General features: G+C 44.2%; 1 protein-coding gene across 1 annotated transcript; it reads right to left on the bottom strand.

Moving 5' to 3' along the window:
- Window positions 1-55,754: 55,754 nt before the first annotated feature.
- Window positions 55,755-125,249, bottom strand: LOC138638501 (anthrax toxin receptor 1-like). The gene is made up of 17 exons (XM_069727852.1): window positions 125,172-125,249; window positions 121,632-121,703; window positions 121,126-121,207; window positions 116,355-116,388; window positions 113,697-113,776; window positions 110,572-110,640; window positions 106,769-106,849; window positions 101,956-102,016; window positions 84,823-84,921; window positions 82,577-82,646; window positions 82,021-82,099; window positions 73,126-73,221; window positions 72,755-72,793; window positions 63,506-63,604; window positions 61,643-61,810; window positions 61,476-61,556; window positions 55,755-60,485 (listed from the first exon to the last, which is right to left on the bottom strand). The coding sequence occupies exons 2-17, from the start codon at window positions 121,697-121,699 to the stop codon at window positions 60,267-60,269; spliced, it is 1,425 nt and encodes a 474-aa protein (XP_069583953.1). The 5' UTR covers window positions 121,700-121,703; window positions 125,172-125,249; the 3' UTR covers window positions 55,755-60,266.
- Between the last annotated feature and the right edge of the window lie 18,930 nt (window positions 125,250-144,179).

The raw sequence follows: 144,179 nt of genomic DNA, 5'->3' as shown, positions 1-144,179 counted from the left end.
CCACATAGTATATTACCCAGGCACGTAGTATATTACCTAGTCACGTAGTATATTGCACAGCCACATAGTATATTGCCCAGCCATGTAGTATATTGCCCAGTCACGTAGTATATTGCCCAGTCACGTAGTATATTGATCAATCACGTAGTATATTGCCCAGTCACATACTATATTGCCCAGTCACGTACTATATTGCCCAGCCATGCAGTATATTGCCCAGCCACGTAGTATATTGCCCAGCCACATAGTATATTGCCCAGCCACGTAGTATATTGCCCAGCCACGTAGTATATTGCCCAGTCACGTAGTATATTGCACAGCCCGCGTAGTATATTGCACAGCCCGCGTAGTATATTGCCCAGCGCGCGTAGTATATTGCACAGCCCACATAGCATATTACGCAGCCCGCGTAGTATATTGCCCAACCTGCGTAGTATATTGCCCAACCCGCGTAGTATATTGCCCAGCGCGTGTAGTACATTGCCCTGCCCGTGTAGTATATTGCCCAGCCCGCGTAGTATATTGCACAGCCCACATAGTATATAGCAATGTGGGCATCATATCCATGTTAAAAAAAAGAATTAAAATAAAAAAATAGTTATATACTCACCTTCCATTGGCCCTTGGATCCAGGAAGCATTTACCGACACTCCTCGCGCGCTCCGGTCTCAAGAGTGCATTGCGGTCTCGCGAGGTGATGACGTAGCGGTCTCGCGAGACCGCAGGTCATCATCTTGCGAGATCGCAATGCATGGACCGGTCACCAGAGCGTCGCGAGGAGCAGGAAAGGCGTCGGAAGGTGAGTATATGATGATTATTTTAAATTATTATTTTTAACATTAGATCTTTTTACTATTGATGCTGCATAGGCAGCATCAATAGTAAAAAAACTTGGTCACACAGGGTTAATAGCAGCGTTAATGGAGTGCGCTACACCACGGCATAACGCGGTCCATTAGCGCTGCCATTAACCCTGTGTGAGCAGTGATTGCGGGGAGGAAGGAGCGGCCATGTTGCCGCTGGACTCTGCCCGTCGCTGATTGGTCGTGGGCGTTTTGCCACGACCAATCAGCGACTTGGATTTCCATGACAGACAGAGGCCGCGACCAATGAATATCCGTGACAGACAGACAGAAAGACAGACAGAAAGACAGACAGGCAGACGGAAGTGACCCTTAGACAATTATATAGTAGATGATAGTGAAGAAACTAGGGAGCAATAGGGTGATACCCGTGATATAAAGGGTGAATAAACAGGGGGTGTAAGGTCACCTTGTTTTGCTGTAATGCAACAATGAATATGCTTATACAGCTGCTGCAGACATGATAGACCATGGGGACAGCAGACCCATTCATTCATTTAAATAAATAGACCAGACAAAGTTTGGAAGAAATGGCCGTGATATTTATTTTGGGTTACTTTGCCACTAGGCACTTGAGGGCATGTGCCTAGGGTGGGGCGATGTATGGGGGCGGCACCTGAGCAAGTTTAAAAAATATATATATATTTTTTTAAGTCCGGGTCACAACGCCCACCCACCCACCTCAGCCCCGGCTGCTGCGGGGGGAGGGGGTGTCGGGCTCAGGGCCGCCCGCTATCAGGGCATTACTTGTTAGTGCATCTGGCATCCAGAAATGGGTGCTGTACCTTTAAGCAGCAGCAGGCAGGCCCAAGTGCATCATGGTCCTGACGCCGGTCATGTGACACGCTGCGCGCTCTTCTTAATGTAGGAGCAGACTGCAGAGCTGAGCAGCATGTCATGTTTGTGGGAGAAGATACTGAAGTCGGCGGTGAGCAGGGAGAGGAGGCGGGCAGTGTGTGAGGACTCATAGGAAGCTGCAGAGAGGAGTGAGGTGAGAGAGGAGATGGGAGTCTGCTGATGTGAGTGAGGAGAGGGGAGGTTGCTAAGGGGAGGATATGAGAGGCTGCTGAGGAGAGGAGATGAGAGGCTGGTGAGGAGAGGCACCTGGTGAGGAGAGGCTGGTGAGGAGAGGAAAGGCTGGTGAGGAGAAGGGAGGCTGGTGAGGAGAGGGGAGGCTGGTGAGGAGATGAGAGGCTGGAGAAGCTGCTGAGGACAGGGAAGGCTGCTGAGGAGAGGGGAGGCTGCTGAGGAGAGGAGATGAGAGGCTGCTGAGGAGAGGGGAGGCTGCTGAGGGGAGGCTGCTGAGGAGAGGGGAGGCTGGTGAGGAGATGGGAGGCTAGTGAGGAGAGGAGAGGCTGGTGAGGAGAGGAGAGGCTGGTGAGGAGAGGAGAGGGGAGGCTGCTGAGGAGAGGGGAGGCTGCTGAGGAGAGGAGATGAGAGGCTGCTGATGAGAGGCTGGTGAGGAGATGGGAGGCTGTTGAGGAGATGGGAGGCTGGTGAGGAGAGGGGAGGCTGGTGAGGAGAGGGGAGGCTGGTGAGGAGAGGGGAGGCTGTTGAGGAGATGGGAGGCTGGTGAGGAGATGGGAGGCTTGTGAGGAGATGGGAGGCTGCTGAGGAGATGGGAGGCTGCTGAGGAGAGGAGATGAGAGGCTGGTGAGGAGAGGGGAGGCTGCTGAGGAGAGGAGATGAGAGGCTGCTGAGGAGAGGGGAGGCTGCTGAGGAGAGGGGAGGCTGCTGAGGAGAGGGGAGGCTGCTGAGGAGAGGGGAGGCTAGTGAGGAGATGGGAGGCTGGTGAGGAGAGGAGAGGCTGGTGAGGAGATGGGAGGCTGCTGAGGAGATGGGAGGCTGCTGAGGAGATGGGAGGCTGATGAGGAGATGGGAGGCTGCTGAGGAGAGGAGATGAGAGGCTGCTGAGGAGAGGGGAGGCTGCTGAGGAGAGGAGATGAGAGGCTGGTGAGGAGAGGGGAGGCTGCTGAGGAGAGGAAATGACAGGCTGGTGAGGAGAGGAGAGGCTGGTGAGGAGAGGAGAGGCTGGAGAGGAGAGGGGAGGCTGCTGAGGAGAGGGGAGGCTGCTGAGGAGAGGAGATGAGAGGCTGCTGATGTGAGGCTGGTGAGGAGAGGGGAGGCTGGTGAGGAGAGGGGAGGCTGCTGAGGAGAGGGGAGGCTGCTGAGGAGAGGAGATGAGAGGCTGGTGAGGAGAGGGGAGGCTGCTGAGGAGAGGAAATGAGAGGCTGGTGAGGAGAGGGGAGGCTGCTGAGGAGAGGCGATGAGAGGCTGGTGTGTAGAGGAGAGGGGAGGCTGCTGAGGAGAGGAGATGAGAGGCTGGTGGGGAGAGGAGATGAGAGGCTGGTGAGGAGAGGGGAGGCTGCTGAGGAGAGGAGATGGGAGGCTGGTGAGGAGATGGGAGGCTGGAGAGGAGAGGCTGGTGAGGAGAGGGGAGGCTGGAGAGGAGAGGCTGGTGAGGAGAGGGGAGGCTGCCAAGGAGAGGAGATGAGAGGCTGGTGAGGGGAGGCTGTTGAGGAGAGGAGATGAGAGGCTGGTGACGAGAGGGGAGGCTGCTGAGGAGAGGAGATGGGAGGCTGGTGAGGAGAGATGAGAGGCTGGTGAGGAGAGGGGAGGCTGGTGAGGAGAGGAGATGAGAGGCTGGTGAGGAGAGGAGAGGGGAGGCTGGTGAGGAGAGGAGATGAGAGGCTGGTGAGGAGATGAGAGGCTGGAGAGGAGAGGCTGCTGAGGAGAGGGAAGGCTGCTGAGATGAGAGGCTGGTGAGGAGAGGAGATGAGAGGCTGGTGAGGAGAGGAGATGAGAGGCTGGTGAGGAGAGGGGAGGCTGGAGAGGAGATGAGAAGCTGGTGAGGGGAGGCTGCTGAGGAGAGGGGAGGCTGGTGAGGAGAGGAGAGTCTGGTGAGGAGGAGAGGAGATGAGAGGCTGCTGATGAGATCGGAGGTGAGGAGATTGCTGAGGTGGCTGCATCTGGCAGGGGGAGGCTAGGGGAGGCTGCATTCGCCAGGTGGAGGCTGCATCTGGCAGGTGGAGGCTGTTTACGGGAGTGAGGAGAGGCTGCTGAGGGAAGTCTACGTCCTGCATCCAACAGGGTGAGGCTGAAGAGTGGGTTCCCTTTCGAAATCTGTCAGCCAAACCTTGCAACCATGGCAGAATCAACTGACCATGTAATGTATATGAGATTCACCAGATTCTCACATGACAACTGGAAAAGTTTGCTAAGGCTACTTTCAAATCAGCGATTTTCTCCGTTCGCGGCAGATACTGCAGTTTTTCCGCATCTGCCGCGTAACGTATCAGTTACGGGCCGGCAACTCTGCGTTCGGCCTCATTCATTCCCTATGGGACTTGCGGACATGTGCGGCACTTGAGGTTTTGCACTTGAGGCGAGACAAAAAAAACACTGCTAGCAGCATTTTTTTTCCTGTTGCTGCAAGTACCGCATTTGCCGGATTGCGGCAAAACCGCAAGTGCCGCACATGTCCGCAAGTCCCATAGGGAATGAATGAGGCCGAACGCACTGTTGCCGTAAGTGATCCTTTACGGATGCGGAAAAACTGCCGCAAATGTAAAAAATCGCTGATGTTAAAGTAGCCTACGTCACTGCCGATAGTGTCATACTCACCAATGGGGGAGGCAGCACGAAAGGTGCCTAGGGCAGCAGAAACTCTAAATACGGCCCTGATAACACACCACTTTAATAAATTAACTCATAAAATGTCCAAAGATTAACCACAAATAAACCAATCCACCCAAATAATGGTCAATTTTCCCACAAATAAATGAATCACAACAAAGTAAAATACATAACATAAGGGAGGGATCTTCGGTTTCTTCTCAAAACCACTGTATGAAGAGAAACCGCTAAAACAAGGCTATTTATATTTTTAAAAAGCCGCCCATTGCAAAATAAACCAATGAAAAAACATTAAAATAGGTGCCAAAAAACTAGATATAACCGGTTCTAACTGCTAATGGTACAAAAACCACAGCTAACTTGACCTCAACTTGACCCTGCAAATTACAGCTATTTTAATCCATATAACTAAATCCTGCCTTCAGGGCCCCTGTTACCATGAGACCCCCCCTTTATTGCTTTGTTAAGTATGGGGGAGGGCTGTCATTATTAGAGTTGAGCGACCTTGACCTTTTTAGAGTCGAGCCGGGTTTTGCGAAACCCGACTATGTCCAAAGTCGGGTCGAGTGAAATCGGCCGATTATGACGTAAAGTCGGGATCGACCGAAACACGAAACCCAATGCAAGTCAATGGGGCAGCATAGTCGGCAGTGAGTGGGGGCCAGGAAAACACCTAGAGTACCAATTTTAATGTCAAAACCATCCATTCTTCTTAATGAAGCTTGTCAAGCGTAATTTACCTTATAATAATTGGAAGGCATTTGAAATTGGGGGTCATTTGGCTAAAGTTGTGGGGGGTAGGGCTGGTTCAAGTAATTAGTGGGCCCAGGAAATCTGGACCACGTCACGGCAGTGGAGCAGGGAGAGGTAAGTATTTCAACTTTGCAAGTGCTGTGAACCTGAGCAAGCAGGGGGGGCCCACTCGTTGGCATTGGCACTGGCACAGGGCCCCTCAAAGTACAGCGGTGTGTTTGCACGGCGGGGGCGCCTCCCACCGGCAGCAACACTTTTGCGTACTATGAGAGGCCCTGTGCCAGTGACGTCGCCAACTAGTATTCCTCCCCCCACCTGATGAAGGAACCTGCACTTTCATCTGCACCTTCCTCTTTGTCCCCGTGTAAGGTGGTATGGTATGCGGGAAGAGCAACCTGACTTTCAGCAGGGTCACAATGTTGTTGTGTAGCGTGCACGGGGAATGTTGCGTTATGGGTCAATGTACCAGCAGACTCATCTATCACTGGCTGGGCAATGGGCACGATGAAGTGGAAACACAGATATAGGCCCAAAGAAGAAAGTGGGCTAAATGCAGTTCAAAATTGGTAACACAGGAATAACCAGGGGGCATTGCAGTGGAGGACAACTGGAATGAGAGGCTGACACAGAGAGTAGGGCCAAATCAGTAAGTAGTCGAAATGCAGTTCAAAATTGGCAACCGTAGTAAACAGGCGGCACAGCTTTGTTCAGTGGAGGAGAACAGCAAGGAGTGGCAGACACCGATAGTAGGCCCCAACCCAACTAGTAGGCCAAATGCAGTCTAACATTAACAACTACTTAACGAGAGGCTGAAAATGGAATTTCAGGACAGGAAACCAGGAGAACAGCAAGGAGTGGCAGACACCGATAGTAGGCCCCAAACCAACTAGTACGCCAAATGCAGTTGTTCCATTTAACCACAATTTAATGAGAGCCTGAAGATAGAAGCTCAGGAAAGGCAACCTGGGGAACACCTTGGAGTGTAACACACCATCTCTCTCCACCCCATACCCATTTTGTAGGCCTAATGCTGTGTACTTTTCTACAACTACTAAACGAGAGTCGGAAGACCGAAGCAATGGCAAGGAAACCTGGGGAACACCTTGGAGTGTAACACACCATCTCTCTCCACCCCATACCCAATTTGTAGGCCTAATGCAGCCTACTGTCCGACACCTACTAAACGAGAGCATGAAGATCGAAGTTCAGGAAAGGCAACCTGGGGAACACCTTGGAGTGTAACACACCATCTCTCTCCACCCCATACCCATTTTTTAGGCCTAATGCAGTGTACTTTTCTACAACTACTAAACGAGAGTCGGAAGACCGAAGCAATGGCAAGGAAACCTGGGGAACACCTTGGAGTGTAACACACCATCTCTCTCCACCCCATTCCCCATTTTTTAGGCCTAATGCAGCCTACTTTCCGACACCTACTAGACGAGAGCATGAAGATCGAAGCTCAGGAAAGGCAACCTGGGGAACACCTTGGAGTGTAACACACCATCTCTCTCCACCCCATACCCATTTTGTAGGCCTAATGCTGTGTACTTTTCTACAACTACTAAACGAGAGTCGGAAGACCGAAGCAATGGCAAGGAAACCTGGGGAACACCTTGGAGTGTAACACACCATCTCTCTCCACCCCATACCCAATTTGTAGGCCTAATGCAGCCTACTTTCCGACACCTACTACACGAGAGCATGAAGATCGAAGCTCAGGAAAGGCAACCTGGGGAACACCTTGGAGTGTAACACACCATCTCTCTCCACCCCATACCCAATTTGTAGGCCTAATGCAGCCTACTTTCCGACACCTACTAAACGAGAGCATGAAGATCGAAGCTCAGGAAAGGCAACCTGGGGAACACCTTGGAGTGTAACACACCATCTCTCTCCACCCCATACCCATTTTTTAGGCCTAATGCAGTGTACTTTTCTACAACTACTAAACGAGAGTCGGAAGACCGAAGCAATGGCAAGGAAACCTGGGGAACACCTTGGAGTGTAACACACCATCTCTCTCCACCCCATTCCCCATTTTTTAGGCCTAATGCAGCCTACTTTCCGACACCTACTAAACGAGAGCATGAAGATCGAAGCTCAGGAAAGGCAACCTGGGGAACACCTTGGAGTGTAACACACCATCTCTCTCCACCCCATACCCATTTTGTAGGCCTAATGCAGCGTACTTTTCTACAACTACTAAACGAGAGCATGAAGATCGAAGCTCAGGAAAGGCAACCTGATGAAAACCTTGGAGTGTAACACAACCTGTCTCTACACCCCATACCAAATTTGTAGGCCTAATGCAGCGTAGTTTCCACCAACTACTAAACGAGAGCCGGAAGATCGAAGCTCATGAAAGGCAACCCGGGGAACACCTTGGAGTGTAACACAACCTCTCTCTACACCACGAAAGGGCTGATTCTTAGGAAGGAAGGCTGTTGTAAATAAGCATTGCGCGTCCGAGGGTGATTATATTCTTATTCGGTATCTACTCACCCTCGGACGCGCCATGCTTCTTGATTTGTAATTAATGTTTATTTGCAATGTGCTTTTGACTTACTCAATTATTTTTTTAATTATTGATTTTATTAAATTAATAGTTTAACATCTTATTGGAAATAATTTAAAGGAGACGCGACAGGACAACACTCGGTGGATGCCATATCTGTGTTAACAACTCCAAAAAACTTTCAGTTAACTTCTTGCAGGAGAAAGAAATTGTAGCTGTTGGACCTTTGTAGTACAGTTCCAGATATTTGTTGTGTGTTTGTTTTGATTGTTAAAATGTCTGCATTTGAGATCTCAACACGATCTTATTTTTTATAATCAAATTAATTTTTTTTATATTTAATGATGTTGGTTCAAGGGGTACACGGGCAGCAATAGACAGGTCAGTGGAGGCCTAGTGGAAGGAGTGACGGCAGACAGGCATCAAAGGCCTAACATTGGGCTGGCTGTAGGCAAGTTAAAATTGGTTCCAGGGGAACACGGCCATCAGTGGCCTGGTCAGTGTAGTTGTAGTTGAAAGAACGGGACGCAGACAGGCTTCGAAGGCCTAACATAATAACATAGGGCTGGCTGTAGGCAAGTTAAAATTGGTTCCAGGGGAACACGGCCATCAGTGGCCTGGTCAGTGTAGTTGTAGTTGAAAGAACGGGACGCAGACAGGCTTCGAAGGCCTAACATAACAAACTTGGGCTGGCTGTAGGCACTTTTAAATTTGTTCCAGGGGTACACGGGCAGCAGTGGTCTGGTCAGTGGAAGTCTAGTGGAAGGAGTGACTGCAGACAGGCTTCCAAGGCCTAACATAACAAACTTGGGCTGGCTGTAGGCACTTTTAAATTGGTTCCAGGGGTACACGGGCAGCAGTGGTCTGGTCAGTGGAAGTCTAGTGGAAGGAGTGACCGCAGACAGGCTTCCAAGGCCTAACATAACAAACTTGGGCTGGCTGTAGGCACTTTTAAATTGGTTCCAGGGGTACACGGGCAGCAGTGGTCTGGTCTCTGGAAGTCTAGTGGAAGGAGTGACCGCAGACAGGCTTCGAAGGCCTAACATAACAAACTTGGGCTGGCTGTAGGCACTTTTAAATTGGTTCCAGGGGTACACGGGCAGCAGTGGTCTGGTCAGTGGAAGTCTAGTGGAAGGAGTGACCGCAGACAGGCTTCCAAGGCCTAACATTACAAACTTGGGCTGGCTGTAGGCACTTTTAAATTGGTTCCAGGGGTACACGGGCAGCAGTGGTCTGGTCTGTGGAAGTCTAGTGGAAGGAGTGACCGCAGACAGGCTTCGAAGGCCTAACATAACAAACTTGGGCTGGCTGTAGGCACTTTTAAATTGGTTCCAGGGGTACACGGGCAGCAGTGGTCTGGTCAGTGGAAGTCTAGTGGAAGGAGTGACCGCAGACAGGCTTCCAAGGCCTAACATTACAAACTTGGGCTGGCTGTAGGCACTTTTAAATTGGTTCCAGGGGTACACGGGCAGCAGTGGTCTGGTCTGTGGAAGTCTAGTGGAAGGAGTGACCGCAGACAGGCTTCGAAGGCCTAACATAACAAACTTGGGCTGGCTGTAGGCACTTTTAAATTGGTTCCAGGGGTACACGGGCAGCAGTGGTCTGGTCAGTGGAAGTCTAGTGGAAGGAGTGACCGCAGACAGGCTTCCAAGGCCTAACATAACAAACTTGGGCTGGCTGTAGGCACTTTTAAATTGGTTCCAGGGGTACACGGGCAGCAGTGGTCTGGTCTGTGGAAGTCTAGTGGAAGGAGTGACCGCAGACAGGCTTCGAAGGCCTAACATAATAAACTTGGGCTGGCTGTAGGCACTTTTAAATTGGTTCCAGGGGTACACGGGCAGCAGTGGTCTGGTCTGTGGAAGTCTAGTGGAAGGAGTGACCGCAGACAGGCTTCGAAGGCCTAACATAACAAACTTGGGCTGGCTGTAGGCACTTTTAAATTGGTTCCAGGGGTACACGGGCAGCAGTGGTCTGGTCAGTGGAAGTCTAGTGGAAGGAGTGACCGCAGACAGGCTTCCAAGGCCTAACATAACAAACTTGGGCTGGCTGTAGGCACTTTTAAATTGGTTCCAGGGGTACACGGGCAGCAGTGGTCTGGTCTGTGGAAGTCTAGTGGAAGGAGTGACCGCAGACAGGCTTCGAAGGCCTAACATAATAAACTTGGGCTGGCTGTAGGCACTTTTAAATTGGTTGCAGGGGTACACGGGCAGCAGTGTATGGTCAATGGAAGTCTAGTGGAAGGAGTGACGGCAGACAGTCTTCGAAGGCCTAACATAACAAAATTGGGCTGACTGTAGGCACTTTTAAATTGGTTCCAGGGTAACACGGCCAGCAGTGGCCTGGTCAGTGTAGTAGTTGTAGAAAGAAGGGACCGCAGACAGGCTTCGAAGGCCTAACATAACAAAAATGTCAAAACAATGGTATTGTCAGTGCCAGGCATTGAAGGATGTCAGCGCCTAGACTACACATTGGTGAAGCTGTGAGAGATAATTTTGCTAGTGGTAGAGCACTGTTTGAGCTGGGGGGGGGAACTGTCTTGTGGCCGGCGGTACAGGCACAGGGCCCCTCATATTACAACGGTGTGTCTGACGTTGGGTGCGCACCACCACCGCCAGAGACACTTTATTGTACTATGAGGGACCCAGTGGCAGTGCCGTCGACCAAAAGCGGCCACACCCACCTCTTCAGACAAACAGCACTCTCAAGGGTCCAAGCGCAAAGTGGCGATAGCACGGCCCCGTGTGGGGAGTTTGGCCATTTCGTGAGGTGGAAACATGTCGTATGCTGGACAATCAGGTGAAGAAAATTACGAGATTGGAAAAGTCATTCAGAATAGTCCACAGGCAAGACCTTTTCATAGGAAAGCTAGGTGTCAGCCGGGCAGGGTGGGGCAAAAGATTTTGAAATCCAGTTGTGGTTCATTTTAATGAAGGTTAGATCATCTACATTTTGGGTAGCCAGACGAGTCCTTTTTTCTGTTAGTATTGAACCTGCAGCACTGAATACTCTTTCTGATAGGACACTAGCTGCCGGGCAAGCAAGCTCCTGCAATGCATATTCTGCCAATTCTGGCCAGGTGTCTAATTTGGATGCCCAGTAATCAAATGGGAATGACGGTTGAGGGAGAACGTCGATAAGGGATGAAAAATAGTTTGTAACCATACTGGACAAATGTTGTCTCCTGTCACTTTGAATTGATGCTGCAGTACCTGTCCTGTCTGCGGTCATAGAAAAATCACTCCACAACCTGGTCAGAAAACCCCTCTGGCCAACGCCACTTCTGATTTCTGCCCCTCTAACACCTCTGGTCTGCTGGCCCCTGGAGCTCGTGTGAGAACGATCACGGGCGCTGTGTGCAGGGAATGCCAGAAGCAAACGGTCAACAAGAGTTGATTGTTTTGTTGCTAATATTAGTTCCAAGTTCTCATGTGGCATAATATTTTGCAATTTGCCTTTATAGCGAGGATCAAGGAGGCAGGCCAACCAGTAATCGTCATCGTTCATCATTTTTGTAATGCGTGTGTCCCTTTTGAGGATACGCAAGGCATAATCCGCCATGTGGGCCAAAGTTCCCGTTGTCAAATCTGCGGTTGTGCTTGGTTGAGGGGCAGTTGCAGGCAAATCTACGTCACTTGTGTCCCTCAAAAAACCAGAACCCGGCCTTGCCACGCCACCAATTTCCCGTGCCCCCGGGAAAGCTTCCTCATTAAAAATATACTCATCCCCATCATCCTCCTCATCCTCCACCTCCTCTTCGCCCGGTACCTCGTCATGTACACTGCCCTGACCAGACAATCGCTGACTGTCATCAAGGCTTTCCTCTTCCTCTGGTGCAGACGCCTGATCCTTTATGTGCGTCAAACTTTGCATCAGCAGACGCATTAGGGGGATGCTCATGCTTATTATGGCGTTGTCTGCACTAACCAGCCGTGTGCATTCCTCAAAACACTGAAGGACTTGACACATGTCTTGAATCTTCGACCACTGCACACCTGACAACTCCATGTCTGCCATCCTACTGCCTGCCCGTGTATGTGTATCCTCCCACAAAAACATAACAGCCCGCCTCTGTTCGCACAGTCTCTGAAGCATGTGCAGTGTTGAGTTCCACCTTGTTGCAACGTCTATGATTAGGCGATGCTGGGGAAGGTTCAAAGAACGCTGATAGGTCTGCATACGGCTGGAGTGTACAGGCGAACGGCGGATATGTGCGCAAAGTCCACGCACTTTGAGGAGCAGGTCGGATAACCCCGGATAACTTTTCAGGAAGCACTGCACCACCAGGTTTAAGGTGTGAGCCAGGCAAGGAATGTGTTTCAGTTGGGAAAGGGAGATGGCAGCCATGAAATTCCTTCCGTTATCACTCACTACCTTGCCTGCCTCAAGATCTACAGTGCCCAGCCACGACTGCGTTTCTTGCTGCAAGAACTCGGACAGAACTTCCGCGGTGTGTCTATTGTCGCCCAAACACTTCATAGCCAATACAGCCTGCTGACGTTTGCCAGTAGCTGCCCCATAATGGGAGACCTGGTGTGCAACAGTGGCAGGTGCGGATGGAGTGTTTGTGCGACTGCGGTCTGTGGACGAGCTCTTGCTTCTGCAGGAGGACGAGGAGGAGGGGGTGCGAACGGCTACAGACAACTGTTTACTAGACCGTGGGCTAGGCAGAACTGTCCCAAACTTGCTGTCCCCTGTGGACCCTGAATCCACCACATTTACCCAGTGTGCCGTGATGGACACGTAACGTCCCTGGCCATGCCTACTGGTCCATGCATCTGTTGTCAGGTGCACCTTTGTGCTCACAGATTGCCTGAGTGCATGGACGATGCGCTCTTTAACATGCTGGTGGAGGGCTGGGATGGCTTTTCTGGAAAAAAAGTGTCGACTGGGTAGCTCGTAGCGTGGTACAGCGTAGTCCATCAGGTCTTTGAAAGCTTCGCTTTCAACTAACCGGTAGGGCATCATCTCTAACGAGATTAGTCTAGCTATGTGGGCGTTCAAACCCTGTGTACGCGGATGCGAGGCTAAGTATTTCCTTTTTCTAACCATAGTCTCATGTAGGGTGAGCTGGACTGGAGAGCTGGAGATCGTGGAACTAGCGGGGGTGCCGGTGGACATGGCAGACTGAGAGACGGTGGGAGATGGTATTGTTGCCGCCGGTGCCCTAGATGCAGTGTTTCCTACTACGAAACTGGTGATTCCCTGACCCTGACTGCTTTGGCCTGGCAAAGATACCTGCACAGATACAGCAGGTGGTGCGCTAAATGGTGGTCCTACACTGCCGGAAGGGATGTTGCGTTGATGACTAGCTTCATTGGCCGAGGGTGCAACAACCTTAAGGGACGTTTGGTAGTTAGTCCAAGCTTTCAAATGCATGGTGGTTAAATGTCTATGCATGCAACTAGTATTGAGACTTTTCAGATTCTGACCTCTGCTTAAGGAAGTAGAACATTTTTGACAGATGACTTTGCGCTGATCAATTGGATGTTGTTTAAAAAAATGCCAGACTGCACTCTTTCTAGCATCGGATACCTTTTCAGGCATTGCAGACTGAGCTTTAACCGGATGGCCACGCTGTCCTCCACCAGGTTTTGGCTTTGCCACGCGTTTTGGGCAAGATACGGGCCCGGCAGATGGAACCTGTGGCGATGTTGATGCCTGCTGCGGCCCCTCCTCCTCCTCTGCTTCAGAACTGCTGCCGCCTGCACCCTGTTCCCCCAATGGCTGCCAATCGGGGTCAAGAACTGGGTCATCTAATAACTCTTCTTGTACCTCCTGCGCAACTTCGTCTGTGTCACCGTGTCGTTCGGTGGTATAGCGTTCGTGATGGGGCAACATAGTCTCATCAGGGTCTGATTCTTGATCAGCACCCTGCGAGGGCAATGTTGTGGTCTGAGTCAAAGGACCAGCATAGTAGTCTGGCTGTGGCTGTGCGTCAGTGCACTCCATGTCAGATTCAACTTGTAATGGGCATGGACTGTTAACTGCTTCACTTTCTAAGCCAGGGACGGTATGTGTAAAGAGCTCCATGGAGTAACCCGTTGTGTCGCCTGCTGCATTCTTCTCTGTTGTTGTTTTTGCTGAAGAGGACAAGGAAGTGACTTGTCCCTGACCGTGAACATCCACTAACGACGCGCTGCTTTTACTTTTACCAGTTTCACGAGAGGAGGCAAAAGAGCTAGAGGCTGAGTCAGCAAGATAAGCCAAAACTTGCTCTTGCTGCTCCGGCTTTAAAAGCGGTTTTCCTAATCCCAGAAAAGGGAGCGTTCGAGGCCTTGTGTAGCCGGACGACGAACCTGGCTCCACAGCTCCAGACTTAGGTGCAATATTTTTTTCCCCACGACCACCTGATGCTCCACCACTACCACTACCCTCATTACCAGCTGACAATGAACGCCCCCGGCCACGACCTCTTCCACTAGACTTCCTCATTGTTTTAAAAACGTAACCAAACTAACGTTATTTGTTGCAGTCACACAACTTACACGGTGAGCTATAACTTCAGTATGATTTAGCTACCCCTTTACAGGTTGGTGAGACCACAGCGAAAATCAGGCCCAATGTTACACACTCTTTTTTTGGTGGCTGCAAATTAGAGAGATGCCCCACACGCAGGACTGTCACTGAAGCACAAATGTTAATATTAATGTCACACTATTATTTTTTTTTTATTTTTATTTTTTTCAGGAACACTTTAGAAACCCCAAAAAAAAAAAAAATAGATTTTTGCAGGGAGAATTTAGAAAACAAATGTAACAAACTATATGCTTTCTATGGGCCACTGAGTGAGAGATGACGCACACAGGAATCAGGAGTGGCACACAAGCCCAGAGGCCAATATTTTTCTACCAATGATTGATGGAGTTATTTTCTCTGGTAGATTTTGGAACCCAAATCAAGGAAAAAAAATATAGGCTTTCTATGGACCACAATTGGAGAGAGAGAGAGAGAGAGAGAGAGAGAGAGATGGCACACCCAGGAGTCAAGACTGGCACACAAGCAGAAGGGCCAATATTAATCTCCCATTTTTTTTTTGGGTTTTTTTTTTTTTTTTTTTTTTTTTTTTTTTTCAGGGAGACTTTAGAAAAAAAAATAATAAAAAAAATATGATTTTATCAGGAAGAATTTAGAAACCAAATAAAATAAAATGATTTTTTCAGGGAGAATTTATAAAACAAATAAAAACAAAAATAGGCGTTCTATGGCCCACTGACTGAGAGATGACGCACACAGGAGTCAGGAGTGGCACACAAGCCCAGAGGCCAATATTTTTCTACCAATGATTGATGTAGTTATTTTCTCTGGTAGATTTTGGAACCCAAATCAAGGAAAAAAAATATAGGCTTTCTATGGACCACAATTGGAGAGAGAGAGAGAGAATGAGAGAGAGATGGCACACCCAGGAGTCAAGACTGGCACACAAGCAGAAAGGCCAATATTAATCTCCCACTGTTTTTTTTGGTTGTTTTTTTTTTTTTTTTTTTCAGGGAGACTTTAGAAAAAAAAATAATAAAAAAAATATGATTTTATCAGGAAGAATTTAGAAACCAAATAAAATAAAATGATTTTTTCAGGGAGAATTTATAAAACAAATAAAAACAAAAATAGGCGTTCTATGGCCCACTGACTGAGAGATGACGCACACAGGAGTCAGGAGTGGCACACAAGCCCAGAGGCCAATATTTTTCTACCAATGATTGATGTAGTTATTTTCTCTGGTAGATTTTAGAACCCAAATCAAGGAAAAAAAATATAGGCTTTCTATGGACCACAATTGGAGAGAGAGAGAGAGAGAGAGAGAGAGAGATGGCACACCCAGGAGTCAAGACTGGCACACAAGCAGAAAAGCCAATATTAATCTCCCACTGTTTTTTTTGGTTGTTTTTTTTTTTTTTTTTTCAGGGAGACTTTAGAAAAAAAAATAATAAAAAAAATATGATTTTATCAGGAAGAATTTAGAAACCAAATAAAATAAAATGATTTTTTCAGGGAGAATTTATAAAACAAATAAAAACAAAAATAGGCGTTCTATGGCCCACTGACTGAGAGATGACGCACACAGGAGTCAGGAGTGGCACACAAGCCCAGAGGCCAATATTTTTCTACCAATGATTGATGTAGTTATTTTCTCTGGTAGATTTTGGAACCCAAATCAAGGAAAAAAAATATAGGCTTTCTATGGACCACAATTGGAGAGAGAGAGAGAGAGAGAGAGAGAGATGGCACACCCAGGAGTCAAGACTGGCACACAAGCAGAAAGGCCAATATTAATCTCCCACTGTTTTTTTTGGTTGTTTTTTTTTTTTTTTTTCAGGGAGACTTTAGAAAAAAAAATAATAAAAAAAATATGATTTTATCAGGAAGAATTTAGAAACCAAATAAAATAAAATGATTTTTTCAGGGAGAATTTATAAAACAAATAAAACCAAAAATAGGCGTTCTATGGCCCACTGACTGAGAGATGACGCACCCAGGAGTCAAGACTGGCACACAAGCAGAAAGGCCAATATTAATCTCCCACTGTTTTTTTTTTTTTTTTTTTTTTTTTCAGGGAGACTTTAGAAAAAAAAATAATAAAAAAAATATGATTTTATCAGGAAGAATTTAGAAACCAAATAAAATAAAATGATTTTTTCAGGGAGAATTTAGAAAACAAATAAAACCAAAAATAGGCGTTCTATGGCCCACTGACTGAGAGAGAGAGAGAGATGGCACGCTTAGTACTGGCACACAAGCCCAAAGGGCAATATTAATCTCCCTTTTTTTTCAGGGAGAATTTCTAAAACCCCAAAAAAAAAAAAAATAGGCTTTCTATGGCCCACTATTTGTGAGAGAGATGGGACGCTCAGGACTGGCACAGATGGCACGCTCAGGACTGGCACAGAAGCCCAGAGGCCAATATTAATCTCCCTTTTTTTCTGGGAGAATTTATAAAACCAAAAAAATATTTAAATAGGCTTTCTATGGCCCACTATTTGTGAGAGAGATGGCACGCTCAGGACTGGCACAGATGGCACGCTCACAACTGGCACACAAGCCCAGAGGCCAATATTAATCTCCCTTTTTTCAGGGAAAATTTATAAAACCAAAAAAAAAATTAAATAGGCTTTCTATGGCCCACTATTTGTGAGAGAGATGGCACGCTCAGGACTGGCACAGATGGCACGCTCACAACTGGCACACAAGCCCAGAGGCCAATATTAATCTCCCTTTTTTCAGGGAAAATTTATAAAACCAAAAAAAAAATTAAATAGGCTTTCTATGGCCCACTATTTGTGAGAGAGATGGCACGCTCAGGACTGGCACAGATGGCACGCTCACAACTGGCACACAACCCCAGAGGCCAATATTAATCTCCCTTTTTTTCAGGGAGAATTTATAAAACCAAAAAAAAAAATTAAATAGGCTTTCTATGGCCCACTATTTGTGAGAGAGATGGCACGCTCAGGGCTGGCACAGATGGCACGCTCACAACTGGCACACAAGCCCAGAGGCCAATATTAATCTCCCTTTTTTCAGGGAAAATTTATAAAACCAAAAAAAAAATTAAATAGGCTTTCTATGGCCCACTATTTGTGAGAGAGATGGCACGCTCAGGACTGGCACAGATGGCACGCTCACAACTGGCACACAAGCCCAGAGGCCAATATTAATCTCCCTTTTTTTCAGGGAGAATTTATAAAACCAAAAAAAAAATTAAATAGGCTTTCTATGGCCCACTATTTGTGAAAGAGATGGCACGCTCAGGGCTGGCACAGATGGCACGCTCAGGACTGGCACACAAGCCCAGAGGCCAATATTAATCTCCCTTTTTTTCAGGGAGAATTTATAAAACCCAAAAAAAAATAAAATAGGCTTTCTATGGCCCACTATTTGTGAGAGAGATGGCACACTCAGGACTGGCACACAAGCCCAAAGGCCAATATTAATCTCCCACTGTATTTTTATCAGGGAGAATTTATACACCCCACAAAAAAAAATACAGAAAAATGAAAAGGCTTTCTATGGCCCACTATGTGAGAGAGATGGCACACACAGGGATGGCACTCTAGCAGAAATGCCAAATTGCCAATCTTAATCTCCCACCAAAAAAAAACAAAAAAAAAAAACAGGGAATGTCCTACAATTACTATCTCCCTGCCTGCAGTAATCTCAGCCAGGTATGGCAGGCAGCTACTATCTCCCTGCCTGCAGTAATCTCAGCCAGGTATGGCAGGCAGCAATAAGGAGTGGACTGATGCACAAATGAAATAAAAAGTGTGGACAAACAAAAAAGATAGCTGTGCAGAAAGGAAGGAACAAGAGGATTTGTGCTTTGAAAAAAGCAGTTGGTTTGCACAGCGGCGTACACACAGCAATGCAGCTATCAGGGAGCCTTCTAGGGCAGCCCAATGAGCTACAGCGCTGAGGGGAAAAAAAAAAACTTCCACTGTCCCTGCACACCGAGGGTGGTGTTGGACAGTGCAAATCGCTGCAGCACAAGCGGTTTTGTGGTTAATGGACCCTGCCTAACGCTATCCCTGCTTCTGACAAAGCGGCAGCAACCTCTCCCTAAGCTCAGATCAGCAGCAGTAAGATGGCGGTCGGCGGGAACGCCTCTTTATAGCCCCTGTGACGTCGCAGACAGCAAGCCAATCACTGCAATGCCCTTCTCTAAGATGGTGGGGACCAGGACCTATGTCATCACGCTGCCCACACTCTGCGTTTACCTTCATTGGCTGAGAAATGGCGCTTTTCGCGTCATTGAAACGCGACTTTGGCGCGAAAGTCGCGTACCGCATGGCCGACCCCGCACAGGGGTCGGATCGGGTTTCATGAAACCCCGACTTAGCCAAAAGTCGGCGACTTTTGAAAATGTTCGACCCGTTTCGCTCAACCCTAGTCATTATCCCACAAAGGATAAAGAAGAATCAATGAGATAAAAAAAATTTGTGTAGTCTGTGGTGTGCACCAAAGCGAGCATGTGATCTCAAGGGCCAAAATTTTTCACCAGCTGTGGCAGAAAAACCTAACCCCCCAAAAAGAGAAGAAAATTGATTTTCCTGATGACACAGGTAGGAAAGAGGGGGTCCCTTCCTGTTCTTATCCTATACCCTTTCATGACCCTCCCTCTTTCCCCATAACAATTACCCTCCTCCATTACCCAATTCAAAACATATCATCCCCTAACAAATTATTATTAACCCTTCCAGGCTCTGGCACTTTCATTAATTATTATGGTCCCTTCAAGTACAGAAAGAGACTGTGTACACCGCAGAAGGAATCCAGCATCAGGGCCTGCCCCATAAAGGGGACATGTGCAAGCTGCAGAGCAGGACAAGTGGCCAGCATCCCTACCCGATGCACCCAGGCAAGGGCCAGGGCCCTGAGCAAGGCAGTGAGGCAAACTCGCTGTCGGGGACACCAGCAAGCTATGGGGCCCGTGCGTCAGGGGAGCCAGGTGCCAATGTAAGGGGTTGCAAAGACTGTAAAGATCCCCCACCCTCCTCTCAGTCCAACGTTGATAATAGTTAATGTAGGAGGGGCCTGCTGTGGGTAAGAAAGGGAATTTCCTGTTTTCTAGTCAGTGTAGCCTGGGAGCTGAGACAGACCAGGAGGTTCAGATAGCCCAGGCAGTCCATTAGATCCTTAGAGCCCGGGGCGACATAGTGGGCCCCGCAATGTTCCAAGAGAGATGCCCAGCCATCCAGGGTGAGTGGGCTAGAAGTACAGCAGTGACAGCAACAGTGCAAGAAGCAGTGACAGCAGCAGTGCAAGAAGCAGTGACAGCAGCAGTGCAAGAAGTAGTGACAGCAGTAGTGAGAACAGGAGTTACTGCAAGAGTCACAGCAGGACAATACCGCAGGTTGCTCCAAAAATGTGTCAGCTTGCTACTTGGGCTGATGCCCTTATGTCTGGTGCAAAATGGACAGGGGAACTCCTAAAAGTAGTCAGGTCGGACAGGGAGGACGCTGCGATACTGTGTGGGATGGGACATCCTGGGAACACACTGAAAAGCACAGGGAAAACAAAGTAAATATGCTGTATAGAACCTAATGTTGATGCTGCAAAAGACAGGGATGTGCTGAGAGAAGAAACCAGTTATCTGTTTTAAGTTGAACGTGAACTCTGTCTCTATTTGTGCAACAGCACTAGCAGCAGAACTTCAGCCACTCAGATGGGACCCAGACAATGCAGATAATGTAGCTGAAGGTGAGCCAAAAAGGGGACATTGTTTTCATGTGGCGGGAGGCCAGGGCGTGGATAAGCAAATACTCTCAGCCATGAATATGGCCCTGCCCCTCCATCACACTTGGCGTAGTCGGCAGGATCCCACAGCCTTGCAAAGTGGGAATGCCGTGAAGAAGGAAGAGGCTAATATTCCAAAAGTGACTAATGTATTGGACGTGACTGAAACCTTGGAAGTGAATGACGCTATATTTGCAACTAAGATGGCGGCCTTAAAGATGGAGGATAATGGCACCAAAAATGGAGAACAACAACTTTGGTCCCACCCCTCATGGACGTTCTGGCTTAAAAATGGCGCAAAAGACTGCCTGGCAGAGTCGACGGCCTAAGCATGGTGTCCACCCCTGGTGGGTTTGTCTGAAAAAGAGAAGACCTGGTCCCTTACTACAGATTGCAAAGAAATTGGTGGAGTGGCCGAAAGTGACCCCACCTTGGTACGGGTGTGGCCCAGAAGAAAACCTCATGTGCAGCTGCACACGTCATCACGTACCAGAGGAGGTCGCCTATCCAGAAGAATGTGAGCCAGAAGAAGTTGCCCCGGAAGAGCTTGTTATGGAAAAGACCCAACCTGGAAGGCTGAGGGGAGTCGCCAACGAATTTTGGACCAACCGATTCACTTTACATATGGAAGAGTGTTGCGGAGGAGCGTTGACAGCGTCTGCCGGGGCAGGAACATCATCGTCGGGAGCTGGAGACCGATGAACCAGAAGGAGAGTTTGCACTGGAGGAACCCGTGCCGAAAATGGAGAAGCCTGTTCTGGAGTGCACAGCTGTCGTGGCAGAGGGATCTGTCAGTTGCAGAGCAATCGCGGCCGGGATGCTGGAGTGGCAGGAGTAGGACGACGGGCAGATGATGGTGAGTGAACCTTGGTCTCAAGTCCCAGAATGCCAGTCAGTGTTCAGCAATGCCCCCCCTCGTCCCATCATGTTATCACCTGGAGGTATATGCGGGCCAGGAACAGGCGCAATCGGCCCCCTATTCTCCGGTCAATGAGCGACCAAGTCCTGCCCCTCTCCTGTCATTGCGGCGGCAGAAGGACATGACACCTGCGGCTGCAGGGTCATCTACTAGAGTACGGCCACAGAGCCCGATGTGGAGTGAAGCAGCATTGGATACGTGCCGCTGACAAGTGGATGCCGTTAAAAAGATATTACTCCCTTACCAAAAGTTGTGCCCGTTGCATTGGATCACTGAAAAAAATGGGACTGTTCCACGTCCCTGCAGGCAAAGGAACCCTGGAGCACCAGAACGTTGGATGCAGTGTGGCCATTATGGGCCACAGTTGAGCGTTATTTTTTCCCCCATTGTACTGTTTATTTCCCTTCTGCTGGATGGCAGGACTTTGCCTTTGCAGAGTAACGGGCCCTTGAACTGAGGGACAGACAATGTGCAGCTACAGCACCAGACTGTGCTGCAGGAACAGGTAGCGCACACATGATAGAAGGGTAGTGCTATGCTCAAAGGAGAGGGGGAGCCCCTTGGACTGGGGACCTGATGGACAGGTCGTGTTAATAACGGACTGTGTGAAAAGTTAATAATGGACACCTTATGTGCTCGGGTCCCGTGGACGGACGAGACCAGAGCCTGTTGGACTGCAGGTGTTACCTGGGGGACTGTGAACCAGGCACTTAGTACTAGAGAAAGAACTTTTATGCTGCGGTAAAGGTACTATAGGTAAACAGATTCTTGCTTGGTTATACTGGATAGCTGTGCTTTTTATGGACTACTTCATTTTACCAGTTACCCCCAATGCAGGGTATTTCTTTGTAAATAATAAAGTTTTGGGGTGTTATATGGTCGGGGATGACCATTCTTAAAGGAAGAGGGAATCTAAGGGGATGCAAAGACTGTAAAGATCCCCCACCCTCCTCTCGGTCCAATGTTGATAATTGTGTATGTTTAATATCTAATACTATGTACATTATGTTATTTACCTATTGTTGCTGTGTTATTATGAATAAGGCAAAGTGTAGTAAACTGTTGGGGCCGCTAGAGGGGGCGCATTAGCAGCACATAGTATAGGCCTAGTAAATAGTAATGTAGGAGGGGCCTGCTGTGGATAAGAAAGGGAATTTCCTGTTTTCTAATCAGTGTAGCCTGGGAGCTGCGACAGGCTAGGAGGCCAGAGAGCCCAGGCAGTCCCGTAGGGCCTTACCGCAACATTCCAAGAGGGAAACCCAGCCGTCTAGGGTCAGTGGGCCAGAGGTACAGCAGTGACAGCAGCAGTGCAAGTAGCAGTGACAGCAGCAGTGCAAGAAGTAGTGACAGCGGTAGTGAGAGCAGGAGCTACCGCAAGTGTCACAGCAGGACAGTAGCGCAGGTCGCTCTGAAAATGTGGCAGCTTGCTACTTGGGCTGATGCCCTTATGTCTGTTGTGAAACGGACAGGGGAACTCCTAAATTTAGTGAGGCCAGACAGAGAGGACGCTGCGATGCTGTGCGGAACGGGACATCCTGGGAACACACTGAAAAGCACAGGGAAAACAAAGGAAATATGCTGTGTGGAACCTAATGTTGATGCTGCAAAAGACATGGATGTGCTGTGAGAAGAAACAAGTAAAGTTATCTGTTTTAAGTTGAATGTGAACTCTATTTGTGCAACAGCACTAGCAGCAGAACTTCAGCTGCTCAGACGGGACTCTGACGGTGCAGATGATGTAGCTGAAGGTACGCTAAAAAGGGAACATTGTTTTCAAAGGAAAAGGAAAACCACCTATGCATGTAAAGTAAGCTGCGGAGACACCATCACGTGTTTCTCGATGCAAGCAATGAATAGCCAGGCCTTTCCCGGGAAGGAACAACCACGGGAAGGGCAGCATCCAATAAAGGTGGTTTTCCTTTATTGGATGCTGCCCTTCCCGTGGTTGTTCCTTCCCGGGGAAAGGCCTGGCTATTCATTGCTTGCGTCGAGAAACACGTGATGGTGTCTCCGCAGCTTACTTTACATGCATTTGCATATTTCCCATAAGGGATGGGGGCAGTGTTCTGGAATCACTGCGTTGAGAAACACGTGATGGTGTCTCCGCGGTGTTGGATGTTTTGGTCTCCCCAAGGTCATTCATCTGTACCTTCATGGCCAAAAGTATTGACACCCCTGCAATTCTGTCAGATAATACTCATTTTCTTCCTGAAAATGATTGCAAACACAAATTATTTGGTATTATCATCTTCATTTAATTTGTCTTAAATGAAAAAACACAAAAGAGAATGAAGCAAAAAGTAAAACATTGATCATTTCACACAAAACTTCAAAAATGGGCCAGACAAAAGTATTGACACCCTTAGCCTAATACTTGGTTGCACAACCTTTAGCCAAAATAACTGCGACCAACCGCTTCCGATAACTATCAATGAGTTTCTTACAATGCTCTGCTGGGATTTTAGACCATTCTTCTTTGGCAAACTGCTCCAGGTCCCTGATATTTGAAGGGTGCCTTCTCCAAACTGCCATTTTTAGATCTCTCCACAGGTGTTCTATGGGATTCAGGTCTGGACTCATTGCTGGCCACTTTAGAAGTCTCCAGTGCTTTCTCTCAAACCATTTTCTAGTGCTTTTTGAAGTGTGTTTTGGGTCATTGTCCTGCTGGAAGACCCATGACCTCTGAGGGAGATCCAGCTTTCTCACCCTACATTATGCTGCAAAATTTGTTGGTAGTCTTCAGACTTCATAATGCCATGCACACAAGCAGTCCAGTGCCAGAGGCAGCAAAGCAACCCCAAAACATCAGGGTACCTCCGCCATGTTTGACTGTAGGGACCGTGTTCTTTTCTTTGAATGCCTCTTTTTTTTCTCCTGTAAACTCTATGTTGATGCCTTTGCCCAAAAAGTGCTACTTTTGTCTCATCTGACCAGAGAACATTCTTCCAAAACGTTTCAGGCTTTTTCAGGTAAGTTTTGGCAAACTCCAGCCTGGCTTTTTTATGTCTCGGGGTAAGAAGTGGGGTCTTCCTGGGTCTCCTAACATACAGTCCCTTTTCATTCAGATGCCGACGGATAGTACGGGTTGACACTGTTGTACACTCGGACTGCAGGGCAGCTTGAACTTGTTTGGATGTTAGTTGAGGTTCTTTATCCAACATCCGCACAATCTTGCGTTGAAATCTCTTGTCAATTTTTCTTTTCCGTCCACATCTAGGGAGGTTAGCCACAGTGCCATGAGCTTTAAACTTCTGAATGACACTGCGCACAGTAGACAAAGGAACATTCAGGTCTTTGGAGATGGACTTGTAGCCTTGAGATTACTCATGCTTCCTCACAATTTGGTTTCTCAAGTCCTCAGACAGTTCTTTGGTCTTCTTTCTTTTCTCCATGCTCAATATGGTACACACAAGGACATAGGACAGAGGTTGAGTCAACTTTAATCCATGTCAACTGGCTGCAAGTGTGATTTAGTTATTGCCAACACCTGTTAGGTGCCACAGGTAAGTTACAGGTGCTGTTAATTACACAAATTAGAGAAGCATCACATGATTTTTTGAACAGTGCCAATACTTTTGTCCACCCCCTTTTTTATGTTTGGTGTGGAACTATATCCAATTTGGCTTCAGGACAATTCTTTTTGTGTTTTTTTCATTTAAGACAAATTAAATGAAGAAAATAATACCAAATAATTTGTTTTTGCAATCATTTTCAGGAAGAAAATGAGTATTATCTGACAGAATTGCAGGGGTGTCAATACTTTTGGCCATGACTGTACGCAGGCCGCATGCGGGCCGCATGCAGAAGTAGGCGGAGCTAGTGGCAGAGGGCAGGGCTTCACGGAGGAAGTCCGCAGCCCGCCGCAGATCAGGTAAACGCTAGTGTGAAACTAGCCTTAGATCTTCTAGGAAAGAGGCACGTCACCAATTTGTGCATGCCACAGACAACTTTAGTAGAGACATTTCATCAGAGAAGTGCAACATATGTATCGGTTCACATGTTCTCAGAATATTTTAAGGTCAGTAACAAATTGAGCTTTAGAAAGTTCTATGTGATCTGTATTATGACTTTCACAAATCATAGGGCCATTTTAAAGGGGTTGACCACTGCTAGGACAACCCCTTCTTAACTGACATGTTCGACCCCAATAAAGTAATAAAGCCTATACTGACCTCCCGGGTCGGCACCGTTCCAGCGGTGCCGGCACTTGCTCTTTCCATTGCCGTGATGCGGTGTTGTGACATGTGACTCTGGCGCCCAATCAGCGCTGGTGTCACTGTCTCCGCCTTCGGACAAAACGAACATGAAGAGGAAGCCGGGGCTGCAGCTGATCCCTAACTTCCTCTTCATGTTCAGTTTGTCTGAAGGTGGAGACAGTGACGCCAGCGCTGTTTGGGCGCTGGGCATCACGTGTCGTTCCGCCGCATCATAGCCACGGGGCCGCGAGTGCCAACACTGCTGGTACGGCAGCGGCACGAGAGGGGAGTATAGGTTTTATTATTTTATTGGGGCCGAACATTTAGTTTAAGAAGGAGTTGTCCTAGCAGTAGACATCCCCTTTAAGGATAAACAATACATCATTCACCTCTTTATTGCATGATAAGAAATGGCAAGTTGGATAGGCAGTATTTATAGTAATGTATGTAGCTGAGCCAAGACTTTTATGCATAGATATGTGAAGGTATGTTGGTCCTATCAGTATAGGCAGATGTACGGCTGGACATTTTCTTTATAAATAAAGTGTACTTTATTAAGAAAATTGGAAAGATCGGCTGCAGACTCAGGCAGTACAAATGGAGCTGTCTTACCAATGTAATTAGCAGTCTGCTAACAAGGCTGTAATGATGGTTCATACCATTCCAGAAGTACACCACACTCTCCCATTCCTTCTATTAATGGACTTAAATCACAATTATGGAAACTATTTGCAACAAATTAAGAGACATTCAGTGGGAGGCAGTGTGCACTATTAACTCTTATGTAGTCACTGTGATTTACAGGCATGGCAGCCTTCAGCAGTGGCCTAAACCAGCAAGAGACCCCACTCCCACCAAATGGACCATGTATCACCTGTACCCCAGTGGCATCGTAGCTATAGACCTAAATTGGTCACAATGACCAGGTTATATCTCAACATAACAACTGACATGAAGTGTAATGGAGGAAGCAGGCGCTGAGGATATTCAGGATTACTAATACTAGTACTATGGGCCCCAGAGTTTCAGTGGTAATTTTGAGTACAATCCAGTATACTACAATTTATTTTATTTTGTGTTATTGGGTGTTATATAAAATTTACCTTGTAATATTTAGACAAAATATAATATCCATCTATCTATGTATTGTATGTAACCCCTTCTCATGTACAGCACCATGGAATCAATGGCGCTATATAAATAATAATAATAATTAAAAAAAAAAAAATAATCTATCTATCTATCTATCTATCTATCTATCTATCTATCTATCTATCTATCTATCTATCTATCTATCTATCATAACCAAGTCAGCTGCATATCAAATGCTAGGAAATAGGGCACCTGTGGTAGCCCACCCTAAAAACAGCTACACCAACTCCAAGAGACATAGCAAAATAGGCGAAAAAGGAGTACTAGACGATAATTATGCTAAAAAAACAGCATAAATCTTTATTAGGTAGTAAAAGATCAAGTAAATCCCAATAAATAAAGTAACACCTACTCCAAGAAACTTGCGTTTGTGCCAGCGAAACACGCTTTGGGGCTGACATCAGTCGTTGGGGTCACCACCTCTTTAACTCACAGGCCTTGGTAATTTTGTCCCCTTGCATTTTCATGTCTTACTTGTGTGATCTGCGTCCACTTTACTTGGTAGGGGCACTCTCTTCCATAGTCTTATATGCATCATGGCTATGTACTAATGACAGATTTTTTTCATTATTGAGGTGGTGACCTATTTCCCTGTTTGTACTTTCTTGGAGTATGTGTTACTTTATTTATTGTGATTTACCTGATCTTTTGATACCTAATAAAGATTTATGCTGTTTTTTAGTATAATTATCGCCTAGTATTCCTTTTTCTCCTATTTTGGTATATATATATATATATATATATATATATATATATATATATATATATATACACACACAGTATATACTGTATATATAGGAATCCAAAAAATGGAGGCAGCACACCATTCTTAGTGAGCAAGCAGGAGCTACTTTTATTAGCCCATCTCAGCAACATTTCGGTTCCAAAAGATGTGAATCTTTTTCAAGCAGTGGGTGGATACATGTGACAAGTATATAAAAGGTGTACATAATATTTAACAATAATTACATTAAAAAGAGCATGTCTAATCATACAAAATGACATGCAAAATGTGGTACATACCAATTGATACATCATAAAGTGCAGTGCTACAAAGTACATGTGTCAGACATCACACAGTAACATTTTCTTGTCAATTGGCAATTAAAGGGAACCTGTCACCCCGTTTTTTGAGATTGAGCTATAAATACTGTTAAATAGGGCCTGCGCTGTGTGTTCCTATAGTGTATGTAGTGTACCCCGATTCCCTATGTATGCTGAGAAATAACTTACCAAAGTCGCCGTTTTCGCCTGTCAATCAGGCTGGTCAGGTCGGGAGGGCGTGGTGACATCGCTGGGTCTTCCTCAGCTTTACGTTGGTGGCGTAGTGGCGTAGTGGTGAACAAGCAGCGCGCGATCTGCGCTGTCATCCCTTTCGTCGGTGGGGGCGGCCATCTTCCTGGGGCCGCGCGTGCGCAGATCGAGTGCTCTGCTGCACGGGGCTTCAGGAAAATGGCCGCGGGATGCCGCGCGTGCGCATTAGAGATCGCGGCGGCCATTTTCCCAAAGCCGAGATGCAAACTCGGCTTTGGGAAAATGGCCGCCGCGATCTCTAATGCGCACGCGCGGCATCCCGCGGCCATTTTCCTGAAGCCCCGTGCAGCAGAGCACTCGATCTGCGCACGCGCGGCCCCAGGAAGATGGCCGCCCCCACCGACGAAAGGGATGACAGCGCAGATCGCGCGCTGCTTGTTCACCACTACGCCACTACGCCACCAACGTAAAGCTGAGGAAGACCCAGCGATGTCACCACGCCCTCCCGACCTGACCAGCCTGATTGACAGGCGAAAACGGCGACTTTGGTAAGTTATTTCTCAGCATACATGGGGAATCGGGGTACACTACATACACTATAGGAACACACAGCGCAGGCCCTATTTAACAGTATTTATAGCTCAATCTCAAAAAACGGGGTGACAGGTTCCCTTTAAATTGCAGCTGTATTCCATTAAAAATCATCTCCATCATTATGTGTAAATACACGCGCCACTCGGCGTCCTGTAATGTTCAATGCGCATGCCAGGAAGCAGGATCTCAGCGCTAGGCAGGCACGTCATTCGGCGCCTGTGCAGAAAAAATCTCTGCAAATACTTTGCCATCTTGATTATGGGCACAGCATTAAGGTGTACTGTGCAGGTTCCAAGGGCAGAAGCATCCCCAGATCAACACCTGGTCGTCTAATAGTTAGATGGAGACCTGGAGAGGCGTACAAGCCACAGTGTTTTGCACCCACCGGCAAGCCTCCTTCACTGCCTGTCACATCGCTGATCTGACACAGTGCTGTGCAAAGTGTCAGATCAGCGATCTGACTTTATACAGTGATGTCCCATTATGGGACAATGTAAAAAAAAAATTATATTGTGTAAAAATATATTTTTAAAAATTCCTAAGGAAAGAAAAAAAAATATGGCTCCAATAAATACATTTCTTTATGTAAATAAAAAAACAACAATAAAAGTACACATATTTGGTATCCCCGCATCCGTAACAACCCGGTCTATAAAACTAGTCCCCCGGGTTAACCCCTTCAGTGAACACCGTAAAAAAAAAAGGTGCAAAAAACAATGCTTTATCATCATACCGCCGAACAAAAAGTGGAATAACATGAGATCAAAAAGACAGATATAAATAAGCATAGTACCGCTGAAAACCATCTTGTCCCACAAAAAACGAGCCGCCATACAGCGCCATCGTCGAAAAAATTATAGCTCTCAGAATAAAGCGATGCAAAAACAATTATTTTTTATATAAAATAGTTTTTATTGTATAAAAGCGCCAAAACATAAAAAAATATAAATGAGGTATCGCTGTAATCGTACTGACCCGAAGACTAAAACTGTCTTATTAATTTTACCACACGCGGAACGATATAAACGCCCCACCCAAAAGATATTAATGAATAGCTGGTTTTTGTTCATTCTGCCTCCCAAAAATCGTAATAAAAAGAGATCAAAAAATGTCACGTGCCCTAAAATGTTAGCAAGTAAAACGTCAACTTGTCCTGCAAAAAACAAGACCTCACATGACTCTGTGGGCCAAAATTTGGAAAAATTATAGCTCTCAAAATAGGGTGAAGCAAAAACTATTTTTTGCAATAAAAAGCGTCTTTTAGCGTGTGACAGCTGCCAGATATAAATAGTCAAATCAAACCCCCTTTATCACCCCCTTAGGGAAAATAATAAAATAAAAAAATGTATTTATTTCCATTTTCCCATTAGGGTTAGGGATGAGGATAAAGTTAGGGTTAGGGATGGGGCTAATGTTAGGGTTAGGGGGTTAGGGCTGGGGCTAAAGTTAAGGGTGGGGCTAAAGTTGGAGTTAGGGTTTGGATTACTTTTACGGCTGGGATTAGGGTTAGGGATGGAATTAGGGTTAGGGGTGTGTCAGTATTATGGGTTTGGTTAGGGTTATGGTTAGGGCTGGGATTAGGGTTAGGGGTGTGTTGGGGTTAGGGTTGTGGTTAGGGTTGGGATTAGGGTTAGGGATGTGTTGGTGTTAGGGGTGTTGGGGTTAGGGTTGTGGTTATGGTTGGGATTAGGCTTAGGGGTCTGTTCGGGTTAGGGGTGTGGTTATGGCTAGGGTTGGGATTAGGGGAGTGCTGGGGTTAGGGTTGGAGTTAGAATTGGGGAATTTCCACTGTTTAGGCACATCAGTGGCTCTCCAAATGCGACATGGTGTCCGATCTCAATTCCAGCCAATTCTGAGTTGAAAAAGTCAAGCGGCGCTCCTTCCCTTTCGAGCTCTCCCGTGCACCCAAACAGTGGATCCCCCAGCATATGGGGTATCAGCATACTCAGGACAAATTGCACAATAACTTTTGGGGTCCAATTTCTCCTGTTACCCTTGGTAAAATAAAACAAATTGGCTCTAAAGTAAATTTTTTGTGAAAAAAAAAGTGAAATGTTCTTTTTTTTTTAAACATTCCAAAAATTCCTGTGAAGTACCTGAATAGTTAACAAACTTCTTGAATGTGGTTTTGAGCACCTTGAGGGGTGCAGTTTTTAGAATGGTGTCACACTTGGGTATTTTCTATCATATAGACCCCTCAAAGTGACTTCAAATGTAATATGGTCCCTAAAAAAATGGTGTTGTAAAAATGAGAAATTGCTGGTCAACTTTCAACCCTTATAACTTCCTAACAAAAAAATTGTTTCCAAAATTGTTCTGATGTAAAGTAGACATGTGGGAAATGTTACTTATTAAGTATTTTGTGTGACATATCTCTGTGATTTAAGGGCATGAAAATTCAAAGTTGGAAAATTGCTAAATTTTCAACATTTTTGCCAAATTTCTGTTTTTTTCACCATCGCAAGGCATATGACATTTTTTTTACCACTATCATGATGTACAACATGTCACGAGAAAACAATGATCACCAGGATCCATTGAAGCGTTCCAGAGTTATAACCTCATAAAAGGGCAGTGGTCAGAATTGTTAACATTGGCCTTGTCATTAACTTGCAAACCACCCTCGGGGGTAAAGGGGTTAATATTTTTGCCATGGTTCCTTCTATTCTGTTCTTTATTTGTGTAATATCAGTTTCTCAGACTGCTGCACGCACACTTCGTTATGGTAGTCTGAAACACTCCCCCTTGTTCTGGACTGTTCCATTCAGGAGTAAAGGGGAGTGTCTCTGCCTGTCAGTAGCACAGTGTGCATAGAGTAGTCTGAGACACTCCCTCTTGTTCTGGACTATTCCATTAAAGAGTTAAGGGGAGTGTCTCTGCCTGTCAGTAGCACAGTGTGCATAGAGTAGTCTGAGACACTCCCTCTTGTTCTGGACTGTTCCATTCAGGAGTAAAGGGGAGTGTCTCTGCCTGTCAGTAGCACAGTGTGCATAGAGTAGTCTGAGACACTCCCCCTTGATCTGGACTATTCCATTAAAGAGTTAAGGGGAGTGTCTCTGCCTGTCAGTAGCACAGTGTGCATAGAGTAGTCTGAGACACTCCCTCTTGTTCTGGACTGTTCCATTCAGGAGTAAAGGGGAGTGTCTCTGCCTGTCAGTAGCACAGTGTGCATAGAGTAGTCTGAGACACTCCCTCTTGTTCTGGACTGTTCCATTCAGGAGTAAAGGGGAGTGTCTCTGCCTGTCAGTAGCACAGTGTGCATAGAGTAGTCTGAGACACTCCCCCTTGATCTGGACTATTCCATTAAAGAGTTAAGGGGAGTGTCTCTGCCTGTCAGTAGCACAGTGTGCATAGAGTAGTCTGAGACACTCCCTCTTGTTCTGGACTGTTCCATTCAGGAGTAAAGGGGAGTGTCTCTGCCTGTCAGTAGCACAGTGTGCATAGAGTAGTCTGAGACACTCCCTCTTGTTCTGGACTGTTCCATTCAGGAGTAAAGGGGAGTGTCTCTGCCTGTCAGTAGCACAGTGTGCATAGAGTAGTCTGAGACACTCCCCCTTGATCTGGACTATTCCATTAAAGAGTTAAGGGGAGTGTCTCTGCCTGTCAGTAGCACAGTGTGCATAGAGTAGTCTGAGACACTCCCTCTTGTTCTGGACTGTTCCATTCAGGAGTAAAGGGGAGTGTCTCTGCCTGTCAGTAGCACAGTGTGCATAGAGTAGTCTGAGACACTCCCTCTTGTTCTGGACTGTTCCATTCAGGAGTAAAGGGGAGTGTCTCTGCCTGTCAGTAGCACAGTGTGCATAGAGTAGTCTGAGACACTCCCCCTTGATCTGGACTATTCCATTAAAGAGTTAAGGGGAGTGTCTCTGCCTGTCAGTAGCACAGTGTGCATAGAGTAGTCTGAGACACTCCCTCTTGTTCTGGACTGTTCCATTCAGGAGTAAAGGGGAGTGTCTCTGCCTGTCAGTAGCACAGTGTGCATAGAGTAGTCTGAGACACTCCCTCTTGTTCTGGACTGTTCCATTCAGGAGTAAAGGGGAGTGTCTCTGCCTGTCAGTAGCACAGTGTGCATAGAGTAGTCTGAGACACTCCCCCTTGATCTGGACTATTCCATTAAAGAGTTAAGGGGAGTGTCTCTGCCTGTCAGTAGCACAGTGTGCATAGAGTAGTCTGAGACACTCCCTCTTGTTCTGGACTGTTCCATTCAGGAGTAAAGGGGAGTGTCTCTGCCTGTCAGTAGCACAGTGTGCATAGAGTAGTCTGAGACACTCCCCCTTGATCTGGACTATTCCATTAAAGAGTTAAGGGGAGTGTCTCTGCCTGTCAGTAGCACAGTGTGCATAGAGTAGTCTGAGACACTCCCCCTTGATCTGGACTATTCCATTAAAGAGTTAAGGGGAGTGTCGCTGCATGTCAGTAGCGCACTCCCCCCTACTTTTATATAGACCTGGTAAGAGCTATATATGAGTCTTAAAGGAGTTGTCCGAAGGCAAAGTCATTTTCATTCCAAATCCCTATCTCTTTAATGCCATAATCTGAACTGATTTCTAATATACTTGCATTAAACATTCCCTACCATTCCCTAACTGCACTAACTACTATTATAGCGTTTTCCACTACTTCCTTTTTGATGACACTTCATTTGAGAAACCCAGTGCATGCTGGGATACTCAAAGCATTATGAAAGAGGCAGAGGCTGCGATCACTGCCGCAGTCCCTGTCTCCTCACGGAAACAAAGAGTCTGAAGTACCCAATGTTATTTCTATGCACTATTGCTTTTACTCACTTACAGTAGAGTATATGTTCATTTTGTTTCTATCTTAGGTTTTGCCAAAGAGTTATTTAGATTTTTTTTCTCCAAGTTGCATTTTCCTAAAATTTGGGGATCAGAAATTGATGCTGAAACTAGTTGTTATCTGCTATGAACAGCAGATGGCAGTGTCATACAGCTTATACAGCACTCCTGCTGGAAAGTGCATTAGAAAGCTATGTATTATTAATAGGAAAGGATGCCTGATGATGAATAAAGCCTCAGTTTAGAATTTGCTCCACGTTTCTACATTACCCATTAGTTATAGCATACCCTGTCTCAGAAACACCTTTTCTTTTTTTAGTTTTTGTGCATATCTAGTAGAGGACCAAATCACGTCAAACCGGGAGTAAATGAGAAGTCTTTTGTGTTCCAAAATAGTTATTGTTCCAACACATTTTTGTGCCAGATCGCTGCCTTTCCCAAGGTAAAGAAACAGATATTTGTGCATATATTGTATGTCTACATGCATAGTATCAGATTCATGTCAAATATCTGCATAGGCTATATATGTGTGTGTATATATAGTAGAAAAATGGAGACAGCACACTAGAGAGTGTAGAGAGTGAAAACAAGTGCTACCAAAAAGTGCAAAGGGAGAAAGGTTTTCAGTCAGAACCAAAACATCGCCATTATGGGCTATTAACCCCTTAGTGACAGAGCCAATTTGGTACTTAATGACCGAGCCAATTTTTGCAATTCTGACCACTGTCACTTTATGAGGTTATAACTCTGGAACGCTTCAGCGGATCCCGCTGATTCTGAGATTGTTTTTTCGTGACATATTATACTTCATGTTAGTGGTAACATTTCTTCGATATTACTTGCGATTATTTATGAAAAAAACGGAAGTATGTCGAAAATTTTTAAAATTTTGCAATTTTCAAACTTTGTATTTTTATGCCCTTAAATCAGAGAGATATGTCACGAAAAATAGTTGATAAATAACATTTCCCACATGTCTACTTTACATCAGCACAATTTTGGAAACAAAATTTTTTTTTGTTAGGGAGTTATAAGGGTTAAAAGTTGACCAGCAATTTCTCATTTTTACAACACCATTTTTTTTAGGGACCACATCACATTTGAAGTCATTTTGAGGGGTCTATATGATAGAAAATACCCAAGTGTGACACCATTCTAAAAACTGCACCCCTCAAGGTTCTCAAAACCACATTCAAGAAGTTTATTAACCCTTTACGTGCTTCACAGGAACTGAAACAATGTGGAAGGAAAAAATGAACATTTCACTTTTTTTTGCAAACATCTTAATTCAGAACCTTTTTTTTTATTTTCACAAGTGTAATAACAGAAATGTAACCATAAATTTTGTTATGCAATTTCTCCTGAATACGCCAATACCCCATATGTGGGGGTAAACCACTGTTTGGGCGCACCGCAGAGCTTGGAAGTGAAGGAGCGCCGTTTGACTTTTTCAATGCAGAATTGGCTGGAATTGAGATCGGACGCCATGTCACGTTTAGAGAGCCCCTGATGTGCCTAAACAGTGGAAACTCCCCACAAGTGACACCATTTTGGAAACTAGACCCCTTAAAAAACTTATCTAGATGTGTGGTGAGCACTTTGAACCCCCAAGTGCTTCACAGAAGTTTATAACGTAGAGCCGTGAAAATAAAAAATCGCTTTTGTTTACACAAAAATGATCTTTTTGCCCACAAATTCTTATTTTCACAAGGGTAACAGGAGAAATTAGACCACAAAAGTTGTTGTGCAATTTCTCCTGAGTACGCTGACACCCAATATGTGGGGGTAAACCACTGTTTGGGCGCACCGCAGAGCTTGGAAGAGAAGGAGTGCCGTTTTGGAATGCAGACTTAGATAGAATGGTCTGTGGGCGTTATGTTGCGTTTGCAGAGCCCCTGATGTACCTAAACAGTAGTAACCCCCCACAAGTGACCCCGTTTTGGAAACTAGACTAGCTTGGAAGAGAAAGAGTGCCGTTTTACTTTTTCAATGTAGAATTGGCTGGAATTGAGATCGGACGCCATGTCGCGTTTGGAGAGCTCCTGATGTGCCTAAACAGTAGAAATCCCCCACAAGTGACCCCATTTTGGAAACTAGACCCCCCATGGAACTTATCTAGATGTGTGGTGAGAACTTTGAATGCCCAAGTGCTTCACAGAAGTTTATAATGCAGAGTCGTGAAAATAAAAAATATTTTTTTTCCACAAAAAAGATTTTTTAGCCCCCAAGTTTTTATTTTCACAAGGGTAACAAGAGAAATTGGACCCCACAAGTTGTTGTCCAATTTGTCCTGAATGCTGGTACCCCATATGTGGGGGTAAACCACTGTTTGGGCGCACGGCAGAGCTCGGAAGGAAGGAGCGCCGTTTTGGAATTCAGACTTTGATAGAATGGTCTGCGGGCATTATGTTTGTGTTTGCAGAGCCCCTGATGTACCTAACCAGTAGAAACCCTCCACAAGTGACCCCATTTTGGAAACTAGACACCCCAAGGAACTTATCTAGATGTGTGGTGAGAACTTTGAATGCCCAAGTGCTTCACAGAAGTTTAGAATGCAGAGTCGTGAAAATAAAAAATATTTTTTTTTCCACAAAAAAGATATTGTAGCCCCCAAGTTTTTATTTTCACAAGGGTAACAGGAGAAATTGGACTGCAATAGTTGTTGTCCAATTTATCCCGAGTACGCTGATGCGCCATATGTGGGGGTAAACCACTGTTTGGGTGCACGGCAGAGCTCGGAAGGGAAGGAGCGCCTTTTTGGAATGCAGACTTTGATAGAATGGTCTGTGGGCATTATGTTGAGATTGCAGAGCCCCTGATGTACCTAAACTGTAGTAACCCCCCACAAGTGACCCCATTTTGGAAACTAGACCCCCGAAGGCACTTATCTAGATGTGTGGTGAGAACTTTGAATTCCCAAGTGCTTCACAGAAGTTTAGAATGCAGAGTCGTGAAAATAAAAAATATTTTTTTTTTCACAAAAAAGATATTGTAGCCCCCAAGTTTTTATTTTCACAAGGGTAACAGGAGAAATTGGACCACTAAAGTTGTTGTCCAATTTATCCCGAGTACGCTGATGCGCCATATGTGGGGGTAAACCACTGTTTGGGCGCACGGCAGAGCTCGGAAGGGAAGGAGCGCCGTTTTGGAATGCAGACTTAGATAGAATGGTCTGTGGGCGTTATGTTGCGTTTGCAGAGCCCCTGATGTACCTAAACAGTAGTAACCCCCCACAAGTGACCCCGTTTTGAAAACTAGACCCCCAAAGGAACTTATATAGATGTGTGGTGAGAACTTTGAATGCCCAAGTGCTTCACAGAAGTTTATAATGCAGAGTCATAAAAAAATATATATATATATTTTTTCCACAAAAAAGATTTTGTAGCCCCCAAGTTTTTATTTTCACAAGGGTAACAAGAGAAATTGGACCCCAGAAGTTGTCCAATTTATCCCGAGTACGCTGATGCCCCATATGTGGGGGTAACCCACTGTTTGGGCGCACGGCAGAGCTCAGAAGGGAGGGAGCACCATTTGACTTTTTGAGCGCAAAATTGGCTGTCGTGTTTGGAGACCCCCTGATGTACCTAAACAGTGGAAACCCCCCAATTCTAGCTCCAACCCTAACCCCAACACACCCCTAACCCTAATCCCAACCTGATCCATAATCCTAATCACTAACCCTAACCATAATCACAACCCTTACCCCAAAACAAACCTAATGTCAACCCTAACTATAACCCTAATCAAAACCCTAAATCCAACACACCCCTAATCCTAATCTCAACCCTAACCTCAAACCTAACCCTTATCCCAATACACCCCTAATCACAACACTAACCTTAACCCTAATCCCAAACCTAACCCTAATCCCAAGCGTAACCCTAATGCCAACCCTAACCCTAATACCAACCCTAATCCAAACCCTAACCCTAATCCCAACTCTAACCCTAACTTTAGCCCCAACCCTAGCCCTAACTTTAGCCCCAACCCTAACCCTAACCCTAAGGCTACTTTCACACTTGCGTTGTTTGGCATCCGTCGCAATCCGTCGTTTTGGACAAGAAACGGATCCTGCAAATGTGCCCGCAGGATGCGTTTTTTGCCCATAGACTTGTATTGCCGACGGATCGTGACGGATGGCCACACATCGTGTCCGTCGTGCACTGGATCAGTTGTGTTTTGGCGGACCGTCGGCACAAAAAAACGTTCAATGAAACTTTTTTTGTACGTCGCATCCGCCATTTATGACCGCACATGCGTGGCCATAACTCCGCCCCCTCCTCCCCAGGACATAGATTGGACAGCGGATGCGTTGAAAAACTACAGCCGCTGCCCACGTTGTGCACAATTTTCACAACGTGCGTCGGTATGTCGGGCCGACGCATTGCGACGGCCCCGTACCGACGTAAGTGTGAAAGAAGCCTAACCCTAAATTTAGCCCCAACCCTAACCCTAAATTTAGCCCCAACCCTAGCCCTAACCCTAACCCTAGCCCTAACCCTAGCCCTAACCCTAGCCCTAACCCTAGCCCTAACCCTAGCCCTAACCCTAACCCTAACCCTAGCCCTAACCCTAGCCCTAACCCTAACCCTAGCCCTAACCCTAGCCCTAGCCCTAACCCTAGCCCTAACCCTAACCCTAATTTTAGCCCCAACTGCTGTTCTCCTGCCGGCCAGCAGATGGAGACAGATGGCGGGCGCACTGCACATGCACCCGCCATTTTCTTTTGCCGGCGGCCAGGAGGAGCAGCAGGAGGATCCAGGGACACAGGTGAGTATGATAGGGTCCCCGAATCCCCCTATTTCTCTGTCCTCTGATGTGCGATCACATCAGAGGACAGAGAATTACACTTTACTTTTTTTTTTTTTTTTGCGGTCGCCGGTAAACAGTTAATTACCGGCGATCGCAAAACAGGGGTCGGTAAAACCGACCCCGATCATGCTCTTTGGGGTCTCGGCTACCCCCGGCAGCCGAGACCCCAGAGATTCTCGCGGGGCCGGCCGGCGGGCGCACTGCGCATGCGCCCGCCATTTTGAAGATGGCGGCGCCCACCGGGAGCCACGAGGAGCACCGGGGGAGATAGGTGAGTATTGGGGGGCTACCTGGGACCCCTTTTCTCTGTCCTCCGATGTGCGATCACATCGGAGGACAGAGAAATTAAAAAGAGATCGCGTTTTGGTTTTTTTTGCGATCGCCGGTAAACGGTTAATTACCGGCGATCGCAAATGCGGGGTGGGTAAAAAAACCCCCGAATCATGTTCTCTGGGGTCTCGGCTACCCCTGGCAGCTGAGACCCTGGAGAAAATCCAACTCTGGGGGGCGCTATTTACTTTTTCTACATCGCCGTTAATTAACGGCGCTGTGGTTTAAGTACCCTTAGCGGCCGCCGTTAAAAGGCTTATCGGCGGTCGCTAAGGGGTTAAATAGCACCTATTTGTCTACAAACTGGTGTGCTGCCTCCATTTTTCTTACTATATTGAAGGTTTGGTATTTGTGTGGTAGGCACGGCACACGGATCAATTGCTGATGCTGCTCCTATTTTTCTTACATGTATGTTTGTATATAATATCTAATATATAATTGCCTAGAATACTACTTCCTGCAATTTGTGCCAACTTCCGTGGCTTTGTCCGGAGCTAATGTCCGGAGCTAATGTCCGGAGCTAATGTCCGGAGATAAGTGACGTCAACAGTGTCCAGTGTCTGATTGGTTGCCGCCTGCTGCGAGCGACCAATCAGAAACGTGCCGTACTGTGACACACTCCGCCCGCCATTTTGGTGTGATTTTTGAATTTTTACCTCACAGCAAGTTTCTACTGCGTGGAGGCGGGCACAGTGACGTTGCTCTTCAAGCTCCTGCCGAATTTCGTCAAAAAAATGATAATACCATTTACCAAAACTATATATATTTAGTTGTGAAGTGGTTCAGTGACATTTTCACACCAATTTTGAACTTTTGTTTGGTGTTTTCTCCATATACTGCCTATTATTTTTGTTCTTTCTTACTATTATTTATTAATTGTATTATTCTTACATTTGAATAAATAAAGTATATATGGATTCTAGACTCCCGATTCTTTAGAATCGGGCTGCCATCTAGTATATATATATTATATATATATATATATATATATATATATATATATATATATATATATATATATATATATATATATATATATATATATATATATATATATAATTGTCTAAGGTCCACTTCTGTCTGTTTGTCTGTAACTTCCATCTGTCTGTAACGGAAATCCCGCATAGCTGATTGGTCTCTCTCGGCCGGCCGCGTCCAATCAGCGATATTGGGGCAGGATTTAAACACCGCTTCACTTTTTACTATTTATGCTGCCTATGCAGCATCAATAGTAAAAAGATATAATGTTAAAATGCTCCGGTCCCAAGAATCCATTGCGGCAATGACCCCAGATCACGTAGCGATCTCGCGAGACCGCTACATCATCACAGGTTATTGCCGCAAGGCATTACTGGGACCGGAGCGTCTCCCGCGTCACTGATTGGTCACGGTCGGCGGGGCGCGACCAATCAGCGATTTGAACCACGCTTCGCTAGTTGGTCGCGCCCGGCCAGCCGCGACCAATCAGAGACATTGGTGCGGGATTTAAAGACAGTGTGCGACCAGTGAAGCGTGGTTCAAATCCCGTGCCAATTCGTGGCCGGACTGCGCCTGTCGCTGATTGGTCGCGGCCGGCCACGACCAATCAGCGATATTGGGGCGGGATTTAAACACTGCTTCACTTTTTACTATTGATGCTGGCTATGCAGCATCAATAGTAAAAACATATAATGTTAAAGATAATAATAGAAAAAAAACTTATATTCTCACCATCCGGCGTCCGCGCCAGCCTTTCATGCTCCTTGCGATGCTCCGATCCCAAGAATGCATTGCGGCAATTACCCCAGATGACGTAGCGGTCTCGCGAGACTGCTACATCATCACGGGTTATTGCCGCAAGGCATTACTGGGAACGGAGCATCACGAGGAGCATCGATAAATGTCTGGGCTGGATCCGGGGGCCTCCGTAAGGTGAGTATATAACGAATTTTTATTTTAATTCTTTTTTTCACAGGGATATGGTGCCCACATTGCTATATACTACGTGGGCTGTGTTCTATACTACGTGGGCTGTGTTCTATACTACGTGGGCTGTGTTCTATACTACGTGGGCTGTGTTATATACTGCCTGGGCTGTTATTTAATACCTCGCTGCGCTATATACTACGTGGGCTGCGCTATATACTACGTGGGCTGTGCTATATACTACGTGGGCTGTGCTATTTACTACGTGGGCTGTGCAATATACTACGTGGCTGTGCTACATACTACATGACTGTTATATACTACATGGCCTGTGCTATATACTGCATGGGCTGTGCTATATACTGCGTGGGCTGTGCTATATACTGCGTGGGCTGTGCTCTCTACTACGTGGGCTGTGTTATATACTGCATGGGTTGTGTTATATACTACGTGGGCTGTGCTATATACTACGTGGCTATGCAATATACTACGTGGCTATGCTATATACTACGTGGCTCTGTTATATACTATGTGGCCTGTGTTATATACTTCGTGGGCTGTGATATATACTACGTGGGCTGTGCTCTATACTACGTGGGCTGTGCTCTATACTACGTGGGCTGTTTTATATACTGCGTGGTCTGTGTTTTATACTGCATGGGCTGTGATATATACTACGTGGGCTGTGCTATATATTACGTGGGCTGTGCTATATGCTACGTGGCTGTGCTATATACTATGTGGCTGTGCTATATACTACATGTGCTGTGTTATATGCTACGTGGGCTGTCAGACTCTTTCGCCCGGGGCCCTCAAAAACCTGGAGCTGGCCCTGGCTTCACTAATTGGTCGCGCCCGGCCAGGCGCGAACAATCAGCGACAGACGCAGTTCGGGGGCGTAAATTCGCGCGGGATTTGAACCACTCTTCGCTAATAGGTCACGCCCGGCCTACTGAATCCTGTGTATTGCATTATTCTGAAATCTTCATAAATAAACTACATACATATTCTAGAATACCAGATGCATTAGAATCGGGCCACCATCTAGTATATATATATATATATATATCAATAATATAACGCTTGGAGCGGCACTCTGTCCGAAGCCTTTATAGACTGCGCAAGCGCAGGCGCCGGCGCAGTCTGGGCCTCACAGAGTGACGCTCCCAGGAGATCGCGGTATGCGTTCACACTGAACGCACACCGCGATCTCCAACAGAGAAGCAGGGACCGCCAGGAGGGTGAGTATCGACCATATTCACCTGTCCCCGTTCCACCGCTGAGCGCCGCCATCTTCCTGGTCTTCGGCCTGTGACCTTCAGTTCAGAGGGCGCCGGCGCCGCCCTCTGACTGAACAGTCACAGCCAGAGGAGCCGGGAAGATGGCGGCGCTCAGCGGTGGAACGGGGCCAGGTGAATATAGTAAGTGCTGGGGGGGCCTGAGCTGGCGGCGATACCGGCACCTGACCCCCACAGCGCGCCGGTGTCCCCGCCTGCTCAGGCCCCCCAGCACTCGGCGCCCAGCGACCATAGGTGAGTATGTGTTTTTTGTTTTTTTTTTATATTGCAGCAGCAGCATACGGGACATATAGAATGGAGCATGTTAAGGGGGCCATCAACCATAATGGAGCAGTGTACGGGGGCATATAGAATGGAGCATGTTAAGGGGGCCATCAACCATAATGGAGCAGTGTACGGGGGCATAGAGTATGGACCATCTTATGAGGCCATAAACCATAATGGAGCAGTGTGGGAGCAGCACATGACAGAACGGGGGCGCAGGATGGGAGCAGCACATGACAGAACGGTGGCGCAGGATGGGAGCAGCACATGACAGAATGGGGGCGCAGGATGGGAGCAGCACATGACAGAATAGGGGTGCAGGATGGGAGCAACACATGACAGGATGGGGGCGCAGGATGGGGACGCAGGATGGGTGCAGCACATGACAGGATGGGGGCGCAGGATGGGAGCAACACATGACAGGATGGGGGCGCAGGATGGGGACGCAGGATGGGTGCAGCACATGACAGGATGGGGACGCAGGATGGGAGCAACACATGACAGGATGGGGGCGCAGGATGGGGACGCAGGATGGGTGCAGCACATGACAGGATGGGGACGCAGGATGGGTGCAGCACATGACAGGATGGGGACGCAGGATGGAGCAACACATGACAGGATGGGGGCGCAGGATGGGTGCAGCACATGACAGGATGGGGACGCAGGATGGGAGCAACACATGACAGGATGGGGGTGCAGGATGGGGACGCAGGATGGGTGCAGCACATGACAGGATGGGGACGCAGGATGGAGCAGCACATGACAGGATGGGGACGCAGGATGGGTGCAGCACATGACAGGATGGGGACGCAGGTTGGAGCAGCACATACCAGGATGGAGACCATATACCAATATAAATGCTCGCCACCCGGGCGTAGAACGGGTTCAATAGCTAGTATATATATATATATATATATATATATATATATGCACACAGTATACAGTAATGTGAAGAAGTATTTGTCCCCTTCCCAATTTCCTATTCTTTTGCCAGTTTGTCACACTTAAATGCTTCAGATCTCCAAACAAATGTAAATACTAGACAAAGATAACACAAGTAAACACAAAATGAAGTTTTTACTTGAAGGTCTTTATTATTATTAAGGGAAAAAAGACATCCAAACCTAGAGGGCCGTGTGTGAAAAAGTGATTGCCCCTAAACCTAGTAACTGGTTGGGCCACTCTTAGCAGCAGCAAATGCAATAAAACGCTTGTGATAACTGGCAATTAGTCTTTTATAACACTCTAGAGAAATTTTGGCTCACTCATCTTTGCAGATTTGTTGTAATTCAGCCACATTGGAGGGTTTCCGAGCATGAACTGTCTTTTAAGGTCATGCCACAGCATCTCAATCAGATTAAGGTCAGGACTTTGATTAGGCCACTCCAAAGTCTTACCTTTGTTTGTCTTAAACCAATCAGAGGTGCACTTGCTGGTGTGTTTTGGATCATTGTCTTGCTGATTAACCTACATGCGCTACAGCTTGTGGTCACAAACAGATGGGCAGACTTCAGGATTTTTTGCCACACATTAGAATTCATGGTACCATGTACTACAGCAAGTCTTCCAGGTCCTGAAGCAGCAAAACAGCCCTAGACCATCACACTACCACCACCATATTTTACTGTTGGTATGGTGTTCCATTTCTGAAATGCTGTGTTGCTTCTTCATCAGATATAATGGGACATACACCTTCAAAAAAGTTCAACTTTTGTCTTGTCAATTCAGAGTATTCTCCTAAAAGTCTTGGCGATCATCAAGATGTTTTCTGTCAAAACTGAGATGATCCTTTATGTTCTTTTTGATCAGTAGTGGTTTTCATCTTGGTACTCTGCCATTCAGGTCATTTTTGTCAGTTTGCTCTTTCTTATGGTGGAGTCATGATATCATGGGTGTGTCAGAGGCTGCAGACTGGTGCACTGTATAAATAATTAGAAACAAGGAGTCCAAACGCTGCCAAATAGATCAATAAAATATTTCAAATAATTATTAAATGGTAACAAACAATCAACAGAGCAATAAGTAAAATTCTATAATATATGTAGGGTTACTTATGTGAAGGGTTCAGATAACAATCACATACCACACCAACAAGCTAGTGCGACTTAAGGTCCAAGGTTCAAAGCGTAAGACAAGTCTATCAAAAGTGAAAAAGCCTTCATTCAGTCCCACTAGGAGCCTATGTGAAAATAGCTGTCACAGACGGTATACAGGACTGGACCTTACCCATGTCAGTCGTGGTGTGGATGTGAGGATTGCCAGCCCCTACGCGCGTTTCACGTAGGCTTCTTCGGGGGGCCCCCTGAAGAAGCCTACGCGAAACGCGCGTAGGGGCTGGCAATCCTCACATCCACACCACGACTGACATGGGTAAGGTCCAGTCCTGTATACCGTCTGTGACAGCTATTTTCACATAGGCTCCTAGTGGGACTGAATGAAGGCTTTTTCACTTTTGATAGACTTGTCTTACGCTTTGAACCTTGGACCTTAAGTCGCACTAGCTTGTTGGTGTGGTATGTGATTGTTATCTGAACCCTTCACATAAGTAACCCTACATATATTATAGAATTTTACTTATTGCTCTGTTGATTGTTTGTTACCATTTAATAAATATTTGAAATATTTTATTGATCTATTTGGCAGCGTTTGGACTCCTTGTTTCTAATTATTTATGCTATTGTTGGGAGTTTTGTCTGTCCCTGATTGGACGTTTGTGGCTCTGATCTAATTAATTATAGACTGGTGCACTGTATCTAGCTGCAGAAGGTCTCAGCAGTTTGCTTTGCAGACTTTTTCCTAGTCCTTCTGACTCTATGACCTAGTGGCAACCTTCCCCCGACTCTAATGGAAACATCTGGACCTGGGTGTTTATAAGCCCCAGTTTGCTGCTGGGAGCTGACGGTGATATTTCCATTGCCCTGTTGAGGCTTGGAGCTATAGCAGTCAGCTATCTTTGGTGTTTGGAGGACGTTTGTGTTTCTCTCTGAATCTACTCAAGTTAAGTGTTCCCCTTGTTTGTGTATCCATCTGTCTTTAGTTACAGTGGGAATCGACCAATGGCACCCCTTCCTTCCCTAAGCAGGGCTTACCGCTAGGGTTAGGCAGGGATTAGTTATCCTGCTCATCGATAGGTGCAGAACCTATATATGGATGCATTGGGCAGACAGGGTGACGTTAGATCTGCTAGGGGTCTCCACTCCCCGCTTCCCTAGTATTGGGCTCCCTTCCCCTTATACCTGTTGCACTTAGTCTTTCTCTGCCTCAGGATTCTATGTGTCTCTAGTCTGTAGAAGAGTGTTATGATACGGTGGTTTAGGAGCAACATGGAACGAGCTCTGAAGGAAGTGGTAACTGTACTGACCGCAGTCCCTAAGCTCAACACAACACTAAAAGCAGCCGTGGAATGCTCCTAACTCTCCCTAGGCATCTCGCCACAGCCTAAGAGCTAACTACCACTAAAGATAGAAGCAGGAAAGCTATCTTGCCTCAGAGAAAATCCCCAAAGGATAGATTAGCCCCCCACAAATAATGACTGTGAGTGGAGAGGGAAAAGACATACACAGAATGAAACCAGGATGAGCACAGGAGGCCAGTCTAGCTTGATAGATAGGACAGGATGGAATACTGTGCGGTCAGTATAAAACACTACAAAAATCCACGCAGAGTTTACTAAAAATCTCCACACCTGACTAAAGGTGTGGAGGGTAAATCTGCTTCCCAGAGCTTCCAGCAAGACAGAATTAATTCACACTGATAACGCTGGACAAACATAGAAGCACAGAACGGATAAGTCCACAAACTGTGAACAGAAAAGAGCAAGCAAAAACTTAGCTTTGCAGAACTGGTCAGGAAAACAGGGAACTCCAAAGAGATGTGAATCCAACCAGGAACATTAACAAGTGGCACTGGCTGAAGGACAGAACCAGGCATAAATAGTCGAGCAGAAAAGACGATCAGTGGAAGCAGCTGAAGACAGCTAACTCCAAGGAGCAGCCATACCACTTGAAACCACAAGAGGGAGCCCAAGAGCAGAACTCACAAAAGTGCCACTTACAACCACCGGAGGGAGCCCAAGAGCGGAATTCACAACAGTAGAGTTTCTCAGTGCCCTAGCCCTGATCTGTGATGACCCTGACCATATTTCCTTGGCTGAAAACAGGCAGCAAGGGAATCATTCAATGTTGACTTATAGCTCTGAATTCCACCAGTGGTCAACTGATACTAAATGGAATAACCCAACTCTCAGAAGCCAATTCCTTCAGGGTCTCACTGAAGCCAATTCCTTCAGGGTCTCACTGAAAGGTTAAAGGACAGATTAGCAGTGTATGAGACTCCTGTGTCGTTGGAGGCTGTCGTGTCATTAGCTATTCGGGTGCATAGACGCCTGCGTGATAGATGGGTAACACCACCTCCTTCTGAGCCCTCTTTCCTGGACAATACCACAGTGTTGGAGGGAAGGTCCGGTGGTGAACCAATACTTGTGGAGTTAGAAGAACCCATGCAGTTGGGGTGTTCATGTTGTATGTTTTCCCCAGCATTTGCAAGAAAAAGGGTTTATATTTTTTTGTGGGAGGAAGGGACATTTTATTAGTGCATGTCTTGTAATTCCAAAGCAAAAAGACGCGATTAACCCCTGGGAGCCTGGAGCTTGATACTAAAGGGATGTGTTTGTCTTCAGCCTCCAATTCTTGTTTTGTCCTGACAGCAGATGTGGTGCAAGAGAGCAAGTCTGAAAAAATTTCTGTGTTTGTAGACAGTGGAGCTGGAGTCAGTATGGTGGATGATGATTATGCTAGAACCCATGGTTTTGTCTGCTCTAACTTGGCTAAACCTATTCCTATTTGCACCATTGACTCAGAACCACTTGCAGAGAACACTGACACAAATTGTTCATAACATAAGGCTGAAGGTGAAGTCTTTTCATTATGAAGCAATCCCTTGTTATGTCCTGAAGGATCTCCACACTCCAAAGGCTCTGGGTTTGCCCTGGTTGGTGAAGCATAATCCAATTGTGGATTGGCAATCCAGAGAGACTGTAAAATTGGGAGATTACCGTCATGGTAACTGCCTAAAATTTTCCCCTTCTGCTGTATCTACAGGGACCTTACCGGCATTTTTGTCTGGCTTTCAGGACCCTGCCCCAATTTTGCTGAAGGGGTAGGCATCTCGGCCTTGCCCTCTGACCTGGAGGGTGAGGTGTTGGAGACTGAGGAGGACGCCCCTGCCTCTGGCCCTTTGGGGAGGTTATTTGTGCCATCTAATTTGCATCACAAGGTATCCAGAGAATTTCATGACTCTGTACTTGCTGGTCACCCAGGTGGTAAGGCAACTTCGGACCTCCTTTCTCATCCGTTTTGGTGGTCTGCTTGCAGTGTTTACGCACATTCTAAAGTACCACATACCTGTCCATCTGGTCCTGTTTTGCCACTACCTGTTCCTTACAGGGTCAGGGGAGACAGGTATAAAGGTATGACTCTCAGTAAACGCATGCCAGGTCTGGACCTGAACGTGACTGACTTTGTGTGGTTGTCTATCAGGACTATCAGGTTGAGGGCTCCTTCCTGGAAGTTGGGACTTAGATTCATTGGTCCCTATAAGATATCCGCATTGGTCCAGCAGTGTTTTGCCTTGAGCTACCTCAGGCTCTTAAAATCTTTTTCACAGGTCATTGCTCAAGAGATATGTGGATCCTCTTGAACCCTCACCCCTTCCGCCATCTCCAATAATGGTTGATGGTAATCTAGTGTTTCAGATTTAGAGGATTGTAGATTCTATCCTCCAACGTCGTTCCCTACAATACTTGGTGCATTGGAGGGGTTATGGTCCAGAGGAAAGGATGTGGGTTTCTGCATCAGTGGTGAACGTCCTTAGGCTGGTTCGTTTTCCACACCTCTTATCCTAAGAAACTTGGTTCTGAGTGTCCGGAGGCCTCTCATAAAAGGGGGATACTGTCATGGGTGTATCAGAAGCTGCAGACTGTCACACTGCATCTGGATGTAGACGGTCTCAACTGTTTGCTTTGCAGACTTCTTTCTGGTCCTTCTGACTCTTTGACCCAGTGGCAACCTTCCCTTCGCTTTAATGGACACACCTGGACCTGGGTGTTTTTAAGTCCCAGCTTGCTGCAGGGAGTTGCCGGTGATATTTCCATTTTCCTGTTGAGGCTAGGAGCTATAGCAGTCGGTTATCTTCTTCTTTGGTGTTTGGAGGACGTCTGCGTTTCTCTCTGAATCTACTCAAGCTAAGTGTTCCCCTTGTTTGTGTATCCCATCTGTCTTTAGTTATAACTTAGCCTGTTATAAATTCAGAAACACAGGTCTGTGTGGACCGTAGTCTGCCTCTATAAGGATGGTCTAAAAGGATGACAGCAAAAATATGTCAGAAATGAGCCAGAAGTGAACAGAAGGTAAGACTAACCACTGTTAATAAATTTACCAAATTTCTTTCCCTTTCCACCACACTTACCATGCTGACATACGCTCTAACAGTTTTGGCTCCATTGCTCCTCATTCTCCTTCGCTATCCCCAAACACCAGCACCCTCTAACCAAGTAATACTCTCTCCTTCCCTCTTGTCTCCCCACCTGACCTCATCCACTGACCTGCTCCTGAACCTCAGATTTCTCCTAATAAAACACAAAACAAGCTAGCCACTCTCCTTCTCCCACCTGCTCTGTCTCTTTCTGCTTCTCCTCATTGCAGGCGACATATCTTTCAATCCTGGACCCCCACAGCTCATACCTCCCATTACCCCCTTCTATCGCTCCCAACCCAACATAAACACCGTAAATCTTGCCAACCTCAAATCCGTGCCTCTGACGCCCACCACCCTGCTCCCTCTCTCTGGAATGCCTGCTCTGTCTGCAATAAACTCCACGTGATTCACAACCTCTTTACCTCTCGCAATCTTTCTTCCTGGGCCTCACCGAAACATGGCTGACACCCTCTGACACAGCCTCCCCTGCTGTGCTATGTTACGGCGGCCTCCACTTCACCCACACTACTCGTCCTGGCAACAAACATGGTGGAGGAGTGGGCCTTCTCCTTTCTTCCAACTGTACCTTTAACCCAATTCCACCTTTTCCCTCCCTTATCCTCCTCTCTTTTGAAGTCCACTATGTCCGCATCTACTCTCCCTTCAGCCTCCAAATGGCCGTCATAGACTGACCTCCGGGCCCGACCACTGCCTTTATTGACCAATTCTCCACATGGCTCCTTCACTTTCTGTCTGCTGACATTCCCACCACCATCCTGGGTGACTTCATCATCCCCTTTGACACCCACCAGTCAGCAGCCTCCAAACTCCTGTCCCTTACTTCATCTTTTGGACTTACTCAGTGGCCCTCCTCAGCCACCCACACAGACGGACACACATTAGACCTGGTCTTCACCCGTCTCTGCTCCCTATCTAACGTCACCACCTCCCCTCTCCCTCTATCTGACCACCATCTACTCACTTTCTCATCACTGACCTACAAAGCCATTCATAACCTTTCTCGTCCATATATTTCCGTACTAGTCTCTCAATATCTTCCTTCACGTAATCTCCGGTCCTCCCAAGACCTCCTTCTCTCCTCCACGCTTATTCGCTACTCACCCAATCGCCTCCAAGACTTCTCCCGAATATCCCCCATTATCTGGAATTCTGTGCCCCAACACGTCCGATTATCCATCACATTTGGATCCTTCAAACGGAACCTGAAAACCCATCTCTTCAAAGAAGCTTACAACCTGTAATGACCACACGACTACCTCAACACCATCGGAGCTACTGCAACCCCGACCTACTTTCTCCTTCCCCACAATCCTGTAGAATGTAAGCCCGCAAGGGCAGGGCCATCTCCCCTCTGTATCAGTCTGTCATTGTTAGTTTTGTTTACTGTATGTAATATTTGTATTCTGATGTCACCCCATCCCATATACAGCACCATGGAATTAATGGTGCTATATAAGTAAATAATAATAATAATGATGATAGTGGGGATCGACCTGTTGTCACCCCGTCCTTCCCTAAACAGGGCTTACCACTAGGGTCAGGCAGGGATTAGGTATCCTGCTCTGCGATAGGTGCAGAACCTATATAGGGATGCTTAGGGAAGACAGGGTGATGTTAGATCTGCCTAGGGGTCTCCACTTCCTACTTCCCTAGTATTGGGTTCCCTTCCCTTTATCCCTTTGTGTTGCACTTAGTCTTTCCTACATCGTGTGTGATACATGAACACTGACCTTAACCGAGGCAAGTGAGGCCTGCAGTTCTTTGGATGTTGTTGTGGGGTCTATTGTGACTTCTTGGAGGAGTCGTCCCTGTGCTCCTTTGGGAATGTTGGTTGGTCGGCCACTCCTGGGATGGTTCACCACTGTTCCTTATTTTCTTCATTTGTGGATAATGGCTCTCACTGTGGTTCGCTGAAGTCCCAACATGTTAGAAATGACTGTATAACCTTTTCCAGACAGATGGCTCTCAATTACTTTGTTTTTCATTTGTTTGCAAATTTCTCAGGATAGCAGCATGATGTCTAGCTTTTGAGAATGTTTTGGTCTACTTCACTTTGTCAGGCAGGTCCTATTTAAGTGATTCCTTGATTGAGAACAGGTGTGGCATTAATCAGGCCAGAGTGTGACTAGGGAAATTGAAATCAGCTTCCCAAAGATGTGATAAACCACAGTTAATAGAACCCCAAAGCAGGGTACAACAGAATGTTTACTTTTATCTTTTAACACAAATGTCTTTATATCACCCTCTATTGCATTGTGTAGATATAGGATATATCCAGGAGTTTATAAAAAACTAAAAATGTAGGCTTTTTTTTTCCGTTCCGCTCTGTCTCGTCAGCAGAGGCAGCTTACTGCTGTGTGCCAGATAAGAATGGCACCGTGCACAACAGGCTGGTAAGCTAAGCTGCAATTGCCTGTTATTGCTTCGGCACATTTTTTTGTTTTTCCATAAAGTCCTTGATATACCCATTAATGCACTTATTGTACCAGGATGCAGATATCCTATACTGCTAAGTAAACACAGACTCAGGTTTTCACTAATATATCCTCAGGATACTATTGGGTTAATGACATGTTAGACCGTTAAAATGAGATGGTGCAGACCAGGAAACTTCTAAAAACCAACTGTATATGAAAATCACATCAACTAATAACATGTACACCAGCCCATTTCAGAGGGTGGCATCAGTGTGCATGCAAAGTACGGTAGTGTTGGGCAGTTTGGCTCTTTTTGGTGATCTGGCTCTTCTGGCTCAGCTCCCCAAAAAGAGCTGTCTCTTTTGGGTCTTAAATGGATCCCTATTAAATATGTGTTCACAATAAATGGAAACATATTTAAGATGCTGTTAATGCAGCTGAAACCCCACCCACCCACGGCCGGAACTCCATCTACATACAGTTAGCCAATTAAATTGATGAGTGAGCGGAGTTTGGATCGGGTGGGCAGGGTTACGTCTGCTGAACATCTGAATTTTATGCCCAGTGAGAGCCATTCAGAGATTTCAGTGACTCTCACTGTGGTGCTGGCTCCCATTGTTTACAGCATGAAGCTGGCTCTTTGTCTCGGTTCATTTACGATCTACCCATCACTAATGTAAAGTCTTCCTGTAAAGGTACCTTCACACATAACGATTTCGTTAACGATATTGTTGCAACGTCACGCTTTTTGTGACGTAACAACGATCCCGCTAACGATCTCGTTATGTGTGACAGCGACCAACGATCAGGCCCCTGCTGGGAGATCGTTGGTCCCTGGGGAATGATCAGGACCTTTTCTTGGTCACTGATCACCCGCTGTCATCGCTGGATAAAGATAAAGTCTAAAGAAGCTGAAGAAGTAGGTAGGAGAGTACATAACTCCCCTACATAAAGCACCAAGGTCTCAGCTGCAGTCAGCAAGGACCCGGAACATACAGTTTATGCAGATAAAACCAGCTACGGAATCTGTGTATTTATGCTTGTGTCTGTGCTGTTTGTGTATTGTAGGCGAGATACTTTGTGGCATTTGCGCAGTAATGGCTTTCTTCTGCCGACTTGACCGTGCAGCCCATTTTTCTTCCAGTACCACCTTATTGTGCATCTTGAAACAGCCACACCGCTAGTCTTCAGAGAGTCCTGTATTTCAGCTGATATTTGTGGGGGTTTTTTTGCATCCCAACCAATTTTCCTGGCAGTTGTGGATGACATTTTTGTTGCTCTACCATGGTTTTGTTTTTACAGAGCCCCTGATTTTCAATTTGTTAATCACAGTTTGAACAATGCTGACTGGCATTATCAATTCCTTGGATATCTTTTTGCATACCTTTCCTGTTTTATACAGATCAACTACCTTTTCTCATAGATCCATTGACAATTCTTTTGCTTTCACCATGACTCAGAATCCAGAAATATTAGTGGCTGGATGAAAGATGCAAGAGTCTGTCTGGATCCCAGAAAATCACTCAACTTTTATGCACACACACTGATTACAAGCAAATAGGTCACTGGTGAGGATGTTACCTGTGCATGCTATCAGGCCAAAATCACCACGGTATGTGAACTTTTGATCAGGGTCATTTGGATATTTTGCGTTGTCATTATGATTTAAAAAGAGAAAACACAGTAGTTTGACTATAAATGGCTTCATCCAACCACTAACCATGAGTGGAGAAAAAGTTTTGGTGTTATCATTCATATCCTCTGAAAAAAGGCCAAGAAAGGCAAAATTCTGCAGGGGTATGTAAACTTTTGAGCACGAATATACAGTATTAATATAGATAGATAGATAGATAGATAGATAGATAGATAGATAGATAGATAGACTGCTCAAAAAAATAAAGGGAACTCTAAAATACCACATCCTAGATATCTCTGAATGAAATATTCCAGTTGCAGTTTTATTCATTGCATAGCGGAATGTGTTTATAACAATAAAACACAACAATTATCAATGTAAATCAAAATTAATATCCCATGGACGTCTGGATTTGGAATCATACTCAAAATCAAAGTGGAAAATCAAATTACAGGCTAATCCAACTTCAGTGGAAATGCCTCATGACAAGGAAAAAATGCTCAGTATTGTGTTTGGTCTCCACGTGTCTGTGTGGCCCTCCAAAGAAATGCACCCCACACCATTACAGACCCACTGGCAAACCGGTCATCATGAAGGATGTTGCAGGCAGATCGCTCTCCATGGCGTCTCCAGACTCTGTCACGTCTGTCACATGTGCTCAGCGTGAACCTGCTTTAATCTGTGAAGAGCACAGGGCGCCAGTGGCAAATTTGCCAATCCTGATGTTCTGTGGCAAATGCCAAGCATACTACACGGTGTTGGGCTGTGAGCACAACCCCCATCTGTGGACATTGGGCCCTCAGACCATCCTCATGGAGTCGGTTTCTAACCTTTTGTGCAGGCACATGCACTTTTGTGTCCTGCTGGAGGTCATTTTGCAGGGCTCTGGCAGTGCTCCTCTTGTTTCTCTTTGCACAAAGGTGGAGGTAGCTGTCCTGTTGCTGGGTTGTTGCCCTCCTATGGCCCCCTCCACATCTCCTGGTGTACTGGCCTGTCTCCTGGTAGTGCCTCCAGCCTCTGGACACTATGCTTACAGACACAGCAAACCTTCTTGCCACAGCTCGCATTGATGTGCCATCCTGGATGAGCTGCACAACCTGAGCCACTTGTGTGGGTTGTAGAGTCTGTCTCATGCTACCACGAGTGTGATAGCACAACCAACATTCAAAAGTGACCAAAACATCAACCAGGAAGCATTGGTACTGAGATGTGGTCTGTGGTCCCCACCTACAGAACCACTCCTTTATTGAGTGTCTTGATAATTACCAATAATTTCCATCTGTTGTCTATTCTGTTTGCACAACACCATGTGAAATTGATTGTCAATCAGTGTTGCTTCCTAAGTGGACAGTTTGATTTCACAGAAGTTTGATTCACTTGGTAGATTCCGTTGTTTAATTGTTCCCTTTATTTTTTGAGCAGTATATATATATATATATATATATATATATATATATATATATATATATATATATATATATATATATATACAGTATATATATATATATATATATACATATATATATATATATATAATTACAGTCCCAGGGCATATGTCAGGGCTCCAGTGTTTGACAGTTTCATTCTTAAAGACCATCACCTTTTCCAGTTTATATGACTTTGGATGCTTCACAAATTTTTTTGCTTTTTGTGCGAGTATGGTGATTGTCCATGCGTCTATGGGTTATATGAAGCAGCCATGTGCGCTGCTCCCAACCTCACCCTTGACTTGAGTTCTTCCATAATGCACTCTGGCTGCAAGTCATCTCTAAGACTGGTTACGTGAGGCGTATGAAGCCTTCATAATGACACAGACAGGAGCAGGGCCTCCACTGACAAATTCTTTGTGGCAGGCGGGTGGCCTGCGGTTACAAGGATTGGTGAAAAGTCAGCCAGTGTTTGTGTTACTCCACCATGACAGCAGAGCAGTCCATGTCTCTGTCTTCACATGACGCTTCCAATAAGATGTCACGCTAACGATGGTCATTTCTTAGCAGCCGTTCCTCTATTAGGACAAGAAAGCGGCAATCCTTTGATTTCCCAGGAATGTTTCTATAATGCGGAACATATGAAGCCACTGGCAGCTTATCTCAGGCTTATGGATATGTGCACAGGGGTCCTCACCTGGACATCTGACTTGTATTTGTAGATTTTAAGCTCATACGGCGAGGTTTCCCTACTGCATCTTGCCTGACTATATGCTTTATAATTCAGATCAAGTTAGTGACTGTAATTTTACCTATGTTTCTGTTTTACCTATGTTTCCCAAGAACAAAGTACATTTTAATCAATAGTTCTTTGAATGATGGGTTCCAGGTATATTCTTCCAATGGTGGACAAGCATTTTAAAGAGGACCCGTTGCCAGGTCAAAAATATCCAGTTTCAATTCTCATTTTATTCTTATTGCTCCCTTGAGTATATCATTATTATTATATAAAAAAAAAATCCATCATACAGTTCAAGAGATATGGGCCTATTCATTTAGTGATAATTTTTTTATCAAGGGGGCATGGATGATTCTTTGCATTAATACCCTGCGATCAATGCCCCATTAGTGAAGACCATAAAAATTAGTACCAAATAAAAAGGCCCATATGTCCCGAACCCTTTGGTGGATCTTATATAAAAAAACGACAACTAAACAAAATGCATACTCAGAGTAGCCACTTTTGACCTGGTGACAGGTTCTTTTTGACTTGTCTATGAATGTTCACCATTGGACATTTTATATTGCATCACACCTATAATTCTTTGCTGATTTCTAACTTTCAGGGTAAAAAGTGTAATCCCTCAGTGCTCTTGAAGTACCATTAAAGCTATATGATGTAGAGACTGGGATCCTGATTACTGTGATTTGTCACTTACCGGGCTACTTCGGCGATTTTGATGAAGTCACTGTTTTATTAGCAGAACAGTAATGCTGTCATGTTGTCCTCTACATGTCAAGTAGGGGAGGAAATATGTCTAACCACGCCCCCTCCACTTACTGACATCTTTCTGCCTATGCACAGCGAACATAGAAAGATGTCAATCAGTGGTATGGGGGGCGAGTTAGACAAGAGCTCAGCGTTCAAAGAAATGAAGTAAGCAAGCAGACCAGTAAGTGATACATCGCTGCAATCAGGGTATCTTCTCCTACATGATTCTGTTCTCAGACAAGGAAGCAAAAACCTGGTAACAAATTCCATTTTATGATGCTACACTTAGGTCCTTCTACCTAGACTATAATACATATTGCCCTGAGAGTCAGCCACAGATGGTCCCAAGGCGCCTCACTGGCTGCCACAGGTATGCCCCTCTCTATATTTTTAACAAATGTCCTCCAGATTAGCACGTGAGGTGCATTTGCTGACTGCAGGGGTGTCCATGTACCATGGGTGAGGCTTTGCTTATAGGTTAACATTGTTTATCCCATTGGGAAAATGGAGAAAATGACCCATTTTACGGACTCCCAAGACTCTGGCAGCCGATGCGTTCCTCACACGGATTAAGCACATGTGAACACGTTTAATGGAGATGACGTATATGTGTATATTTACTGCATTTATTTTTTGTCGATCAATGAGTAATTAGGCTTTAGTACAGGTTGTGCTAATTAATACCTTGAAATGCGTCACTGTGCAGACACAGATACTTGATAAAGACTACGGGAAGTATCACTCAAGCTATCATTCGCAAACATAAGAATTGTGTAAAAAAAGCCGTTTTTATTGACACCTTTTATTGACTGTAAGATAGGAGAGGATTACAACATGTCTTTATAAAGCTTGAACACACATGTACCTGGATGTGTGTCATCGAGTATGATATAAACATTGACATACTGAAACTAGAACACTCCATATTAATGCTTCCTTCCTTACTGCTACTTCTTCACAACGGTGATTCGACCTTCGAGGCGGCCCATGTAGCTGCTACAGGCCCCTGTAGGACCATTCTAAATTAGTTTCATCCATAAAACCCATGAAGATAGGATTTGATACCAGGACCTTCATTGGTTTAGAAATGTGGTAGTGTCAAGGAGCCAATGAAAGCTCCTCAATATTATCATTGTCCTCTATGTTCTTTAGAAGTTTACTTACCAGATAACTTCCTTACAATTTTTATGACAGTTTTTTGAGCTGTGGGAACCTTAGAGGGGGGATAAAGAAGAGGATTCAACTCATGGACACATTTTCTAAATTATCCTGCGTGAAAATCATATTGAAATTTTAGAAAACAATGAAAATATTCAGGAAAGCTGCATGTGGCTAGTAAGGCTAAAATTGATCAAGTGGTAAGGAAGCGTGAAATACAGTAGAGTTATATATTGGGGGGAGGTTATAGTTGGCATGGGGGTTGATGAGGCCAATTGTCTTCACTGAAAAAAACAGTACTTTAAATATAAGGTGATGGTAGGTGGTCCCGTTACATATAGATTTTGCATAAACTTCACATAACAGAGAGGAACAAACGAGTGGCCTATACAGGTATGGTGGTGGCAGCTTGAACCAGCACATGAAGTTAATATGTTTTGCTTCCCTAAGTAGCAGTCATGCCCCACATGTCCAGAAAGACAATAAAGCACTGGAAGAAGTTCTAGAAAACTTTGGAAGAAAGTCTTAAATGTTTGTTAATATCAGAAATCTTATATAAAAAGAGCGCTAAAATGACATTGATATAGACCTATGAAGACCAGCTATCTTCACCTGGAAAGATAAGATGATTTGTAAGAATTTCCATCGTAGATGAGCGTAGCGTAGACCATTAGGACTCATACTGTTGAATTATAGATCCCACAACACACCACTTTGTCTATGTCCAGCTTTGGTGCGCCTTCTTTGGTGAACTTCCGCCTTTTCCAACATACCAAAAAAAGACAGATAATGAGTTTGTTATTGGGTTCACGGAGAAAAGGGGCGAGTTGTAGCTCTATTATGTTTGGCAATGGGTGGTAATAATTTGGACAGGACTTCCTTTTTAAGAAAAAACTGCATTGTTGGCAAAAAGAGGTTGGGAGGGAAACAAACACCAGTTACTTCTGTTCTTGGTGGTGAGACCCAGCACCAAAGTTGGGGTCCATTTTATTTTTTGGTTATATATCCCCCTCTCTTCTCTTCTACGTGCCACATTGTTTTCACACATTTATCTGGAAATCTAATGATCGACGTTATGGTTTTGGAACCTTTGCTGTTATTTTACATTGTGTGTGGCATTCTCCAGGACATCTTTAGAAAACTCCACAAAAAAACATAAAACTATGAAGCTATGATGAAAATACCACTACAGAGATAGAAGGTAAAGCTTAGTATTAAAACAAATTGATTAATTTCTAAATATCAGAAAAAAATTTGAACGTAAAATATTTACGTTACAGTATAGTATATATACCAGATATATAAAAATCTCTAATGTTGAAAAACCTCCACTAGACAAGAGGGCCTCCTTGCCAACTTTGTATCACCAGCATCAGGACTTTTTGTAAAAAATGTAAGTTGTTTATGTTTAGTTTTATTTTTTCGAGAAATAAAAGGTATTAACAGTAAGTAGGTTCCTGATGTGTAATGTGATTCCAAATACAGTCTCTAACTAGTCACTTTCAATGAACTTTCATATTAACTTATGTAACCTCTAACAAAGAAGCCTTATGTCTAAGTACCCTGACTTGGTGAAGTCATCACTTAGTGTCTCCCCTTACACTATGCCGCTTATTTAAGAAATGTAAAGTGAAGCTATCATCAGAAGATGACCAATTGTTTAATCAGGTTTTTGTGCTATATGTATTTTTTTAAGTTCTTGGCAATTTTTCTTTTCTATCACGATCTGTATTTTACAATTTTCATACTGGCCACTGGATAGTTTTTTTAAACTCATACTTTCTGTCCTTACAATAGTTAAGGAAGAGTTTTCAGCAGGCTCCTTATCATCAGAGACAGGATTACAATGACAGGTAAAACCATCATACACTGGTGAAAACACAGGATCTACCAATCACAATAGGCGATGTCATAGCTGATCCTGCTCCACCTCCCCTCTTAGTGACCTTTACACACACCCATTAGATACTTCAGTACAAAAAGTTGCCTTTGATTCAGTCTATAGCTGTGGATTTCCTAGCACAACGGGAAGTCTAAAGTAGTTTCAGTGGTCAGTGTGAAAAGTGCAAGATTTACAATTTTAATTTTTAATGCAGGTTGTGATATGAAGTAATAACATTGCCAAAAATGTTAAAAAAATATTTAATACAAAAAAAACAGATTTTAATAAAAGGTCATTTTCTGGTAGTTTTATTCTCTTTGCTATTCTATGGTGATGACTAGTACAGGTCCTCCCTCTAGATAGGGGGCCATAATTGCAATTTCCCATTGTCAAGGAACTTTAAAATGGACAACAACAATTTTAGCATGTTATTTAGAAAATAGTGGCTGCAGAGCTGATTGAAACCCAGTTTTAATTTCTCATGTTTGTGGCCAGCATATTAGCTTGTAAAGGTTACAGTATATGCAAATTTCCTCTTCCACTAAGGTTGCAATAGCAGAAATTCTTCCCTGGGGGTGTTTACTTTTTCCTCTGTATGACATTGATCAATAATAAGCAGGTGATGTCATACTGTATAGGAAAAAAAAAAGAAATCACCCCCAGAAAAGGTCAGACTTGTGTGATATGGCAAAGCCATATAATGATTCACAGCTCTACTCTCTTCACTGATCTTACTGCAGCAGTGCTGTGTGTCATTATAAAAACATCTGCATCTGCAGCTCTCATCTCACAGCGCTGTCATTTCTGCTCTATTCCTGCCATGCTGACAGTGCAGTGAGATGACAGCTGCAGATGGAGTGTTTGTAATGAAACACAGTTTTGCACTTCTTACTTCCTCCACTTGTAATTACAGTAGGTGCTGGCAGTAAGATCATTGAGAAGAGCAGAGCTGTGTGATTGAAGAGAAAATTACTATATAAACATTACTAACTAATATCTCAGCAATGGATATGAGAATTTAAAAAACAAAAAACTGTGTTATATTCAACTTTGCAGTCACTACTCCATGACATGACCAGTTTAACATGCTAAAACAGGTGAATGTCCCTCCAAAAATGAGCCTACTATGGATTGTACAGTTGCGGCATCACCTAACTTAAAAACAATTATAAGATCGGGGGTTTCAATGGCACCTTAAAGCTTGACTATGCTTTTTATAAACTATGATAAAGTAAGATAAGGCAAATATTGTATAAAGTCAAACTTAAAGGTGTTACCCTAAAAACAAATTTTCAGGATGATTTTTGATTTTGATTTTTTTCAGACTATGAAGATTGTCAGCACTTCTTATAAATTACTTAACTGCCCAGCAGTATCACATGCTATCTTCTGTACACAACTTTCACATACACATTTATACATAGAGATATAATGATTAATGGCCGGTCAGCCCACGCTGCTGATGGCATGAGATCGAAGAACCTCAACAGGATGAACCATGGCTTCTGCCTTGTCCTTGTCTTGTCTTTGAATCTGATGCAAGGTCTGGAACTATATATTTCTGTATAGGATCTGCTTCTTGTTCAGAAGGGGATGAAGGAACCATTAATCGGGCCAAGGAGACCCATCAGGATCAAGGAAGGGATCGTAGCGGACATGCTTGACAGTACAAGCTGGAATCCAGTGCTATTCCTTTAATGGAATTTAGTACATGAAAATGAAGCAGAACATGAAAACCTGATCTGAATAGAGTTTACATGATATGAGATTGGAGAGGAGATGACTGAGGTCAGGCTGTCACCTGAGCACAAATGGGGCACATTTTGCTGGCCAGCAACAAACTCCATTTGTCATTTCTAACATATAATAACACCAGACAGAATAAATAGACTGAGTACATGTGAAACCCTTTGGCTGCCAGTCTAAAATACGAACAGCCAAAGAGTTTACAAACAGCTGCACGCCACAAAAATGAAGAAGCTCTGGACTATGGAGAGCACCTATATGAGCACCGTAGTGGCCATATACATTTGCCAAGTAGGAATAGAGCAATAGCAACCCTTTCTATTAGGGAAGATAGAAATCAGTGTTTTTATGCACGATGTGTTCTGAGCACATCAGTCATACTATACACGGGTTTCCAAGATCGACTAATGACCAGAACCATTCTTTTACTGCTGCTGTGCAACTGCCCTAAAAAAGTGAAATTCAGTCCAGAATACAGAAGCCAATGGCACGGGCTCAATGTGTAGCCTGAGGAGGAGGACGAGAAGGAGGTGGACCTGGGGGCATTCGGGCAGGTGGAGGACCAGGTGGAGGTTGCCGCTGTGGTGGCTGATTAGGAGGCTGTTTAGGTGGCTGATTTGGTGGTGGTGGGCTTGGTGAAGCACTTCTGGCAGGTGGCCTATAGATAGCCTGGCTACCATCTGCTTTAACTCTGGTGAAATTAATACAGCGTCCCTAAAAAAAAAATAGAGAGAAAAAACAGAAACATGAAAAGGTAATCGAGATTGTATAAGGCAGGACAGCAAAATATTCTGCTTCCCCCTCAATCATCTATTACTGATCCCTCTAAATGTTTCCCTGCAGAACTATAGAGGTTGCCCTGTACAACACCTCAGGGCTGGTAGTTTGGGAAAATCTTCCCCAAAGACGAAACCTACATTCTTCATTTTATAGCACCTTCTACATTTTGATGATTTTTTTTACCACCTGAAATGGAGCAGTATGGCCCATACTCATGTGCTGCTCCATTCAAACTCCTGTTCATGGACTTAGGGGTAGGACAAAGGGGACACAGGGATCCACCATTCTGGTAATCAGTCCCAGTGTTCAGACCCCAATAAATCTATTTTTCATAATCGAACCAACTGTCATGTGCACCATGTTCAAGGTTGTGATGGGTAAGGAGTAGGCTTCACCTGAGTTCACGCAGGGAATCAGAAGTGCGAAGGAACCCAAAGTCCTGCCTACATGATCAATAACTGCTTTATCAATCTCCACTATAAGGCAATAACTGGTCATCGGTGCCTTGGATTTATTTGCTTTTCAGTTGGATGAGTCAAAAATGGTCCTTTCAGGATAGCCCTTTTTGCAGGGTTTTAAATGCCACTGTTATGTTAGGGACACTAGATCTCACAACTGCTACATACAATCTAGCTTCAATCTTCCTATCACATGTAAGAAACTTATGTGGTTGTTATGTGCAATGTGCTATAATACTACAGACATGATGGACAATAAAAGCTGTAAGGGGTAGAATGGCAGAGTATCTTTCTCTCACCTTAATTCACTGCCTCCAAACTGGGGACAAATGCCCTGCTAGAACCTCAAGTTGCGTCCATGGTGATGAGGACTTTTCATTTGTAGAACAAAGCCAAAGCCTGCCTAGATCACCTAGATGACCTGTCACAAGGATGTGACTATTGACATGGTGCCCTATGTTCTCACCTTGTCCCCGGCTTGCGGCCTCATCAGAGACACTTGGTCGTATCCTCTCCTCAGCAGAGCCCAAATTGCATCTAGCTTGCCCTGGAGTGAGACAAGAAGTCAGAAGTGAATTCACATGCAATATGTACGATAGGCAGAAAGGTGTAGAGACGTAACCCCTTCTTTACCTTAATTGGACTGTACCATTTCCTCTCCTGTGAATTATTACGCCGTGAGTTTTTCTTTGGTTTAGGCTCCCAGGGTTCAAATTCTTCCTCTGGCAATTTAATGACTGCATTTTTGGGTTTCTCGAGTTTTGCTCCTTCTTCGGTGGAGCCCTTATCACCCCACCTCACCTACAATAAAATAAATGATACATATACTACATTTTCTATATAACAAGCACCCATCTTCTGTCCTCATCTGTTTTAGCACTAATTATATTCTCCATTAAAGGAATATTCTAAAATGTTATTATTATTATTATTATTTATATAGCCCCATTAATTCCATGGTGCTGTACATGAGAAGGGGTTACAACTAGGGTTGAGCGACTTTTACTTTTATAGGATCGGGTCGGGTTTCACGAAACCCGACTTTTTCAAAAGTCGGGTCGAGTGAAATCGGCCGATCCTATAAAAAAGTCGGGGTCGGGGTCGGCCGAAACTCGAAACCCAATGCAGTGCTTTGGGTTTCCAATGGTTCCCAGGGTCTGAAGGAGCGGAAACTCTCCTTCAGGCCCTGCGATCCATAGTTAAGTGTAAAATAAAGAATTAAAATAAAAAATATTGCTATACTCACCCTCGGACGCGCCCTGGTACTAACCGGGAACCTTCCTTCCTTCGAATCAGCGCGTGAAGGGCCTTAGATGACGTCGCGGCTTGTGATTGGTCGCGCGACCGCCCATGTGACCGCTCGCACGACCAATCACAAGCCGCGACGTCACCGCAAGGTCCTTCAAGCGCTGATTCTTAGGAAGGAAGACTGCCGGAAATATTAGGTATATACTCACCCTCGGACGCGCCCTGCTTCTTTCCGGCAGCCTTCCTTCCTAAGAATCAGCGCTTGAAGGACCTTCGGTGACGTCGCGGCTTGTGATTGGTCACGCGAGCGGTCACATGGGCGGTCGCGCGACCAATCACAAGCTGCGACGTCATCTAAGGCCCTTCACGCGCTGATTCGAAGGAAGAAAGGCTGCTGGTTAGTACCAGGGCGCGTCAGAGGGTGAGTATAGCAATATTTTTTATTTTAATTCTTTATTTTACACTTAAATATGGATTCCGATACCGATTTCCGATATTGCAAACATATCGGAACTCGGGATCGGAATTCTGATACCAGATTCAGAAGATCGCCGACTTCATGGCCGACCCCATACAGGGGTCGGGTCGGGTTTCATGAAACCCGACTTTGCCAAAAGTCGGCGACTTCTGAAAATGGCCGACCCGTTTCGCTCAACCCTAGTTACAACAAAATACAAATATCACTTACAGTAAACAAACTAACAAATGACAGACTGGTAGAGGGGCGAGGACCCTGCCCTTGCGGGCTTACATTCTACAGGATTATGGGAAAGGAGACAGTAGGTCGGGGGCTGCGGTAGCTCCGATGGTGTTGAGGTGGCCGTGTGGTCATTACAGGTTGTAAGCTTCCTTGAAGAGGTGGGTTTTCAGGTTTCTTTTGAAGGATCCAAATGTGGTGGATAACCGGACATGTTGGGGCACAGAATTCCATGACCATAGGATAGGGGATAACTTCCCAATCGCCGGGGGGTCCAATTGTTGGGGCCTCAAACAATCAAAATAAATGTAGAGCGTGAATGGGGCAGTGGTCGATCAACCATGAGCACATTTGTTCCATTCATTCTTAATAGGACCACTGAAGGTAGCCGCGCACTTCGCTTGGTTGGTCTTTGGCACTCCTATTCAGAATGAATTAAGGGAATTGATCACCATTCCATCCCAGTTCCCGTGATCACTGAGGGTCCCTTACAAATTGGAATTAAAAATATATCTAATGGATTTGTAAACATCAAAATCTGTCCATTTTACCTCCATTCTCTTGATACCCCCGACTCCTCTTCCTCCATAATAAGATGCATCCACAGTTGGCCACTTTTTCTTTGGTAGGCCGTCCTCATCATCAGATTCCTGAATAAATAAGATTTGCATTAAACATTTCTTTTGAGTACAATCAGGAGGTGACAATCCAGGTGACAAATCCTATTAACTTCAATGCTATGTGTGTATTCATCTGTTTGAAAAGAGCTCCTCTAGTGCTGGCTGTAGGTATAGAAAATGTATTCATCACAGTGAATGGAGGCTTTCAACCAGAATAAAGGAAAATGAAAATATGTTTAATTTATTTATTTTACTCTTTTATAAAGCGCCATTAATTTCCACATCGCTTTAAAAACATCATCACCGTCCCCATTGGGGCTCACAAGCTATATTGATCACTAAACAACATGGCCTAGCTTGCGCAAACGTGATTAATGTTTGATTAGCGATCTGGCCTCAACAAATAAGCAAAAAAGAACAGCAACTTGTCCTTCTGAATGAGAATAAACACTGAAGCAACACAGCCCCTTAGTTCCTTCATGGACAGGATTGGATTCACACTAATGATGTATCTTGAAAGACCTCCAAAGGATTAGACCCAGAAAATGCCTTTTGGCTTATATAAATTGCAGCCATTGATTTAAAGGGAATCTGTCACCAGTTTTGCTACTCCACCTGAGAGCAGTGATGTGTCATGTCATGGCTGCTTGCTGTAGTTTTGCTAAAATCACAGTTTTCCCTGCTGCAAATCTACCAGTTCTCTGAATGCTGAGCACTGTATAACCATGCCCACACTGCTGATTGGCAGATTTCTGCCTATGCACAGTGTACATAGAAAGCTGCCAATCTCAAAAATAAAATAAACAGTTAGAGAAGTGTAAACCGCAAACAAAACCAAGACCGTTTCTTACTACTTTGACTGATAGGTTCTGAACTTCTGACTTATTTCTATGAGGATGAGGCTATTTTTTACATATAAGATCTATTCTTTGCCATCATGATATGACAGTTCTTCAGAACATTAGCACGTGATACACAGCTCCAGTGCCCATCCCTGTTCTTTTATTCTGATGGCGACCTTATAATTTTGGCTGCAGGCAACTGAGAGTCTCTGATAAACACCCCCTTGTTTCACTACACAACAGTGAGGTCTCTAGTGACACTGATTCATTGGGAATACAGAAATGTTCTATCTACTAGGAAAAAGCCGTGTCACTATTCCTCCTACTGGTTCTCCATATGGTGGGCAACTTACTAGACCAGAGGCAACGTGGTACAGACTGGTAATGCTGTAAATGTATTTTTTATTGGGGTCACAGCAGTTGTGAACCAGACATCCATGAATTATACCATCAGTGTTTTTGTGGCACCCCAGGAGTCCAGTTGCCATGATGGCATTGCCTCCCTCACAGGGGGTGATGCCACGCCTGGAAGCAAGAAGGAATCCTCTTAGCAGGTAACACTGGCATTCAACACTTTCCTGAATCCAGATCAGAAGGGGGAGCTCTAAACCCAGTTTCGGGGAGCTGCCCTATAAGTTCTGGTCTGGAGGCAGGGTTAGTTAGTCTGAGTCCGAGGGAGGGAGAGTGAGGATGCAGACAGTGAAGGAAGCGGAAGCATGAGGGAAAAGCCTGAGAGTGGGGCTGTGATTGAGCTCACTCCAGAACTGAGAGCAAATGGCCGGACACCGGAGTCCGTGGTTGTATGGGAACTGCAGGCTCCGCAACTGAATCTGGAGGACAGGGGATGGCAGGTCTCCTGGCCCCAACTGAGACCTGAAGGCCCAGCAGCAAACTAGAGCCCAGAGTCACCACAAGAAAGTAACACCTGGAAAAGGCTCGAGCTGCCTGCCATGCGGGTAGTGTTCCACTTAAAGGACAAAGAGAGGGACTTGAATAGAACACAAAGCATTAAGAACCTTGAAAACAGTGCAGTAAGGAAGGCCTACAAATCCACCTGGCTAGGGGGATTCTGAATTGTTTCCAGGCTGCCCGGACCTCCAACACCACTTGTCACCAGTGCCCCGGACTACAATTAAAGGTAAAGAAACTACAGTCCCTGTGCCTTCCGATTATTCCTGCACCCCAACATCCGCAACCCCTCATAGACTGTCCTGGTAGCCCTGGGGCCTCAGCTCCACCTGTGGGGAGCAAAAACATCTAAGCTGCATCACCATCGGCCCCAGTGGATCCCTTTAAGCAGCGTCGGCCATCCCTGGCCAAGTACCACAGGTGGCATCACAAACAATCCCCTATAACCATTTCCCTCATCCCTTTCATTGGATGTCCAGGGCCACAGACCAGGTCACTGCTGCCATGACACATCCCCTTTAAGAACCGACCCAGTACCAAGTAACCCCACGGCCCTGGCGGGCGCTCCAACTTGGCATCACGAACAGGATTCGTACTTCGGCATCACCAGGTGCTGTGTGCCATAGACTTTATTGAACTCTATAATTGCCGCCATTACAGCGCCACACGGCGCAGGGAAGCAGAAGGCGCGTGCTGTCGTGGGTGGAACCAAGAAGAAAGAGCGCGAAGTGAAGCTCTGGAGCGTTCTGTTGTGAGCGTGTGAAAAGCAGGAAGCCCCGACTTGGAGACCAGTAAGAGTTCATCCAGCCCAGCGGCAGAGCAGCCGCTGATCACAGTAGCGATACCCAGAGCCTGACTGAGGTTCACTAGGGGGGAAAGGACATGTCCAGCTCAGGTGGAGGTCTAGCAGCGGATGCTGCCGCAGCCCCCATAGCGCTACAAGATTCAGTAGCAGACACAGCCGCAGCCCCCATAGTACAGCAGAATCTGGTGGCAGACGCAGACGCAGCCTCCAGAGTGCCGCAAGATCTGGCAACCGCCGCCGCAGTACCCATAATGCTGCTATCAATGCCGTACATACCGGGAGTGGCCTGGTTACTGCAATACTCAGGGGAGGCGCACACCCTGAGCGATTTTAAGGAGAGACCATGTAGTTTGTTCAAAGTGTACCTTTGTCTGAGGAGCAAAAAGTCAACATCCTCATTGGTCAGTTAACTGGTGCGGCTCAGAGGGAAGTAAAGTTCTGGCCGGACACTAATAAAGGGACTGTCAAACAAATCTTGGCCGTGCTGAAGGACCCCTTTGATACCCGCACTGCAGCAGAAAAAAAATGAGATTCTTTGGGTGCAAACAAAGGGTGCATGACAGTATACGGGACAATGCTCTTAACCTCCAGGAGGCACTACGGGCTGTAAAGCAGGTTAACCCTGACAGCGTGCAAGATGAAGATAAGTTGCTAATGGAACAGTATATAGAGGGACTCCTGTCTAACACCCAAAGGACACAGCTGCGCATTATAGCCCTACAAAATCCTGACCTGGACTTTGCACACTTTAAAGATTGGGCCATCCGGGTGCTGCATGAACCAAATTCCAGCTGCACAGCGCCCCCTAGGCACCCAACAATTACATACCAGCAGGAGGCAGCATATTTTCCCTAGACCCCCGTTGGGGCCGACGCACCAATCCAAGATAATGACTCCTCTGCAGACCTATGTCTCCAGGTCCAGGCGCTGACCAAAAGTGTGGCTACACTAACCAAAACTGTGCAGTCCATGCAAGTGTCCCCAAAGGAGCAGATCTAGCTGGCCTCCAGTCCAGGAGGAAGCAGGTCTGAGGACCTACCCTGGAAAAAGGACAGTTAGTGAGAAGGACACCCCGGTGTGGGATCTCACAACCTGTTGCATATTAAATATGTTCTGCGTTTTCAATAAGTTTTGCACTTTTAAAATGTAACGTTTAAGAGAAGAGCCTCCCATAAAGGGAAGTAGAGTTGATGTTTTACCTGTTATTTTTTTATAATTGTTCACCTGTTATATGTTTATGTTTTTTCAGTCCGGGAGTACTGGATTTAACAAGGGGGGAATGTGGCACCCCAGGAGTCCAGTTGCCACAATGGCATTGCCTCCCTCACAGGGGGTGATGCCATGCCTGGAAGCAAGAAGGAATCCCCTTAGCAGGTAACACTGGCATTCAACACTTTCCTGACTCCAGATCAGAAGGGGGAGCTCTAAACCCAGTTTCGGGGAGCTGCCCTATAAGTTCTGGTCTGGAGGCGGGGTTAGTTAGTCTGAGTCTGAGGGAGGGAGAGCAAGGATGCAGACAGTGAAGGAAGAGGAAGCATGAGTGGAAAGCCTGGGAGTGGAGCTGCGATTGAGCTCACTGCAGGACTGAGCACAAAAGGGCGGACACCAGAGTCTGTGGTTGTATGGGGACTACAGGCCCGGAAACTGAACCCGGAAGACAGGAGATTGCACGTCTCCTGGCCACAACTAAGACCTGAAGGCACAGCAGCAAACTAGAGCCTGGAGTCACCATGAGAGAGCGTGACACCAGGAAAAGGCTCGAGCTGCCTGCCATGCGGGTAGTGTTCCACTTAAAGGACAAAGAGAGAGAGGGACTTGAATAGAGCATAAAGCATCAAGAACCTTGAAAACAGCGCAGTAAGGAAGGCCTCCAAATCCACCTGACTAGGGGATTCTGAATTGTTTCCAGGCTGCCCGGACCTCCAACAGCACTTGTCACCAGTGCCCCAGACAGCACCTACAATTAAAGGTAAAGAAACTACAGTCCCTGTGTCTTCCGATTATTCCTGCACCCCAACATCCACAACCCCTCTTAGACTGTCCTGATAGCCCTGGGGCCTCCACTCCAGATGTGGGGAGCAAAACCATCTAAGCTGCATCACCATCAGCCCCAGCGGATCCCTTTAAGCAGCGTCAGCCATCCCTGGCTGAGTACCACTGATGGCGTCACGAACAATCCCCTATAACAATTTCTCTCATCCCTTTCATTGGATGCCCAGGGCCATGGTCACTGCTGCCGTGACACATCCCCTTTTAAGAACCGTCCCGGTACCAAGTAACCCCACAGCCCTGGTGGGCGCTTCCTTTCTCCCTGCCTATTGATTTCAGTTGGTGTCATACTTAGTTTTCCCTGCGGGGGCAGTGCAGACACAGTTGACAGTTACTAAGGATGATCAATGGCTTTTTGGCACTCTATTAAAACCAGTGGACCGACTATATTATAATATAAAATACTTATTACTTGGTAATGGTTCACATTTACATATTGAATTGTGAGGTGTGTAAACAAAGATTATGCAAAAATTGCATGGATATAAAGCAAAATACACCCCAAATTATTTGGGAAGGGTTTTTGAAGCTCTGATTTTTTTTTCACAGTTGTTAAACATTACTAAATCTATGGTCATGCATTAGGACAAAGGGGACATTGTCGAGGCTGTGACGTTAAAGACATATATAGGAATGAATGAAAGGAAGCCTGTGTATATATAGCTTCAGAATCCAGCTGTATCCTGACAGAAGCGAAGGGGAACGTTCCAGATAATGTATGGCCCTGTGAATGAGGATTTTGTTGGCTGATACATGGCAGGTTAAATAATGATTAACCTCTTAAATTCTAGCAGAGGCATTTTAGTTTTTCAATGGTTTGCACAGAATTTCGTAGAATATTCATGGATGATATTTTCTTCATACGGTATATTGATTTATCATAGAATATTCATGGATGATATTATATGGAACTATTACTGGAGGAATTATAAATCATGGCAATTCCAGATAATACATTTTTTATACATTCCTCATTCTGCTGATCATTGGGGGTCCCAGTGAGGGAATACCCACTGTTCAGTAAGTTGTCACCTGTCCTGTGGATAGGTGACAGATTGTTCTAATTTCCAGACAACCAGACAACATAGACCTTGGTTGATATTCCAGTGTCTGATTGGCAAATTTCAGAAATCTGATAGACCTGAATAGAAAGATCTGTGCATGTACGGCCACCTCTCCATTCCCAATGTGTGACGTGAGGCACTGATCTCTTGGCATTTGTGGGCCCCAGAGGTGGGAGCCACATCCTGTGAATATGCCCTATGTGCTTGAGATGACAGCACCATTTTAAATGCTGGTTGTTTAACCAATTAGGGTCAGTGACCTACCATGTAGCCTCCTGAAAAAAGCAAAGCAGAAAAGGTTTGGACCTTCCAGCAGGGGTAAAAACTCTGTTTTTTAAATGGGGAAGCAGGTTCAAAAGTAGTGGTTCCCTCAAAGGAGACAGCAAAGTTTCCTGTGTTCATTAGGACTTTGTCTATATTATACACACATTTCATCATGGCCTGCTTTAAGGGTTAGTGACTGATCACAAATCGATTTGATGCAGATCATATGAGCCTAGAAAATTCGAACAATGGCAGGTTATGCTGCAGCCATTGCATGGCGAATCTGAATACTGAGAGGACTTCAAAGTACACAGCAAAGACATAGAGATAGCTAGAAAGTCATAAAACACTGAACAAATAGTACAGAGAGTGCCTGACAGCACTAAAGATTAGTGTGTGAGGAACAGAGAATACTACAAATTTAACTGATAGGTATAGAAGTAAGAGAGCCATTGTCTTACTAGTTATCATCAACTTACCAAAAGCCACTTGAACATTACAAAGACCGTGTTTGTATTAATGATCTTGAAAGGGGTTGGATACAGTCCTAAGAGACTTCAGAGGCTTTGCAGTACTTTCGATTTCCAGCGCATTGATTCACCGCAAATTGAATTTCTTTGGAAAATTTGTTCAAGCTGGCAAATTCGAATTTCAAGAAACTCACTGATCTCTAGTTGGTGACAAACTTATTGTCATAGTCCCACTGGTTTAGAGTGGTTTAGATGTTTATACCCAATCTATTTGTTTGTGTGAGTCTTGGGCAACGTTTCTAACACGCATTAAGTAAAATATTATCAGGATCTGGATCGGCCAGCCACCTCATGTACATAGGGGTATCTGACACTCCGTCTTCAGGTGCTTTCAGGGGAGATAAACCTGAAGCAATTTTCCTTTTTTTCACCCATCCTTTTGTCATGCAGGCAGATAAACCACTGTTAGATGAATGTTTTACTCTGCTCTCCCAACATAGAATACATGATATTCATGTTTATGGAAAATTCAGGAGAAATAGCCAAGAAGCTATCTTAAAGTGGACCATTAAGCAAGTAATCCTTAACTGAGTAAAATGACATTAACCCCTTCACACCGCAGCCCTTTTTCATTTTTGCTTTTCTGTTTTTTGCTCCTTGTTCCCACAGCCATAACTTTTTTATTTTACCGTCAATATGGCCATGTGAGGGCTAGTTTTTTGTGGGACGAGTTGTACTTTTGAACGACACCATTGGTTTTGCCATATCATGTACTGGAACAAAAGAAAAAAATTCCAAGTGCCGTGAAATAGCAAAAAAAAGTGCAATTCCACAAATGTTTTTTGGATTTCACTAAATGCTAAAACTGACCTGCCATTATGAGTCTCCGGGTCATTATGAGTTCGTAGACACCAAACATGTATAGGTTGCTTTTTATTTAAATGGTGCAAAAAATCCAAAAATTGTTTAAAAAAATTGTGTCATTTTTCAAGACCCATAGCGTCTCCATTTTTCATGATCTGGAGCTTGGTGAGTGATTATTTTTTGAATGCCGAGCTGTCATTTTTAATTATACCATTTTGGTGCAGATACCATCTTTTAATCGCCCGTTATTGCATTTTAATGCAATGTTGAGGTGACCAAAAAACTGTAATTCGGGTTTTTTTACTTTTTTTCCGCTACGCCGTTTACCGAACGGATTAATTATTTTTGTATCTTGATAGATCGGGCGATTCTGAACACGGTGATACCAAATATGTTTAATTTTCATTTTTTTTATTGTTTTATTTTGAATGGGGTGAATTTTGGTTGATTTTAACTTTTATATATATATATATATATATTTTAATATTTTTAAAAACATTTTTTTTAAGTTTCACTTGCTTCAATAGTCTATATGGGAGACTACAAGCTGCGATAATCCGATTGCCTCTGCTACACACAGGTGATGATCAGATCGCCTGTGTGTAGCAGCAATGCTCACTTGCTATGAGCGCCAACCGCTGGGTGGTGCTCATAATAATCCGTCAATAACAACCACAGGGGTCTGCTGCAGATCCTGAGTTGTGATGCCTACACATCGTCAAGCCGCAGCCATGTGACACGGGCACTGATGGGTGGGATTAGTGATGTGCTTCCAACCACAGCTTTTAGGGGCACATGTCAGCTGTTCAAAACAGCTGACATGTGCTGGGAAAGATGTGGGTTCACCGCCGGAGTCCATATCAAAACGAGGGACACGACATGTGCAGTACATGTGCGGCACATGTCATGAAGGAGTTAAAGTACCCCAAATACATTGAGCCTATAGTTTGCTGCCCAATAAAACATAACAATTATACATGTTGTAATATGGACACATATTGTCAACCTAGGGTGTAAGAGGTTAATATTGCTATACATTATCCATGGTGATCTAGGATAGGATAGTTTTAGCAGTCAATAACTAATATTCCTGTAGATATATAGTAATTGAGTAATATAATTTTGGCCAATGTTGTATTGTTTAGGACATACATGTCAAACGCTGGCCCGTGAACCAAATGTGGCCCACAAGGTGCTAATATATGGCCAACGACACCAGAACCGCCACACCTATGTGGAGCCATTATTCAGTACGGAGACCTATGCGGTGCCCATAATAATGTATGGAAGACTATGTTGGGTCCATTTTTCTGTATAGAGGACTATGTGGTTCCCATTATACTGTATGGAGGACTGTGGGACCCATTATACTGTATGGAGGACTATGTGGGGCCCATAATGCTTTATACTGGCTGGTTCAGGACTTTCTGCAAGTTTTTCTTTTTGGCCCTCTGTGTGTTTGAGTTTGACATCCATGGTTTAGGATAATGAAAGGGTTAATTGTGGTGGTATATAGCACTAAAATACTTATTTTAACTAACTAATCTAAATAAGTCCATCATTTTTTATTGGATTTGAAGCTCTGAATTTTTTGATATAGAGCTCTAAATAGCAAAATCTGGAATTACAGAGTCATAGGGAGGTCGACATGATAAAAATTAGTCTGTTGAAGCCACCACTAGAGGGGACTCACTGCATAGGAATTTCGATGAGATGTAACTGAATGTTTTCCACTGATCTGCTCAGGGGAGGGCCTAGTGACCGGTTAGTGTGGTAGTTTTGGAATATGGAGGTAATTGTTCTTTAATAAGTGGCGACATCATGCAAATATAATAGATAAACAACCATGCTTAAAATGACAGTTCCTTTAAGGTAAATGGTAAAAATGCAAGAATACAGAGCTCAATACTCACTGGTGCAGGAGGAGGAGGTGGTGGTGGCTCTTTAATCACCTGTCAAATAAACCACACACATATTTCAGTAAAATACCAGGGCAGGGGATGGAGATTATAGATTTATGTAGATTATCAAATGAACCCAATATTACAGACTTTTAGGTCACCTTGGGAATTACAGCATTTTATATTATCTATAGCAACAACGCTGTAAGACAAAAAAAATCATGTAGTAATACTTATCTGTGATGGATACCAAGAAAAATATTGTTAAATTGCAGATCATTTCATCATACATTCAATAAGCTTTATTTGCTGAAAACAGAATATGGTACTTAAAAAAATTTGCTTCCGTGTAAAAAACTAATGGCTTCATTGCCAATACTTACCACAGTGCAGCAAAGTGGCCAGAACCACCAAAGCAAGGCCAGGAAAAGTAGAAGGAAGAGTATCAGGAGGGCAATGAACAAGATGATTCCGGTGCGCTGCGGAAGAGGAAGTGTGCATGGGGTTATCGCAGAGGTAAAGTGATGATTGGAGGAGATACAAGAGTAATGCTCTTATACAATGTCCACCCATGTAGAATTCACATAATACTACCAGATAGTGGCCAAATAATATGTAGGATCCACAATATATAACTCACAGAGCTCACATACAACCGCCATACAGCACCCACACCACAATAATACATAGCTTTCACATAATACAACCATACACTGCTAAATAATCTGTGAGTTCACCTGTATCAGGGGTGGTAAAAGGATTAGCGGTGCTAATGCCTGGTGGTCCTTAAGGTACCGTCACATTTAGCGACGCTGCAGCGATCTAGACAACGATGCCGATCGCTGCAGCGTCGCTGTGTGGTCGCTGGAGAGCTGTCACACAGACAGCTCTCCAGCGACCAACTATGCGAAGTCCCCTGGTAACCAGGGTAAACATCAGGTTACTAAGCGCAGGGCCGCGCTTAGTAACCCGATGTTTACCCTGGTTACCAGCGTAAACGTAAAAAAAAAAAACACTACATACTTACATTCCGGTGTCTGTCCCCCGGTGCTCTGCTTCTCTGTACTGACCGTGAGCGCCAGCCGGAAAGCACAGCAGTGACGTCACCGCTGTGCTCTGCTTTCCGGCCGGCGCTTACACAGTGCAGAAAAGCACAGCGCCGGGGAACAGACACCGGAATGTAAGTATGTAGTGTTTGGGTTTTTTTACGTTTACGCTGGTAACCAGGGTAAACATCGGGTTACTAAGTGTGGCCCTGCTGTTGTGATAGGCAATTCAGTAACACAATGTACATAGCGATCAGAGCACATACAGTGATCTGACAATAACCCAAAATAATAGAACGAGCTCTGAGACGTGGGAACTCTGTAGACCGCAATTCCTGATCCTCTCCAAACACAACTAGAGGCAGCTGTGGATTGCGCCTAACGCTCCCTATGCAACTCGGCACAGCCTGAGAAACTAACTAGCCTGAAGATAGAAAAATAAGCCTACCTTGCCTCAGAGAAATACCCCAAAGGAAAAGGCAGCCCCCCACATATAATGACTGTGAGTAAGATGAAAAGACAAACGTAGGGATGAAATAGATTCAGCAAAGTGAGGCCCGATATTCTAGACAGAACGAGGATAGGAAAGATAACTTTGCGGTCTACACAAAACCCTAAAGAAAACCACGCAAAGGGTGCAAAAAGACCCTCCGTACCGAACTAACGGCACGGAGGTACACCCCTTGCGTCCCAGAGCTTCCAGCAAAACAAAAAGACAAGCTGGACAGAAAAAATAGCAACAAATAGCAAAGAAGCACTTAGCTATGCAGAGCAGCAGGCCACAGGAATGATCCAGAGATACACAAGTCCCACACTGGAACATTGACAGGAAGCATGGATCAAAGCATTAGGTGGAGTTAAGTAGAGAAGCAGCTAACGAGCTCACCAGATCACCTGAGGGAGGAAACTCAGAAGCTGCAGTACCAGTTTCCTCCACAAACAGAAGCTCCCAGAGAGAATCAGCCGAAGTACCACTTGTGACCACAGGAGTGAACTCTGCCACAGAATTCACAACAGTACCCCCCCCTTGAGGAGGGGTCACCGAACCCTCACCAGAGCCCCCAGGCCGACCAGGATGAGCCACATGAAAGGCACGAACAAGATCGGGAGCATGGACATCAGAGGCAAAAACCCAGGAATTATCTTCCTGAGCATAACCCTTCCATTTAACCAGATACTGGAGTTTCCGTCTTGAAACACGAGAATCCAAAATCTTCTCCACAATATACTCCAATTCCCCCTCCACCAAAACCGGGGCAGGAGGCTCAACAGATGGAACCATAGGTGCCACGTATCTCCGCAACAATGACCTATGGAATACGTTATGTATGGAAAAAGAATCTGGGAGGGTCAGACGAAAAGACACAGGATTAAGAACCTCAGAAATCCTATACGGACCAATAAAACGAGGTTTAAACTTAGGAGAGGAAACCTTCATAGGAATATGACGAGAAGATAACCAAACCAGATCCCCAACACGAAGTCGGGGACCCACACGGCGTCTGCGATTAGCGAAAAGTTGAGCCTTCTCCTGGGACAAGGTCAAATTGTCCACTACCTGAGTTCAAATCTGCTGCAACCTGTCCACCACAGTATCCACACCAGGACAGTCCGAAGACTCAACCTGTCCTGAAGAGAAACGAGGATGGAACCCAGAATTGCAGAAAAACGGCAAAACCAAGGTAGCCGAGCTGGCCCGATTATTAAGGGCGAACTGAGCCAAAGGCAAAAAGGACACCCAGTCATCCTGATCAGCCGAAACAAAGCATCTCAGATATGTTTCCAAGGTCTGATTGGTTCGTTCGGTCTGGCCATTAGTCTGAGGATGGAAAGCCGAGGAAAAAGACAAGTCAATGCCCATCCTACCACAAAAGGCTCGCCAAAACCTCGAAACAAACTGGGAACCTCTGTCAGAAACAATATTCTCTGGAATGCCATGCAAACGAACCACATGCTGGAAGAACAAAGGCACCAAATCAGAGGAGGAAGGCAATTTAGACAAGGGTACCAGATGGACCATCTTAGAAAAGCGATCACAGACCACCCAAATGACTGACATCTTTTGAGAAACGGGAAGGTCAGAAATAAAATCCATAGAGATATGTGTCCAAGGCCTCTTCGGGACCGGCAAGGGCAAAAGCAACCCACTGGCACGAGAACAGCAGGGCTTAGCCCGAGCACAAATCCCACAGGACTGCACAAAAGTACGCACATCCCGCGACAGAGACGGCCACCAAAAGGATCTAGCCACTAACTCTCTGGTACCAAAGATTCCAGGATGACCAGCCAACACCAAACAATGAAGTTCAGAGATAACTCTATTCGTCCACCTATCAGGGACAAACAGTTTCTCCGCTGGGCAACGATCAGGTTTATTAGCCTGAAATTTCTGCAGCACCCGCCGCAAATCAGGGGAGATGGCAGACACAATTACTCCTTCCTTGAGGATACCCGCCGGCTCAGATAAACCCGGAGAGTCGGGCACAAAACTCCTAGACAGAGCATCCGCCTTCACATTTTTAGAGCCCGGAAGGTACGAAATCACAAAGTCAAAACGGGCAAAAAACAACGACCAACGAGCTTGTCTAGGATTCAAGCGCTTGGCAGACTCGAGATAAGTCAAGTTCTTATGATCAGTCAATACCACCACGCGATGCTTAGCTCCTTCAAGCCAATGACGCCACTCCTCGAATGCCCACTTCATGGCCAGCAACTCTCGGTTGCCCACATCATAATTTCGCTCAGCAGGCGAAAACTTCCTGGAAAAGAAAGCGCATGGTTTCATCACTGAGCAACCAGGACCTCTCTGTGACAAAACAGCCCCTGCTCCAATCTCAGAAGCATCAACCTCGACCTGGAACGGAAGAGAAACATCTGGTTGACACAACACAGGGGCAGAAGAAAAACGACGCTTCAACTCTTGAAAAGCCTCCACAGCAGCAGAAGACCAATTGACCAAATCAGCACCCTTCTTGGTCAAATCGGTCAATGGTTTGGCAACACTAGAAAAATTGCAGATGAAGCGACGATAAAAATTAGCAAAACCCAGGAACTTTTGCAGACTTTTCAGAGATGTCGGCTGAGTCCAATCATGGATGGCTTGGACCTTAACCGGATCCATCTCAATAGTAGAAGGGGAAAAGATGAACCCCAAAAATGAAACCTTCTGCACACCAAAGAGACACTTTGATCCCTTCACAAACAAAGAATTAGCACGCAGGACCTGAAAAACCGTTCTGACCTGCTTCACATGAGACTCCCAATCATCCGAGAAGATCAAAATGTCATCCAAGTACACAATCAGGAATTTATCCAGGTACTCACGGAAGATGTCATGCATAAAGGATTGAAACACTGATGGAGCATTGGCAAGTCCGAACGGCATCACTAGATACTCAAAATGACCCTCGGGCGTATTAAATGCAGTTTTCCATTCATCGCCTTGCCTGATTCTCACCAGATTATACGCACCACGAAGATCTATCTTAGTGAACCAACTAGCCCCCTTAATCCGAGCAAACAAATCAGATAACAATGGCAAGGGGTACTGAAATTTAACAGTGATCTTATTAAGAAGGCGATAATCTATACACGGTCTCAGCGAACCATCCTTCTTGGCTACAAAAAAGAACCCTGCTCCTAATGGCGACGATGACGGGCGAATATGCCCCTTCTCCAGGGATTCCTTCACATAACTGCGCATAGCGGTGTGCTCAGGCACGGATAAATTAAACAGTCGACCTTTTGGGAATTTACTACCAGGAATCAAATTGATAGCACAATCACAATCCCTATGCGGAGGTAGGGCATCGGACTTGGGCTCATCAAATACATCCCGGTAATCAGACAAGAACTCTGGAACCTCAGAAGGGGTGGATGACGAAATTGACAGAAATGGAACATCACCATGTACCCCCTGGCAACCCCAGCTGGACACAGACATGGATTTCCAATCCAATACTGGATTATGGGCTTGTAGCCATGGCAACCCCAACACGACCACATCATGCAGATTATGCAACAGAAAAAAACTAAATCCAGCTCACCATACCGACATTCCCAAGAGCTCGGAGCACGGAACCGCTGTGTCAGGGCGTAGACGAACAGGAAAGAGAAGGAGATCCAGCTCAACGAAATAGTGAAAAATCCATAGTTTATTTCACTTAAAATATAGTGAAAGGACAAAACATCAGCATACAAAAAAATATTTTAAAACCAAGGTCAACGCGTTTCCGGTGACTAAGCACCCTTAATCATGATTTCACTATATACTATATACTATATCCTTTCACTATATTTTAAGTGAAATAAACTATGGATTTTTCACTATTTCGTTGAGCTGGATCTCCTTCTCTTTCCTGTTAGATTATGCAACACCAGAAAGCGAATAACCTCCTGATGTGCAGGAGCCATGCACATGGTCAGCTGGGTCCAGTATTGAGACTTATTCTTGGCCAAAGGTGTAGCATCAATTCCTCTCAATGGAATAGGACACTGCAAGGGCTCCAAGAAAAACTCACAACGTTTAGCATAATCCAAGTCCATCAAATTCAGGGCAGCGCCTGAATCCACAAACGCCATGACAGAATACGACGACAAGGATCATATCAAGGTAACGGACAGAATAAATTTTGACTGTACAGTACCAATGGCGGCAGACCTAGCGAACCGCTTAGTGCGCTTAGGACAATCAGAGATAGCATGAGTGGAATCACCACAGTAGAAACACAGCCCATTCAGACGTCTGTGTTCTTGCCGTTCAACTCTGGTCATAGTCCTATCGCACTGCATAGGCTCAGGTTTAATCTCAGGTAATATCGCCAAATGGTGCACAGATTTACGCTCACGCAAGCGTCGACCGATCTGAATGGCCAAAGACATAGACTCATTCAAACCAGCGGGCATAGGAAATCCCACCATGACATCCTTAATGGCTTCAGAGAGACCCTTTCTGAAAATGGCTGCAAGCGCAGATTCATTCCATTGAGTGAGCACGGACCATTTTCTAAATTTCTGGCAATATAGCTCTATCTCATCCTGAGCCTGACAAAGAGCCAGCAAATTCTTTTCTGCCTGATCTACTGAATTAGGCTCATCGTACAGCAATCCAAGCGCCAGGAAAAACGCATCGATATTACTTAATGCAGGATCTCCTGACGCAAGAGAAAATGCCCAGTCCTGAGGGTCATCACGCAAAAAAGAAATGACGATCCTAACCTGTTGCGCTGGGTCACCAGAGGAACGAGGTTTCAAAGCCAGAAACAGTTTACAATTATTCTTGAAACTCAGAAATTTAGTTCTATCTCCAAAAAACAAATCTGGAATAGGAATTCTCGGTTCTAACAAAGAATTCTGAACCCCAAAATTTTGAATATCTTGAACTCTTGCCGTGAGCTGATCTACACATGAAGACAGACCTTTAATGTCCATTGTAACACCTGTGTCCTGAACCACCCAAATGTCTAGGGGAAAAAAAAGACAAATCACAGTGCAAAGGAAAAAAAAATGGTCTCAGAACTTCTTTTTTCCCTCTATTGAGAATCATTAGTACTTTTGGCTTCCTGTACTGTTGTGATAGGCAATTTAGTAACACAATGTACATAGCGATCAGAGCACATACAGTGATCTGACAATAACCCAAAATAATAGAACGAGCTCTGAGACGTGGGAACTCTGTAGACCGCAATTCCTGATCCTCTCCAAACACAAATAGAGGCAGCTGTGGATTGCGCCTAACGCTCCCTATGCAACTCGGCACAGCCTGAGAAACTAACTAGCCTGAAGATAGAAAAATAAGCCTACCTTGCCTCAGAGAAATACCCCAAAGGAAAAGGCAGCCCCCCACATATAATGACTGTGAGTAAGATGAAAAGACAAACGTAGGGATGAAATAGATTCAGCAAAGTGAGGCCCGATATTCTAGACAGAACGAGGATAGGAAAGATAACTTTGCGGTCTACACAAAACCCTAAAGAAAACCACGCAAAGGGGGCAAAAAGACCCTCCGTACCGAACTAACGGCACGGAGGTACACCCCTTGCGTCCCAGAGCTTCCAGCAAAACAAAAAGACAAGCTGGACAGAAAAAATAGCAACAAATAGCAAAGAAGCACTTAGCTATGCAGAGCAGCAGGCCACAGGAATGATCCAGAGATACACAAGTCCAACACTGGAACATTGACAGGAAGCATGGATCAAAGCATTAGGTGGAGTTAAGTAGAGAAGCAGCTAACGAGCTCACCAGATCACCTGAGGGAGGAAACTCAGAAGCTGCAGTACCAGTTTCCTCCACAAACGGAAGCTCCCAGAGAGAATCAGCCGAAGTACCACTTGTGAGCACAGGAGTGAACTCTGCCACAGAATTCACAACACCCTGCGCTTAGTAACCCGATGTTTACCCTGGTTACCAGTGAAGACATCGCTGAATCGGCGTCACACATGCCGATTCAGCGATGTCTGCGGGAGTCCAGCGACAAAATAAAGTTCTGGACTTTCTGCTCCGACCAACGATGGCACAGCAGGATCCAGATCGCTGCTGCCTGTCAAACTGAACGATATCGCTATCCAGGACGCTGCAACGTCACGGATCGCTGGCGATATCGTTCAGTGTGACGGTACCTTTAGTGGTAAGGTTTTAAATGGTCACAGCTTTGGCTGCCCTGCTTAGGGAAGTATTTAAAGAGGTTATCCAGGATTATTTGTTTTCAGTATGGGAATAAAAACTAACAGGACGGTAGTTGCTACCTACTTGTCTGTTGTGCCTCCTGCCAAATTCTGGTGACACTGTTGTGAATTCTGTGGCAGAGCTCCCTCCTGTGGTCACAAGTGGTACTTCGGCTGGATCTCTCTGTGAGCTTCCGTTGGTGGAGGAAAGTGGTACTGCGGCTTCTGAGTTTCCTTCCTCAGGTGATGTGGTGAAGTCGTTAGGTGCTGCTCTATTTAACTCCACCTAGTGCTTTGATCCTGGCCTCCAGTCAATGTTCTAGTATTGGACCTGTTTCCTCCTGGATCGTTCCTGTGGCCTGCTGCGCTGCATCGCTAAGTTCCTCTTTGCTATTTGTTTGCTGTTTTTTTCTGCCCAGCTTGTCAATTTGTTTTTTTCTTCTTGCTGGAAGCTCTGGGACGCAGAGGGTGCACCTCCGTGCCGTTAGTTCGGTACGGAGGGTCTTTTTGCCCCCTTTGCATGGTTTTTGTAGGGTTTTGTGTTGACCGCAAAGTTACCTTTCCTATCCTCGCTCTGTTCAGAAAGTTGGGCCTCACTTTGCTAAATCTATTTCATCTCTACGTTTGTCTTTTCATCTTAACTCACAGTCATTATATGTGGGGGCTACCTTTTCCTTTGGGGTATTTCTCTGAGGCAAGGCAGGCTTATTTTCTATCTTCAGGCTAGCTAGTTTCTCAGGCTGTGCCGAGTTGCATAGGGAGCGTTAGGCGCAATCCACGGCTGCCTTTAGTGTGGTTGGAGAGGATTAGGGATTGCGGTCAACAGAGTTCCCACGTCTCAGAGCTCGTTCTTGTTTTTTGGGTTATTGCCAGGTCACTGTATGTGCGCTGACCTCTATGTCCATTGTGGTACTGAATTACCTTTCATAACAGACACAGAATAATCACAGACAGCTCCTGCCGGCAATTAAGCAGCTTCTGCTGACATCACGTCAACAGAGCAGCAGCTTCTCTTCCACTCTGGTCTGTCAGTGGGGTGTGACTGCCGATGTCATGCTGACTGACAACCCGCTCCACTCTGCCTACCTACAGAGAGCCAGCTGTCAATCAGCATATCATCAGCAGTCACGCCTCATCAACAGAGCAGCCTGAAAGAGGAAGAGCTACTCTGTTGCAATGGATCAGCTGAATCGCTGGCAGGAGGGGTCAATGACTGCTCTGTGCCGGCGCCAGGTAGAACAGGCAGGTAATAAGCAACTACCTGCCTGTTAGTTTTTACATCCATAGTAAAGAAAAAGTAGTGCTGCATAGCCCTTTCAAATAGAGACATCGTTGTCAGTTCTGGGAATTTAAGGGTTTATTCATGGTCCAGAGTAGTGGAAGGTTTAATGTTATCCTCCATAGAGGGTTTAATTATAATATTCCCGGTGGTCAAGATCGGCCTAGAAAATTGGGTTACAGTATACCACCCCCCATAACCATATATGTTTGAAGAGAGGAACAAAATGAAGTTTGTGATTAATGTGCACACGGTTAGTGTATGTGCTAAAGGTGCGCCTGTGATACTTACACAGTGTGTACTAGTGATGCTCACAGAACTGGAGATAAAGTTGAGGCCCATGTTCATACTGACCTGCAGATACATCACCCTTAAAAAGAAGATGAAGAAATATGAAAAACCTGTATTTTTCATGTATATAGAGTATTTAATGCTGTTATGGCTAAATTAGCCATCGTCCTTGACCACCCTTTGTACTTAGTCTCTGGAAACATACACAACCCTAATGTGTATACCCCAGGGGTTCCATGGTTATCTAGTGCTGTTTACGGAGCCTGATCTTTTTTTTTATCCCTGGAATAGGAACATACATAAAAGGCATCATAGCAGGAATCACTGCATATTTTTCTCTTTTGAATCTCCACCATCTTGTTTTTGCCATTGATATTGTCTATGTCCATTGTATTTTTGGATTAGTTATCAGACAACCACATTTCAATGTTGGATCTTCCAAAATATGACTCTTAAATATGAGGCGATGTATTGGCTCAGACCATGACAGACACTAGTGTACAACATGTCTGCATATCTGGATGTGTAAACAGAATTATAAATTTATCATACGTACTGTCCAACTTCATGAATAACCGGAGCAGGACATAGCAGGTAGGTATCTTGTATAACGGTCGGCTTCTCATCTGGAAGACACATAGAAAATTGACTTTTCCCAGGTATCTTACAGTACTGTGGAAAATGTTTTACTCAGGTATGGAAAAATGCTGGAAAGTAAGAATGCTTTCCAAACTAGAAGTGTTAGTAGTTATTTTTACCAATTACCGTAATAAAATAAAAAGTGAATAAATAAAAGTGAAATTTAAATCACCTCAATACTTGATGTGATCACCCTTTGCCTTCAAAACAGCATCAATTCCTCTAGGTTCTCTTAGTAGCTTCAAACATCTTGAACTTTCAAATGGACTTGAGGATTTGCTCATGACTGTGTATGGCCAATATGGCTACTTATTACCTGTAACTCCCACCGCCCACTAGCCCGTGCATAACAGAAACACCAATCTTTAAATAAAAACGAGACACAATAATTCTTTTGGATAATTTTGGCCACAGCGGCCAGTTTATTAACAAACAATAACAAAACATTTACTTTAAGCATTAATATGCATTTATGCAAAAATCGAGGGAAGGGTTCTTGGAACCCCCCGGGCTGGCTTAAAATATTTTTGGGAAAACCAAAAAGAACTTAAACACCTCAATTTACCCTCAGCCGTGCACCACCAGCTCGAGGGCACCATAAATCCCGTTCCGGGAAAAATTAACCACCAACCAGCTCCCAGGGTAAAAACCCCGTCCAGAGCCCGTAACCAAAAATGTCAGATCAACAAACACCATTTTAACTGTCTGGAATTTTACTTAAAAATTCCTTCCCCGCTGAATCAGCATCAATTCCAAGAACCCCACCCCCCACCTATATGCCACTGTGACAAAACAATCACCATCCTTCCCATACCCGACCACTGCCAAAATAACAAATTACCGCTCAAAGAAAAAACAAATCCAAATAATAAGGGGAGGGTGGGTGGGTCTCTTCTCGCTGGCTTCCAGTTAGCAAGTGATGTTTTTCCCGCACTTTCTTCCTTTTACTAACGCCCCCTGCCCCTAAAGTCCCTCCCTACGCTCCCCCTTTTACCCAATCAAAGCCTCTGCCCCAACTTTTAAAAGATGCCTATGGCCAAGCACAGTCATGGGGGGCCTACATTAAGCTGCGCTTATTCCGGCCCCCTCCTGGATTAATGGTGTCCTCAATGCAGAAAAATACAAGCAGATGCTTGTCCATCATGGCATTCCATCATGGAGGTGTCCGATTGGTTCTAAATTCTTTCAGTAGCAGGGCAACCACCCCAAACATATAGCTAATGTCATTAAGAACTATCCTTGGCATAAATAAGTATTTGCGCAAACCTACATCTGCAGAAGATGTCTGATTAGTTCTCCAAGATCTTTGGAACAACCTCTCTGGTGAGTTCCTTCTGAAACTGTGGGCAATTGTACCTAGATGAAATGATGCTTTGATGCTGTTATGAAGGCAAAGGGTGGTCACGCCAAACAAGTTTTTACACACCTGCCTAAAACTTTTGTACAGTACTGTGCATTTCCACAGAACTAGAATTTAACAATGAATTAATTTATTACCATATCCCTATGAAATAATTTGTTAGGACTACAGTTCTGTAACAGAAGGTCCAACCTTCTTTTCTGTCTGGTGTTATCACTCACATGGAAGCTAGTGAGCAGGTCTATCTCATTAGTGAAATGCTGCCATACAACAGCCTGATACATATTGCCATCCAGATACCCACTGTTATCCACTGTCCAGATAAACAGTTTCATACAGTATCCAGATAAGTTGTGCCTCCAGAAACCAGATAAATCCCTGGTGCTTTATGGGGCAAAAGGTCAAATTCCTGGTGGGCTCGGATGGTGAAGTTTGAAGCTTGTGACAATGGTCCTGGTCTTCAATATCAAATTATATGTCAGGATGAGTGTAATAGCCATATGTAACACCACACCAATATGGTGGGCTGTGATTGGCCTGCTCTGCTACATGATGTCACTAAGACTAATACGTCATTATACTGGTGGGAAAACAGAAGAGTGGCATGGTACCCGGGTGACAGAAAAGGTAAGTATACCAGGAGGAAATCTACAAAGTTAGGCCAACATTTTGACACTTTGTGGATGATTTATCAAAATCAGTGCACTAATACAGTCTGACTGTTCCCATAATTTGCCAATTGCTTGGTACAGTAACTACTCCCTTTTTACCCCGTAACTGTTAGATTGTGCCAGTGTTCTCACTTATAGTTAAGCTGTCATTGAGCCTAAAGCTGCACAGAACTTGACTGATATCACGGGCACTGTGGAAGCCATTTCCTCGGACCACCACCTGGAAGGACTCTGAAATGAGAACACACAAAGCAAACATTCATTAGCTGGTTATAGAAAAAAAGGGCTTTTCATGGGGCAGCAAGCAGCCCGCAATGATAGTATGAATGCCAACATCCTCTGACCTACAGCTGAATCATGGCATACTCAGTATCTCATCTGCTGAAGGAAATACCAGCAATCTGACTTTTAATGCAGAGCAGTCACCAAATTTCATAATATAAACTGCGTACATCGCATTACAAATGTTACAATTCTGACCAGTGTCCCTTTTAAGGTAATACATCTGGAACGACTCAATGGATCCCACTGATTCTGAGAATGTTTTTTTTCATGAAAAATTGTACTTCATGATAGTGGTGAAAAAAATTTGAAATTTGGCAAAAATTTAGAAAATTTTGTAATGTTCACATTTTAGATTTTTATGCTCTTAAACAAGAGTTATTTCACACAAAATAGTTAATAAATTACATTTCCCACATGTCTACTTCATATCAGCACAACGTTTGAAACATCATTTTTAGCTAGGAAGTTAGAACGGTTAAAAGTTGACCAGCGATTTCTCATTTTTCCAACAAAATTTACAGAACCATTTTTTTAGGGACCACATCACATTTGAAGTGACTTTGAGGGGCTTATACTACAGAAAATACCCAAAAGTGACACCATTATAAAAACTACAAAACCACATTGAAGAAGCTTATTAACCCTTCAGGTGCTTTACAAGAACTGAAGCAATGTAGAAAGAAAAACATGAACATTTAGTTTTTTTTTCTCGCAAAAATGTTTCTTTAGACTCAATTTTTTTTATTCTCACAAGGGAAGGAGCACCATTTGACTTTTGAAGTGCAAACTTGGCTGGAATCGTTAGTAGACACAATGTCGAGTTTTGGAGAGCCCCTGATGTGCCTAAACAGTGGAAACCCCTCACAAGTGACCCCATTTTGTAAACTAGACCCCTCAAGGAACTTATCTAGATGTGTGGTGAGCACCTTGAACCTCCAAGTGCTTCACAGAAGTTTATAAAGTAGAGCCGTAAAAATAAAAAATCAAATTTTTCCCACAAAAATGTTTTAGCCCCACATTTTTTATTTTCACAAGGGAAACAGGAAATAATAGAAGCCAAAATTTGCTGTGCAATTTCTCCTGAGTACGGAGATACTTGGTAGGGCTCAGAAAAGGAAGGAGTGACATTTTGGAACTCAGACTTTGATGGAATGGTCTCTGGATGTCATGTTGTGTTTGTAGAGCCCCTGATGTGCCTAAACATCGAAACTCTCCACAAGTGACCCCATTTTGGAAACTAGACCCCTCAAGTAATTTTACAACTTTGATCTGTGAAAATGAAAAAAAAAAGTACTTTTCCCACAATAAGTGTGTCTTAGCCTGATTTTCAGGGTGTCATGTCACATTGGCAGAGCCTCTGAGGAGCCAGAACAGCAGAAACTCCCCATAAGTGACCTCATTCTACAAACTGCACCCCCCAATGAATTCATATAGGGGTGCAGTGATCATATTGACACTGTCACAGAATTTTATACCATTGGGCAGTTTAGAAAAAACAATTAACGTACATTTTTACCACAAAAATTTTGTTTTAGTCCAAGATTTACATTTTTGCATGGGGAAATGGTTAAAAATGGCACCATAATTTGTCCCACAATTTCTGCTTCATATATAAATGCTCTATATATGTGGCTGTACAGTACTGCTTAGCCGTACGGTGACACTCGGGAGAGACGGAGCGCTATTTGCCTCATGGATCGCAGATTATCCTAGAATAGTTTGCTGACTCCATATACAGAGCCCCTAAGTGCTAAAATAGCAGAATACCTAGCAGAATACCCCCCTCAAGTGACCCCATTTTGGAAATTATACACTTTTGTGAATTTATTTACAGGTGTAGTGACAATTTTGATTCCATGGGTGTTTTCCAGAAACAAGCTGCAATGGATGTTGCTGAGTAAAAATTGTAAACTGCAATTGTAGTGACCAGTACGCTGTATTGAACAGTACCTTATAGTGCCCAGTACATTGTAGTGCCCAGCTCATGGAACCATTGCTACAGAAATGCCAAACATGTGGGCGCTAAATGTGGTTTAGACACACTGGAGCTCAGAAGGGAGGGAGCATTTGGATTTGGGATTTAGAATTTGCTGAATTTCTTTTGGGGTTGGGGGAGGGTGAGGATCCATTTCGTTCCTCCAGAGCCTTTGAACTACCAGTAAAATGGAAACCCCTATATTTCCATTAACAAATGTATTTTTTGTAGATTGATCTGAAGCTTTTATTAGGAACATTTTACATAACATTTTTGGATCACATTTATCCTGTGCTCTACGCTGAGCACTTACAATGGGGTTTCCATCTAAATCTCCGAGTGACTTGATTCAGATGAAATCCCAAGGGAATCCATTCACTATAATGAGGCATCTGAGGTACTCTGGACTCCGTCTGGCCTCTGTTCAGTGGTGTACATCTTTTCAGAAGTGCACAAAACTATGGTTGTGCTTGTTTAAAAAGAAGAAAACCGCCAAATCATATGCCAGATAGCGTCCACAGTGTCTCCATCTGCCTCTTTATAGGGAATCTTCCTCTGGGTTTCCGTCTGAATCACGTATTTCAGAGATTTTCATGGAAAACCCTGGTGTAAACGCTCAGCGTAGAGCACAGGATAAATGTGAGTTGAGCCTTACTGCAATCCTTGGGAGGCAGAATGAAAAAAATCAACAGCAGGTGAAGAATTGATTTTATTATTTTTTAGGCCGTTCCTTGTGATTAGTGATTAGACGACTTTATTCTTCGGGTCGATGCAAGTATAGCGATACCAGATTTATATAGGTTTTTTTTATGTTTGGCAGCTGTGACACACTAAAAAATGTTTTTTATTGAATCGCCATATTTTGAGAGCTATAATTTTTCCATATTTTGGCTAACATAATCATGTGAGGGCTTGTTTTTTGCAGGACGAGTTGACGTTTTATTGGTACCATTTTCGGGCACATAAAGTTTTTTGATCGCTTTTTACTCCAATTTTTGGGAGTCAGAATGAACAAAAAACAGCAATTTAGGATCTGTTTTTTTTTTTTTAATGCTGTCTTGGGTGTGGTAAAATTGATAAAGCAGCTTAATTCTTTGGGTTAGTACGATTACACATTACAATGATATCAAATTGATATAGATTTTTATGTTTTGGTGCTTTTACACATTAAAAACTATTTCATAGAAAAATAATTATTTTTGCATCGCTTTATTCTGAGAGCTATAACTTTGACATAACTATAGCTATAACTATAAGATATGGACTCTGAAACGAGTTGACATTAAACCATTTTTTCCTGAGATCTTTTGGCTTGTGTCTAAATCAGCAGCGCACATCAAAAAATCCACTCGACCTTGGTATCTCTTTGCATATATTAAAGAAACCTAAGAAGTCAGGATCTCCTGTTATAAAAACAAATGGTTTTATGTGCACTCAGAGGGGAGCCACACATTTTTTTGCCAATGGGCCTACACCAACATTGAGCTGGTCCTGTTTAAAAGGTCAAGCGTCACAATTCAGGAGAAAGGGGTTAGGACCCTTTCTGAGGTTTGCTTTTTGTGTAATCCTTCATGGAAGTTTAAGTCAATATCCATCCACTTAGCTTAATTGTCAGCTCCTCAGTCTCCAAGGAGACGTCCATGAACCAGTTCTAATCTAAAGTTCTGTAAAGGATGCAAAATACATGGCTGCTTTCTTCAAAAATAGTGCCACATCTGTCCATGGGTTGTGTATGATAAGCTAAGATCTCTTAATTAAAGTGAATGGACCTAGGCTGCAATACTATGCACAACCTAAAGACAGGTGTGGCGCTGTTTTTCCAAGTAAGCGGACATGTTTTTCTACTCTTGGACAACAAATATAACTTGCAGGGTTGAAGCTTTCTTTGTCTGTACTGGGCGCAGCAGCAGATGATGTACGTGCTATTTACTAACACCACATACTCACTGTAGGAATGCATCCCTCACCACAACTTCCTCCATATAATACAAAGATGCAGATCTGGCATAACAGTAAAATAGTGCAGTCAGCACCAAGAAAAGCAGCCGCTTCTACAAGAGGATGCTGACCATACCTTTCTTCTGATGGTCTGACCACAGGGTATCCAGAACTCATTGCCGGGATTAGGAAAACATGCTTCCCTGGCCCCTGTCCTTGTAGAAAGTACTATATGTATGTATGTCATCAAAGTTCTATAAATATTCCGAGATTCGGATCTACCTACTGAAGTCTATGAAGAGGGAAGGGGAAGGAGTCCAGTGAAAAAAAAGAAAGACAGAGGGACACCCAGACTGCGTTGCTGCTTTGTAGTAAATTTATCTCAGCCATGTGCTGGATTCCCAGCTACACTGCTAACTAGTGCTGTACATTGTCCTCCATGCTTCTGCCTCTCAGAGTGTGCTACAGAAAAACGGGAGAGCAAGGATGCCTCGTGTCTCTGTGTACACTAAGTCTGAGGTGGTCGAGGCTGCAGGAGGGAAAACTGTAGAATATAAGTACTTTAATAACCAGAAATTGTGTGATTACTAATGTACGTACACGACAGCTTATTTTGAAAAGTCACCTGAAACGACAGGTACACTTTAAATACTTTTTAGTCTTTGCTCCCCACTTTGGCAGTTCCAATATTAAATTGAAAAAGATATGGAATATGCTTTCCACCATTACAATATTGGAAAGTTAAGAGTCAGTTCAAAGGGGGGTAACTAGATTATTACAAGGGATGGAAGGCCTCTCGTGAGGAGAAGTTGGACAAGTTGGGCTTCTTTAGCTTAGAAAAAAAGAGGCCTCAGAGGAGATCTCATTTATATTTATAAATATATGTGTGGTCAGTACAAAGGACTGGCACATGACTTAATCCTTCCAAAAACCGTTCTAAAGGACCAGGGAGCACTCATTGCAGGTGGAAGATTGGCAGATCCGGTAGCCAGATAGGAAAGGGTTCTTTACAGTTAGAGCAGCCGACTGTGGAATGCCGACCACAAGAGGTAGTGATGGCAGACATTATATCAGCATAACAAAGTGGACTTTACTTAGCCACATGTTCACTTTTTATTGGAATGCTTCATCATTTTCATCTCTTAGATTGTTGCACTATTTTGATTTTTATGGTGTTATTCCATCATATTTTCTATTTTATAGTATCTATCTGTCTGTCTCCTATCTTCTCCTAACAAATTCTCAAAATGAGCAGCTAATGACAGTTATTTGGATCTGTGAATGTCTTTTGCAGGAAGCAGCAATATTCTTAGGCATGGCAGTACTGCTGTTGCTGTTGAGTTAAGTCATAAAACGTCTTCTTTGTCTGGTAGGACCTGACATACAAGGCGAAATGGGGCTAAAAATCAACCCTAGCGGGCAGTGCCCATCACTCCGCATTTGTTTTAGCATCCGAAGTGAAAAGGAAAATGTTAGCCTAACTGCACTGTGGATTACTCGTTCTGGGGGGGACCGACTACTTCGTTAATTAGGACTATTGTCAGTAAAACAAGCATGAAGTAGATGTCACCTCTGGCCATAAGGAGACTGAAGGATTATGAGAGTTATGTATTACCACACTATGGTAGCCAAGAGCAAACTTCTAATACCTCATTGTGGCCATCATAAAAATACCAGACTTGCTATGTTCATATGTACTATGCTAAAGAGGCTGAAGAATGGCAGATGTGAAAGGTATGACATCTGAGCCTTAGGCTCGGGGTACTCTCAACTATCTAATAAAATACATAGATAAAAATGCCACAAAGACATAACAACAGAAAGGGTGGAGGGTAAAGAAATCCAAAGAGGACAACCTTCAGGATGAGCACATCCCAACTACAGTAATCCCAAATAACCCCCAGTGAAAAATAGTAAGCTCCGCTATTATTATTATTATTATTATTGCGCAATTTATTCCATGGCGCTTTACATGTGAGGAGGGGTATAAATAATAAAAACAAGTACAATAATCTTGAACAATACAAGTCACAACTGGTACAGGAGGAGTGAGGACCCTGCCCGCGAGGGCTCACAATCTACAAGGGATGGGTGAGAATACAGTAGGCGAGGGTAGAGCTGGTCGTGCAGTAGTTTGGTTGATCGGTGGTTACTGCAAGTTGTAGGCTTGCCAGAAGAGGTAGGTCTTCAGGTTCTTTTTGAAGGTTTCGATGGTAGGTGAGAGTCTGATATGTTGTGGTAGAGAGTTCCAGAGTAGGGGTGATGCGCGAGAGAAATCTTGTATGCGATTGTGGGAAGAGGAGATAAGAGGGGAGTAGAGAAGGAGATCTTGTGAGGATCGGAGGTTGCATGTAGGAAAATACCGGGAGACAAGGTCACAGATGTATGGAGGAGACAGGTTGTGGATGGCTTTGTATGTCATGGTTAGGCTTGTGTACTGGAGTCTGTGGGTAATGGGGAGCCAGTGAAGGGATTGACAGAGGGGAGAGGCCGGGAAACAGTGGGGGGACAGGTGCATTAGTCGGGCAGCTGAGTTTAGAATAGATTGGAGAGGTGTGAGAGTGTTAGAGGGGAGGCCACAGAGCAGGAGATTACAGTAGTCGAGGCGGGAGATGATGAGGGCATGGACTAGGGTTTTTGAAGATTCTTGGTTTTGGAATGCACGGATCTGTGAAATATTTTTGAGTTGAAGGCAGCAGGAAGTGGAAAGGGCTTGGATATGCGGTTTGAAGGAGAGATCAGTGTCAAGGATTACCCCGAGACAGCGAGCTTGTGGGACTGGGGAGAGTGAGCAGCCGTTTACTGTAATGGATAGGTTCGTTGGGGGGGGGTCGCGTGAGATGGGGGAAAGATGATGAATTCTGTTTTGTCCATGTTAAGGTTTAGAAATATAGCGGAGAAGGATGAAATAGCGGATAGACATTGAGGGATTCTGGTTAGTAGGGTGGTGATATCTGGTCCAGAGATGTAGATCTGTGTGTCGTCAGCATAGAGATGATACTGAAATCTTCTTGATTAACGCTTGTTCACAACCTCCCATTCCCAAAGTCAGATGTGTCATCCATATTCAGTGTGGCACCAACCTGGGACTGTTTGGCACAAAATCTCTATGTCAGAGTCACTCAGATTTTTGACTGATGCAGGGAAGAACAGATGGAGGGGCTTTTTGTTTGTTGGTCCAGAAAACAAAGGGGTAACTTAAATTATATGGCAGTACTTTATGGGAGTATTATTTGAATCTATTACTTTATTTGGGCACTATATTATATGGCCATATAGTTCAGGAATACGGGAGCATTATTTAGACATTATCAGACTTCAAGGGATTGTCCAATTTTTTCTTTTTTTACTTTGTAAGCTTCTTGCACTTATAAATAACAAAGACAGCTGTGCTCTCCAGCAACCATTCCCACACTGGCTCCCCGCTGTAGACATTTGTGTTTGTTGACATGACTTCAGTGGGGACATCATGTTGACATCATGCGACCGCTGCGGTCAATCACTCAACAGTCATAGGAGGCAGAAGACCAATAAGCTGACTGATAGGTTGCAAAAGTGTCAACAAAGGCAGTAGTGGCGAGTGGTATTGGGTAAGTACAGCTGACTTGCTATTTTACAGGGAGCCAATGGAATAATGCAAAAATAAAATTTAAACCTGACAACCCTTTTAGTGGAACATTTTTAATAGACCACTTATCTGCAACCTCCTTTGTGCAATTTATGGCACGTGCATATTCTTATATGGTAGAGCAGCTTTTGGATAACAAATAAAGATATTTTAAAAAATGCACACATTTGTGGAGAATTATCAGAAAACAACTTTTGGCTGCCCTTTTACATGTCTGTATCTAGAGATGAAGTCCAGGTTCACTAACAAGGAACACTCCTAATCTATGCAAGATTTGATGACTTTGACATAATGAACTCATCGTGACCGAGTAAATCTTGTATGGATAGACCCACCTAATGGATTGTAGTAATCCCAGAAGAATCGCTCAACTACAGAACAAAATGCCTTACACGTAATCCTACAGGCACGTCTCACACTAACCTTTGCACTCGGCCAGCTCCACAGACACACGGGGCACCCATGGGATCAGGTTTGTTAGAAGTTTCTTTGCTTTTTTGTTGTTGTAGTATTATCTTCAGTAGTAGATAGAGGTCCATATGGCAGTGTTTGTATGCCAGGCAGGGCTAATTATAATACAGAATGAATACAGGAAAGCCAGCTCACCATAGTTGCCCAATTTAGTTTGGAACACGAAGCAGCATTACTGCCGGAGACGGAAACGATCATCAAACAATTATGAAAGATCCAGCTTCACGATCATAAAATCTTAATTTTTTTGGTGAAAAATATTTTTTTACATGCAAGCGATAGTTCATGTGTAGAGATGGCACGTTTCTGAAGCACACAACATCTAATATATAATTGCCTAGAATACTACTTCCTGCAATTTGTGCCAACTTCCGTGGCTTTGTCCGGAGCTAATGTCCGGAGCTAATGTCCGGAGATTAATTGCCTAGAATACTACTTCCTGCAATTTGTGCCAACTTCCGTGGCTTTGTCCGGAGCTAATGTCCGGAGCTAATGTCCGGAGCTAATGTCTGGAGATAAGTGACGTCAACAGTGTCCAGTGTCTGATTGGTTGCCGCCTGCTGCGAGCGACCAATCAGAAACGTGCCGTACTGTGACACACTCCGCCCGCCATTTTGGTGTGATTTTTGAATTTTTACCTCACAGCAAGTTTCTACTGCGTGGAGGCGGGCCCAGTGACGTTGCTCTTCAAGCTCCTGCCGAATTTCGTCAAAAAAATGATAATACCATTTACCATTTTTGTTCTTTCTTACTATTATTTATTAATTGTATTATTCTTACATTTGAATAAATAAAGTATATATGGATTCTAGACTCCCGATTCTTTAGAATCGGGCTGCCATCTAGTCTTTAATAATTGTGGACCTTCTCTATTGTTTGACTATTTAAAATACATTATATGAAAAAAAGTATTGGGACTCCTCCATATTACTCCTATAGATGTTCTTATGACCTCCCATTCTACATCCATAGACATTAATATAGAGCAGGTCCCCATTCTGCAGCTAGAACATCTCCATTCTACAAGATGTTGTTGTCTGTGGGAATTCTTGCTCATTCTTCTGCATTTCTGGTGTTGGATGAGGGGCCCAGGCTCATAATCTCCATTCTCATTGATCCCAAATGTATTCATTGGGGATGAGGTCTGAATTCAGTGCAGACAGTCAATTTCTTCCACACTAATTTCCCACACCATACATTTATGGACTTTGCTTTCTACACTTAGGCACAGTCATAATGCAGGACTCCTAAGGGCCCATATCTTGTTCTTGCCCAGGGGCAGTATTAGGTCGGTGTCTCCCAGACAATGGAGCAGAAAAAAGGCCTTCCCCCAAATTCTTCCCTTAGGCTATGTGCACACGTTGCGGATTATTTGCGTTTTTTTAGAGTTTTTGCGCTATAAAAACACTATAAAACCGCAAATAATCTGCATACATTAAGCATCCTATCATTTTTAATGAAATCCGCAATTTCTGTGCACATGATGTGCGTTTTTCCGCATGAAAAACGCATTGCAGAAAAATAATGAACCTGCTCATTAATTTTGCGTTTTTTTCACGGTTTTCCCACTGTCTAATGCATTGGGAAATGTCCGGAAAAAAACATGCAAAAAACGCGCAAAAAACGCGTCAAAACTGCGTCAAAAAGCGCATGCGGTTTTCTTGCGGAAATCTGGCAGAAATGTCCGGATTTTCACAGGAATTTTCTGCATGAATTCCTGAACGTGTGCACATAGCCTTAAAGTTGGAAGTTACAATTGTCCAAAATGTCTAGTCATGTTGAAGTGTTAAGATTTCCCTTCACTGGCACTATGGAGCCTGTGGTCCATAGACGCTTTCACTTTCAATAATACCTCTTACAATTTATTCTGGCATATTTAGGAGGGGAGAAATGTCATGAACTGGCTTGTTACCCCAGTGACATCTTATTACAGTAAAACAGTGATTAATTCCGTGAACTCTTTAAGCCGAACCTTTTTCTTAAAGTGTATTTTATGTGTTCGCTTTATTTTACCTCATCATTTTAGGCGGGAACTGGGATTTCCAGATGTTTTCGGCTGATTCCCCATTTGCAACTTTTTTAAAAGCCACATTTTTGCGCGAATGTACTCCATTCCCTCCTTCAAGTGATTTTATGTATGTACATTTAAAATGTTTGCATACATTTTGAAATCCCTTTAGCGTAACATTTTAGTTGGGACACTTCAAAATTACTTCTCAGCTCCTATGCACTTATCTGAAAAGATTTTTAATCATCTGCCGATGTTCCAGTTTTCAAGAGCCGCTCATTTCATTCTCTGCCAACTGGTTAATTTGATTTCCCTCAGTCACGGCATCCTTTTCTTCCCCAGTTATTGTCACTCTGACCATCGCTGAATGTGACAGGACAGCACTGAGGACTGGAAAAGGTCATTTTGAGGATTAAATTTGGGTAGTGTTAGCAGCATGGAGAAGAAGACTGCTTGGGCTTAGTGAGGGTGATGGCGATGCTTCGGGCCCTCCTCCCCCACATAATAATGAATTCATCACCACTCGACAGCAGGGTGGGTCGCCCGCGTGTTCACTCACATTGTAGAAATAGACGAGTGATGGAGACATTGGGTTGTCACACACGCCAGCAACAAGCTGCCATCTCACTAGAGCGGAAACACATTGCTAATGTGCGCTTCAATCCGAGCCTTGTTCTTAGCAACAGGACATTTATTGTCCCTGTTCCTACAAATCTTGGCTGCTGCCCCTACAACGGTCATCACATAGTCGACATCTGAAGAATAGCAGGAAAAGGTCTTCCTCTAGCTTTAAAGCCTAAGCGTATGTGCACACGATTAGTATTTGCAAATTTTTCGTCAGCAAAAAACAGAGTGTTAGCAGGAAAACTCCCATTTATCTGAATGGGTGAAAAACGCTGCAAAACGCTGAAAAAAATTGACATGCTGCAGATTTGAAAAAATCTTAGATGGTTCAAATTTGCAAGGAAAAAAAAGCAGCACGTGAATGAGATCTCAGAAATCTTGTTCAGTTTGCTGGTATTGCAAAACAGAAAAAAAGGTGTGAAAAAACATGTAAAAAAAACATGGCAAAAATAAACGTGTGAACAAATGCTAACTTTGCTTCTGACATAACAATAAATTACTATACACCCAGCTACTGGGGTGTCCGATTTTCCTTATGTCTATTCCGATGCCTTCTTCAGTCAGTAAACTGTTATAAGGCCCTTGGAAAGATGGGGTCAAGCTCCACTTGGTCCTGTCCCCTTTGCAAAGGGGTGACAAGAACTTGTGCAGGACTCGCAACTTCAGGAGTACTGTATTATTAGCTAACAACTTGGTGGAAGTTTGACCAAAGGATCATGGAAGTTTGGAGTTGGATCTTTGTACTAGGAAGGGGCATCATACTCTGTGGTGGGGGACCTGGAGGGCACCATACAATGTAGAGATATCATCCTACCTGTGGCACTGTGATGGCATCAACAAGTGGGTGACTATGTAAGCATCAGACTGTGTGAAGGGGCACTGAGAAATTATAAGGTGTCTGGGGACATTGTTGGGGAGCACTGTGAGGATATTATAGCGTGTGAGGGGCACCTTTTGGTTGTCACACTGAGAAGAAGCCATTAAAGGTGTACAAAACAGTGTGGGAAGACAAAGGGGCTTCATTAGGGGAACTGTTTTTGCGTGGGCACACAAAAAGCTCTGGGCGAAGTTAGTGGTGTGGTTTGGTTCTCAAAAAAGGTATCCCTCTTTCTCGTCCCTCAGAATTGAAGGTCTGGTAGTGAGATGGTGCCAACTACCCTGATTACAGCAATGAGTCGTAGGAATTACATAGTCCTCTGCATGGCCCCACTTATAGCCCTTTTGTCCTCTGGCTCTGGTATAATGAAAGTCTTTGGAACTGAAGTCATCATGATGACATCCTTACTGCAGAATGTAGATTAATGCTGAATTGCTGAAATGAAAGCCCTACTATATAATAAGTAATTTTATTCTAACATGCTATGCATTATTCCCAACAGTAGACATACACCCTTTTATTGGCTTCAATTCCAAAAGTACATCTGCTTTTTGCCCCTCCTGTCCCAAATGTCTATAAATCAGAGCCTATGAGAGCACACAATGGGATGCGAAGGAAAATACCAGAGATACTCACAATATTTCTGTGTATAGGCCTGCTAAGCCCAGCTGACCCTGTGACTTCTTATGCTATATAGCTGTAAGGTAGAATACATTATAAACAGCTTGAAGGGAATGTGTCACCTTATAATCGCATAATAATTTAATATATATATATATATATATATATATATATATAATTTGATAAAGGCTGCACTGCCAGAGATTTGCATTATAGCAGGCACCTGGAAGTTCAGGGAGTGTTGTGAGCATGCCTATGGCAGAATAATGTGAGCATGCTTTGTGACATGTGCAGAGGTCACTCCTCAGGGAGAGAGAAGGATCCCACTTGTCCTCATCACCTAGGGCCATCATCAGGCAGGTGCAGCTGTTAGTTGTCCAGCTTTAATAAAGCGGACCAAATGCAAAACCCAACAGAGCATAATGTTACAGTCACACAATAATAATACTACCACATTAGGGTCCAGATTACAGCCTTATAAAGTCCAAATGAGAAAGTCAGGGTATTATGGGTGTACCACCAATACAACTTTCAAACTGTATTGAAACCAGCCTTAAAGAGAATCTTTCAGTAAGATTAACCCTAAAATTGCAAATAAGGGCATGCATGTCTTTGAAAGCTAAATCCATCAACACTTTCCTATCTGCTGTTTGTTGCTCCATTCCTGAGAAATCAGAATTTTCATTCATATCCAAATGAGGAGTTAAGTGCTCTGGGCATGACAGAGCACTTCCCGATCCCATCCCTCCCAATGTTGTTTCCTGGATAAGCACCAGTCTCTTTAGCTCACTGTCTAATTTCCTTGCCTGGTGCCTGAAGCTAAAGCTACTGATGCTGGGTGGGGAAACAACATCTGGAGGCAAGGCCTCCATAAGAAGCCTGTCTTGCCCAGAGCACTTAACACCTCATTAGTGTTGCGCCACCCCCCTAGTGTTCGAGTTCGGTTGGTCGAATTGGGGCGTGTTCGAAGAATGTTCATCGAACGTTCGACGAACACCGTCGAACCCCATTGAAACAAATGGCAGGCAAACACAAACACATACAAACACATAGAAAACACCTTAAAAGGTGTCCAAAAGCTGACAAACTGCTCAGAAGACACAACAAACACATGGAAAAGTCACAACTACATATAGTCATGGGAAAAGAAAAGAGGTGGAGGAGTAAAAGGAGGAGGAGACACAGATATAGGCATGTCATGACCTTCTAAAATCAAGAAAGGCTGGAGTAAAAATCTAAAATCAGCCTACCAACACCCAGACGTTGTGACAAAAAATAAAAAAAGAAATATCTTTAGGTAGAATGGCGGCGGGTCCATTCAGAACACTTTCCTTAGAAGACGTAGTGGTACCCCCGTTGGGAGTCGTGCCAAAAAAGGAACCCAATACATTCAGACTAATCCACCATTTGTCATATCCAAGGGGCAGGTCAGTAAACAACAACATCGACGCGGAACCAAGTACAGTACTATGTACTGTACCTCTTTTGACGAGGCAATAAGGTGGGTCAAGAAGTTGGGAAGGGGCACCCTAATGGCCAAAACAGACATTGAGGGGGCGTTACGGTTACTACCTGTGCCTCCGAATAGTGTCCGCCTATTGGGCTGCTTCTGTGAAGGAGCATACTACATAGACCGCTGTTTGCCCATGGGGTGCTCTATATCCTGTTCACTATTTGAGGCGTTTAGTTGCTTCCTCGAATGGGTTGTCATGGACTTTTCTAAGGGGGAACATATAATAATAATAATAATAATCTTTATTTATATAGCGCCAACATATTCTGCAGCGCTTTACAGTTTAACAGTATCAAACACAACAGACATAAGTAACAACGTTAACAATACAATAATTAAAGCGAAAATTTTGAAAACATATTATCCATTACCTCGACGACTTCTTATGCCTGGGCCCAAAAGATTCGCCACAGTGTGAATACACGCGGTAGTCCACCAGTGAGTAGGAGAGAGCTGGAGGGAGAGCGGACACCCCAGAGCCGAGGGGTTAGACTGAGAAAGGAAGAAGGCGGTGTAGCTTTGCTTCATGGGTGGGGTACTCTGCTGAGTAGCAGAAATTGCTACTAGGCCCAAAAGGATTTCCTGGGCTAGATGCAGTAAAAATTTACATACACAGGCGGTGTAGCTAGCTTCACAGGCGGGCTACTCCGCTGACGTGCAGACACTGCTACTAAGCCCAAAACGATTTCCTGGGTTAGATGTAGTAAAAATTTAGATTCACAGGCGGTGTAGCCAGCTTCACAGGCGGGCTACTCAGATGACTACCAGACAATGCTACTAGCCCAAAAGGATTGGCTGAGCTAGATTACACCAAATGCTGTGACAAACACTTGCACAGCACTGGCACAGACCTGCCTGGCAAAAAGTGCTATGAACTGCTGTAACCTACCCTGAAAAAGGCTGATATTACAACTAGTCCCGATTCCCTAAACCTATCTCTCAGAAAATTCGCTCCCAAAAAAGACTTAGTCTGTATAGCGTCCACAGCAGCAGCGGTGCCGTCTAAAACTAAGCTGCAGCAGTGAGCAAAAGGTGGCGACGGGGAAAATGGCTGGTTCTTATAGGGCAAGGACATGTGACATACACAGCCAATGACACATGCTCTTGCTTGTGTGCATCACATGCACTTAGCTGTGTGTGTGTGTGCACTGCTGATAGGTTGAGAGACTGCACCGCCCCACTGTAAATGCGGGAAAGAAAAAAAAATGGAGATCGGCATTATTTCAGCACAGATCTATCCCCTGCCCACCCCCCCCCCCCTTGCCCACTATACACTGAAACAGTCCATTAACAATGATAAGCAGTTTTAATGTGCAAATCAAGTTAGGCTTTTGGTGAACAAACAGTTATTGAACAGAAACTCGAACAGCCGAATTTTAAGCAAATTGTCCAAGTTCGTCGAACAACTCGAACACCGCTCAAAACAGCTCGAATTTGAAATTGGCGAACAGTTCGACTTGAACACCGCTCATCTCTACACCTCATCTGAATATGAATGAAAATTCTGATTTCTCAGGAATTCAGCAACAGATATAATATATAAAAGTGTGGATGGATTTAGCTTTCTAAGACTTGTATGTTCATGTGACATTATTCTTAATTATGCCAGATGTATTATTCAGTAGGTCAAGAGACATGAGCCACTGTTGATATGAGTCTACATATTGACTCTTGTTGTATGTTGATTTGTAGAATACCTGCTGATTACCTAATGTATCAGCCCTGCAGTTTACTATTCTGATAAACCTTGGAGGACAAAGACGCAGGTTAATTGATAATCAATGTTTGTTAATAAGTGAATGCTTGCTGATTACCCATTGTACCAGCCCTGCAGGTTAGTTGAACAATTGAACAATGAGGGATTACCTCCTAACACCTTCTGACAATCCTGTGAAAAAATGTACTGTGGGATATAAATGTGGGATTTGCCTCTGTTTCCAGTGAGACTCTACAAGATAGCAGCCAAGAAACCATGGCACCAGCTGAAGGAATACATATCTGCTTCATTGACCATCACTGCACCCTCAAAGACATTTGAAGAACCCAGGTTGCGACAATCAGGTCACCTGGCCACATACCTCAATGTATTCTGTCAGGTTCCTAAACTTGCTGCTACCTCCTCTCTGTGGATGCCTGCCAAAAGTGGGGTGCCACTGGTTGGGGTAGTTGGCCCTGCTAGCCCCAAAGTCACAGATGTTCTAATTCCCGGGGAGCCAGTGGAAAGGTGAGACTCTGTTATTTGCACCATCTTGTGAATTTGCTGGGACTGTACTATAAGTTGTTGACTGTTGGTGATTCAATAAAGTATTACCTCAGTGTCTTACCCTCACTCTGTGACATCTGAGTAGTATCTGCCCATGTGAAAGGAGTACTAGATTTCAGTAGGATGAGCTCTGGTCCACATGGTCTTTCTATAGACAGCCAGGCCAGCGGACCAGAGCACCCACTGATTCTCGTGTCTCCACAGCTCGCATATACAAGATGGAGTGCGAGGTGGTACAATAATAGGAACTGGTAGTTTTGGGAGCTCAAAAATTTCTAAATACAGCATTCTGTTGCCTATATCTTGTCATATCTCCCAAATGGTGTAATACTGGTATTACTTTTTATTGTAACCCAGCCCTCTGATGATCTAACATGATAGCTGACCCTGAGATCATGTACACAGCTCAAACTAAGAAGAGATGTCTACAAAGTATCAGCCTATTGTAAGGGCTAAAAGGAATCTTTCAGTAGGTTTGTGCTATGTAATCTGAGAGCATCATGATGTAGGGGCAGAGAACCTTATTCCAGCAATTAATCACTTAGTTTACTCCAGCAGTTATGACAGAGTAACAGTTTTCTCTGCAGCAGATCTAGCAGAGCTCAGCCGTTGATCTGTGATTGACCTCACTAATACCACAGGTTTCTGTGTGCACTTCATAATGCCAGAAAGCTGCTAGTCAGTGGTGGGGGAGTGGTTGGACTAGGATGCATGAGGGCAGTTGTCCTCTAGTAATAAATTCTTGCTGATAAAACACTGATTGTATTGAAACAGCAAAACAAAGCCCAATAAGTGACACGCCCCTGTAATAAGGCTCTCTTCACACACTTTATAGTACACTCAGATTACGCAGCAAAACTTAGTGGCGAACATAGCATGGATAGTGATCCAGTAAAGGAAGCGATTTTTCTTGGTCATGCTTGAAGATAATCAGAAAGCCTCCTGACTGACTAATACACTCTGCAAAAAAAGTAGCATTGATCTGCCAAGGCCACTTTAAAATATTCTAATTTCTTTTTTGCCATCCAAGGCTTTCCATTCCTGTGGTAATGATGCACTCACCCCCAGCGCAGACACTGGATGGCTCAGCAGCCAGGATTTCAATGCAGAATTTCTTCAAGATCTGAAAGAAGAAGCAGTTCTCTGTTTAGCCCCTGGCGGCTAATATTAAGTCGTAGAAAAATATTGCTTAGCCATTACTGCTTATACTTGCCAACAATTCAGACCTTTCTCCCCCTCAGGGGCTGAAGACAAAGCAATGAATATGGTCACGTATATGTAATATCCTACATAATACACCATGATGACTGTAGTACAGTATGTATGACAGAACCATGGTCCAAATTGCTTCTATCTCAGAGCAGGTGTCCCTCCTGAAACCAATAGTTAGGTATCACAGTTTCTAACTTCTGGGTCTGTAGGTGCCATTAACTGGGTTTTCTGGTTTTGGAAAACCCTGGTTCCCCAGCAGCAGTTTCTTAAAATCTAGCTTTACTCACCCTCCTCAGGTCCAGCACTGTGACTGCTGCTCCTAATGTCTGTCAACAGTGATCTCAGCGGCTGTGAGCGGCTTGTGCCGTCTACTCAGGCAGAAACGCTAAATTCACTTATTGACTTCAGCACTGCCGACCTGATGTCACTGTCGCAGACACTTGGAGCAGCTCTGGACCTGGCACGGGTGAATAAAATAATGTGATTTCGTTTTTTTCTTTTTAAACAAGCTGCATCTGGTCGAAAAAGGGTTACTATAAAATCAGAAAAACCCTTTAACGCAGGCCATGTGCTGCTATAGGGCCTCTGTTAAAAGATCTTCCTGGATAGTTCTCATTTTCATTATAGATGGGTGGTGAGAACCTTGTCAGGGATGTGGTCTCCAAAAGTCATGGAAATGGATCTCTTGTTGAGTGTTAGTGTGAATCAGAACCTAAAATGCGACATGGTGCAATCTTTTGACTAACCTTTTCAAACCTATAACACACAATTTCTCTAATTCATCTACTTTATAATTGTCTAAGGGTCACTTCCGCCTTTCCTTCTGTCTGTCCATCTTTCTGTCACGGATATTCATTGGTCGCGGCCTCTGTCTGTCATGGAATCCAAGTCGCTGATTGGTCTTGCCAGCTGCCTGTCATGGCTGCCGCGACCAATCAGCGCCGGCCACAGTCCGATTAGTCCCTCCCTACTCCCCTGCAGTCAGTGCCCAGCGCCCGCTCTATACTCCCCGCAGTCACCGCTCACACAGGGTTAATGCCAGCGGTAACGGACCGCGTTATGCCGCGGGTACCTCACTCTGTTACCGCCGCTATTAACTCTGTGTGACCAAGTTTTTACTATTGATGCTGCCTATGTAGAGTCAATAGTAAAAGGAACTAATGTTAAAAATAATTAAAAAAATAAAAAATCATTATATACTCACCTTCCGCCGCCTTTCCCGCTCCTCGTGACGCTCCAGTAACCGCTCCCTGCAAGCGGCAGGTTCCGGTGGCAAGGATGGTATGCGACAAGGACCTGCCATGACGTCACGGTCATGTGACCGCGACCTTATCACAGGTCCTGCGCGCCTGCGCGAGAAGGACCTGCGCTACCAACTCTGGGACTGGTAGCTGCCGAGTGCACCGCAAACAGGCGACAGGACTACAAGGGCTCCCTTAGAAGGTGAGTATATGTTTATTTTTTATTTTTTAACCTGTGACATACGTGGCTGGGCAATATACTACGTAGCTGGGCAATATACTACATGACTGGGCAGTATACTACGTGGTTGGGCAATATACTACGTGGCTCTTTGCTGTATACTATGTCGCTGTGCAATATACTACGTGGCTCTGTGCTGTATACTACGTCACTGGGCAATATACTACGTCACTGGTCAATATACTACGTGGCTGGGCAATATACTACGTGACTCGGCAATATACTACGTGGCTGGGCAATATACTACGTGGCTGGGCAGTATACTACGTGGCCGGGCAATATACTACGTGACTGGGCAATATACTACGTGACTGGGCAATATACTACGTAGCTGGGCAATATACTACGTGGCTCTCTGCTGTATACTTTGTCGCTGTGCAATATACTACGTGGCTCTGTGCTGTATACTACGTCACTGGGCAATATACTACGTCACTGATCAATATACTATGTGACTCGGCAATATACTACGTGGCTGGGCAATATACGTGACTGGGCAGTAAACTACGTGACTGGGCAATATACTACGTGACTGGGCAATATACTACGTGGCTGGGCAATATACTATGTGGCAGGGCAATATACTACGTGACTGGGCAATATAGTACGTGGCTGGGCAATATACTACGTCACTGGGCAATATGCTACGTGACTGGGCAATATGCTACGTGGCTGGCAATATGCTACGTGACTGGGCAATATGCTACGTGACTGGCCAATATACTATGTGGCTGGGCAATATACTACGTGGCTGGGCAATATACCATGTGGCTGGGCAATATACTACATGGCTGGGCAATATACTACGTGGCTGGGCTCTTATCTTTTTCTTTTTTGCGGCTACAAAACCCCTGATGAACCCCCGTTACATCTATATGGGGGGGAAACGCGTCGGGCATTGGTCGGGGAGACTGCTGTCTTTTGCTTGATGTGATATCTGGATTCATCTGACAATGCTGTACACCCACCACGGACCTGTAGATGAGTATTAATGCTCTCATCTTTTTTTTTTTGCTGTCATATGAGGGGGATCATTGTGTCCTGTTATACTGCTTATTGCTCCTGTGGGGGCCTCAGATTGGTGGGTTATGGTGGACTTGTCATTTTGAAATATGTACTGAAACAGCAACAGTACTATGAGCGATCTTTTTGTACTTGTCCTAAGCACTGTTTCAATATGATGAACCTGTAATATCTATCAAGCATTTTTATTATTTTTTCTTTGGGCGGTAGGAGTTATATATTTAGTTTTCTGATTGCTGTACTTCATTGTCTAACTGAAGTTTTTTGATGGTATTATACTATATGGTTGACCTTTTGCTTATCGGGTGACCATGTCTATATATTGTAGTATTTGAGTAATCTAAATCATTATACTCCTTAACCCAGAAAATCGCATTTATTTATTCTGGACAATATTAGTATTGCCTCATTCACCCTATTTTCTGGAATCTCTTGCAGGCAGAAACTGCTACATGTATAATTGCCTATCATACAAAACATATGCATATTTACGCAATAGCAAAGATTCATTGTATATTCTTTTTTCTTATATATTTTTCTAATTTTTTTGTTATATTTTTGTTATTTGCTTTAGGTATTCTTCCTTTTTTTTGGGTGTTTGGGTTTGTTTTTGGGACATTTTCTTTATTCTATCCCTATTTAGGGACTCTTTAGGGTTTCTAGGGTCAGTCGACGCGGAGTGGGGGCGACTACCGCTTCACATTAGGGTGCCTACCCCCACTGCCAGGCAGGATTTTTTCCGATAGGGATTTTCTAGGGTTTTTCCTAGGGTTCCTTATTTAGGGTTTTCTAGGAATTCACTAGGGTAAGTCGACGTTGAGTGGGGGCGCCTACCACAGTAACTTAGGGTGCCAACCTCCACTGCCAGGTAGGACTCAGTGTAGGTACTCCCTAGGACCCTACAGGTACATAATTATACGTTGTCTTTATTATTTTTTATAGTCTATGGAAAGAGCATTTTTTAGTGTAAATTAATAAAAGTTATATTTTAGGTATCCTTGTTTGCTTTAGGTTTTTTTCAATATACTACGTGGGCTGTGCAATATACTACGTGGGCTGTGCAATATACTACGTGGGCATGCATATTCTAGAATACCCGATGGGTTAGAATCTGGCCACCATCTAGTATATATATATACTATACTACTAAACCTTGAAAACCCTTGTGTAAGCATGTTAGCACAGCTGAAAACAGTTTGGCTGATTAGAGAACCTATAAACCTGACCTTCCTTTCAGCTAGTTGAGAATCTGGAGCATTACATTTGGTTCCACTAAACTCTCAAAATGGACACAAAAAAAAGAACTTTCATGTGAAACTCGACAGTCTATTCTTGTTCTTAGAAATAAAGACTATTCCATGTGAGAAATTGCCAGGAAACTGAAGATTTCCTACAATGGTGCGTACTACTCTCTTCAGGGGAGAGCACAGACAGGCTCTAACCAGAGTAGAAAGAGAAGTGTGAGGCCCCACTGCACAACTGAGCAACAAGACAAGTACATTAGAGTCTGTAGTTTGAGAAATTGACGCCTCACAGGTCCTCAACTGGCAGCTTCATTAAGTAGTACACGCAAAACGCCAGTGTCAACGTCAACAGTGAAGAGTCGACTCTTCCAGCGCAGATATCACAATGTGTATACTTCCAGATAAAGTCTGTATATATGAAGTATCTGCTAACTCGCCCAGAAAGGGAAACACAAGAAAACAACAAGTTAGATTATAAAAGCTTAGTAGACGAAGATTTCCCAGGAACTTTCCTACGTGTTTCGAATAATGATGATCATAGTATAGACAGAACATCATGGTGCGAAACACGTAGGAAAGTTCTCTGCAGATCTTTTTCTAATGATCCAATAAATTGCTGTTTTTCCTTATTTTTCCCTATCTGGACGAGTTGTTGGCTACTTTATATCTATGGACTTTTCTTGATAATGACATACAGCTTGGATCTGCACACTGTCCGTTGGATATGTCTGTGTTTTTTATATACAGTACTTACTCTGTAATTTTCTATGTATACTTCCAGGTATATGTCTACTTATCATGATAGTACACTACCTTGGTCATTCCTATCATTATTTGAGTTCTGCAGGTGATTTGCTTTGGGGGTCAGTCATTTCTAGATATGTTACTGACAGCGTATAGAAAGGTATACTCACTGAGTCAATGACTCCATGTAGAGCCTGGAATCCACCAGTCACTGGGAACACATGGTCGAGGGTGTCGGCAATGGTGGAGAGCTGTGGGACAGACGGAGACCTCATTCAGACCTTGTTAATGAAAATTACAATTCTTTTTCTACATATTCACTCACTATTTTCCTGGATCTGGAATTGTTGGTCTTTTGTTCTTGCTCCTCTCCATTCCTGAGATATGGGCCTCTTTTCCATATCTAATATATAATTGCCTAGAATACTACTTCCTGCAATTTGTGCCAACTTCCTGTCTGGAGCTAATGTCCGGAGCTAATGTCCGGAGCTAATGTCCGGAGATAAGTGACGTCAACAGTGTCCAGTGTCTGATTGGTTGCCGCCTGCTGCGAGCGACCAATCAGAAACGTGCCGTACTGTGACACACTCCGCCCGCCATTGTGGTGTGATTTTTGAATTTTTACCTCACAGCAAGTTTCTACTGCGTGGAGGCGGGCCCAGTGACGTTGCTCTTCAAGCTCCTGCCGAATTTCGTCAAAAAAATGATAATACCATTTACCAAAACTATATATATTTAGTTGTGAAGTGGTTCAGTGACATTTTCACACCAATTTTGAACTTTTGTTTGGTGTTTTCTCCATATACTGCCTATTATTCACTGACTGTTATACTGAGAGACTGCCGTTTATTAACCTCTTCTTTGCCACATTGGGTATATTGCTCTATTATTTGCCACATAAGGACATTGTCCATTATTGCCCAGCAATTTCTTAAATAACAAGAATTGTCAAGAGCTGGTAAGTGCAGCCATTTTTTGTTCTTTGTTACTATTATTTATTAATTGTATTATTCTTACATTTGAATAAATAAAGTATATATGGATTCTAGACTCCCGATTCTTTAGAATCGGGCTGCCATCTAGTATATATATATATATATATATATATATATATATATATATATACACATATATATATATATAGTCTCTTGAGTCAAGTGGGCGTGATGCTCAAATCTCTATGGCAGTCTTCTTGAGGACCACCCCCCACAGCGCTAAAGATTAGACTTGAAGAGGTTGTCCGGTCTAAATTGATATGTCCGCAGTCACTCTGTGTGACTGCAGACATATGAATCCCCCCTGAGCACACACTGCGGGCTTCAAGGATTCACCAGTTTCTGAGCCGGGACCGGAGGGTATGTGCGTTATACATACTCCCGGTCAGGAGCTAATTCGCACCCTCTAGTCGGCCACGTCCATTGGATGGTTTCATCACTATTTGGGCACAAGTGTATGGAGGGAGGCCACACCAACCGGACTGACTCTAGCCGGGAGTATGTATAACGCAGACATACCCTCCGGTCCCAGCTCAGAAACCAATGAACCCCAGAAGGTCTCAGTGTGTGTGCTGAGGGGAATCATTTAAAGGGGTTGTCTGGTCCAAATTGATAAGTCTGCAGTCACTCTGTGTGACTGCAGACTTATCAATTTGGAACAGACAACCCCTTTAAATATACAGTGAAGAGAAGGACATATCTCAAGAATGGAGATGCACAGAAATAACAAAAAAACAAAGCCAGATTCAGAACAGCAACATTCACATCAGATTTTAAAAAAATGCATATTTAAAGGGAACCTATCACCAGGTTTTTGCCACTTAATCTGAAAGCAGCATAATGTAGAGACAGAGACCCTGGTTCCAGTGATATGCAACTTAGTGGACCACAGGTTGTAGTTTTGATAAAATCACTTTTTTATCAGTAGGATATTATCGTCACTAGAGAACTATTAAACCTGCTGCTATGTAGTCCTCCATATACATGACCTGTATAACCCCGCCCCCTCCACTGATTGGCAGCTTTCTGCTTATGCACAGTGTATACAGAAAGCAGTCAATCAATGGTGTGGATGGGGTTATACAGAACTCAGCACTTGGAGAGCTAGTAGATCTGTGTCAGATAAAACTGGTTCTAATCAAAACTGCAGCAAGCAGCCCAGTAAGTGATACATTGCTGGAATCAGTGTCTCTGCTCCCACATTATACTGTTCTTAGATGGGGTAGCGAAAACCTGGTGAGAGATTAAAAGATCTTTTGGGAAAATACAATGAAAGGAGAAAGTAGAACTTTCACTGCAAAAACAAAAACTTGATCTACTTAGGTTTCAGTGATCTTACTTAGTGAGCCCCCCAGGACGTGCACACTAAAGTGACCATCTAGTGTTTCCGCACACGTGTAATAATAATTGTGGATGATGCAGTGGCATTAGCGCTATAGCCCAATCATATTTATAACCAGATCCTGCCCTCAGTGTCCCTGCTGCACATATCTGCTTATGACAGCCTGGCTGCTTCCATCCTGTCTGTGTCCATGTAAATCTGCCTCACTGCCCTCGGCCGTCTGTCCCTCTGCTTCAGATCATGGATTCAGACTTGAGGATCTATTTAATGTAACGTGGAATGAAAGCACATCATACAAGATGGGAACAAATGAGCAGCAAGGGGACTCCTGCAGCGGAAACCAAAGGGAGTCGAAATGTGCAACAAACTGTATATGGAAGCATAGTCGTAGGGGTTTTGTGGCGAAGAGAAGCTAGCACCCTGTCACTTCTACAAATGTTACATCTAATTTAAGAAAGGGCGCAAGGCCAGCTCTTACAAATGCTGCATATAAAGTCACATCGCTAGGTAAAATATGGGATTGAGTGATGTTTTATTGGGTGTCACATCATTACTATTAGGGATAGATTTATATAAAAAGTATTGTCTTCCCATAGGAAACCAGAATCCTTTTCACCTCAAGGGCAAGGGGACAGTCACGAGGCTAATGGTCATTAATTACAAAGATAGAAATCCAGGTACTGAGGGGTTAAGAGAAGTTGGAGTCAATGAAAATTAATGGGCAAACAGGGTATTAACAGATGCAAGCAAATAGGGTATAAAGTAACCACAGGGCCACTGAATAGTGCACTCCCCAGTGAGACTGGGCAGTAGTGGACAAGTTTAATATTGCATAATAAGATTTCAAATAAATCTTTAAAATAACTCTTTTAGGCTGTGTGCACACGTTCAAGATTTTTTGCGTTTTTTTGCTATAAAAACACGATAAAACTGCAAAAAAAAACACATACATTAAGCATCCTATTACTAGAATGCAATCCACAATTTTTGTGCTCATCGCGAGACCGCTATGTCATCTGGGGTCATTGCCGCAAGGCATCACTGGGAACGGAAGCTTCCGGGAGCATCGCGAGGAGCGGGAAGGCTGCGGGGATCGCCAGAAGGTGAGACTATCACGATTTTTTATTATTTTCAACATTCTATCTTTTTACTATTGATGCTGCACAGGCAGCATCAATAGTAAAAAGTTGGTCACACTTGTCAAGCACTATGTTTGACAAGTGTGACCAACCTGTCAATCAGTTTTACAAGCGATGCTACAGATCGCTTGTAAAACGCTAGCATTCTGCAAGCTAATTACGCTTGTAAAACGCTAGTGTTTAGCGGGAAAACGCATGCCAATTCCGCATGCGATATACCCGTGGCACAGTTGCGGGTAGAAGCAGTAGTAGCAGTGGTAGTAGCAGTAGTAGTGTAAGTAGTAGTAATAGCAGGAGCAGTAGTAGTGGCAATAGATGTAGCAGCTGTAGCAGTAGTAGTAGCAGAAGTAGTAACAGTAGTAGTAGCAGCTTTAATAATAGTAGCAGTAGTGGAAGTAATAGTAGTAGTGGTGGTAGTAGCACGAGCAGTAGTAGTAGCAGCAGCTGCAGTAATAGTAGTAGTAGCAAGCAATAGTAGTAATATTAGCTGTACTTACCTGTGTTTCATTAAAGTCTTTTACTCCCACGCAGTAAACAATAGCACCCAAACTGCGAGCTCTGTCCGCCTATAAAATACAATATTCACACATACAGATACAGTGACTCATCTCAGTTACTCCATATGGCATCTTATACAGAACTATCTAAATAAATGCTGGCCTCTTAAGAAGACCTTAGACCAATCTTTATCAGCACAGGTTGCCAATTTTGATGGGTGCCGCTGACAATCTCATGCCTCTTTGGATATTCCATCTGTTTACTTTTTGTCACCTGCCCAACTATAAGAATCCGCAAACTCATCGTCATTTATTAATAGTAACAAAAAATGAAAACTAAAATAGATATTAAAATACCAGTAGCACTTCAGACACTATGAATTTTGTCATTTTATTTTGAGCTACATTTTTTATATATTGTGGTCATCCTTTTCTGGCCGTTGTAACCGTCACTTCCCCACTGTTTGGGTCCTCAGAGGGGGTCAAAACGTGGATTCAAGCGCAGATAACATTTTTATTCAAAAAATGAAAACTGCTTCCTGCATAAGTCTTCAAGCCCTGTCCTGCAGAAGCTTTACCTAGGAAAAATTCACCTAATATGTAAAGACATATTTATGGGACAAGCTACAAAATAACATCCAACTGTTTGGACAGTGTGGTGATTAACGTTGGGTCAATAGAATGCACATAATAACTCCATCACACCACCCAAACACAACCTAGACAAGGCCGTCCCTCAAAACGCAACATCAGAGCAAAACGAAGACTTGTAAGAGAAGCCACAATCACCAGGAGGACCTACAGAGTTCTGCAGCTGAAAATAAGCAGGGTGCACCTCAGCCATAATTCTGCATACCACTGGCCTCTATGGGAAGGAGGCAAGAAAGAAGCCATTACTGAAGAAAAGATCTTGCATATGGGAAAATATTTTGTGTTCAGTAGAGACAGGAATGAAGTAAAAATTCCCAGTGGCATCACTATGCCCACACTAAGGTGCCACATGCCACACTTCTCCTCAGTGTCTACTGGGCAATATATTGGCATTGATGGACAAATTATAAGTATATTGGGAGATAGTAGAAAAAAGCTAAATGAAGATTGAGAGAAGTGAGAGAGGACAAGAGACAGAGAGTGAGAGGACAGAGACAGAGCATGAGAGTGTGAAGGAATGTGAGGCCATGTTCATATGTTCAGTATTTGCTCAGTATTTTACTGTACCTCAGTATCTGTAAACCAAAACCAGGAGAGGAACAATGAGAGGAAAAGTACAATGGAAACACGTCACACTCACCACTTCTGTATTTTTCACCCATTCCTGGTTTTGGCTTACAAATACTGAGGTAAAAAACTCACCAAATACTGAATATGTGAACATGGCCTGAAGGGGTGTAAAAGCATAGGCGAAAGTGTGAGAGAGAGGGAGCAAGTAAGAGAGTGTGAAGGAGTGGGTTTCATTGTCCCTTTTGACCACAAAACCTTCTCCCACAAGTCAGCCACCTTGATACGGTTTCCTTCAGGAATCGTCTCTTTCTTGTCACCCTCTTACACAAGGAGTGAGGGAAAGATTGTGTGAGAGGGAGGAAAGAGAGTGAGATAGTGTGTGAGGGATGAGGACACTGTGAGTCTATGAGAGTTGGTGTGTGAGAGAGTGGGAGTAAGATGGTGGGAGGTAGTACAGACCCCCACACATAATATTGGTGGGATCGGTCAGCTAATATATATGGGGTCTCGTGACTCTCCTCGGACAGGTAATATCAGGGAAGATAAAGATTAGGCAGTGTGAATGTATACATCTGACCCTTATTTTCTCAGGAAGGCAAGCAGTGGTATGCGGCACGGACGTTCTCTGCTCTGCCCATCATTGACAACACATGAACATTTCCATGTGTATGGAGGAGCTATAAGAAGTAGCTGTCAGTTATCTCATGCAAATGGACAGCTAAGGCTGGTTTCACATTGGCGTTTTTTCGGGTGCGTTTTTGTGGTAAAAAACGCAAAAAAACGCATGGTGAAAAAACGCATGTAAACGCGTGTAAACGCTGCGTTTTTTTGACGCATGCGTTTTTGCATGTGGTGAAAAAAACGCGGCGTTTTGACGCGTTTACATGCGTTTTTACATGCGTTTGCATTTTTTAAATGCATGCTGAGAAATGTGTGACAGCTGCCAATCATCAAAATAAAGTAAAAAACCCACTATAAACAGAAATAGTTAGGGTTAGGGGTAGGGGTAGGGGTAGGGATCATAACCCTAACCCTAAAGGGATCCTACCCCTAACCCTACCCCTAACCCTAACCCTAAGGGATCCTAACCCTAACCCTAAAGGGATCCTACCCCTAACCCTACCCCTAACCCTAAGGGATCCTAACCCTAACCCTAACCCTACCCCTAACCCTAACCCTACCCCTAACCCTACCCCTAACCCTAACCCTAAGGGATCCTAACCCTACCCCTAACACTACCCCTAACCCCAACACTAAGGGATCCTAACCCTAACCCTACCCTTACCCCTAACCCTAACCATAAAGGGATTAGGGTTAGGGTTAGGATCCCTTAGGGTTAGGGGTAGGGTTAGGGGTAGGGTTAGGATCCCTTAGGGTTAGGGTTAGGGATAGGGATAGGGCTAGGGTTAGGGTTAGGGGTAGGGTTAGGGGTAGGGTTAGGGGTAGGGTTAGGGTTAGGGGTAGGGTTAGGGGTAGGGTTAGGTTCCCTTTATCACCTTTATGTTGGGGGGTGGCATATCAGTGTGTTTTCTGGTTTTTTAATAAAAAAACACATGCGTTTTTTACCGCAAAAAACGCATGCACCAAAAAACGCATGCGTCCCCATTGACTCCAATGTATTTTTTGACCCAAAAAAAATGCATGAAAACGCATGCGGTTTTTTTTGGTCCAAAAAACGCTTCTAAAAATGCTACAAGTAGCATTTCAGAAAATGAACGCATGCAGTAAAAAAACGCATGCGTCAAAAAACGCGACCAAACGCGTACACAAAAAAACGCATGCGTTTTCAATGTTAAATATAGGAAAAAAAAACGCATGCGTTTTTTTGAAAAAAAAACGCTGCAGACAAAAACGCAAGTGTGAAACCACCCTAACATGAGAGAGTGTGAGGGTCTCTGATGTACCTCTTTTTCTGCATAGTAAAACTGGTTTTGCTGCAGTTCTCCATCAGTAAGCGCTATGATAACACTCGCTGCCCTGTTACCTGAGGATAAAAATGCAAATATCAGTCACGACAATGACACTCCTTTCTATTATATGTCTGTTTTGTCTTATCATACAGTAGTTCACTATATATCTACATGTATTAACGCTTAGAAGTTCATGTTTATTGATAGCGAGCAGGATTTCCCATCTATGAGCTACACATGCACATAAATAACGGGTGTCGAATGACAACAACAGCTCCACTACATCTGTATTGTAGTGTATAGATCAGTCTGATCTACATATTATATATCTATACCGATAGCGCATGCAACCCTGAAGTGGTCATTTGAAGGTGGAATATCCCTTTAAATCTGTACTTTACATGTATTTTGGATTGATAATGGCGGAGGACATCCTATGTGACAGTGCTTCCACTGTTCCCCCAGAACCATCATTTGACAGATAGACCAATTTCATTTCCTTCTGGATTTCTATGTTTCAAGCATAATTCATGATTACTGATATGGTCCACACCATTTTGCCTCGAGTATGATTAGTGACATGTTCGTATTTTATGCTTAGTTTGATTATTCTAAGTATAGTTGTCTTTTTATATTGTATGTGTATAATACTACATTTGAAGCTAAAAACTGGAAACAAATGGGTTAATATTCCAACGCATTTCAAAGCTTTACAACTTCTTCATCAGGATCAACCACGATATCATGATGAAGTGAAGAAGTTGTAAAACTTTGAAACGCGTTGACGAATAAACCGCTTACATTTGGATAATGCATCTCTTCATTCTTCTTCAACGTCAGCGTAGATAAACCCATTTGTTTCCGGTTTTTATCTTCTGCATCTCCTTGTGGGTCCACAGCAGCCTTAAAGGGGTGTTCTCATCTCCAAGATCCTATCCCAATATGTAATAATAATATTAGCAAATAACTAAATTAGAAATGTAGTATAGTTCTTCTGATTCACTATGTCGCTCAACCCATATGCAGGGCATTGCAGTAGCTTAGGTATTCATGGCTATGACAAATCATATAGTGGCAGTTAGTTGCTTGTTGTCGTAACCAAGGATATCTAAACTACTGCAATGCCTGCAAATGGGGTAAGCGACATATCAAATCAGAAAAACCATACCACATTTCTAATTAGAGGTATTTGCTAATATTATTATTATTACCCCTACTACATATTATGCTGCAGCCAATTACTGGGCTCAGCGGTTTTGACCAACCTATTCTGGCATCACTGTGAAACAAGCAATTGGCTGCAGCGGTCATGTGTGATGCATCTGCAGTGTCACCACTGTCAAAGACTGGAGCCATGGAGAAGTGCCCCTGGAGCAAAGGGGGATGCGTTTCTTTACTTTAACATACAAGAAGCAAATAAGCATAAAAAAAATCAAACACGGACAACCCCGTTAATTATTTTGGTTATTAACTTCTATTACAATAAGCACCACATAGCCTATATTTCCAAGTGTGTGTACTACTGTATTATTGTATACTAAGTGTTAATTATATACCTCACTGCTTTTAGCTTACAATTCACCCCTGAGGAAGCCACAGCCAGTAGCGAAACGCATGGGCATCCTTCCTAAAAACATTCCATGTTTTTCCCCATTGTGCTCACAAATGATAACGTTTTCAGTTATCTCCAATACTAATATAGTATTGCCATAGTATATGCCACCTCCCTGTCAGACCTTCTCATGTGTCTTAGGAATAATTTTATATGTCTGGATAATCTTATGGTGTACTATTAGTGATTATTGAGAGCGTCATTGCAGTTTACAATTGTTCTCTGAGGAAGCAACAGAAAGCGTCGAAATGCGTGTGGCCCCTTCCTACCACCTCCCTGTCAGTCGTTCTCCTGTATATTAGGAATAATTTTATATGTTTGGGTTATCTTACAGTGTTCAAAAAGTGTTTATTTAGTAAAGTCATTGCTTGCAGTTTACAATTAGGATTATGGGTATGTTTTTTCCTTTTTGATAGTTTTCATTATGTAATCTAACACCCTTCTTTTGTTTTTTATATTGTTTGATAACTGTGGACTTGGTCTACCTTCTATTTGTCTTACCCTGCATATTCTTTATCTACTTGGCTTCTCTCAGTTGTGTTATGTCATTACAATGGGTATTATAGTGGGATGTAAATCATGTTTAGTTGTCAGCTAGTGCACATTGTAGGGCTTTGGGTCTTTTTTAATTGTTTTATTTGTATTTTCCGGTCTCTTTTTGTGTCAGACATCCATACAAATAGGTCCGAGATCAGACTGCAATGGTCTCCCGACCCAAGCGTGATAGCTTCATAGAAACACGTTAGGCTGTCACACTTGGGTAGGGAGACCCGTGGCCAGTCAATGCATTGGGGTCCGTTCTCGGACCAACTTGCATGGACATCTGAATGCTCTCTGAAATGCATACTTTTGTATCATGAATTGCATAAGTGCATTTTTATTCTGCAGACATGCTGTTTTTTTTTCTTTTTAGTGCTAGACATTAGTCTGTAGCAGTGGTAGTTCATACATATATATATATATATATATATTTTTTTTTTTTCTTGATTATATGTATTTTTGTATAACCATAATAGTAATAAAAGATGTCAGAAACTTACTTCCACCATTCTCCAGGTTGATCTGCTCGTTCGCCTGTGAAAAATACTCAGTGTCAGCCGTGATCTCAAAATGGATGAGTGAACAACTAGAAACATTTTTTAAAATTAGTACCATTCATGCCTTCTTGATGTTTATGGTGTGAAAATAGAATTTGGGTGAATGCTAGGAGATGTTGAGACTTTATTTGTAGTAAATATAAACTGGTTACAGGGCATCTCAGTAGGAGCAACCCTCCTAAGCTGTCTACAATATATATTCAAGCTGATACCTTGATATTTGTGATCTGATACTTTATTCCATAGAACCCACAACTTTCTTATATGTGAATGAGCTGTTAAGATCTATGGCCGGTCACTGATCTGTCTGAGAATCTGCCTCCAGAGCTTGTTTTTAATAAATGGAGGCGTTACCAGTGTGAGACATGTAATTAACACAGAACAGTAGAACTGAACTTTGTCTCATAACAAACACATTCTGCAGTTCTCACAACTCTACTGTATTATGACACTACTAGATGGTGGCCCGATTCTAACGCATCGGGTATTCTAGAATATGCATGTCCACTTAGAATATTCCACAGCCCACGTAGTATATTGCCCAACCACTTAGTATATTGCCCAGTCACGTAGTATATTGCCCAGCCACGTAGTATATTGCCCAGTCACGTAGTATATTGCCCAGCCACGTGGTTTTTGCCCAGCCACGTAGTATATTGCCCAGCCACATAGTATATTGCCCAGTCACGTAGTATATTGCCCAGTGACGTAGTATATTGCCCAGCCACGTAGTATATTGCCCAGTTACATAGTATATTGCCCAGTGACGTAGTATACAGCACAGAGCCACGTAGTATACAGCACAGAGCCACATAGTATATTGCACAGCGACATAGTATACAGCACAGAGCCACGTAGCATATTGCCCAGCAACGTAGTATATTGGCCAGTCACGTAGTATATTACCCAGCCACGTATGTCACAGGTTAAAAAATAAACATATACTCACCTTCCGAGGGAGCCCTTGTAGTCATGTCGCCTGTGTGCGATGCACTCGGCAGCTTCCGGTCCCAGGGTTGGTAGCGCAGGACCCGTGATGACGTCGCGGTCACATGACCGTGACGTCAAGGCAGGTCATTCTCGCGCAGGCGCGCAGGACCTGTGATGAGGTCGCGGTCACATGACGTCATGGCAGGTCCTTGTCGCATACCATCCTTGCCACCGGAACCTGCCGCTTGCATGGAGCGGTTACCGGAGCGTCGCGAGGGGCAGGAAAGGCAGCAGAAGGTGAGTATGTAATGATTTTTTATTTTTTTTTAATTATTTTTAACATTAGATCCTTTTACTATTGACGCTGCATAGGCAGCATCAATAGTAAAAACTTGGTCACACAGGGTTAATAGCGGCGGTAACGGAGTGCGTTACCCACGGCATAACGCAGGTCGTTCCCGCTGGCATTAACCCTGTGTGAGCGGTGACTGCGGGGAGTATGGAGCGGGCGCCGGGCACTGACTGCAGGGGAGTAGGGAGGGACTAATCGGACTGTGGCCGTCGCTGATTGGTCGCGGCAGCCATGACAGGCAGCTGGCAAGACCAATCAGCGACTTGGATTCCATGACAGACAGGCCGCGACCAATGAATATTCGTGACAGAAAGAAGGACAGACAGAAGGACAGACAGAAAGACGGAAGTGACCCTTAGAAAATTATATAGTAGATTGCAACCCTGTCTGCCTGTGAGATAGAAGCTGAAATTGTCAGGAACCTGCAGGTGTGTCAGTTATACCCACACACAGCTCTGTAGTAAGATCAGGAGAGCAGAGACCAGCCATTACATATTACACCACAAGCACCGTGAGAAAATTTAGTGCTTGCGGTGATCTCCACAGTTCATCGGGCTGCTCACAGTGAAGTGTAGGAAAGCTTCTGGTTTTTACAGGGGACAAGAGTTATAAGGTGATTATAACCGTGTTTTTTATTTTTAAATAAATGTGTTAAACAGGGTGTTTTGTATAATTTCAAATAAACAACTTTATTCTTGCTGTGTGTTTATTTACAATATGACTATGGGGTTAGTAATGGATAGGCATCCTATAGACGCCTCTCCATTACTAACTCCTAAGTGATGGGAGTATTCATCAACCAGCTCCTGCGCTGTAAATAAATAAGTAAAACATAAAAATGGTGTGGGTTTAACTATATTTTTGATAACCAGCCACTCAAAATTGACAGCTGGAGAATGCAACGGTCAGCTGTCAGCTTCAGCTAGGCTGGTTATCAAGAATAGAGAGGACTTCACGCTGTATTTTGTAATTATGGAAATAAATAATCAAAAAAAAGGCATGGGGTCCCCACATTTTTGACAACCAGCCTTGCTAAAGCAGACAGCTGGGAGCTGGGAGCTGGTATTCTCAGGTTGGTAAGGGGCCATGGATATTGACCCCTCAGCCTAAAAATAGCAGCCCACAGCCACCCAGAAAAGGTGCATCTATTAGCTGCAACAATTCTGGCACTTTGCCCTGTAGCAGTGGCAAGTGGGGTTAATATTTGTGGGGTTGTTGTCACTTTTGTATTGTTCGGTGACATCAAGCCCATAGATTAGTAATCTAGAAGCGTGTATAAGACACCTATCCATTGCTAAACCTATAGTTGTATGGTAAATAAACACACAGCCAGAATAAAGTCTTTTATTTGAAATAAAACAAAACACACTTTTACTTTTTTATTTAAAAATAACAAACACAGTTATACTCGCTTAACACCTAATTCCACTGAATCCCTCGTCTCTTGTAATAAAACTAAAATAAAAAAAAACAATATCCCTCACCTCTCCGTTGTTCTGTCCCATATCGCAATCCATGTCTGGGGATAAACAGTTATCAACCTGGATGGTGCCAAGATGCCTACCAGGTTGAGAACCACACGTGACTGGACTGCTGGGAGGGCAGCCTCAGTGACCGCGGTGAAGTCATCGATGTTACCTCGGATAACTGAGGCTGCATTTCCAGCTGGGCTGAACTGCCATGACCTCGATGGGATCCATGCTAGCAACGTGAGAGTCACTGAGGCTGCGCTTGCAGCAGTTCAGTCACCAGTGGTTCTCAGCCTGGATGGTCGGATCTTGGCACCGTCTAGGTTGAAAACTGTTTATCCCCAGACATGGATTACAGTGTGGGACAGAACGATGGATAGATGAGGAATATGGTTGTTTTTTATTTTTGTTTTGCTACAGGTGATGAGGGATTCAGTGGAATAAGGCGTGAGGTGAGTTTAACTGTGTTTGTTATTTTTAAATAAAAAAGTAAAAGTGTGTTTTGTTTTATTTAAAATAAAATGCTTTATTCTGGCTCTGTGTTTATTTACCATACAACTATTGCATTATGGATAAATGTGTTATGCACGCCTCTCCATTACTAATCTGTGGGCTTGATGTCACTGGAAAATGCAAAGGTGATATCAACCCCACAAATATTAACCCCACTTGTCACCGCTACAGGGCAAGTGGGAAGAGCCAGGCAAAGCACCAGAATTGTCGCATCTGATAGATGTGCCTTTTCTGGATAGCTACGAGCTGCTATTTTTAGGCTGGGAGGGCAATATCCAAGGCCCCTTCCAGCCTGAGAATACCAACCCCTAGCTATCTGCTTTAGCAAAGCTGGCTGTCAAAAATGTAGGGACCCCATGCTGTTTTTTAAATTATTTATTTAAATAATTAAAAGATACGGCGTAGGGACCCCCCTGAAGCTGACAGCTGAAGGTTGCAGCCTCCAGCTGTGAGTTTTGTCTGGCTGGTTATCAAAAATACAAGGGAACCCACGTCATTTAAAAAAAAATGTATTTATTTATAGTGCAGGAGCGGCTGATTATTACTCCCATCAGCTGCTCCTGCTTTCGCTGTTATTAGCGGCAGCAGGCGTCGGATGATGGGAGCAGTAGTCTCATCAGCTGACACCAGTGACCGGAGGTAAGCTTTAAACCTCCGATCACAGCTGAGTGCTCACGCTGTCTTTGACAGAGTGGGAACTGCGGCTCTCTGACTGGTGAGGATGATTTCACCGCCAATCAGAAGCAGTGTTTGCTGCACTGTCATGCACATGACAGCTTGGCAAACACTGGATGTTCAGGCCCCCCATACAAGTGAATGGGGTCCAGGATCGGGTCCGGGTACTGTTCTGGTACGCTAACTTTTTGTAACTGTTCGGCCAAAGCTGCCGAACCCGAACATCCAGGTGTCCACCCATCTCTAGTTATTAATTAACATTAACATCAGCCCCCAGGAGTAGGCTTTCCTTCTGTAGGTTATCAAAATTGCGTGGGAACCCATACTTTTTTTAATTTACGGTAATAATTTATTTTCATAGGAGGTACACGCCCGCTCCTGAATACAATTACTAATAATAAGTACTAATAATTGTTTCCTGGTCGCGGTGATCTCAATGCGAGCAGGAGACAATGATGAGAACTGCCTTCAGCAGACGGAAGGCGCCTGGGAACAGAGCGAACTGTACCGCTTGTTCCCAGGTGCTGGTACGTGTCACGTGGATGGCACACAGATGTAACACACAGACAGCAAACATGGACACATGGACTGCACATGGATGTCACACGCATACACACGGGCATGGATCTCACCAGCACTGTCTTTTCCTGTACAGAAATAACCAGAACGTCTGAAGGAGGCCTTAACCAGCTATGTAATATGTGCATTAGGTCTTAATATGAGATAGATTCTACACATTTTATATGTTTTAAGTGAAAAAAACAGCTTAAGTTACCATTTTAAAACCTTCATGCATAAAAGTGTCACCTCCAGGCGCCTCGTTATAAAGCTTCTGGAGACCCAGACGTATAAGTTCTCTGTGAAGGACATAAAACAACCACAATGAATGGTAAAAATCAGCACAAGATGCGTTTTTATTGATTTTTATGAAAACGGAACCCACCAATAAAAATTTAGTAAGACACAAAACAGAATTATGGCAGGAATGAACATATTAAATCCCACAGCATTTCACCACTTGGAAGACTTTGACCCCATGTTTCCCCACCTTGAGGAACTTCTGTTAATAGAAATATTGACCCATAAACAAAGTCTGAAGTGCATGGCTCCTACTTTGTGAAATAAAATATCAATCAAAGCAAATTTCAGTCTTTAGGTTCCACAGAACCGGAGGATAACATTAAACCCAGTAGTAGTAAATCTCACACTGCCAACCAAAAATTCTATAATATCACTGTCTATGAATGGATGTATTGCTCCGCAATCACACCAGTGCTTTACCTTTTCTCAGTCAACTTCATGATGGTTGTAGCCCGGGAGGAGAAGACAATGAAGGACATCCTTAGCATTGGACTGTATCGAACACAAAGATTCATAAAATCAGGGAAATCCAGTGAATGCATGAGGTATGCACAAAATCTGCACTACACAATAATTTGCAAAGTATATACGGTAGTTACTGGATTGGAATGTCAATGAGAATCTATTTTTTACAACATTTTTATAAAATCTTCCAGGAGCAGCCATATCAAAAGGTACAACCTTCTGGCATTGTCTGTATAGTACGCGATTGCTTTATGGCAGCTGCAAAGAGTGGCAGTTAATTAACAGAGAATTGTAAATATACAACCCCTGGCAAAAATTATGGAATCACTGGCCTTGGAGGATGTTCATTCAGTTGTTTAATTTTGTAATAAAATCAAGAACAAAAAATGTGGTAGTCAGTAATGGTTACTTTTTTAACCAAGCATAGGGGAAAAATTATGGAATCACTCAATTCTGAGGAAAAAATTATGGAATCATGAAAAGCAAACAAACAGAAAAACACTCCAAAACATCACTAGTATTTTGTTGCACCACCTCTGGCTTTTATAACAGCTTGCAGTCTCTGAGGCATGGACTTAATGAGTGTGAAACGGTACTCTTTATCAATCTGGCTCAAAATTTCTCTGATTGCTGTTGCCAGATCAGCTTTGCAGGTTAGAGCCTTGTCATGGACCATTTTCTTCAACTTCCACCAAAGATTTTCAATTGGATTGAGATCCGGACTATTTGCCGGCCATGACATAGACCTTATGTGTCTTTTTTCAAGGAATGTTTTCACAATTTTTGCTCTGTGGCAGGATGCCACAGGATACCCAACATGCAGCCCCATATCATCAATGACTGTGGAAATGTGCATGTTCTCTTCAGGCAGTCATCTTTATAAATCTCATTGGAACGGCACTAAACAAAAGTTCCAGCATCATCATCTTGCCCAATGTAGATTTGTGATTCATCACTGAATATGACTTTCATCCAGTCATCCACAGTCCATGATTGCTTTTCCTTAGCCCATTGTAACCTTTTTTTCTGTTTAGGTGTTAATGATGGCTTTCTTTTAGCTTTTCTGTATGTAAATCCCATTTCCTTTAGGTGGTTTCTTACAGTTTGGTCACAGACATTGACTCCAGTTTCCACCCATTCGTTCCTCATTTGTTTTGTTGTGCATCTCCTGTTTTGGAGACATATTGCTTGAAGTTTCCGGTCTTGACGCTTTGATGTCTTCCTTGGTCTACCAGTATGTTTTCCTTTAACAACCTTCCCATGTTGTTTGTATTTGATCCAGATTTTAGACACCAACCAACATCTTTTGCAACATTGCATGATGATTTACCCTCTTTTAAGAGTTTCATAATCCTCTCCTTTGTTTCAATTGACATCTCTCGTGTTGGAGCGATGATTCATGTCAGTCCACTTGGTGCTACAGCTCTCCAAGGTGTGATCACTCCTTTTTAGATGCAGACTAACGAGCAGATCTAATTTGAAGAAGGTGTTATTTTTGGGTATGAAAATTTACAGGGTGATTCCATAATTTTTTCCTCAGAATTGAGTGATTCATAAATTTTTACCCTAGGCTTGGTTAAAAAAGTAACCATTACTGACTACCGCATTTTTTGTTCTTGATTTCTTTTAGTGTTTCTTAAAGCCAGAAAGTTGCCATTTAAAATGACTTTAGTTTTGTGCCATGTCTGTGATCTGCTTTTTCTCTACAAAATTAAACAACTGAATGAACATCCTCCAAGGCCGGTGATTCCATAATTTTTGCCAGGGGTTGTACTATTACAGCCTCTTTCTGAGAGCCTTGTTTATGAGTATAGTGAATATTGTTCTCATATTGCCTTCTATATTTCTCCATCAGTACAATACAGCTGTCATTAACTCGCACTGTACTGATCCTGCCTCAGTCTACACAACAAAGCTGACAAGAAGACAGGAAATGTCTGCCTATAATATTGGCTATAGTTTAAAAAAGAAACAAAAAACATTTCAACAAATATAGTTATAACAAAAAACATGATCACGTTATTATATCTGGCTTGTCAAGGTAAGGAGGCTTATTCGCCGTGCAATGAATGCTCCTCTGGGAAATATAATATGCAAATTGCCTCTTCTGAGAAAAAGAGGACTTAAACTCTATAGCGCCACCTGTTGGAAGTAGCGATCCTACAAGTCACAATCAACTCTTTAACGAGTCGTACAATATGACTTAGGATAAAAGCCAAATCAGTATCTCAATTCGCAGACACGGTGTTTCGGGCTGTTGGCCCTCGTCAGTGCGAAGCAGGAGAACTGATTTGGCTAGGTGAGAGGCTCTGGGGGTCTAAGGGGCACTCTCCATGACTCGTTAAAGGGTTGATTGTGACTTGTAGGATCGCTACTTCCAACAGGTGGCGCTAGAGAGTTTAAGTCCTCTTTTTCTCAGAAGAGGCAATTTGCACGTTATTATATGTATGCGTCTTAAGAGTTAAACATGTCTTCCTTCCACAGTGAAAAAAAACAGTGATGTCAGATGAGAATTTCTGAAAAAAGTGCTCTTCCAGCTGGAATAGCTCTGTCGTTCTCACAGATTAATTGATCCCATGTGGCTATATTGTGGTACTTGGAAAACATTCTACCTTTGTCACTCAGAAGTTACTATATACTGAATGATTTGTCCAACTCCCCTGGCCATAAAAAGGTCAACGGACACGATATGATACTTGGGAACAGCATTGAGCAGCACTTGTATAAATCTCCTGCCTATACAACTATGAATAACTATCGGCCTTATCTTTTTACAACAGTTGACACACATAGAAACAAAAATAAGTGACAGACCAATGCATAAGAAATTGGGAAATCTTTAATTTTTCCATAAAAATTGTCAGAATTTCATATACGGTTAGGGCTATGCATAGCAAGTATAGTACAAGTGCAAAGTGAAAGTGCAAGCGCAGCAATACCAAAAGGGACCACTAGGCTGAATGTCCACATGTGTGTCAGAACATACCTTTTAAGTGCTCTTAGCACCCTAATAAAAGGGAACATAGGGGCAAATGTAACAGGATCAGATGTTAATTTTCATCAGCTAGGTTGCAAATAAGGTGTTAGGACTATGCTCATACTACATTTTGACCATAAGTCAGTGGCTCTGTCGGGGCTTCTGTTTGAAACCTTGAAAAACAGCATTCGGGTGGAACCTGCAACATGGCCATTTACTTTATTGAGGAACTGTGTGACCTCCATTTCAGCAGTGTCCAAAAGTGTTGGGGGTTAGGGCTAAATCCTAGCCACATACCCACTAATCCGTGTCAAATTGCGATATTAACATGACCTAAAGCCCATCTGCTATAGTCCCATCTCTAAAGAAACAAAGGAAGCCCGACATGCCCAACATTGTCTCACATTTCCTCATTTCTCCATATTACAATAGCAATACGGACTGGGATTGGAGGATGGGAGAGGTGAGTGGATCACTAGTAGACCCTTTATGTATGATCACAGGTTATTCATACATACCTTGTGAATTTTTCAGTAAGACTTTCAACAAAGTGGTAAATTTCATGCCAGTGGTTCTTCACACTCCCGGACCTGTGGAAAATACCATAATAAGATCAATCAATGGTCATCAGGCTAGGGTCACACGATTGATTTTCTCTCATTCAAGAAAATCGGGCCGAGTATGCAAATCACACTCTGATCAGAGTTTGATTACAGTGTGATCCGAGTATAAGAAAAAAAATCTCCATGTACTCCATTCTGTCATACAAGTGTGGTACGGTTGTTCTATGGACCCATAGACATGAATGGTCGAGTGCAATCCGACAATTGATGCTGCAATTTTTACCTTTACATAGATGTTTGTAATACTACAGTGAATAGTGGGGTGCTCATACACATGGATGTTTGTAATACCGCTGTGAGTAGTGGGGGGCTCATACTTATGGATGACTGTAATACTGCTGTGAGTAGAGGGGTGCTCATACATATGCATGTTTATAATACTCCAGTGAGTAGTGAGGGGCTCACATATATGAATAATCGTAATACTGCTGCGAGTTGAGTAGTGGGGTGCTCATACTTATGTATGTTTGTAATATTGCAGTGAGCAGTGAGGGGCTCATACATACATATGGATGTTGATAATACTACAGTGAGTAGTGGAGTGCTAGGTGGTGGTAGATGTGGGTAGTAGTACACAACAGAGAGTATATGTGTTATTATAATGCTATGAGAAAATGAGGCTCATTAGAACCCATGACGATCATCTGTTATCTCAGGGGGGAAGTTTCATTTGGCCAAATAATTTCCTTGCAGTGACCCCAAAAGGAGACACTTTTTAAATAAATGTCTGACAATTCAAAATATCGGTGGGTTGGCGAAGCCAGATAACTAGTCTACTCCTACTTTGCAGCTCCCCAAACTTACTCATCTCACTCTTTGCGTTTTAATAGGATACACAGACAGTGAAAGTTTTAAAAAACTTACAGAAAGACACAAGAAAAGAAAAAAAAACTTCAGAAATTTAACATCATGCTGTTGTACTTTATATTTGTGGCAGTTAACTCAATAATAATTTCTAAGCACCAGAAATGACAATGATTCATGTTGTTGCTTGACAGCGTTATAAAAACTGCATGTTTCAGTGGTAGGAATATGGAAAGAATTCTGTAATTATCACTCCAGACTGTCTGCAGAGTAACAATATATTAGACACCTACTAAATATAGTATGCACAGTGTTCATCATATTGCTAAGTATTTCATACCTAGTAGTTTCTTGCCTAAACTACGTCTTTGAAAATTTTATGTACAAAGTATTGAATGTGACTGCAATGACCAGCGGATGCTCTGTGGTCTGTAGTTAGGTACCTACAGGGCCGGACTGGCCATCTGGCAATTCTGGCAAATGTCAGAAGGGCCAGTCTGGTCGTGAGTCGCCTTGTCTACTACATTGTTATCAGAATCTGTATCCTCAAGACACCATACTGTCAACAGTTGAAAAGGAGCACAAAGTCACTGGCTCCATCACTTACCCTAGCAGGCCACAGGCGTCTCATCTGTCTGCAACCTGCTGAGGTCAGAACCAACAGGGGACATCAGCGGTGCAATGCATTCTATAAGCTTAGTAGCATCTTAAGGGGTGCACGCGTGTGGGGTCAGGCACGCGCATCCTTGCAGCAAAGCATCACGCAGCTAAGCATAGAGACGCCGCAGTTATTTCAACGGCCGGGAATTAACATCCATCTACTCTCTTCACACAGGTACAATCTCTGCTTCCTGTCAACCGCTGCCTATCATCCTGCATCATTCCCTTTAATGGTACAATCTCTGCTTCCTGTCAACCGCTGCCTATCATCCTGCAACATTCCCTTTAATGGTACAATCTCTGCTTCCGGTCAACTGCGGCCTATCATCCTGCAACATTCCCTTTAATGGTACAATCTCTGCTTCCTATCATCCTGCAACATTCCCTTTAATGGTACAATCTCTGCTTCCTGTCAACTGCTGCCTATTGCCCTGTAACAATTCCTTTAATGTGCCTGCTGAATGTTTGCTAAATTCATTTGTTGTATTGTATTAAATACTTACTGCTGCACATCCATGCTGGGGTCACAGGAGACATTATCTTGAGCAAGGAGGTGTTAGAGCATATGGTTGTAGCCAGGCTCAGTGCCTTTGATCATGTAACCTCCCCTAGGGTGTTGGCCAATTGCTAATTTATCCCCAATCAGGTCCCACAATCCCTCTCACCTGATCCTTTACTCAGTTCTCTAAACCCTGCAGCAAAGCATCACGCAGTTAAGAAGGAAGACGCCGCAGTTATTTCAACGGCAGTTAGTCACGGCAGGAGTCAGGACCCCACATTATGTATCTGTCTCTTTTGGGTATGTCTGCTGAGTAAGCACTCCTTATTACTTGGACCTAGCTTTTCTATTAACCCATCATACTCCCTCATCATGTTTACATATGCCCTTACAGTGTTTGCTCCACTAACCCTTTCTCTCCTTCGCTATCCACAAACCCCAGCACCCTCTAACCAAATAATCATCTCCACTGCACTCTTACCTCCCCACCTGTCCTCCTTTACTGACCTGCTCCTCAGTCTCAAATCTGTCCTAATAAAACATAAAACAAGTCACCCACTCTCCTTCTTCCACCTGCTCTCCCTTTCTCTGCTTCTCCTCACTGCTGGTGACATATCTCCCAACCTTGGACCATCACAGATCATACCTCCCATGACTACCCCCTCCTATCGCTCCCTATCTAATATGAACTACCGCAATCCTTCCAACATAAAATCTGTGTCCCTGATGCCCACCCCCCTGCTCCCTCTCTCTGGAGCACTCTGGAATTCCCACTCAATCTGCAATAAGCTTCATGTGATTCATGACCTTTTTCTCTCTCACAAGCTTGCCTTCCTTGGCCTCACAGAAACATGGTTAACACCCTCTGACACTGCCTCCCCTGCTGCGCTGTGTTACGGCGGCCTCCACTTCACCCACACCCCTCGTCCCGGCAACAGACATGGTGGAGAAGTGGGTCTTCTCCTTTCTTATAACTTTGAAGTCCACTCTGTCTGCATCTACTGTCCCTCTACTGTCCCTTTTGGACTTACTCAGTGGTCCTCCGCAGGCACCCACACGGATTGACATACCCTAGATCTGGTTTTCACCCGTCTCTGCTCTCTATCTAACTTCATCACCTCCCCTCTCCCTCTATCTGACCACCATCTACTCACTTTCTCATCCCTGTCCTCCTCACCGGTCACCCATGTCCAGCAACATGTGCACCCCTGCAGAAACCTTGCACACCTAGACTCCCACACGCTCTCTGACTCTATCCTACCACTGGCATTCATATCCTCACTCTACCACACAGACACTGCTACTGCTTTCTACAATGCCACTCTCGCATCAGCTATTGACACGCCCCTCTAGTTCATGGCAGAGGTCAACGTATCAATAGACAACCCTGGCACAATAACACCATTAAAAAGCTCCGGCAACTGTACAGGGTGGCAGAGCGGCATTGGAAGAAAACACATTCGCAAGACGACTTCACTGCATTCAAACAGGCAACACTCGCTTTTAAATCTGCTCTCACCTCTGCTAAACAGGCCTACTTCACACCCCTTGTATCCTCCCTATCCTACAACCCCAGTTATTCAAAACCTTTAACTCCCTCCTCCGCCCCCCACAGCCCCCTCCAACCTTCCTTATCTCTGCTGAGGACTTTGCCACACACTTTAAAAATAAGATTGACCAAGCAAGGCAAGTCTTCATTGTTCAACCACCACAAGCCCTTTGTATACCAGACCAATGCCCAAACCCCATAACCATCTGTACGCTTGACCCCATCCCATCTTCTCCCCAACCTCACCACCACACTTATCCCATCCCTAACCCACCTCTTCAACCTATCACTAACTTCTGGCACCTTCCCTTCTGCTTTCAAACATGCCAAAATCACGCCTATCCTTAAAAAGCCAAACCTCGACCCAACAGCTATGCCCAGCTATCGCCCAATATCGCTGCTCCCATTCGCTTCCAAACTCCTAGAGCAGCACGTCCACGCTGAACTTTCCTCCCACCTCTCATCTAACTTGCTCTTTGACAATCTACAATCTGGTTTCTGCCCCATCACTCAACTGAGACAGCCCTGACCAAAATCACTAATGACCTACTTACAGCCAATGCTAACAGACACTACTCTGTACTCCTCCTTCTAGACCTGTCCTCTGCTTTTGACACAGTTGACCACTGCCTCCTACTACAGATCCTCTTCTCCTTTGGTATCAAAGACCTCGCCCTATCCTGGAACTCCTCATACCTTTCCAACCACACATTCCCCCACTACCTCGTCATCCCACCCTCTCTCCGTTGGAGTCCCCCAAGGCTCTGTTCTAGGACGCCTACTCTTCTCAATCTACACACTTGGCCTAGGACAACTCATAAAGTCCCATGGATTCCAGTACCACCTTTATGCTGATGACACTCAGATCTACCTTTCTGGCCCAGACGTCACCTCTCTGCTGTCCAGAATCCCTGAGTGTCTATCAGCCATATCCTCCTTCTTCTCCTCTCGCTTCTTCAAACTCAATGTGGACAAATCTGAACTCATCATCTTTCCTCCGTCCGCTGCCTCGAAGTAACCCTTGACTATTCCCTGTCCTTCAAATCGCACATCCAAGCTCTTTCCACCTCCTGCCGCCTCCAGCTCAAAAATATCTCCAGCATCTGTCCTTTCCTCAACCGTCAATCTACTAAAATGCTTGTGCATGCCCTCATCATCTCCCGCCTTGACTACTGCAACATCCTTTTCTGTGGCCTCCCTGCTAACACCCTTGCACCTCTCCAGTCCATCCTTAACTCTACTGCCCGACTAATTCATCTCTCTCCTCGCTACTCCTCTGCTTCACCCCTCTGCAAATCTCTTCACTGGCTCCCATTCCCTCAGCGTATCCAGTTCAAATTACTAATACTGACCTACAAAGCCATCCATAACCTGTCTCCTCCATATATCTCTGAACTAATCTCCCGATATCTTCCGTCACGTAATCTCCGGTCCTCCCAAGACCTCCTTCTCTCCTCCACACTTATCCGCTCCTCATCCAACCGCCTTCTCCAGAATATCCCCCATCCTCTGGAATTTTTTGCCCCAACACATCCGACTATCAACCACATTCGAATCCTTCAGACGGAACCTGAAAACCCACCTCTTCAGGAAAGCCTACAGCCTGCACTGAACCTGCTGCCTCCTCACCACTACTGAAGCTACCACCTCACCAACACCGGAGCTCCTACAACCCTCAACCTATTGTCTCCATCCCCACCATCCTGTAAAATGTAAGCCCGCAAGGGCAGGGTCGTCACCCCTCTGTATCAGTCTGTAATTGTTAGTTTGCTTACTGTAAGTGATATCTGTAATTTGTATGTAACCCCTTCTCATGTACAGCACCATGGAATCAATGGTGCTATATAAATAAATCTATAATATAAGGCTGGGAGCGTCACTCTGTCCGAAGCCTTTATAGACTGCGCAAGTGCCGGCGCAGTCTGAACCCCACAGAGTGACGCAGCCCAGGAGATCGCGGTATGCGTAAGCACTGAACGCACACCGCGATCTCCAACGGAGAAGCAGGGACGTGGCAGGAGGGTGAGTATAAGCTATATTCACCTGTCCCGTTCCAGCGCTGCGCGTCGCTCCATCTTTCGGGTCCTCTGCCTATGACGTTCACAGTTCAGAGGGCGCGATGACGCGCTTAATGCGCGCCGCCCTCTGACTGAACAGTCACAGCCAGAGCATCCGGAACACGGAGCGGCACGCAGCGCTGGATCAGGGCCAGGTGACTATAGCAAGTGTCGGGGGCCTGAGCTAGCGGCGACTCCAGCACCTGACCCCCACAGCGGGCCAGTGTCCCCGCCTGCTCAGGCCCCCCAGCACTCGGCGCTCAGCGACGATAGGTGAGTATGTTTTTTGTTTTTTTATATATCGCAGCAGTATACGGGGCATATACTATGGAGCATCTTATGGGGGCCATCAACATTTATGGAGCAGTGTACGGGGCATATACTATGGAGCATCTTATGGGGGCCATAAACCTTTATCGAGCAGTGTACGGGGCATATACTATGGAGCATCTTATGGGGGCCATAAACCTTTATGGAGCAGTGTACGGGACATATACTATGGAGCATCTTATGGGGCCATAAACCTTTATGGAGCAGCATACGGGGCATATACTATGGAGCATCTTATGGGGGCTATCAACCATAATGCAGCAGCATACGGGGCATATACTATGGAGCATCTTATGGGGGCCATCAATCATAATGGAGCAGCATATGAGGCATAAACTATGGAGTATCTTATGGGGGCCATCAACCATAATGCAGCAGCCTACGGGGCATATACTATGGAGCATCTTATGGGGGCCATCAACCATAATGGAGCAGCATATGAGGCATATACTATGGAGCATCTTATGGGGGCCATCAACCATAATGGAGCAGCGTATGGGGCATATGGATGGGAGCAGCAAATTACAGAACAGTGGCGCAGGATGGGAGCAGCACATGACAGAACAGGGGCCCAGGATGGGAGCAGCACATGACAGAATAGGGCAGCACATGACAGAACGGGGGTGCAGGATGGCAGCAGCACATGACAGAACGGGGGTGCAGGATGGAAGCAGCACATGACAGAACGGGGGCGCAGGATGGGAGCAGCACATGACAGGATTGGGGCGCAGGATGGGAGCAGCAAATGACAGAATGGAGGCGCAGGATGGGTGCAGCACATGTCAGAATGGAGGCGTAGGATGGGTGCAGCACATGTCAGAATGGGGGCGCAGGATGGGAGCAGCACATGACAGAATGGGGGCGCAGGATGGGTGCAGCACATAACAGGATGGGGGTGCAGGATGGAGCAGCACATGACAGGATGGGGGCACAGGATGGAGCAGCTCATGACAGGATGGGGACGCATGATGGAGCAGCACATGATAGGATGGGGACGCAGGATGGAGCAGCACATGACAGGATGGGGACGCAGGATGGTGCAGCACATACCAGGATGGAGACCATATACCAATATAAATGCTCGCCACCCGGGCGTAGAACGGGTTCAATAGCTAGTAATAATAATAATGATGTTACTGCATCAACAGCATCCACTGCATGGGATTTTTTTTATTTTTGGGTGGGTTGTGGGGACCATGACACTATATAGGGTGCTGTTAGTTAGACCATCATAGTATATAAAAGGCTGTGGGGTTGTCCACCATGCTATATATTGTACAGTTGGGGGATTCCATCATAATACATAGAGGCTGTTGGGAGGACCATCATACTATAAGGGGGACTGTGAGGTGGAACGTCATACATTTCCTTCTCCATTTCTCAAATTGAAGGAGGTGCGGAACCTAACACTTGCACTGGCCAGTTTTGAAACTTAATAGGTATATTGGAAGTTTGATCTCAGCCTACCTTTCAATAAAACATCAAAAGAGAAGGAAACGAAAGGAAGGAACTTAAATTACTACCTGATGCATAGTCATCTACCACTACAAGCACCAAGTACAACATGGCTGAACAGGAGCAACCTTAAAGTGGCATTCTCATATCCAAGATCCTATCCCAATATGTAATAGGTGTAATAATAATAATATTAGCAAATACCTCCAATTAGAAATTTAGTATAGTTTTTCTAATTCACTCTTTCCTCATGTGCAGGCATTGCAAGACTTTAGGTATCCATGGTTACGACCACTGATATAATGGGTTAGTTAGCTAGTTTGATAGCGGTCACAATCAGAGACACCCAACCATGGATGCCTAAGGTCTTGCGATGCCTGCACATGAGGAAAGAGACCTAGCGAATCAGGAATACTATACTATATTTCTAATTAGACATATTTGCTAATATTATTATTATTACACATACTACATATTGGGATGGGAAAACCCCTTTAACTTTAAAGGAAAGCACAGCAAAATGTGTTTTCCTATACAGTGTAACACCGCAAGAAGTCCAATAAAAAAATGGCATAAAGAATCTGACAAAAAATGTATATAAAACAGAAGGCATTTGGAAAATAAGTAGAATGAAGCCATAGAAGTTTATGAGTGCTGTATCACAGCTGCGCACAATTTATAGGCCGGCCAGAGCCGTAATCTGCTTAAGGACAAGATAATCTGAAAAGCTCATGGCTTAGATTTATATTTTACTCAAAAAAACTCAAACAATTCTCTAGTTACCATTCAGACAAAAATTTGCAGAGATGAACTTTTTTTGGCAACGTAAACAAAATTTTGAGGTTTTTCAAACCAAGAAATTGTGCGCAAAAGTGCTTATCGGAAGAATCTGGGCAGAAGAGAAACAAGCAAACACTAAAGCAAGTCTATCAAAAGCGGAGTTGTCAGCACTTGCTGCAATGCTGGACTACGATGTTTGTGAAGGCCAATTCAGAAGGTGGTCCTAAAACATCAAAACTGACCAGCCATTTCTGAAAACGACCGTTTCTCAATACTAAGCCGACTACCCTATGCTCAAACAATGCTCACCCACGCACAATTTACAACTAATATAAAAGAAAATGGGCAATAACACGATTTTGTGCTCGCTTAATACCACCACTGACTGTTAAATAGTGTAGGTCAGGAGTCGATTAATTCTGTAATTTAGTGCTAAATTAATACGGTGATTCAGTACTTAATCAACAGTCCCAATCAGATCTTACTAAAGCCATCATTCTGTCCATTAAGCCCTTTATTCAATGCTCTAATACTACCACAATTCATTGCATATTTATTACAGCTATTCAGTGCTCAATTAATAGCGCTATTGTGTCGTCATTTAATATGGTCAGCTAATAACTCCATTCGGTTTTCAATTCATGTTTTCTATGAATGTTTCACATAAAGTTATAGCTTTGTTGATTAAGTACCTTCCAGAGAACATAAACTATAGTGTATGCATGTTATTGATCATAAAACAAAGGCAATCAAGCCAAAAGAACGACCATAAAGTCTCAAGATATGAAAGTAGAAAAATTCTTTATTTAGACAAGATACATCGCAGGTAAAAAGGGATGTGCCCCAAGAATGTGCAAAAAACTGTAAAACCCCGCAACTGTGGCAGGAGTGCAGAGAACCAGGGAACCACCGATCACATCAATAGTATTGCAGGCAAGGTACAATTACCCCTCCCCATTGTAGAAGTTAATCAGAACTCATGAAGTTAATGTTATAAAATAAATAGCCCACAGGTAATACGATCATAGATATAATTACACCCACTAAGGGACAAACCAGTAACCGATGGGATACACATTACCTAAGCAGCGATGGTATACGGGTTCCCGGGGTCCGTGCACTCACCCCGACGCACCACACACCTTACAAGTTACACAGTCAATGCATGTCACACATATTGCATGTTGCACACATACACTGCATGTTATACACATAGTCCATGCTGCACACTGTTAGGGCTAGCGGAACGCACCAAATAATAAGACAGATAGAGTATGGTGCGTTCGCAGCCCGGGGTCCACCGTGCAGAGATGGAACCTGCTGCCAAGTAATGAAGGACTATATGGCGGTACTCATAAGTATACACTCGTGGGTTAAACTTCACCCAGCGTGAAGGAAGCGATCCTGTTGCGTCACAGGATCGCGGTACAGCACATAGAGCGCGAGCAAGTAGTCAGCGAACTCAACCCCAACTAGGATTGAAGTCCGATTAGACCCTTGCTGGCACAACACCGCAACTGGGTGTGTAAGGAAGCTACATAACAATATTAGGGCACAAGAGTGCATGCGGTGCCGCACTGACGAACGCCACTAACCACCCAGGCTTGGGTAAGGAAAGCACAGAGGAAGTGCACGGCGCCGTACTGGCGGTCACAGCAACTGGACGCTGTAATGAGTGATTCGTGCTGTAGGATAAGTCGGGCGCTAGATAGCAACCATACACCTTCCGCGAACAGACATTCAATAGGGAAGGGGTATCCAAGGACGACTTGCACTCACAACAAACACACGTATTCAATTGTACACTAGCGCATGGCCGTGCGGTCATGCGCAGTTTATATAGTTGCAGCACAGGAAGTGGCCACAGAAACTTTGCCCTTCCAAGACCTGCCAAGGGGACCAATGGAATGTGCTGCAGGGCCTGAGCACATGACCCTCGATCTCCAACGGGAGATCTTGCCCTGGGCATGCTCAGTGTGTGCAGACAAGGACTTAGTCCCAGAGAAGTCCGCTCGCTGCTGACCAGCACTGGCTTTAATGGCAGAAGCTGAAGAAGCAGCAGTAACTCTCTGTACAGAGTGAGAGTGAGCAAGACGCTGGGACCGACGTCCCTGCTGAGCAGACTCCACTGCGGCTGGATAAGAATGGGAGACCGCAGCGGAGATGGCTCGAGATTCCCCCTGTGCAGAAGCGGGAACTCGAGACCTAACACACACATTGTATGTTACACACACACTGTTCATGTTGCATACACTATTCATGTTACCACCCACAGAAACACACACACACACATGCACACAGTGTTGAGGACATACCAGACTTTCTTCTTCCCTTAAGTTGTTCCTAAATCCCACAGGGTGAAGAACCTTTGGTCACATGGCGATAATGTCACCAAAGGTCCTTCAACACCTTAACCTCGAAAACTGCACTGATAATGCAGGAATGGTATAATCAGTATGGCTTCTGGCTTGTAAAGCTTGGTGGTCCTTTTACGGATGGAGGACTAGTTCTCCCCTCCCCAAGGCCCAGCATATATTTAATAACAATGGTATACAATGTTGCCATCATGTGACACTGCAAACATGTATACTGTATGGACCAGGCAATGCCTGCCTCATTCAATGCCATAAGATAGGTGCCCACTTATTCATGCCCAAATAATATTATCATACAGTGAAAAATATCGAAATTAATGGTGGCCACAGGCCTCAGGTGCCAGGTTATCTGAGTCGCTCCCTTTTCCAACCACATAGGACGTGTACCCTGGGCCTGCACATTATTTACCAAGTCACAGAAGTCAGATGAAAGGGTCTTCTAATTATTTACAAATGACTGTGTGGCTTCAGCAGAGGAAATGGAAGTGAGATAGTATCATCAGCATGACATGGGAATCTGTGAATTTCCCAACAAACACACTGTATATCTCCTTAACGATCTTCCTGAAATCCATCAGCAGAAGTCCAGCTCTTTGTGGTAAGAGTGGGCCGACCTGAGGCTTCGACATTCATTACCGGAAGCCAGGATCGTAACCCTTTCATGAATGGCTCCAACTCGGATCACTAGTAGGAAAAATACGGTATATGCTTAGTTACAGGGCATAACAAGATGAGGAGCAGAATTTGCACCCCGGCCCTCAAGCTTTGAGGGGAGGTGGAGAATAAAGTGAATGTCCACTTTTTAGCACCACATAATTCACAGGACTGAAATTCCATAGAGTATTTCTATATTCATCCCACAGTACAAATGCAATACTGTAGAACCAACATATGGCTCTCCTGCCAGACATAGCACACATATATCAATATTAACAGGTATACTTATACATACAGCTATTTGGCCAGGCACATCGGAAAAATACATTATAGTACTAGATATATATTTACTGATACTCTACTAGGCAAAGAACAGATTCATTGTACCCTACTAGATATAGCACGTTAATTGTACAGTATATAACACAGGTAAAATGACTCAGAAAATGGTATTTACAGTACCATGCATAGCACAGATATACAGTCATATTATCTGGTAAAGGATATACCGGTATGTACAATTATACTGTCCAACATATCTGCGGCGCCCCAGGGTCCTGGTCGTCACAGTGGTATTGCTTTCCTCTCAGGGAGAGTGATGCTACGTTTGGAGGCAAAGAAGGATAACTGCATCCAGGTACCACAAACATGCAACACATTTCACACTCCAGACCACCAGGGGGAGCTTCTGCTCCTATTTATTAGGTCACTCCCCATATATATATATATAACTGGTAGTCTGTAGGAAGAGTTAGTGAGTTCCAGACCAGAGTCTGAGGAGGAGAGAAGGTCAAAGGAGCTGTGCATGCCCTCAGAGCTGCAGCTCCCAGAAAGAGACATTCAGAAGGCAGAACTGTATTGCAGCGAGCGTGAAGGAAGTCAGAGCAAAGGAGAGGATAACAGAAGGGGACCAGCCCTACATGGGCTGCCTCCTTCTGAGGCGCAGAAGCCCGGTAGCCGGAACACCGAGGGAGTAAGGGCCTTTATGCTTTGCTCCAGAGACCGGCAGGACAGCAAATTGCAGGTTACCTGTCCGCACCTATACCCAGGAGGCACGGTGGCATCCCACGGAGGCCGGGGCGTGCTAGAGTCCATATAAACAGCCTCAAGCCACCAGTCATACGAGTTTTGTCCTATCCTATATGGGGGGACAGAGAGAAAGACACCACATCTGTGAGACTCTTATGTGAAGCCATAGGCAGTAAGGGACTACACCACTAGAGCGCAAGGGAAGGCTATTGATTTCAACCTGGACAAAGGGGACTCTGGACTTGCCTCCAAATCGGCCGGACTCTGCCTGCCCTGTGATCTGGTGCCCTGGACTGTGGATGCTGAAGTCTTCAGTAAAGGTAAAGGGACTGCAACCTTGTGTCCCCATTCCTCTCTGCGCCTCTTGCCATCCACCCTCTACACACCGGGAGCCCTGGGGATATACTTCACCTGTCAGAAGGTATACCATCTAGCTGCCATAACATCACCCCAGCAGACCCCCCTTAAAGCAGTATCGATCACCCTGACCGAATATCACAGGTGGCGTCACGAACACAAACTATATCCCTTTAAAGACTTTTCCCTTTTACACGGACGTCCCAGGGCCACGGACCGGGTCAGCCACCGTGATATCCCCCCTGTGAACAGAAGGACCCGGTACCGAGTACCCCACGGCCCCATGGGGGCGATCCAACTTATATTTACATTACTCAACATTGCAATTGCAACAGCAAGAAGGAAAAGTCATAGAATTATGGAAATCACGGGATGGAAAGTCATGTTAAATGATATGCTAATGATGAAAAAGTGGGAACACAATGTTCAAAACATCTCGATTTACTTAGTGTCTAGTATTAGCACCATACACAGGAATACACACACTTGCGCGCCTATCAATAAGGTTATTAATGGTTGTCTGAGGAAAGTTCTTTCACACTGAGTGCACTCGGGGAAATCATCAAGATCCGCTGCTAGCGACTCAATTTGCAATTGCTGAAGAATTATATCCTAGATGTGTTATATGGGACACAAGTCCAAAGATGCTGCAGTATCTGGTAGCACATTTAGACCACTCAGGCTGCTCATAGTAGTATGAAAAATATTTTGCTTAGGCTTCTTTCACACTTCAGTTGTTTGGCGTCAGTCTGCTCCGACATTGTGACGGATCGATGGATCTGTCAAAATTGTTGAGCAAACGGTTCTAACGGATCCGTTTTTTTGACGCATCCGTGTATCTGGGAAAAGTATGTACTTTTTGGAGCATGCTAAATCGAAAAAGCGGATTGGGGCGACGGATCCACCAAATGACGGTCGCGACGGATCCGTCGTCCATAAACGGCCATTCTATGAAATGGCGGACGCAACGGATCCGTCGCGAACCGCCATTTCGGCGCAGACAAAAAACGTTGCAATGTCCGTCAATGTCTAGACGACGTCTGCCAAATTTCGACGGATCCGTCACATGGCGGATGGAACGGATGACAATCCGTCGCTAATGCAAGTCTATGGGAAAATAGCGGATCGGCCCAAAAAAAAATGGCGGATCTGCTATTTGACGAAAACGGCGGATTCAAACTGACGCCAAAAGACTGAAGTGTGAAAGAGGCCTTAGGGTTATCTTGTTGAAAAACTGTTCCTGTGACTCTGGATAAATAGCCATACCACTGATTCCCCAACCAAATCAATACGCCTTCATTCTAGCCTCCATTCCCACCTTTCTGTGCACCATTATAGCCATTGAGAGTGGTGGAGTGAGGTTATTGGAACACCTGTTGGCAGACATCTAACTTGCATAACCATGTCTGCAAGTCATGGCAACGCCTTCCCATGGTTTGAGTAGAGTGGATCATTCGTGTCCTAGGAGCTGTTTTTTCATGTTGTTCGTGGTCATTTCAGCAGCATGCATGTTGCAAAGGCCTACGGCATCTTCAAACTTTTCTTCCACTGAGCACATCTGGGACGTTATTGGTTACAATTACTCAGGTAGCTGCCAGCAGCGGGAACTTAGTGATTTGCATTCTCAAGTGTATTCAGTGAAGCAGAATATTCCTCAAACAACCATTAATAACCTCATTGATAGCATCCAAGTGTGTAAGTGCGTGGATTTCTGTGAGTGGTGCTAATACTCAACACTAATTAAACCAAGATGCTTTGAAAATGTTGTTTCCATTTTTTCAGCATTCCAAAATTTTTCTTTCTTGGTGTTGTAATTTCAACATTGAGGACTATATACACTGCTCAAAAAATAAAGGGAACACTTAAACAACAGCAAATAACTCCAAGTAAATCAAACTTCTTTGAAATCAAACTGTCCACTTAGGAAGCAACACTGATAGACATTCAATTTCACATGCTGTTGTGCAAATAGAATAGACAACAGATGAAAATTATTGGCAATTATCAAGACACCCTCAATAAAGGAGTGGCTCTGCAGGTGGGGACCACAGACCACATCTCAGTACCAATGCTTTCTGGCTGATGTTTTGGTCACTTTGAATGTTGGTTGTGCTTTCACACTCGTGGTAGCATGAGAAGGACTCTACAACCCACACAAGTGGGTCAGGTAATGCAGCTCATCCAGCATGGCACATCAGCGCGAGCTGTGGCACGAAGGTTTGCTGTGTCTGTAAGCGTAGTGTCCAAAGGCTGGAGGCTCTATCAGCAGCAGGACCGCTACCTCCGCCTTTGTGCAAGGAGGAACAGGAGGAGCACTGCCAGAGCCCTGCAAAATGACCTCCAGCAGGCCACAAATATGCATGTGTCTGCACAAATGGTTAGAAACCGACTCCATGAGGATGGTCTGAGTGCCCGATGTACACAGATTGGGGTTGTGCTCACAGCCCAACACCGTGCAGTATGCTTGGCATTTGCCACAGAACATCAGGATTGGCAAATTCGCCACTGGCACCCTGTGCTCTTCACAGATGAAAGCAGGTTCACACTTAGCACATTTGACAGACGTGACAGAGTCTGGAAATGCCGTGGAGAGTGATCTACTGCGGGCAACATCCCTGCAACATCCCTCAGCATGACCGGTTTGGCAGTGGATCAGTAATGGTGTGGGGTGGCATTTCTTTGGAGAGCCGCACGGCTCTCTATGTGCTTGCCAGAGGTAGCCTGACTGCCATTAGGTACCGAGATGAGATCCTCAGACCCCTTGTGTGACCATATGCTGGTGCGGTTGCCCTGGGTTCCTTCTAATGCAGGACAATGCCAGACCTCATGTGGCTGGAGTGTGTTAGCAGTTCCTGCAAGATGAAGGCATTGAAGCTATGGACTGGCCCGCCTATTCCCCAGACCTGAATCCGATTGCGCACATCTGGGACATCATGTCTTGCTCCATCAACCAACGTCTCGTTGCACCACAGACTGTCCAGGAGTTGGTGGATGCTTTAGTCCAGGTCTGGGAGGAGATCCCTCAGGAGACCATCCGCCACCTCATCAGGAGCATGCCCAGGAGTTGTACAGAAGGGAGATCATACAGGCACATGGAGGCCACACACAATACTGAGCATATTTTCCTTGTCATGAGGCATTTCCACTGAAGTTGCATCAGCCTGTAATTTGATTTTCCACTTTGATTTTGAGTATCAATCCAAATCCAGACCTCCATGGGATATTCATTTTGATTTACATTGATAATTGTTATGTTTTATTGTTCTGAACACATTTCACTAGGCAATAAATACAAATTTGCAACTGGAATATTTCATTCAGAGATATCTAGGATTTGGTATTTTAGCATTCCCTTTATTTTTTTGAGCAGTGTATATAATATATACACACACAGTCATGCAAAAGGCACTCTTCGAATATGAAAGACCTGGAGCAGTTTGCAAAAGAAGAGTGGTCCAAAATTCCAGTTCAGAGGTGTAAGAAGCTTGTTGATGGTTATAGGAAGTGATTGCTTGCAGTTATTTATTCCAAAGGTGTGTGCAATCAAATATTAAGTTGAGGGTGCCAACAATGTGTCTGGACCATTTTTGAGGTTTTATGTGTAATTGTCCAATTTGCCTTTTTTTCTCTGTTTTTTATGTTGTTCCAAAACACACAAATGAAGTAAACATGTATATAACAAAACAAGTATAATTGCAATACTTTTATGGGAGAAACACTTCATTTTCTGGAACAATTAGAAGGGTGTCCCTTTCGACCATGACTGTATATATAAAGAAGGAAGTGAAGCAACACCAGTCCTTCAAGATGTGGGTCCAATCTTCAAAATCCATCAGCTAGTGGAAAATTATAATGAGTAAAAGAAAAAGACGTCACACTCCATACCAAGCAAAACACAGGTGAAAAAACTTTATTCCATGCCAAAAGTATACAACGTTTTGGCTCAGGGTATGAGCCTTTCTCAAGTCACTTGGACATGGTTTTTTTCACCTGTTTTCTGTTATGTAGGGAGTGCAACCACTTTTTATGATATATATATATATATATATATATATATATATATATATAAACTGCGACAAAATAAATCTGAACCCATTCAGACACCTCCCTCTTGGTATCGCATGCTGGATGAGTATTGTCCAAGTGCTCATATGGCAGGAGCCAAGTTCATTCAAAAACTGTGTGCGCAAGTTTACCTAGAAGAATTATTGCTTACATTGTCTTTTGAATGCAATGGACGGTCACACCAAATATTGATTTAATTTCGATTTCTCTTTTGTTCAATCACTTTGCATTTTGTTAATTGATAAAAATAAACTATTATCACTTCTATTTTTGAAACTATTCTTACTTTGCAGCATTTTTTCCATACCTGCCTAAAAGTTTTGTGCGCTCCTGTATGTGTATATATATATATGTCACGGAGTCCTTCTCTGGTACCACACAATCAACAGAGCCAGCGAAGAATGAACAATTCCAAGACCTGTATTTAGGCAAAAATACGAAAGGTCCATATACGATCCACCACACAAAGGATAGAATAGTCCAGAACACGAATGCAGTTCAGTGACAGGATAACAGTCCAACAATCCAGCAGACAGAGGATCATATAGTCCATATACTCTTCTTTCTCTCTGAGATGCCGCGTACACACATCATAGTTCCACACAGGACTGATCTGTGTTTGACCTCACTGATATTTTAAGTCTCCCTCCTCATTCACAGGTCTGGGGCAGGAAGGTCTCAGGGGCTCATTGTTTCAATAAGCTAGGTCAACATGTCATTAGCATATTAACAAACAATACAGTGCTGTGGGGGCTGATATCAGATGGCAGCAACAGCCATTCATCAATTAGCAAATAACTCCTTCTACAAGAGAACACCATGAAAATAAGTAAAATAGAAATACACACAAAACAAACGAATTGATTAAAAAAATAGACTTTTTTTTTAAATGAGGAAAATGATTCCATATCCCATGTCTATGCAAAAGTATTTGAACCTTTAGGATTGGCATAGAATTTAAAGGTGAAATGAAAGTCTATTTTAGACTTTTCAATCAATAGGATGACAATCGTGTGTGAGTCGGCAATCTGTTATATTTAAAGAAGATGGATCCATCTTATCTTTACAACACATTTGTGGAAGTGTATCATGTCACGAACCATAGAGATTTCTGACGACCTCAAAAGTAAAGTTGTTCGCGTTTATCAGGCTGGAAGTGGTTACAAAATCATTTCTAAAGAGTTTGGACTCAAGCAATCCAGTCAGACACATTAGCTCTGATTCATCAAGACCATCGATTTGCTCACCTTTAAGAGAGCCTGTCTAGAATCAGAAGCCTTTTTAGAGGTTCCTGATTCATGAAGAGGCCCACCACTCTTAGTAAATCAGTCTGACGAGTGGCATATGCCTTGACACAAATCTTACTCCAGTCCCTGACTTCAGTAATATTTCTGACATAAAGAACGTCACAGAGTGTCATGAATTAGAGGAGCTGTGGCTTCATTTACCCACCCATCTTGGTGGAGCTGGGAGAAACTGGAACACCAAAAGTTGCACAATTCTGAGCTGCACAAAATTTTGTCAAGTTTCAATGCAATTTAAAGCAGTTTTGGGGCCATTGTGTATAAATGGAGGGAATTCAGAACCATTATTATCCTCCCAAGGAGTGGTTAACCACCAAGGATAACTATAGAGCAATGTGTGTCATAGTCCACTAAATCACAAAGGAATCCAAGGTCATCTCTAAACAACTAATGCCTTCTCTAACATTAGCTAATGTTAATGTTCACGAGTCCACCATCAGGAGATACAATGATATGAATGTAGCACACACTCACTCATGGGTAACATAAAAAGGGCAAACCTACTACAGGGAGACGCAGCAACCACATCCAACTGGTCCATGAACAGACTAGTCGCACAATTCAATAACACCACCTCGGACCTGGCTCCCTAAAATGCCATCAAGGGTTTCTCGTACCCTCTGAGGAGGGGAGGCTGCAATACACTGCCAACAAGAGGAGAGGGACGTGTGCAGGAAGATTCAAAAGTATAACCTCTGAGAAAACCTAAACAGGTGAAAGAAAGAGGAACTGAGAAGGAAAACAAACAGACTCACTGCAAGGTTTTTAGCTGAAGGGCTAGAACGCCTAAACCCAAGTCCACCTTAAAGTATAACCAGCAATGAAGTGCAGTAAAGGGTGAATATACAGTATAAAACCCAACCCAGAATTTGATAGGGCAAATCAAAATGGGAAAATGAGAAACACCTAGAGAGGAGCAAACCAAGAAGGGGGAACAAAGACAATTGGAACCATTAGCATTTTGACAGGGAAGAAAAGGCAA

Source organism: Ranitomeya imitator, chromosome 1 (assembly GCF_032444005.1).
Source record: "Ranitomeya imitator isolate aRanImi1 chromosome 1, aRanImi1.pri, whole genome shotgun sequence".
Classification (NCBI taxonomy): Eukaryota; Metazoa; Chordata; class Amphibia; order Anura; family Dendrobatidae; genus Ranitomeya; species Ranitomeya imitator.
Note: the sequence above shows the minus strand (reverse complement) of the source record. Positions and strands in the feature narration are given on the sequence as shown.

Coding starts and splice junctions, on each gene's coding strand:
- LOC138638501 (XM_069727852.1), bottom strand. CDS start 121,699: ATGCTAAGGATGTCCTTCATTGTCTTCTCCTCCCGGGCTACAACCATC. Junction 73,222..82,020: donor GCATCACTAGTACACACTGT/GTAAGTATCACA, acceptor CCTCTTCCGCAG/CGCACCGGAATCATCTTGTT. Junction 63,605..72,754: donor CACCTCCTCCTCCTGCACCA/GTGAGTATTGAG, acceptor TTATTTATTCAG/GAATCTGATGATGAGGACGG.